The sequence below is a fragment of the Rhamphochromis sp. 'chilingali' genome, assembly GCF_963969265.1.
Source record: "Rhamphochromis sp. 'chilingali' genome assembly, chromosome: 17".
Lineage (NCBI taxonomy): Eukaryota > Metazoa > Chordata > Actinopteri > Cichliformes > Cichlidae > Rhamphochromis > Rhamphochromis sp. 'chilingali'.
The window spans coordinates 29446469-29575494 of record NC_137944.1 but is presented as its reverse complement, the minus strand read 5'-3'; the positions used below and the strand labels follow the sequence as shown (position 1 = coordinate 29575494).

General features: G+C 40.0%; 9 protein-coding genes across 18 annotated transcripts in view; 5 read left to right on the top strand and 4 right to left on the bottom strand.

Annotated features, from left to right (window-relative positions):
* Positions 1–1473: 1473 nt before the first annotated feature.
* Positions 1474–6903, bottom strand: ndufs5 (NADH:ubiquinone oxidoreductase subunit S5). The gene is made up of 3 exons (XM_080863459.1): positions 6774–6903; positions 5035–5254; positions 1474–1682 (listed from the first exon to the last, which is right to left on the bottom strand). Exons 2-3 carry the CDS (start codon positions 5248–5250, stop codon positions 1578–1580), a joined length of 321 nt encoding a protein of 106 aa, XP_080719585.1. The 5' UTR covers positions 5251–5254; positions 6774–6903; the 3' UTR covers positions 1474–1577.
* Positions 6904–9558: 2655 nt separating this feature from the next.
* On the bottom strand, positions 9559–51029 carry rnf19b (ring finger protein 19B). Its single transcript, XM_080862265.1, has 10 exons — positions 50775–51029; positions 29602–30874; positions 19127–19326; positions 16070–16214; positions 15809–15971; positions 13276–13390; positions 12656–12796; positions 12373–12562; positions 12093–12227; positions 9559–11236 (listed from the first exon to the last, which is right to left on the bottom strand). The coding sequence occupies exons 2-10, from the start codon at positions 30264–30266 to the stop codon at positions 10789–10791; spliced, it is 2202 nt and encodes a 733-aa protein (XP_080718391.1). The 5' UTR covers positions 30267–30874; positions 50775–51029; the 3' UTR covers positions 9559–10788.
* Positions 51030–59083: 8054 nt separating this feature from the next.
* Positions 59084–75926, bottom strand: ak2 (adenylate kinase 2). 2 transcript variants are annotated; one of them, XM_080863450.1, is made up of 7 exons: positions 75730–75925; positions 73423–73548; positions 71066–71176; positions 70098–70192; positions 66817–66889; positions 62359–62578; positions 59084–59345 (listed from the first exon to the last, which is right to left on the bottom strand). In XM_080863450.1, the coding sequence occupies exons 1-7, from the start codon at positions 75826–75828 to the stop codon at positions 59338–59340; spliced, it is 732 nt and encodes a 243-aa protein (XP_080719576.1). In that variant the 5' UTR covers positions 75829–75925; the 3' UTR covers positions 59084–59337. The 2 variants fall into 2 exon arrangements, with proteins under 2 accessions (XP_080719576.1, XP_080719575.1); XM_080863449.1 differs by lacking the exon at positions 59084–59345 and having other exon boundaries at positions 60146–62578; positions 75730–75926.
* A 2015-nt stretch (positions 75927–77941) lies between these two features.
* On the top strand, positions 77942–83261 carry LOC308384576 (C-type lectin domain family 4 member E-like; the record flags this gene model as incomplete). The annotated part of the gene is made up of 8 exons (XM_080863107.1): positions 77942–78005; positions 78193–78273; positions 81694–81807; positions 82012–82089; positions 82175–82240; positions 82350–82501; positions 82617–82741; positions 82834–83261. 8 exons carry the CDS (start codon positions 77942–77944, stop codon positions 83036–83038), a joined length of 885 nt encoding a protein of 294 aa, XP_080719233.1. The 3' UTR covers positions 83039–83261.
* Positions 83262–88634: 5373 nt separating this feature from the next.
* Positions 88635–95345, top strand: LOC308384580 (C-type lectin domain family 4 member E-like). 2 transcript variants are annotated; one of them, XM_080863117.1, is made up of 10 exons: positions 88637–88717; positions 88920–88976; positions 92433–92518; positions 92654–92728; positions 93244–93366; positions 93696–93773; positions 93944–94009; positions 94119–94270; positions 94386–94510; positions 94603–95345. In XM_080863117.1, exons 4-10 carry the CDS (start codon positions 92698–92700, stop codon positions 94808–94810), a joined length of 783 nt encoding a protein of 260 aa, XP_080719243.1. In that variant the 5' UTR covers positions 88637–88717; positions 88920–88976; positions 92433–92518; positions 92654–92697; the 3' UTR covers positions 94811–95345. The 2 variants fall into 2 exon arrangements, with proteins under 2 accessions (XP_080719242.1, XP_080719243.1); XM_080863116.1 differs by lacking the exon at positions 92433–92518 and having other exon boundaries at positions 88635–88717.
* Positions 95346–105522: 10177 nt separating this feature from the next.
* LOC308384574 (uncharacterized protein) lies at positions 105523–114132 on the bottom strand. Of its 3 annotated transcripts, XM_080863104.1 has the most exons (5): positions 113898–114132; positions 110234–110265; positions 109297–109400; positions 108217–108430; positions 105523–108015 (listed from the first exon to the last, which is right to left on the bottom strand). In XM_080863104.1, exons 3-5 carry the CDS (start codon positions 109337–109339, stop codon positions 106431–106433), a joined length of 1842 nt encoding a protein of 613 aa, XP_080719230.1. In that variant the 5' UTR covers positions 109340–109400; positions 110234–110265; positions 113898–114132; the 3' UTR covers positions 105523–106430. The 3 variants fall into 3 exon arrangements, with proteins under 3 accessions (XP_080719230.1, XP_080719229.1, XP_080719231.1); XM_080863103.1 differs by lacking the exon at positions 113898–114132 and having other exon boundaries at positions 110234–110311; XM_080863105.1 differs by lacking the exons at positions 109297–109400; positions 113898–114132 and having other exon boundaries at positions 110234–110253.
* A 6-nt stretch (positions 114133–114138) lies between these two features.
* Positions 114139–121625, top strand: LOC308384575 (uncharacterized protein). Its single transcript, XM_080863106.1, has 2 exons — positions 114139–117629; positions 118682–121625. Exons 1-2 carry the CDS (start codon positions 116372–116374, stop codon positions 118861–118863), a joined length of 1440 nt encoding a protein of 479 aa, XP_080719232.1. The 5' UTR covers positions 114139–116371; the 3' UTR covers positions 118864–121625.
* A 1839-nt stretch (positions 121626–123464) lies between these two features.
* LOC308384579 (C-type lectin domain family 4 member E-like) lies at positions 123465–126557 on the top strand. Its single transcript, XM_080863115.1, has 8 exons — positions 123465–123496; positions 123848–123938; positions 124975–125055; positions 125264–125377; positions 125568–125636; positions 125832–125983; positions 126096–126220; positions 126312–126557. Exons 2-8 carry the CDS (start codon positions 123875–123877, stop codon positions 126496–126498), a joined length of 792 nt encoding a protein of 263 aa, XP_080719241.1. The 5' UTR covers positions 123465–123496; positions 123848–123874; the 3' UTR covers positions 126499–126557.
* Positions 126558–126819: 262 nt separating this feature from the next.
* LOC308384577 (hepatic lectin-like) overlaps positions 126820–129026 on the top strand; it is a 3683-nt gene continuing 1476 nt past the window's right edge. For 2 of the 6 annotated variants that reach the window (XM_080863108.1, XM_080863110.1), the window contains exons 1-3: positions 126820–127067; positions 128351–128427; positions 128597–128662. In XM_080863108.1, the coding sequence (XP_080719234.1) occupies positions 127021–127067; positions 128351–128427; positions 128597–128662 (190 nt within the window). In that variant the 5' untranslated portion in view covers positions 126820–127020. The remainder of the gene's footprint in view (positions 127068–128350; positions 128428–128596; positions 128663–129026) is intronic. The other 4 variants (XM_080863109.1, XM_080863112.1, XM_080863111.1 and 1 more) reach the window with 4 other exon arrangements.

Below are 129026 nucleotides of genomic sequence, written 5' to 3'. Positions count from 1 at the left end.
CTTAAAAACAAGACCTGATGTCAGGAATATAGGCAGATCACTGGTAAACTAAACTCACTCAGCTTTGGTATACAAATCTGAGAATCAGTGTGTGAAAAAACATACAAATATAGGATAAACTCATCTCCATGTCATGAACCATGAACCCCCCACCATTAATTTTGCAGAGGATCTGACCTCTGTGTCCTCACTGGTGGCTACAGGGATGCATATAATTAAATCTCACGGTGGAGTCTGCATGTATAAAAGAACCAGAGGACGAATAAACAAAGAATTACCATAAATGCAGCCATGAAACTCGAGTGGGTTGAAGAAGAAGTGCCTGGGTGTAAAATCTGAGGAACCTGAGTGTTTTATCTGTGCTCCTGCTCCATCTTGTGGTGGCTCATGAAGCCTCCTAACCCCATCAGCCTGATTTAAAGGCTGCTTATTGACTCAAGGATGTCAGGGAGCATCCATTCAGATCTATCTCTCATCAGGGTGGTTGAGCTGTCCCTCGGGAGCACTCACTCACTGATCCACAGTACACTTTACTAAAATTAGGTCAGTGGGTTAAGAAAATAGACTTCACTTTAACTTGCACTTATATTAAGACACCGCAGCGCAGACTGCTGACTACAACAACTGGAAGGGCAGTAAATCATAAGTCAATAAAGCAGCTGTGGTGAGGATATTAAATTCAACAACTGTTGGTTTACTCACTGCATCACTCACAGGCCTGACTTTTAATGCAAACATTAAATTCTGATTTAACCAATATTCAGCTCAACATTAGGGTTTAAGGGCTAAACACACAGAGCACTTTGGAAAATTACAATAACAAAAGATGAAGGGTAGACCAGCTGTTATACGTGCACATTTCAAACCATTAAGTCTGACAGCTTCCTGGAGGTTTTTGAGGAAGCTCAACTGGGAGCAGACCCAGAAGTCATTGAAGAGATCATATACCTCCTCTACGTAGCCAAACCGCAAACACAGAACTGCATGTGCTATGTAACTTTTACAATAATAAAAACTGTGCTGCATTCAAATGTTTTAGGAGCATTTAGTGTTGTTTCATTAATCTTAACCAGCTCGCAATGTGTTTTTAATAGACACTTTGCTTGTGTGAGTTTTGCAAAGGAGATATTCCATATAGTAATAATAGATGCTCTGTCTATTAGTGTAAAATAGAAATACTTAGTACCTCAAATTCTAGTCTTTTTTGTTTGCTGTTGTTTTGTTTGTATTTGAATATCTTGCTAAAATCAAGAAAATGCACAACAATGTCAGTTTACTGGACTGTTTTTTTCTTATTACAAAGTACTGAGTTTGTACATTTTTTGTGAGCCTGTAAATAGAACCAATAAATTTAAAACTGCAAATGAATTAAGATGAGAAATAAGATGAATCCATCTCCTCAAACACCCTTATATATAGTGTAAATTTCAGAATACTATAAGGAAGATAACAGGAAATGAGAAGGTGACGACAGTGGGTGATAACATTTATTTGCAAACTTGTACAGGTGAACAGGAAATAAGAGATATCTGATTGGCTATACACAAGAACAGAACTGCGGACAGCTGGATGTTCCTTCATGGAGTCTGTTCAGCCTTGCCTGTGTGGTGGCTCGGCGGCGTGTATTTCCCCTCCTTAATCAGCTTGTCGCGCTGCTGACGGATGGCATGCAGCCTTTCGTGCTGCAGGGAAGATGGGGAGAAGAGAGAGATATATAACAGGAATTCAAAATAAAGGGTGTTCTGCATCACCTTTCAGTTCAAAGTAAAAAAAATTTGTTCTTCTGCCACCATCTTTTACTCCTTGCAACATGCGTCACTGTTAAACACCACAAGCTTTAGCTCCATTGGCTCTACAGTCCCAACCACGGTTCTGTAAAAGCAGCATCTTCCTGTCCACATGCACTCAGCAGAGATGCAGGGATTCCTCTGAGTGATGTTCTAACATCTCAAACGGCCTGTTTTAATGAATGCTGATGTTAAAATTTGGCATGAAGATGCCGCACAGTTAATCTTTAAAACATGTCCTCAGTGGAAGCAAATCTGACGTGAAACCTTGAGGCCGAAGCGGACATGCATCTTGAATCAGCACTTCATCCCGCTCCATCGTGTTTTCAAATGATGACACACGGCTAACAAGCAAAGAGCGAGAGTCTGAACTTTGTGCTGCTGCTGCACTTCCACCCAGAGCTGTCAGTCTGTCCTCTGCTGACTCCTCCACTCTGTCAGATAGGCTGACTTCAGTTCAACTACATTACTTTGCAGATTTGAAATGGACGCTAGTTTTTCTTTCACTTTTTAAATAGTTTTCTTATTATTCAAACTCTGCATGACAATCAAGTCATTTAATGCCACAAAGGTTAACAGAGATGCCAACATGTCAAATACTCAGGCAAAATAGGCTGGTTTGTTGAATTAAGTAAGTAAGTAGAACTTTATTTACATAGCACCTTTCTAGATAAAAGATCACAAAGTGCTTCACACAAGGATAACAAAGTATAAAACAAAACAGACAACAGTTAACAAAATGCAATTCTAAAAAGATGTGTTTTTAGTTGTTTTTTTGAAAGAAGCTACTGAGTCCACAGATCTTATGCTCAGTGGGAGAGAGCTCCACAGCCTGGGAGCCACAGTGGCAAAAGCTCTGTCTCCCTTCACTCTCCACTTTGTATGGTGAATGATAAGTAGACCCTGGTCACATGACCTAAGAGACCTACTAGGAACATAAGTCTGTAGAAGTTCAATGATGTAGGAAGGTGCTTGACCATGAAGAGCTCTATAAGTCAGTACTAGAATCTTGAAGTGGACCCTGAATTCGATGGGGAGCCAATGAAGCTGTATTAAAAACGGTGTCACATGTGAGTACTTCGATGTTTCGGTCAGAAGTCTTGCTGAAGCATTTTGAACAATCTGCAGACGCTGCAGGGAGTTTTTATTTAAACATGTAAACAGTGAATTACAGCAGTCCAGTCTTGATGAAATGAAAGCATGAATGACAATCTCCTGTCTTTGCTCCTACGCAGAGATTTATATTAATATTCCAAAAGGAGTCAAAATGAGGACAAATAATGAGAAAGCAGATGGCCACGTCACTGCAAGCATAATTGACTAACAGCACATTGATTTTTTCCCCCCCAATATAAAGATACAGTGGGGCAAAAAAGTATTTAGTCAGCCACCGATTGTGCAAGTTCCCCCACTTAAAATGATGACAGAGGTCAGTAATTTGCACCAGAGGTACACTTCAACTGTGAGAGACAGAATGTGAAAAAAAAATCCATGAATTCACATGGTAGGATTTGTAAAGAATTTATCCGTAAATTAGGGTGGAAAATAAGTATTTGGTCACCTCAAACATGGAAAATCTCTGGCTCTCACAGACCTGTAACGTCTTCTGTAAGAAGCTTTTTTGTCCCCCACTCGTTACCTGTATGAATGGCACCTGTTTGAACTCATCATCTGTATAAAAGACACCTGTCCACAGCCTCAAACAGTCAGACTCCAAACTCCGCCATGGCCAAGACCAAAGAGCTTTCGAAGGACACCAGGAAAAGTATTGTAGACCTGCACCAGACTGGGAAGAGTGAATCTACAATAGGCAAGCAGCTTGGTGTGAAAAAATCAACTGTGGGAGCAATCATCAGAAAATGGAAGACATACAAGACCACTGATAATCTCCCACGATCTGGGGCTCCACGCAAGATCTCATCCCGTGGGGTCAAAATGATCATGAGAACGGTGAGCAAAGATCCCAGAACCACACGGGGGGACCTGGTGAATGACCTGCAGAGAGCTGGGACCAAAGTAACAAAGGTCACCATCAGTAACACACTACAACGGCAGGGAATCAAATCCCGCAGTGCCAGACGTGTTCCGCTGCTGAAGCCAGTGCGTGTCCAGGCCCGTCTGAAGTTTGCCAGAGAGCACATGGATGATACAGCAGAGGATTGGGAGAATGTCATGTGGTCAGATGAAACCAAAGTAGAACTTTTTGGTATAAACTCAACTCGTCGTGTTTGGAGGACGAAGAATACTGAGTTGCATCCCAAGAACACCATACCTACTGTGAAGCATGGGGGTGGAAACATCATGCTATGGGGCTGTTTTTCTGCCAAGGGGACAGGACGACTGATCCGTGTTAAGGACAGAATGAATGGGGCCATGTATCGTGAGATTTTGAGCCAAAACCTCCTTCCATCAGTGAGAACTTTGAAGATGAAACGAGGCTGGGTCTTCCAACATGACAATGATCCAAAACACACCGCCCGGGCAACAAAGGAGTGGCTCCGTAAGATGCATTTGAAAGTCCTGGAGTGGCCTAGCCAGTCTCCAGACCTCAACCCCATAGAAAATCTGTGGCGGGAGTTGAAAGTCCGTGTTGCTCGGCGACAGCCCCAAAACATCACTGCTCTCGAGAAGATCTGCATGGAGGAATGGGCCAAAATACCAGCTACTGTGTGTGCAAGCCTGGTAAAGACCTATAGTAAACGTTTGACCTCTGTTATTGCCAACAAAGGTTATGTTACAAAGTATTGAGTTGTATTTTTGTTATTGACCAAATACTTATTTTCCACCCTGATTTACGAATAAATTCTTTACAAATCCTACCATGTGGATTCATGGATTTTTTTTTTTTCACATTCTGTCTCTCACAGTTGAAGTGTACCTCTGGTGCAAATTACTGACCTCTGTCATCATTTTAAGTGGGGGAACTTGCACAATCGGTGGCTGACTAAATACTTTTTTGCCCCACTGTAAACTGTAGTGAAAGTGCTCTGTCCAACAACACATGGGCTGTCATGCCAAGTGTGGTGTGGAGGAGGTGAGATTCGGGTGATGTGTTAATTTTTAACAGTTTGAGAGAAGATTCATCCTCTTAATGGAACTAGATATAACTTACGGTTCTAGCTTATTACAACTATCCTCTATAATTAGATTACTTTAGTATCTAATCGTTATTTCTGATAATGCAGCAGCCGTTAATTAAACCAGTGCAATTTGCACAGAAGCAGTCGAGTATGAGGAGTCAGATTACCGTCTTCTGCCTGTGCATGCACTCATAGAAGTCCTCAAACTCCAGCTGGCACTCCTTCTTGGCACGGGTCTGCCCGATGCCATGAGAACATTCGATCCACTCCTTCTCGAAGGCGTGGCAGCGTGCCGCCCGCTTGTTGGGCTGCTCTCCGCTCTGCAGCAGCAGCCAGCGGTCCAAGTTGATACCGAGCCGCGACTGCAGATCCACGAACGGCATGATGCTGAACGAGGAGAGGCACAGGACCGAGAGAGATTAAAGTGAGGCAGGACAGGGCAAATTTTATGCTTTTAATTTAAAATGAAACTTAACAAATTAAAACTGGAATTTGTAAGCTGGTCTAACTGAACTCTAGACATATCAGTAACTGTAATCACTGAATAACTTATATCAGTATAAGTATACAGGTATTTGGATCTACGGTATTTTATATCTATAAAGGCAGAAGTAGGGATTTTAATAAAAACTAAGCACTCATGAGTTTTTAAATATAGCAAGCAAAAAAAAAAGCAAAAACTCAAAGTGATACAATAAAAAACGAGTTCAACTAAATCAACCTAAATTCTGCCCAAATCAGGGGGTTGTGATTTAGTGGTATTAGTGATGAAACTTACAATTACATTTCAAATGTAAGAATAAACTATAGTAAATAACAAGCTCCTGTAAAGTCTTTTTTATATACTTTTGGACATCATCCCCCTTCTCTTCAACTTCTCTCAGCCAAACTGTTAAAAAAAATATATATACAGAAAAATGAATAAATTAAAGGAGAAATTAAAAAACAAAAAATTTAAATCCCAAAATTTTGTATGTTTGATTCTTTTGGCCACAGTTATCTTTAAAAATCTGCTACTATGACAGCACTACCCAGTTTAAAGGAGGACAGTAATTTAAGTATTTTATTTCTATATCAACAACAAAATAAAAAGCTGGCTATTTAACTTTTAGTGTTTCATTATCTTTCAGCTGTTGGATCATCTGTCTCTCTCTCTCATACAAGCCCTCTACATGTCCTCCTTTTACTACATTCGAGCTCCGTCTTCAGACAGCATATCCCCTCTCTCTTCTCTGCACATGCCCAAACCATCTCAGCCTTGCTTCTCTAACTTTGTCTCCAAACTGCTCGAACTGATCTGTCCCTCTGATATACTCATTTCTAATCTTCAACTCGACCACCTGTCTTTTTGATTAACCAACCATCGTCCAGTCACAGCAGGTCTCACTACATCTTGCAAACTTTCCTCTTCACTCTTTCTATCACAAATCAACCCCCGACACTCGTCTTCACCCACTCCACCCTGCCCACCTTAAAAATATAAATGCTCAGACTCACTGCCTACACTACAAGCAGACTAATCATCCTCACATCTCCACAGAGCCATGGAAAAAATCTGGACTCTTAGTAAACGCCAAACTGTCTGCTAACAGCTAACCGTAGACAGCCCGTCGTAAACATTACAGGAAAAACACATAAAGACGAAAATATTCGTATCTGTAATTAAAGTTAACAAATGTATGAAGTAGTTATGGCTGTTGAAATGAATCCGTTACATTACGATAATATAACCCGCTGCTGAAATCACCCTTCAATGACAGCCACCCATGCTAATCACGGACCGCATTTATTTCACAGTATTTGCTCACTGACGCAATTTTCAAACTTCATTTAAAATCTGCGGTGTAGCAAACACGTCCACAGCCTGTTTACGTGTCGCTATTTCCCGTTAAATGTTTGTATTTACCGTGTTTTCTTCAAGGCGTTTTAACCTTCCTCCGATTCTGCACGCCCCGCTTTACGGCTGCTGAACAAAAACACTGCCGTAAAGTGACCGACTGGGGTGGAAACACATCTGCCCTTCTTTTGCACCACCGCCATCTGCTGGTGTGGCCTCAAAAGTACAGTTACATTTTATTTAGCAATTTAACAAAGCTGTGTTGAAGCAGCACCAAAGTTTAGCGATTTTCAGAAAAAATTCGATGATTTTGATAATGTGTAATATTAAAGTATAATAAGATATAATAATCCTAATGCAATGTTGCTTTTAAGAGAACTATAGAGAAGATTATGAGGAGTTGCACTGTTTTTCTGTGGCTGTAGATAAAGCATATGATAGGGTTACAAGAGAGAATGAAGCTGCATGAGGAAGTAAGGTGTGGCAGAGAAGTATGCGAGGCTGGTGCAGGATGTGAATGAGGACAGTGAGACAGTGGTCAGATAAGCGGTAAGAGTAACAGATGAGTTCAAGGTGGGGGTGAGATTTTGGTTTGCAGTGGTGAGGGACAGGCTGACAGATGAGATCAGGCAGGAGGCTCCGTGGACTGAGAGTAGGGAGCAGGTAGAAGAAAGCCTGGAGAGGTGGAGGCATGCTCTGGAGAGAAGAAGAAGAGTGAAAGCCATTAGAAGCAAGACAGCATACGTGTCTGTGAATGAGAGGAAGACAGATATAACAGGAGATGCAGGGAGAATGAGTAGATGCTGGATAACAGTATTTTTTAGTTTTTCTACATAATAAAGAAATGTGGTAAATGAAAGAAATGTGTCAGCACAGCTCTTAAGGCTTAAATTGTAAGAAATAAATGCATAAAATGACAGAAATAGTTATGGGGGCTCATTGCCCAGATTGCACTTTAATTATAATTATAGTTTCTGGTAATTCACAGAAGATTTCCTTGTTTTTGAAACTTTGGACTCATTGTGGAAAAACAGAACTTTTTATAGCCGATAATGATCTGTTACTTAATTACTTTAGTGTAGTAGGAATGGCCGTGGGTTACGTCTCCTTATAAACAGGAAAAGCTGTAAAACTTCAAATAAAGGCTGAAATCTATGCCCTCCTTTACATTTTTCAAAGCCGTCCAGTGGGTCAGATTGGAGTCTTTGCCGGGCCGAGTCTGGCCCCCGGGCCTTATATTTGACATCCTCGATGTACGATTTGGACAATATAAAGGCAGGATGGGGAGCTCGAGCCAGAGCTGAAGATGGTGAAATTATAGTTGGCTTGATCAGAATGGACAGGATTAGATACAAGTATATCAGAGACAAAATTAGAGAGTCAAGTGCATTTGAATAGCAGCACCTGGGTGCTTATCTTAGTCCCATGGTAGTAGCAAACATGAGCTTATTAATGTATAAAGTAAATAATGACAGGGTATATTATGTCATGTGGTGCTTGTTTGAAGTTGTATTTATTGATTTTAAGACCTGCTGAGGATCAGATTATATTTTACTATGTCTGATATGTAAATCTTGCCACAAAACGTCTTTAGTGATTTCACGTCTGACACATTTTTAAAATAAGTTAATTTGCTCTAATTGATTCTAATTCATAACAGATCAACAACAAGTCGCTGCATTGGTGCAACATCAGTTTGTGTTTATTTATTTTGTCCCCAAAGGTCCACAAGTTGTCTTTCACAGTCCTGCGTGTCGATCCCCACACAATTTCGGGGCTTTTAACAGTGACAGGAAATACACAAACAGTATAATAACACTTAAATATTGCTATCTATAAATGCTAACCTTTTCAAATAAGATCAGGACCACCTATATCCATCCTTTAACACTCATTCAGACTCTTTCAGGAAGTTGGGGTTTCCATCCGTGGTACATTCATGTGGTTTCTTACAGGCAGGCAGGCAGAAACTAGTGATAAGTGTAGACCAAACAAAGCACTGCCAAATCACATAAGCAGCTAAATCCATAAAGCTACTCTGAGATGAAAAGGCTCCCGGGTTGATTCCTCACAGGTTCAAGGAAAAACCTGGTGGGGAAACCTTTTTTTTTCTTTTTTTTCTTTTTTAAGAAAACAGAAGCACAGAGGTGATACAAAGCTAAGAAACAAGTCAAGCTATGATTAAGAAAAGCTTATCGGCATCAGTATTTAAAGTGTTTGGCTCCAAAAGTCACAATGACTTGTATGAATGATTAGAACAACATAAATTACAGAATATTAAAAAAAAGAAACTAAAAAACTACAGTATTTTCATCACAAAATTGATTAAAAACACCTTAAATGTCATTGAAGTTAAAAATACTGAATGACAAATAAGACAATGAATAGATTTTTTTATGTTTTGGAGCCAAACTCTTCTTTAGTTACATCCAACATAAAAGGCCCTCTGGTAGGTGATTTATTTTGGTTGTACCACAGACTGAAGTAAACTCACTTTATCGCAACAGATCATGAATAGCAAAAAAGAAGATAAATACAATAATTCAGATAAAGTGCACAAGTGCTCGTTCAAAGAAATAAAATTTAAAATAAAAGTGGGACACACATATACATTCATCGGGAGTTCATTCACACAGACGCACAACACACAACGTTCAAGTGGGCCAGACAGCCAGTTAACACGTCAGAAACCAAAACCTCCCAAACGGGTGTGTGCTGTTGTGTTGGTCAGCGAGTGTCGATAAGGCAGGCAGACAGCCAATTGTAAAACACTAACTTGGTCATGTGACATACCTCAGACCCGACAGAGTTCTGACAACGACAGGAGAACGCCTTTTCAAGTGTCTGAAGTGAAGGTGAAGTCTTACCGATTAATAAAGTTATTTAATCATTTTTAGGTAAAAAAAAAGTTCATATTATTTTGTGCTAGCTTTGACACTGTAGCGTTCTGCTGTTAGCTAGCTGCTAGCAGACTGTTAGCTGGATTTGCGTCGCTGCATTAGCATGTGTAACCTTAGAGACAACTTATCTTTGAATAGGCAGCCTGGAGGCAACTGTATCGCTTTCTGCATTAATGTAGCTTATAAATAAATGTAACTGAAAAAAAATGAAACCAGCAGGACTTTTTGGTTTTTCCATTTTTCCGATACATTCCTGCCTATAAAAAAAAAAAAGCTTCACAGAGCTTTATTCATGAAATGCTCAATGCTTTAGTGCTGATGTGTGGAAAGCAGACAAACCTTCACTCTGGGTTGTCTTTTTTTCTGCCCGTGCTTTTCACAGTCCTTCCAGGATCTGTCATGTCATTGTCAGAACTCTGTCGTTTACTTCTGTAACAGTGACCCTTTTTTAAAAATCTCTATGTCCATTCCCCTCCTCCTCCTCCTCTGTGCAGTGAAAGCGAGATTCAAGCGCAGCTTCATCCTCCAAAGTAAACTTTAACTTTCACAAGTGTTACAGAAACTTGCTGCCCTTTTACGACCGTCCACACAAGGAATGGCTCATGCAGACTCATGCACACTGCAAATAATACAATTTCAAGGTCGTCCGAATATAAATAGAGGAAAAATGTCAAAATAAAGCCACAATAACTGAGTACAAAGTCCACATTCATTCACACGTTTTTAAAAACACCCTCCTCATCCTCGGCAAGCATCCTCGGCAAGCATCCTCTGCTTTCCCAGCAATCACCATCTCTCTGCTGTGCTTGGTGACGTTTCACCGTATTTCATAATTTCAGTTCTCGTGGAAAATTTGTACCTCTTGTGTTTTTTTTTCTTGCTCTCTCTCTTTTTTTTTTCTTTTTTTTGCTTAAGTAGCCAAGGCATTTTGCACCAAGGAGTAAACATAAATCATCATCTTATAAATCTCAGAGGTAGAACCCTGACAATTTGCTCAGAGAGTAGATTGGCAGGTAGAAAGAGAAGACAGACCAACGTAAACAGATGCTGTCTGTGTTTAAGACGGTGTCTGTGAGTCGCAAAAGCAGCAAACGAGAGATGACACGAGGAAAAAAAAAGCTGTTACAAGTTTAAATGTAAATGTTCGGGGTTGTTTCTGTGCAATCCTGAGAGCTGCTTTTCTCTCAGACGTAGAGGATGACGTTGCTGTCTGCAGGACAGTGAAGGCCTTCGGCGGAGGGGTTCACAGCTCGGCACGAGGGGGGCTGGGGCTGCTGGCCGGCCGCCGGGTGACAGCTTTTCGGGTGAGGAGAGTCACAGTCGTCCGACGTCAGCTCTGCGATGTCGTCTGACTGAGTGTCTGACATCTCCAGGTCGCTGCGGATGCTCTCCGGCTGAGCCAGGGTGACGTCTCTGAGCCCCTCCCTGATTGACGTTCCCGGTGACAGCCCCAGTGCCGAGCCAGACAACGCCCCGCCCCTTCTGGAGCTGCAGTCCTGAGGCTCCTCCCCTCCTGAGGCGGTCGCCATGGCAGCACAGCCCGGATGCGGGGTTAAGTCCTCTTCGCTGGTCAGGCAGAGATGGCTGGGTTTGGTCTCAATGTCCACCTGGATCTCCAGGTTGGTGCACTCCCTGCAGAGTCACATGATTTAAAACACGTCAGTTGGTGTGAAAGAAGAAATATCAGATAAGACAACATCTACTGCACAGATTCAGCTCAAATAGGAAGCTAGTGGTAGGGTTCACCTGTAGATTGTAAATAAGATGGAAGTAGCCTCTGAAAAATGAAGCCCCTTTATGGATGTATGGTGAACCTGAAGTTCTTTAAACAGCCAGCAGGGGGCATCTAATCAGTTTCTTAAAAATGTGAGAAATTAGCTGCGCCTATCAGTTGATTTATGAGCTTGGTAAAAAAAAATTTATGAATACATCTCACCTGGTAAATTAAATCAAAATATGATTGAAACAGATGATAAAGTAGGGTATGCACTAGGAAAGAAAAGTGTTGCTCAATAACAATGAGGTTAAAAAAAGTTTTATTCTTTTCTGCCTTAAGATGAAAGACAATTTTGCAAATAACTTGCTGTAATTTTCCATGTTTTAGAGGCAAAATCCATCAGGTTACATCACCAGCTACACAAAAACGCCCGCACATAAATGCAAAGCTCAATTTCACAGAACCTGCATGCATGGGTTGTTAAAGAGAAAGATTAGAAACAAAAGGAACACCGTTGACTCTCTTTAAGAGCAGCTGCAGACCTTTCTGAAGCGATAAGATGTCATGATTCATTTCATGTTAGTGCCTGTTAAAGTAAAGCTCTATATAATCTAGAGAAAGATCGACACAGCTTTAGAAGACGGCAGCATGATATCATGGTGTAAAACTGCCAAGTCCACAGATTAGTTTTAATGCTGTTATCTCAACCACATCAAATCCCACATCTGCTGGAGCAGCAGAAGGAGAGAGAAGAGAAGTTTCCTCTCCTACCTGTCAGGTAGAGTGTAGGAGGAGATGATGGATCCGGCCATTCCTCGGGTGCTGGCACAGTCGCTCCCGGCTCCCAGGCTGCCCGTCTCTCTCTGGGCTGATTCTTTGGCAAGTTCCCCTGCTTGAACCTCCAGCCTGAAGCATTAAAATGCCCACATTAGCATTAAACATCAACCAGCATTTGCACAGCATAAATATAAAAAATTACATCCATTGGTACCAAAACAAGCTTTGTACTCTTGAACTCTTGAGCTTTAGTTACTTCATCCCTTATCCTCACCTGCTGTACTTGCTTGTGCGAGTCCCCAGAGCGCCACTGGCCAGGGTGTTAAAGTGTGGCGTGTCGCCCAGAGTCCCTGGGGCTACGGAGAGCCCCTCGCTGGGAGAGGTGGTGCTAAGACCACTGACCGCCCCTTCCAGACTGCTCTCACCGAGGCTCGGAGACTTGAGGGCTCGCCAGGCGTCCGCCACTGCGTGATTGTACAGGAAACATTAGCTTTAGTTTAAAGACGCCAGCAGCTACATCCACTTTGCTGAAAATGTTACCAGCTCAGCGTACCCACCTGTGATTGGCCCATCGTCCTCATCAAAGTCGATCCGCACACCACGCCCTTTTCCTCTGCTCACACCACAACCACCTCCTCTGCACAGAGAGATGGGCACGACTCCGTACACGTAGGCCAACATGATGGGCACACCGATGCCTGTGAGAGGGGCAAAGCCAAGCAAACACACGTCTAACACCCGTTTGTCTAATTTTAATATCACTCGACGTATAAAATTTCACAGAAATAAAAAACAAAAAAAATGTGATTTATTGTGTCTTTTTCTTGGCTGTTATTTTGCTTTCACATACGATGAGGCACAAAGAATCAACTGTATAAACTGCAGCAAGACACCGATTATGTTGGTTTCTTCAAAACAGCTCTTGCTTGTTGTGGTTTTGTTGCTTGAATTATGACTTATGCAAGAATAAAGAAAGAAAAAGAGAAGGTGAAATAACACCTTTCATTATCCAGAAACATGCAGTACTTTTCATTTCGCATCAAAGCTCTTTCCTTGTTTGAGGCTATCACCAGTGATGTGTCTAGACAAACTGTCCTCTTTCCTTTTTTTTTTTCTTGGCCATCATCTTCAAACGATCGTGACACATAATATCTGACGGCCCCGTCGGGTTTCTTACCCACGCTGACGGCTGCGATGACAGGAGCGGTGATGATTGACAGGGCCACGCCCCCCGTGATGGCCAGATTCCTTCGGTGACGAGACGTCTTCTTCAGCTCGTAGTGGGCGTGGATCTGTGGGAGAGGAGAGGGACGCACGCTGTTTAACACAAACGCTTCATGACAAAGGAGGAGGTGGTGGTTAATGGATATCTGGCGTTTTGGTGAATCGAAATGACAAGAACGTAAACACAGAAATTATCGAATTCACTGTGATTATTTAATTAAATTTCAATTCAATTCAATTTTTTTCTTATATAGCACCAAATCACAACATAAGTCGCCTCAAGGCACTTCATATTTACAGGTTTTATGATCAACTATAATAACAGTGAATATGTTTTGGGATGTGTGCTGCTCATTTATCACTGTTTCTGTTGTTTCCTACTTATTTTCTTTATGTTTCAATAGATTTGTAATTGATTTTTAGCTCATAGAAGAGCTTTATTGTCTATGTTGCCATTGCTTGACTGGGATACAAAACAAGCAGCTCTTATTTCAAAATTATGTTGAAAAAAGCCGATCTTTGCCTTTCACTTGATATCTTTAGTTCCTCCTAACTCACACAGGAACTCGGCTACGAGTCAAATTTCCCGAGAATCCCCCAGATTTATGTTTCTACATCTACGTGCTTTTTCAGTGTCGGTGGTGTAACCGAGGACATGGCTCTTTTGTATTTTAGGCAAATTCAAAGTATATGAAATATCAGACGTGTGGGACAAACACTTCAATCTGCAGCTGCTTGCTAACACAAACACAGAAAAACAACTATGAGCCCATTTCGCTAGGCCTCATTGAGTGACATTAAAGCAAGTTTTCCCTGCAGGGATTTGCCCCAAATTACCACAGAGGTAATATATTACTCTGAAACTTCAAAGTTTCCTTCTCAAGAACTGAATCTGTGTCGCGACTTGTCGTAGAGGAACAAAGACTTCCTGGAAGGTTATTAACTACCTGAGATGGCACGCCTGGAGAAATTTCAACACGAGGGAAAGAAACAGAGTGGGTGAGCCGCTGCGTAGCTCTCAAACAGGCTTTCATAAGTTTGCAGTTTCATTGTTATCCACAAGAGAGCGCTGTAGTATGTTAATGCACCACAAATCTCCTGACAAACGCCCACTGTCAGTTTACTTCACTCTAAATGAGGGGCTGTTGTCTCTTACTAAATACAATTTTTTCCTCTGACAATAGAAAAGTATAGCCATCTGTGAAAAAACATGACACAGCTGTGATTTACAGGAACAAAAGGAGACTTTAGAGGCTTTAAAAAAGCTGTTTTCTTTTTTTTTTTTATATAGAATGAATGAGGTTTTTACTTAGAATAGAAAGAAAAAACAAAAGAAACAGAGTTTTTCTACATAAGAGGGAAAGCTTTGAACTAAATAGGAAGCAGAAGGAAATGAAATTCACAGTGTTTCTGTTTTACATCGTATGACGCTTTCACACAGCAGCCTAAGTTTAACTACATCTATCAGACGGGGACAGGACCGAGGTCTGTGTGGAGGTCAGTGTGAATGGAAAGTATCTGGTGATTCTGATGGGATCTGAAAGTGCTTTTCGTCATTTCTAGAAAACTTCTGACGCCGCGCTGAAACTTAGAAAAGATTTTGGTTCTGCAACGCTGTACATTCCAGATCGTCACTGAAGCAGGATTGTGAAAGAGTGACTGCAGAAGTGCTGCTAACTGTTTAAGTGTGTCGCCACATCTGTGTGGTTTGTGCTTCTGGTTTCTTTAGCTGTGCGGATGGTTGATAAACGTCAAGTGGCGAGACCTTACAGATTAAAAAAAAAAAAAAAGGTGCCGCTTGGCGTGAAAGACACTTAAAAATCCACTTTGTAGACAAAGTGCAGCTTTAGATTATAAACAGTTTCACAACATGTTGAAGTTTCCATTTAGAGAGCTTCTATTTCCTTTTATTGACTCGTCTATGAAATACTTCAAAACTGAGTGAGACATAAACAGGAAATTAATTTTATTTTGTAACTTTTAAAAAAGTATCTAAAATTAGAATACACGTTAAATACTCTGTAATTATTTTCTCAGATAACTAATTAACCATGTGTCTGAACAGTGAAAAATGCCAGCCACACGTGCCTGAACCCTCCTGGGCTGTGTAAGGTTAGCACTTAGTCCTGGCTGATCCTAGCCTCTCCCTGTCTGAGGAGTTCAAGTTGCGTCTGTCTGGCTGCCAACGTGCAAAACAAACAGACTTAGAAACTCATCTGTCCCAGCTGTCATCAGCCCTTGAAATGACTCACTATGTTCTTCATGTTGCCTTTTTATTCTGGATTCTGGGACATTTATTGTTTATTTAATATCATTGATACTTGAAAATCAGGTTCTGTAAGACTGCCACTGCTGATATAAATATATATATTAATTCAGGTTAAATACACTGTGTAAAAACCTTCTTCACAGTGAAGCTGAACGAGCACAAAAAAGTAAAAATCTAAAGAAAAGTGACCTCATTCATATTTCTGCAGGTTTCTCACCTTACGGCCGACGTAAACTGGGATGCCGATGACCATGGCGGGAACAGCGATGCCTGCGATGAGAGTGATGCCAACCGGAGCGCCGATCAGAGTTCCCAACTGCCACAAAATCTTCTTCTTCCTGCTCCACGGCTTCTTGCCCCAGAAGGTGCAGCCAGATGGACTGATGGAGGGAAAGAGGGAAGAGAATGCACAGAGTTAGGTATCTACATTTGAAGGATCAGACGCAGGTGTGTAAAGTCGAACAGGACGTGTGAGTACCTGAGGTAGTGCAGATCGGAGATCTCCTTCATGCAGAGCCAGCAGAACTCGCAGCCGCAGACGGCACAGGTCATGTGATTGCAGCTCCCGTCGTTCATCTTGATGATGTAGGCGCCACAGCGGGGGCATGGCTTGATGTCATCAGCTGGAGACAAAGAGATGAAATATGAGCTTAAGAGGTGCAGGGACGTTTTGTTTAGTGTGAGAATGTGTTTTTATTCAGTCTATTGCGAGAGGAAATTTTTTTATTAGAAGATGAGCTTCTAAGCATTTCAGCCTTTTCTAACGCTTCAACCATCAGTTAACCTTTAAGGGAAGAAACTGTGGCACCACAGGTGTGGATGCAAGTGTTAGCAGTTCTCTGTCTCTTTGTGTAAGCCCCGTCCATATCCCACTAAACTGCTAAGAAATAAGTTGGATGGACACCCATCCTGCGTATCAAAGTGTCCTCCAGTCGCCAGTCTTTTGAAGCTATTACAGGCATAGAAGGATTAAAACAATAAAACACAATATATGTTTCGCCAATAATGATGTGAAACTCTTGATCTTTGTTTTTACTTATTATTGTCTCTGAAGGAAATGACACTACACCCACGGTGTGGGTAGTGTCTGTATTAAAACAAAAATTCCAGTAAATCGTTTTAACACAATGTCAGGTGCAGTTTTTAACAGGAAGTGGAGCTGGTGTGTTGTTGTGGAAAACACCCTGGGAGGAAAACAGCAAACGGGACAAACTGAACGTAACACGCAAATGTGAGGTGGAAAACACAGACCTGTTTCATCTCCAAGCAAATAAGTCTCACTGGGATTACTGACCATCATCAAAGAAAGCCAGAGCAGTAGGACAGAAGCACCCACACAATAGCAGGAAATCACAAACGGTACTCGAGCTTGGCTTTAATATTCTGGCTTCATTTCATCATAAGGCCAAACTAGGAAGCCTGTGTGGGTGTCTGCTTCATTTCTGCCTGTCCAAACTAATACATAACCCTGGAGTTTCCAAACCAGTCTAAACAAGTCTCACTTTTCCACATTAGTTTCTCACATCTTTCAACTTTCTTTTTCTTGATGAAAAAGAAAAATCGAATTAGAACTTAAATAACAGAAAAACTCCAAAAGTGCTCTCTTTGGGTCTTTTCCTGAGGGTAATAAGCTCAAACCTCATTAGAGTAATGGATCATTAGGCTCGCTGCAGCACTTTGTCCTCTAATGCATTTTGAGTCAATTCGCTGTGAGTTTGAATTCTGGTTGCAGGGAACGCTCTCTGCTCTTTAAAGGGCATTTTGGCATTTTAACTTGAAGTGACTCTGGCAGATGTGGTTGATGTGTGCGTGTAGGAGTAGTTGTTATTGCTGCGCTCTGTATTCTGCTGACATCACTCTGCTGCTCACTCCCTCTGGTATCTCGCTTTCGTCCTCTCTTTCTTCCCCTCCTCTCTCTTCATCTTATCTCTATATATTTCCCTCCTTATCATATCTTCTTTTTCTCCTCCTCTCTGTGTTTGTCTGAATCCCGTTGACTAAGCAGCAGGTATCAGCAGACAGACAGACAGGCTGACACAGAGGGAGAAGCCTGGAGTTTTTTTTATGAGTCAGTTTCGGGTGCTTGGATTGTTGTCCGTCCTTCTGAAGCGTTGGCACAGAGAGGCGAAACTGGAAGTGGCGAATTAAAGAGAGAGAGATGAGGGCAGCTGGAGAGATTTCCCTAATAAATGTTTAATCAAAACAGGATTAAAGGCGCGCATGCAAGTAAGAATGTTTGCACACGAAGGCTGTTGTTTGTCTGTAGAGATTTTCATGATTGTATCTATTATCACTACAACAAGTATGTTAGGGGACAAAATATACAGTTTTCTTGCTAAGAGCTGGATGAGAGGAGGGAAAACCAGTTAAATATGAACCAGCAGCAGCAACGGGAGTTAGCTTAGCACCGAAACTTCAAATTGACCAATTAGCATGTTCGTTGGAATATTTCTTTATTCCATGTAAAACAGAACAGCAGAAGTGAGTCTAAAAATAGAATGGGAAATGAGCTAGCATTCAGCATTTCTAGTTCCCTTTTAGGACCAAATACGCAAGTAACATCCATTCTTTCAATGCTTTAACAAGCTAAATGTGGCTGAAAAAGCTGCTCTGAACATTCGGTTCAGCAGAGGAGTTACGCTGCACCTGTGGCATAGGTACACATTTCAAACATACGTCCTAAGGGCTTCGAAAAGCTCGCCAAAGGCTACAGATCGTCCCACTGGACGGTTTTAGGAAATGTGACAACTGGAAAAGAAATGGAGAACACTATTGCTACAATATTTAGTTATTTAAATATAAAAAAGAGACATGTTCTGTTTTTATTCACAGTAATTATGAATTAAATGAACTGCCGGTATATTTTAACTTGGGATTTCTTTGCTACAGCTATTTTGTTTTATCATGTAGAAAAACTGAGACTTTTCCTTGAATTAATGAATAATTGCGTAGTTAAACCTCTAGGGAAACAGGTGTGTCTTTTTATATAATGTTAGTATTAGGCAACACTGTAGTTTCATTGGGCTACAATATAAAAAAACCTAAAGATAAAAAACTTACTTCAACTTACAGCTGAACCGTTTCTGAGTCTTAAAAGAGAAATTATTCCAAAACTTTGATCTAATAAAGTTTAGACTGAGAAATGTTTTGGTGTTGTTTCAAATGCAGGCTGACAGGATGCACAGCACCGCAGTCTTGAAACTATCAAGTGAAGAAACTGTGATATAAATAGTGCCTCATGCTTGATTGAACGCTGAACACTTCCTCCAGCGGTGGGAACACTGAGAGCCTGGTACGACTGACGTGAGACGAGTTTGACTCAGCGCTTTGACAGACTGAGAAGAGATGTGACAGAGACAGACAGAGACAGAAAGTTCTCAGAGGTGAGAAAGTATTTTCAGGATGGAAACGCTGGTGAGAAGATTTTATCTGCCTGCACAAAGCGCGCAGACATCTGCACGGCGAGGGTTAGTCCCTCTTTGACTCTGTGTTGTGTCTGTGATTGACACTGGTTTGTGAGGCTTCAGGTACTCACCGGGTCCTTGCTCCTGCGTGTAGCTGGGCGAGTGGTTGCTGTGGGTGTGCAGAGATTGCGCCCTCTGCTGGCGGGCCGAGTCGCAGGTCTGGTTGGGGTGCCAGGCCTGTTTGCAGTGGTAGCAAAACTCCGCGCCGCAGCCTTCTCTGCGACAAACCAGCCGGGGACAGCTGGCACAGCCCGAGGCGATGACGGCGAACCTGAGAGGAACAGACGGAGGAGGGACGTTCAAACAAATGAGTCAAATGACAAAGTCAGAAAAGTTTTGAGGCCCTAATTGGAAAATAATAACGCTCAAGGCGGTGTTAAGAAGCTCAAACTGATTAAATGGGTTGCTGGTGCTGTTGATCCCACTGAGAATTAATGTCCCAAAATGCTGGGCCATATGTTTGAGTCTGAGCAATTCCCACACATACCATCCACACCTATAACTGAACAGCCATGCATAACCTGCAGAGCACAAAATCTGCAAAAACACAACATTAATACTGCAAGCCACACTTATCCCTTCGCACACCCATCCACACTTTAAGCTCTTTATCTGTCGCTCACAACAACACATTGAGGTTTATTTGGGGTACAGGATGTTACTCAATGACGCTTCAACTTTTGCAGACTGCTCACAACATCTCTTCGTGCAATCTGTGAACATAGAAAACTTGGTGCTAAACTTTGCTAAAAAAAGAATTACAGTGTGTTTTACAGTCAGCAGTAACAAGTGCTAAATGTGGCCATTGTAACACGTCACATGCGGTTTGTGCTCTTTCTGTCTCTTTCTGATGTGACAAACAAAAACGGGGACTCTGACTGAGAGACACTGCACACATAAGAGTCTGTTTGACACTAATTTAAACCATTAGGCTTTAATAAAGAATACTCCTGATTAGCAACTGAGGTCATAAACGGGTAGAAAGGGGATAAAAAAAACCTTAAAGAATCACACTTTTTGCAACACAAGTAGTCGCCCCCTGCTGGCCATTGAAAGCAGTGCAGATTTAACTGTCACAGAATCGCCATCAGGCTTTTCAATACAGTCCGAGGTCTTGATGCGCGAGCCATTGGTGCATTTTATTTTTGCAAAGATGATTTTATGTCTTATTGATCTAATTTAAATCTAATCTCTTAACAAAAAGAGCTTAACTTTTGCCTTTATTCTGAAATATTTAAATTGAAGTTGGCAGAAAAATCAAGCTGCAATTTCGCAGCGGCGACTAATGGACACATTACGTAGCCTAAAAGCCCTCTGTAGACTGAGAGGAGAGAGAAGATTTGATCAATAGAACAATCACTTACTAACATCACTGAGAGAGAAGGGAAAAAAGATGGGATGAGGTCAATCGATACGGATTTCACAAAGTACGATAGTGAGAATAGAGACGGAGAGCAGCAGAGTGCTAACTGGGAATATACAGCTGTATTGGAGTAATGACACAAATGTGTTTCGCAGTAAGGCGGTCAGATTGGGAAACCAGCCGTTGCTTTGCGCTAATCAAGATCGGAACGTGAGGTAGAAATAAACCTCCTAACTTCTACAGCACAGTGCAGAAAACTTAAACCACTCTTCATTTCTTTATATCTTGCTAAGAAAAATGGGAAAGATGGTACAGAGATGAATCAAAATGTGAATACATGAATGGAAATACAGTATATGAGGCAAATTTTTCAGCCCAGCTCTTGTGCAGTTTGGCACACCTCAGCCTTTTCTCTCTGTTCCTTCCCTTTCCTTAAGAATGGCTTCCTAACAGCTAACCTCCCCGAACATCATATTAACTGAATAGTGAGATATATCACTCAGATGCTGTGTCGTTTTTTAGACCTGCTACTTCTTCTTTTTTACACCACTTGTCTAGTTTCCTCAAATTTCTTAAGGACACACTGCACACCCTGCTGAGATATGCCTACTTTTCAGCCAACAGCACCTCATTGGTCCAAAAATACTATTTTATGCCTGTCAGACTGTTTTTTTTGGCATTTTATATAGATTCAACTAAGGAAATTAGAACATATTTTTCTTTTTGTTGAGTTTTGGGCCTTTTTTGTATTTGAATGATTCATCGATTAGTTTTAAGGAAGCTTAAGAATCATAAAACATTCCTCTAAAAACAGTCAAGTACAAGGATTGGACTGAAAATGAGTGAAAAAGTAGCCAATGTACAAAGAAATACTTTGATAAACTTTCAGAAAACCTGGAGAATTGTTATTCAAGACCACTTCAACACTTTATTCTAACTTAACCTTTCCCTTTTTATGTAATGACGGTTAAGCAGCACACGTTTAAGGAAATAATGTTAAATATAGCCAAAGCACGGCACGTTGGAGATGATGAGGACGGAAATGAAAGAAGAGTGAGATACTGAGATAGGAGCGAGCGTCAGTCACAGGAGAAATCACAAAGGATGGCTGTCATAAAAGACTGTCAAACAGAGAAGAGAAACATGTTGGGGGAGTGCAAACAAAAGCAAGCAGGGATTTTAAAATAATTCCCTCCCTGAGAAAAACAAAGGTTCTGCCACTTTTCCGCATGGTAGCTGTGCTTTTACGTCCCTCTATCAAGAAGAGGAAGAACGTGGAAGAAGCGATAATGCGACAAACTTGTAATTGTTTTGGCATGCCTCCAACACGCCAACTTCAGCGTGTCCCTCGTTACCACCTCTGCAAGCGGTGTGACAGGCCTGCTCTCAGGACTGAATAAATTAGCAGATATCTGAGCCGACAACAGCTCGCTTCCCCGGACAAGATCAGACAAGAAGTGGCATTTCTGCAGAACCGCAGAGACACTTCAGCCTGCATCTGTTGAGACGTCGGCAACGCTTCCATCTCCAAAACATTTATCCACAAAGATTATTCAGAGTTCATCTATAACAATAGTGCAATATCTTAAAAACTACCCACATTGATTTCATGCTGGTCCCTTAACTGGCTTAATGTTTAAACAAGTGCATAAACTTTGGATCTAAATGATGCAAATAAAAACACAGACATGCTGATTTTGCATTTCTTTCAGTAGCATCAGGACTCTGGTTCGAGGTCTCCTAAACAGCAGCAGAACAGCAGAGAATCACATGAGTAATAAACAAGCTTGATTTGTTTACATTTTTTATAACTCAGTCTAGTTGCTGCATGAAAACCCCCCATTTGTCCTCCACTGGGAACCTTCCTACCACTTCTATAATTTTCCTGTGTATTTTCAGTGGTCATACACAGAGACGTGTTTCCAGGAAGACAAACAGTCCAGAAACAAAGACCTGCTTTCACCTAAGTGCTACTGCTAGCAAGTATTTACAAGGACAAAATATTCCAGTTTGGAAATTTTTTTTTTTCAGGCAACGTGATGAAACTGGGAAACGATTCCTGTAGAACCAACAGGTGGATGGTGGGGCGGTGGTGGAGTTTAAACAGCAGGCAGCAATGCAGGCAGGGGGAAGGATCGCCAAATTGGAGGGGTGTGATGTAATGTTATGTACTTGAATTGCATTGCAGCGATTTTCTAGTCTCATTCAAAAGGCTTTAACCGTACACTCGCACAGCTCTTGAAATACGTCATCTAGCTCACACCCACAGACTGTTTGAAATCAACATGCAAGTGTTCGGACTGTGGGAGGAAGTACCAGGAGGAAACCCACGTAGGCTCAGCAAGAATGTGCAAACTCCACAAGGAAAGGCCTGGAGGTTTGAGCTAGGAATTGTCTTCCTGTAATGCAACAGTGCTAACCGCTGTGCCGGCCCAGAGGTGTGTTTTGATATTTGATGTGAGGAGAGTGAGTGTGTTCAAAGCTATGCCGCTTGAGTTGACTGCTTGAACTAGCTTTAGACTTGCTCACATTAGTGAAGGAAGTAAGGTTGCTCGCTTATTTGCAGGGGTCACCACAGCAGATGGACGCATGTTTACATTTGGCACTTCCAGACAGCACGCTCCTATTTATCCAGGCTTGCATCCGGCACCAGGAGTATACTCTCCTCCCAGGGAACTTTCACGTGTAAGGGAAGTGTATTAACCTGCACACCACAGACCCATTGCAACAGGCTAAAATTGCAGTGGCAAGTTACTTTGTTGCCTATCAGTACATGAAAGGCACATGTACAGAGGTTACATGAACTCTGGATGATAAACTACATTTTGGCACTAGATTACAAAAGAAAGGCGTTGTGCGGATTTTTTTTAGTAGCTTGAGGCTTGTGATTTTTCATAAAATGAGAAATATTAACCTTATGATGGCGCTACAGTAGAAGGCAGAGCATCACCAAAGCTTTTGAACACAGCGAGCGTGTGTGCACGGCCTATAAAGCGTTTCTTTTTACAAGTAATTTGTCCTCGGGTAAACATCTCGTGCTTTAACTGCTAAATACAGCACAAGTCTGAACCTGTCCTTGACTCAAACAAGCCTGCAAAACTGCTCTTTTTCTGGCTAACTCTGGACAGGCTGTGGCACAAAGTGCAATTTCATTTATGGGACAGATGCCACGCCAGCTTTTTATTGGTGTATTCTGATGCAGCGCAGTCAGCGAATAAGGACTCATGTTTCCAGGGTGGAAAATGGTTGGGTGGGGTTGGGGGGAAACCACAGACAGAATGGGACAAAAATAAGTAAAACAAAAAGGAGACGTGAGATAGGTTAAAGGGGGCATGTAAGATCACGAGCTGAGATGTAAATCTGTAATAACACATGACGGAAACAGAGGAAGAGAGGGAGGAGAAGCGGGGGAGTCATAGGAGTGCTAACATGCTGAAAGGAAACGTGCTCAGACACTCCTGTCAGTGTTCGGCTTCAATGGGAACCACCTGGGAGTGAAACCCTTAACCACACACGCAGACACATGCACAGCAGGAACCGGGATAAACCGACACCAGCATGAAGTCATGGCTCATCAGTCTGACTCACACAGATACACGAAAAACACGAGTGTTCGTTACATCTCAGTCCGAGACGAAGGCACAGAAATTCAGTCCGGCGACTATGTATTGATCGGTTTAATTAAGTCCCAACTCCTGTTACCCTTGGCAACGCTCCTTTTATGCCGCATCGATAGTCACCATGGCAACTGACAGCCAGGGACAGTCTTTGTTCTCACTGGATGCTGAGGTCTGACAATCAGACGGGTCGGGACCTCATTGGCCAGATAAGAAGAGCGGGTCAGAGGTATCCCACTGTGATATGACGGTTATTTAAAAATAAAAAAGATTCACTCAAAACCACAGACTGTGTGTAACAGACGGGTGTAGCCACCATGACATCACCCACTGATTTTAAAGCTTCAACATCAGCATTATAGTCACCCCCATCTTGGAGTTTATTAACCGGACCTGACACTGGAGGATGGATCCGCCTAAGAAAGGAAAGCGTACCCGGCTTTGTAAATGGGACCATCATTTTTTAAATTAACATCGCACCATGCTTATAAGGGCTTCAGACCATAAACCTATCAGGAAAGTGTTTACACAGGTCACAGATCGAGTGAGAAGTAGGGATATTTTTCAAGAGACTTCAGCACAGCATGCTTTCTTGTTCTTATTGTGCAGGTTTAAGTCACTTCCTCGTTGCAACCACTTTTCACACGGTCTGTGGATGGCACCCACACAAAACTCCTACATTTCCCAAATAAGCCTTTAAGTCACTAATGATGACTAAAAGCATACCTAGAATTCAAGCTAAAATGTTAAAACTGTGACAAAACAATTTCCCTGTGAGGATTATTAAAGTTCCCCTGATACCTGATGCTTATCTGTGTTATGATATTTTGAGGTTTTTAGCTTTTCCATCACCTCAGGACAACAGCGTCTTTCAAGATTCATATGAGATTGTGTGATAGGCTTAAAAACACAGTAATTATCTGGTGTTTTTCTCTGTAACTCCCGGCTTCATCGCGAAGCTCATCACACAAACAGACTGAAAGCAGTAAAGACTGGTCTGCCCACATTAGGGCAGCAGAGCAAGCTGCACACGCGACACTCGCGCATTATCCTCCTATAAACAGTTGCCTATTTATATGCCATTCCTCCTGAGGTAAACATCTGGCTCCTTCGCTGCTAAATATACCACTGTTTCCCCGCGCTAACGAGAAAAGTTTGTCTCAAACATCTGCCTCCCGCAGCCAAAAGCGTCACTGATGAGAGCTGCGAGACAGAAGATATTAAAAGATGTTAAATCAGTGCTCCATTAAAGCTGCCGAAACACTTCAGAGGAGAGGAGAAATTCAGGGTAGGCTTATAATTTCTCTACTGATACTCCTTCCTGTTACACGCTGTCATCTGATGCACTTTCATTTGCAAGTATTGATCAGTGCAGTTAGTTTTACTACCTTAATAGTTCAGAAAGACAAAACGGAAAAATCCCCTCTAGCCCAAGAGAAGAGCGAAAGTGAAAGCTCTTTTTTTTTTTCCTTTGTTGGTCTTCTAACCACAATGGTGACATTTACCAGCATTTTACTCACCTGCAGGGGGGTGAGGGAGGTTGTGAAAGTGTTAGCTGCAAACAACTGTCCCTTTTGACAAGGGTAACGGTGCATAATTTACACAATCCACACTGATTATTTGTTCACTTGTCACTTAGACCGTTAACTCCGATCAAATGTCCAATAGAGAAAAAGATAAGATAGAAAAACCAGGTCACATTTACATAACTTTCCCTGAAGACATAAACTCTCTCTCACACACACGTTGCCCATTCTCAGTTATAAACACTCGATTAACAGCTACGTTCAAGAACTTCACACTTTTTTTTTTGACCGTTTTCGGTTGACGCCTCGTCTCCAGTGAGCAACAGTCTGAAACTGCCTTTATCTCTCAGGTGTGTGTTTGCATGTGTGTGTGTGTGGGTGTGCGCTGCTTTCTCCCCTCTCTCCAGCCCTGCTTGTTTGTGGTGAATAACAATTTGATCTCGTCTGATGTAAAGAAGAGGCTGAGTCACTGCTGCCGTCAGACAGCGGACTGTCCCTGTAAATATGTAGGTCAGCAGCAGTCGACCTCTCCTTTAGTGATACTGGTAATACACACACACACACACTTTGGTTTTGGTTTATTTTTACCAGCAAACTGGACTAAATTACGTCTGTCCCAACCTCCGTTAGCTCCTGCTGTTCTTTTTTCCACCAGGGCAGGCCAAAGTGTTCTGTCACAGCTGTCTGCATCCAGAGATACTAACAGGTCTATGCAGGTCTTCTACAGGAGACATCAGCCTCTCCTTTACTTTCAGAGACACAGTTTGAACAGGTTAAGCTAACAGGAGAGGCATGTTTCAAACAGACCCAGAGGGAGCCAGGAGACTCATTAAAGAGCTCTGCTTAAAAAGACATTTGCAATATCGATCAAAAAATGCCCGTTGAGGTTCATTTACATCCCCATAGAGAGTAAAACCATCCCACTCATGGATTCAGGCTCAGAGTTGAGCAAACAAGGTGCTTTGAAAACCTGAAGTGGTGAAGATGTGACAGCAGAGCTGTGACACGATATAATTATAAAGCAATTAATTCCCCACAAAGCAGCGGTGTTTCATTTGGCTGATAAAACTTTCCTTGAATATTTATTATAACCAGAGGGTGATTCATACACGTTTTCTGCTTTCTTAGCTTTTATAAAGTTCCCCAAGTTTGAGTTAAAATGTGTTATTCTGCATTTATGGTCCTCACAGGTTTTTATCTCATATTCTAATAACTTCCTGTCTGGGCAAAAGTAAAATCATGCTGAGCTGAAAGGCACAATGTGTGGCTGCCAGCAGTCATGGATCTGCTTCCTGCACCAGCACAGATGAGCTATAGATTTACTAAAGTAAATAACATCAGTGTGTAATGGTCATGAGGTCATTCCTGACTGTAAAAGTAAAGCAAACAGAGCGTAATGAGAAGAGAAAGGGTGAAAATGAGTTCATTATCCTTTTAAACGCCACAAAGATTGATTTTAAAGATAAATGTTATCCCAGCTTTGTAATACATACAATTACATTACATATAAATGTAAGAAACAGCCAGTGAACTGACTGATTTCATGATGAACGCACAATATATATATATTTATAATAGTCTACAAGTGCTTGATAATATAATCCACCACATACTGCTCTAAAAGCTGCAAAGTCTGGATGAAAGTGCATGCAACTGCTTAAAATCTACTTTTAAAAAATTGGAAAAAGAAGTTTACATATGCCATTAATCCTTGATTATTTTACCTCTTTGAAACAATGCTATACTTGAACTTTATGCACGTAAACACACAGATTATGTGCATTTGCAAACTAAAAAAGGACATTAAAAAAGCATTAATCGTAGCACGAGATGCCTCATCGTTACAAATGTAATATTTCTGCCTTCAAAAGAATAAACTCGTTTTATATAAATGACTCATGACTCCCATGCACGGCTGTACTTTCACAGCCCACAGACTTTCTAAAGCTACTGAAATGAATACAAGAGTGAAAATACTGCATTTTGTTTTTAGATTGTGCCAAATCTTCATTTATTGGGACAAAAATCAGTAACTAATAAACAAAAACCAAAGAGAAACAAATGCACATAAAGGCCCATATAATCAGAGATTTATATAGCTTTGGCTTCCCTCTGTAACAATACCTGTGTTACTATACAAAACCAAAGCAGAAGAATATCACTGAAAATCTGCGTTCTGTCTTCCCACATACACAGACACGCACTCACGCACACAAACACAAACACAATGAATCACTCCTGCTTTCTATGATGAAACAAACGCCTCTCATTTGTTCCAGAAACCTAACCAGAGCAACGACGCTACCTCTAAACCCATCTGACGCTCCCCTCCTCTGACCACAGGGCCACCTCTCAGGCCTCTGACCCACTTACAGCTTCTCCTCTACTTTGAAATTTGAGCCCTCGCTCTGCGTCTTTCCTTCTCCCTCAAACTGGTCGGCTCAAAGCAGTTCCTGTTTAGTTTAACCCAGACAGAAAACTGACGTGAAATCTGAAGTAACACCCTTTATCTGAAATTGCAGAAGAAAGAGTGAGCAAATAACGTTTAACAGTAACCGACTGGGCAATCTCGCACGTCAGCTGTTGGCCGGTAATTATAGCGGAAATCCTTTCGGTGGAGATGCTAACGTACTAATATTTATGTATGCTTATCTGATGACTTCTTCATTCAAAACCAGACGTTAACTTGAAACTCCCTAAGTTTCGTTATGCTTCCAGCTTTGGAGAAACTGATCTTCAATTTATTCTCTTTCAGATATAAAATGACTTCTGGCATTACTCAAGCACCTTCACCAGTAAACTGAAGTGCCTCTGGCTTCACTACATTTTCACTTTGAGTCTCACTCACAGCCTCGTAGTCTAGTTTCTCTTTCTCACTCTGACTTTGTTTGTTTTTTATAAATTACGCAATGTGAATTCCCCCAAAGGCCGCACAGACTTTACCACAAACGGACCAGGGCTCTAAAGCTTGATTTGTATAATCGCCTTAATCCCCCAATCAGATAACTTGATAATATTACATAAACAGGAAGACGGAAACAAAGCTGAAACTGAAGCCGGAATTTCACCTTACTGTAACTGCTCAGTCTAACCATTAGAAGAGTCATTCATTCATTCATTCAGTGCTATAAATGTTGGTTTTCCAACCCATTTTTCTTTCCACTGGTATCAGAGATATACGCATGGTATCCTTTGCCATCTGTGCTGCCACACTCCGGGTTATCACAGTAGTGCTTTACATCTCATACTCCCATTTCCTAACATTAAAAACACTATTATGTCATTAAGAAATCCATTTGAATGCAAAACTCAGCTTCTTCTCATCCTAACCAAGTAGATTTTAGTGCCTAAACATAACAGTACAGCGAGTACAAACGATACTTGTGTGCAAAGTGGAAAAAAGTCCCAAACTAGATGCAAATTGTGGTCTCCGGGTTGACAAAGTTGGGTGTTATGTTATTGCCACTCCTCCGGTTTTACAATGTGGACTTTATTCTGTCAAAAGGGACCGTTATATGTGGGCTGCAGACAGTGACAGCAAAAAACAAGTCATGCATATCTGTAGGACAGTAGTATTTGACTGCCTGGCAGGAGAACGTGGTGCATTTTACTATAAAGGATGGCACAGTGACCCACAATGACATATAGCTGAAAAAATACCATGACTGAGCGATTAGTTGAGGGACAGAGCATTAATGGTAACCACTTACTAATAAGTGAAAACTGTGGTTGTTAATTTGTTGGTTTTTGATTCCCAGTTTAAAGATCCCTGCTTCTTTATGACTGTACAAATATTTTGGGTTTTTGCTTATTCAAGAGAGAAAATAGGCCACTTAACTATGTCACCAATTTTCTGATATTTTTTCCGTCTACGACAAGAACATAGAGCTCATGAAGTGAAAGAGGCAGGAAACTGGTGATAATATCACATGAACAGTCAAACAAAAGCACCCAGAAGTGGAACCAAGCAGCAGCATCAGAGCAAAAATGCAGATTTTATCAGTGAGACGGGGCTGAAAACACAATTTGCAGGCTCTTACCCGCAGTCGGGCGCCGGGCACCATCGGCAATCCGGATCAGAAGCGAGGCACCTCCTCAGTAGGAATTCCTCATACTTCTCCATCAGGGCCGCATCATCCAAGATGTCGGCCACCTGCCGCGGGGCCAGCCTCTCGGCACACTCGGGGCAGCTGAGCTGGACTCGGCTCTCTGTGATTTCAATGCGGAGGTACTGGCGCAGGCAGCAGAGGCAGGATCGGTGGCTGCAGCCCAGCAGCTCGGGGAGCTGGTCAGCAGGCTGACGCACCAGGCACAGGGGACACTCCAGGAGATTGGTCTCCCCGGAGGAAGCGCCTCCACCCAGAGACGGCTGGCTGGAGGAGAGTGGCTTTGAGGGGGTGCCGGAGGCTGCATCCTGGGGGGTCGTGGCGGTTGTGGCCGTGGTGGTTGTGGTGGGGTTAGCAGCAGCTGCAGCAGCTGCAGAACTCAAGGCGGAAGGATGCAGCTGTTGTTGCGTGTGGTGATGATGAGATAAAGGGGTGGCCGCTCCTCCTTTGGGGGCCCTGGTTCCCCGAGAGCTCCGTTTACCGTGGAAGAGGCTGTGGAAGGAGATGCGGCCCGGGCGCTTGCCTGGCGCACGGCACTTAGGGTTGGGAACGCCACTAACTGAGGAGTGAGGTGACTCTGAGTCCTTTTCTGATCCCATTTTTCCTCGAAGAGACAGACAGGGTCGGTTATTGTCCCCTTGTACCAAGGGACTCTGAACTACTCAAACACACACTCTATCAGACACACAAGGGTGGATTTGTCCACTTGTGAAGCCAAACTGGAATGCAAATGCTACTCCGGTTTGAGGCTGAGAAACTTGAGAAACAGTCTCCCTCCTCTTTTTTGTTTGATTGGAAACAAAACCTTATCAGCAAAACAGAGACTGAGATAACAGATAACCACAACAGAATATGAAAAGTGAAAAAAAAAATCCACTTAGATTCCCACAGTACTTTTCAAACTTGGCAGTCAAAGCACTCGCGAAGAGAAAAAAGCCTCCAGCCTTTCATCTTTTAGGCAGATGTTAAGGTCCGACTTTAGTGTGACTCTCAAAAGATTAATGTCAGTTTCAATCAATTGCTCTCCAACAAAAACAGACAGGGCAAAAAAAAAGATAAGAGAAGAATCCAGGGAGCCTGACTCAGTCCAAATGTTGAAATAATTCCTCCGTTTTCATCCGATTCTCTTGAGCTGTATTCAGAGCGTCTCCTCCGTTCACCCTCCTCTGCTTCTTGTTGAGCACCGGCTTCTCTGAACGCTCTTTTTCTGTCAGGAAGAAGAGAGCAGGAAGTTAGTACAAAGAGCATGCTCAGTATGACACACACCTCTCTTCCCCCCGCCCCCCCCCCCCCCCCCGCCCCCCCCCCGTCTCTGTGACTCTGCTTTGCTCTTCCTGGGTTTCGATCTGATCATTAACTCCTTAGATAATCTGAACCGAGTATCTATCTGTGCTAATTACATTTAAACCCACAAACACACACACGCACATTAATGATATCAAATGTTTTTCTGTATGTGTTAAGTAACCATAATTGAGAGGTTAAACAGGACACATCTGGATGAGTTAAGCCACCAATTAAATCCATGACATCATCATCCAGCCCGGCCAATGGTGTGTCCTTGTGAAACCAGTCTCTCTATCGCTCTCCATCACGCTGAGCATCGCAAGCTCTTCCTCCACTTCACACTGCGCTGCTAGTGCCGTTGCCATGGCAATGCTCACTATGAGCGAGGCAAACAGCGACCCACTCTGTGGCTCTGGCACTTATGTACGCACACACAGAAACACACACGCAGCTGAGCATGAACTGCTAAATGGATTCACATCGAGACACATGTGATTGCGCGCGGGCACACACACTCAAAAGATGTTTTTTAGCTGTAATGCAGGTACAAATACACGTTGAAACACGTATGCATTCAGACTACACACAGGCACACATAAACAAGTAAATTTTTCCTATTGTCTAAAGACATATACAAACACACACACACTCATACTTAAACATCAGATATGAAAAAGCATGGACTCACATGTTCAGTCTTGTAAAACAACAACACACACACACACACACACTATAAATGAAAAATGATAATAACGCATGCACACAAACACGCAGAGTAGTAATGTAACTGCAGTATATACCAACACACAGGTAAACAGTTTTACACCCAATAAAATCCAACACAAAGATTGGCAAACTGGAGGGTTGAGAAATGAAAGCAGAATGGAAGTGATTACACGTGAAGTTCCTCTAGTGGCCACTTGAGGCATCTAAAAACGAATTAATTCCCCGTGACTCCCGTGATCGATGCGGAAACAAACATGTTTACGGCCTTTTTGGGCTCTAAGACTAGATTCTTCCTTCATAATAACGGTGAATTTCTTTTAAACACAGCCAATTAAAATGTGTTCAGGCTTAAAATTAGTGGCACGGCTGCCTTGACCGACAGACAGAGAATCCCTCCTCTTCTGGATTGATTCAGGTCGCAGGAGTTTGTAATGGTAGCTATACCTCTCGTTTACACTGAGCTTGGAAAAATTGGATTTAAATACTTTTCTGTCTATAAACAGAACGAGTGACAAAAACTCTCTGATTTCTCTGGAACTTTTTTAAAATAGATCTTTTTATTAGCATTTTGTTCATGTAGAAAAAAGAAAACATATTGCAAGTAACAGGTCTAGTGTCCTTGGATCAACAGACAATACGTTTTTTTGCAATACTAAAGTCCGTTGACATCGATAACAATCTAGTAACTAGCAAAACAGCTTCTGACGATGTCTGCTGAGCCTGAATTATGCTATAGCCCCTCCCCCTCCATTCCCAACAGGAAAAAGAAAACCGGTACATTTTAAAGGGCTGTATTTATCTATCTGCAACGACCATCGCATTTCTCATCATGTATGATGTGCTGTTTTGTTATGTAGTTCTCTGACTTAGATTTTTTATTTCTTTTTTTGCACATAGGTGAAAAAAACCCTCTGATTTGCACTCATATAGTTTATAAAATCAGCTTGCTAAACAACCTCGCTAGCATTAGGTGGTAACTTAGCACTTCACTGTCTTAAATATTATCACTTCCAGCTCTTCTGGCACTGAGAAAAATGTTAATACTGAGGTTTCCAAAAAAAACGTGAGCTGTCATGATGGGTATTTCCATCTTTTGCGTACAGTCTATGGAAAACACAGATATGCAAACTCATAAAACTCCCCACAAGCCTATTAAAGAAACACAACATGTATACAATGTCACACTCAAACCCGTAAATGAACATACACTAGCTCACAATCTAATCACCTATATGTCTGAATAACTGCCGCAACCTTAAACGTGATAATTATGTTCAAGGCGCACACACACACAAGTGAGCATACACCACCATCTGAATACACCCATTGTAATTATGTTCTCACTACAATTGCAGGCTGTGTGAGCTTGGATGTGTTATCACGTTGCAGATTTATTTGTGTGTTTCTACGCGTTTCTCTGTAACTACTAAAAGCTCCTGGAAGCTCTCCATGAGCTCCATGGAGCTGGGCATGGTTGGAAATGTCATGTGGCATTAGAGATAATGGAACAGACAATAAAGTGAATTAAAAAGACTCAGGAAGCACGGTCACACTTCCTCCTCAGCAGTGCAGACATTTATTGGTTTTCTCTCTGTTATCAGCAAATGGCTGACCGGCATCTCTGATTGCCTTAGCGTTAACAAATGTGATTATGAACACCAGTTTATAAGCTTTTAACACACACATAGACCCATGCACACACGCTTACATGCACTATATGTTGACCCAGTAAACATCACACCGTTCAGGATATTGAAACCTGTGGTTCTCTGTGGGAAGAGTGTGACGCAGGAGTCACGTGAGCAGCAGATAAGCTGATCAATCACAGCTCAGCAGACTGGCTGAGGGACGTGTCTGTGGAGCTGCTCCTCCGGGCTAAGCTGAAAGGTCTGATCCCAGAGTTTCCAGGTCATAAGCAAAACACAACTGATTATACGGGCCTGTATTGTATCTGCATTTTAAATGCAAAAAGCTTTTTTTTAAAAAAAACAAAATCATTTAAATATGTTTTGTTAAAGATATAAACAATTCTAAAGTTTAGTGGTTACATTTTATAGTCAAAACAGATCAAATGTTAATGATTATTATTAGACGTGGCGTGGACTTTCTGATACTGGCACGCATGACCGACACAGACTGAAGGTGAACCTCAGCAGTTTTGCAAACCTCTTACATATTTTTTCTTGTAAAGAAACTTATATAGTCAAACAGTCTGACCAACAGCTCGGAGCATCAACCAATCAGCTTCCTAGCTCTCTTATTCTGGCTCAGGACACTTTAGGAAAAGAGATCCTGAATCTCTGTTTCCAAGTTAAGTAAAGGTAAAAAAATCTGACTCCAAGAGTAAACTGTTAACAGAGAGTTGGAGGTCACATGTATGCCAGGCTTTTACAAAAATGTCCACATACATGTAATGAAAGTGATGAAATAACTGATAATTATGGTGTAAATGCTTAAGTGTTACAAGAGTTGAAAACCTTTTAAATATTCAATGTTTCTACAAATTTGCAGTGCACATTCATTCAGTCACAGAGTGGATACAGTGGTGCTAAAACACTGTTTTATTTATTTAGATGACTTCCTCATAATCTGTTACTGCAGCTGTTATACTGGTTTTATATTTAGGGAAATAAAACGGTACTATAAGATAGGTTAAGGTCAATGAGTGTCCTTGTTCAAATCCAGTACTAAAATATGTAAAAAATACAGGTGTGCATTAACCAGTGGACTGTGGAGGCTTTAACGGTAAATAACTGAGAAAGTCAAATGTAAACTGTCATGGTGGGAGTTTTTTGAATAACAAACAAGGAATAAAACAATAAAATGAGAAACTAGCTATGAAGTTATCAAACCGGTAAATGTCTGCAGAGCTTTATAGTTCAAAGCATGAACTATAAAGAAAAAAAAACTTACATGGTAATGGAAAAGGAAAGAAAAGGTCGGTTTCAAAGTGCATATGAGGGATTCATTTGATTTCCTTCAGTATGTTTGGACATTGGAGCTATTTTAAGCCTTCTCTGCAGCAAGTGCATTCATTATCAACGAAACCATAACCTTCACAGTAACTTTCAGTTCCACAGCCAATCTGATGATTCACTGTGATTCTCTCAAACACTGAAGAAAAACACTCCTCAGACATTTTTCCAAGAAATGAAAAATAAAGTCTGGCCAGCTTTATTGTAGACAAAGTAAACCTCCATGTCCAGATGACGAAACAGGTGCGGAAACCAATTTTTGGTTTAATCTGATATGATCTGAACTGGCCTCGCCTGTCAGCACCAATCACTCTGAGAGCAGTCACTATAAAAGCCTAAATGTCACGCACTGTTGTTTTATCAAAGGAAGAAACAATGCAACAAGAAGCACACACGTTCGGCCAGAAGAATTACCTCAAAAACCAAATTCTAACAAACTGCAAGCTGCAGGAAGAGGAGGAAAATACTTCTGAGCTGTAGTCAGAAACCAAAACCAAAGGAGGATATCTACTATCAAAGTACATCATTAAACTTTTATGTGCATTTTTAACACATACCTACACGCAGTGTGCTAACAAAAATAAATATCTGCTGAAAGCGAGCATGGCGGTTCATCACTCGCCATCTTCTCTGGGTCAAACTGGGTCTTTGTGGAGATGTGTATAAAAAGCCAGCAGTTTCTAAATATACACCCCCAGCAGCTCTGCGTGTAAGAGCCCTCTCCTCTGCGGCAGCCTGAGCTTCACACGCTGTTTTTTTTCCTCTAAATGTGTGTTTTCATCCTCCAATGCAGGGTTCCCATTTGGCCCAGTGATCAGGGCTGCTGGAACTGGAATCAAACTGGTTAAAGTTTTATCATGCGCCTGCTCAGTGATGCTGTCATCATTATCAGATGTTTTTGATGAGAACGCACAGACACCCACTATCTGGTTTTCCTTTCTTTTCTTTTCTTTTTTTAGGAGATTCTCCAGAACTGATAAAGATTGTTTCACCTCTCAAAGGAGGAAACAACAAAGATTTCTTCATCTTGTGTCAAATCTCTTTATCTATTTGCTTCTTTGCGGAATTATCAATAACTGAAGACTGGTCTCCAAGATTTTTAAAATGGGCAATCAGAAAATTCCTACCTAAACAAACCACTTCAAAATTTGCTTGTAAGTTATAAAGATTTCAAACACACCTCCTGCCTCTATAAACAGACTTTAGGGGAGCGCCCTGCCTTCAAACAACACGATAACCGCAATAAAATGCAACATTCAAACAGCGAGAAAACGACAACGATTCTGTTGAGAGGTACGAAGAAAGAACAATGTGTCACAAACTTGTTTGTTTGTAAAGTAACGCCTAGATTATCCTCTAATGCAGACGTGGACACGGATGGCTGGAGACACCGCAACGCAGCGCTCGTTCCTGTTATACTCTTAAAGATTGCTGCCTGGGGTGCGTGTGCACTTGTTGCATTTTTTATGCAAAGTCTCTGCTTACGAGCCTGCATGGTTTTCGTGCCCTCCCCCCCAGCAGGCAGGCACAACTTATACTATAAAATCTATAATTATAACATTTTCTGTTTATAATATTCTATTAGGCGACACAGTTACATATTAGGGATTGAGGAATGTGCATTTATTCTCATTTAAATTTCACACAATTTTGGCTTCCACAGATTATTAAAACAGGATAATTGAGATAAAGCGATCACTTGTTGTTCTCCTAAATCACTTCCCAATAATGCGTTATTACTTCATTTTTTTGGCACAGACGGTAGAGTCGGGTGTTTTCCAGTCGGCGGGTTGGCGTTATGATTGGTCTTGTCGATAAGTCTTTGGGAAAGTTAGTAAACCCCAATCTGCCCCCAATGCATCCATCAGAGTGACTGAGTGTGTGTGAAAGTTCAATAGCGTTTAAAGGAACAGAAAGTGTATTTGTGTGTGTTTGCAGTGCTTTGAGGCACCATGTATTTGGTTATTTACAGTTACACTTAACAAAACAGTGCTCCTTTTCTTCTAATTGTGTTAAACAATTACAGAATTAGAAAATAATGATTATAATCGTGCCTGTTATTTTGCTATAATTGAGCAAAAAGGCTACTTACTAATACACATTAATTTAACCATTACGTGAAAATCAATACGCAGCTCCTTTGAATGACGACACAAACAGATGATGAGTCAGTGTGGAAAAAACATCTCCGCAAACAAAAAAATGAATGAGGAACTGATCTGAAAAACGGCCATGGCATTAACAGAAATGAGTCCGCGCACAGAGTATCTGCAGCCTCACCCAGAGCTAACAGCGAACATCATTCCCAGCATTCCCCACCTGGCCTCAGAGTCAGGTGGTGCACTTCTTTCAATAGGTGGAGTCCTACTCAAAAAACAGCCAGTTTCTGTTTGAAATGTTGATTTCTTTCTATCTACTTCTTTAAAGCACTCATTTGTGTTCTTCATCATTGTCACTGGTTTAATTGGTTTGTTTTGCACTGCTACCATCCAATTTCGTTGACATTATGAGCCAATAAAGTTTTAATTGGAGATGTTGTGAGAACGCACTGTTTTAATGGATGCACGCGTTTCACTAATTATTTATCAAACTCGGTATCTGGAGTCACGACAACTCTGCATTTCTAATTTGTCATGCATTTTTTAACCTCTTTAGCAAATGAAGTATTTGAATAAAACAAAATAAAAACAATAAAATGCAGTTTTTACTAGTGGGAATTTTATCAGTGTTACATTTTTAGATGATGTGAGCATCTACAGATCTGGTTGGTTTGGTCCTTGGAAGCTTTGTTAGAATGATGATGGGGTAAAGGGGACGTGCTGCGATGTTATGGTTAACTCAAAGGTAAGGGGTGTTGGAATAATTGAATGTCCTCACAGAGATAGCCAAGCAAACGTTTGTGTGTGTGTGTGTGTGTGTGTGTGTGTGCAGCGTTCGTGTCGTGCTTTGGCAGATGGGCCTGAACAGCCTGAGAACTTCACAATCTGGACTTGATTTGTTATCAACAGGCTCACACGCACTCTGTTCTACACTTGTCCTCCTACTCCACTGCTGCTCAATTCAACACACACACACACACACACACACACACACACACACACACACACACACACACACACACACACACACACACACACACACACACACACACACTGCAGGCTGCTTTAACATGCAGCCTTCCAGGATCTACATGCCTGTAATAATATTTCTCTGCCCTGCTTTAATCATCAAAGCTTCAAAAACACGAGGTTAAGTAACTGTTTCATCTGAAAAAAAAAAAGAACTAAACTTTTTCTTTTCACTTTGGACTTTTGTGGAAATTATTATTATAACCATCATGCATCCTAACTGCAGCCAAGCCACCTGACAGCGAGGGTCATTCCCACAGTGCACTCTTGTTTTATAGCAACAGTTCTCAAACTCGATTCTCATGACAAGCAGAGGTTGCTTTTCATCTTTGCCAGGACAGTCAGGTGAATGCAATTACCTGCCCGGTGGGCTGCATTTTTGCGACTGCCAAAGCCCGCTGCTTTGTAGAATGATATTTATTTCTCCTGCTCGCCTGTTCGTCTCTCCATCTGTTCCACATTTTTGTCCAAATTAAGGTTTTGACAGCTACTGGCCAAATTCCCATGAAGCTGTTCGTGGTCCCCGGAGGACTTTTTCTGTACTGCAACAACTAGATTCAAATGTCCTTCTGCATGAACAATTCCAGAGTTTTCTATGTGCTCTGGCTCAGTTTTGAGTTTCAGAGTGCAAAAACTCCAATGCTCATAACAAAACTGGTATGCTGACATACTGCACATTAGATTTACTAACACAAAGATAGCTGAATCAATGCATCACATACGTGTTTGTGAGCCTTTATTCTTATTTTATTATCACGACCCAAACATTTGAACATACATCCTGATGATACACATACATGCAGATTATACTAAAGCAATTTGTTTGTGGAGGCAGACTCCAGGCTTCGATAACTACTGCACAGTTACAGCAGTGTAACATCTTTGTTTAATGTTGATTAACTTTCTGCTGCAGATATGGTTTTGATGACAATCTGTGGTGACAACCGCGTTCATAAAGAGGACACATTATACTAATTTAGAACACCATATTTTGAATCTTGGACTCTAACAAAAAAGCTTTCTCTAACTCACAAATTAAAATAACCTTTATTCATCTTATACTGGGCCTTTGGGCCCCTCAGTTCATCTTCCCAGTTGTAGTTTACTTTAATCTAATTGGCTGTCACAAGATCAAGGTTGTAACAAGAGGTGGGCGGGGCTTCTGTGCTCACAGCCAGGATGCCCATATTAGCGATATCTTTCAGTCTATGACAACATACTGAGCCAAGGAACAAAATAACAATAATAATAATTATGATGATGGGGATTGTTTCTAACTTTGGACATGTTTTCTTTGAGTATTCAGCACTATGAAAGGTCTAAAGAAAAAACAGAGAGGTATACAGGAAAGTCTTAAAATGTAAGAAGGATTCAAATCCTTTGAATATTCTGATAAACTCACTTTAGTGCTTAATGTGACACAAATGTTTCATAATGTGAGATTTCAAAAATTCAGAGCATACTAATGATTCCTCTTGGTGTCAAACATATTAATGTGAATCTTTTCAAAATGTGTCATTCCACATTTTTATATCGATAATTTAATGTGGACGTGTAAGCTATGCTCTTAATTTAGATCCAGCGTGTCCCAGCAGGCAGCTTTAACCTCATTGACTCCACGGTGTCTCCTGTAGCTTCCGGATCTCGTGGATTAACTAAAAGGAAAAATCATCCACGTGTTCTTCATTTAATTCAACATGATGTAATAATAACTGCAGCCTGAAAAGGCCACTAGTAGAACTCTTAATCATGTAGTTTACAAGACAATAAAACTATAATAGTCCAAGTTCCTAAACCGCCACAATGAGTCCTCACAGCCTAATTCTGGACTCGGTTTCCTGAATCAGAGCGAGAGACAAACAGACAGACAGAGTGAGGCCGGTGCGATCTGCAGGTAATCCGTCCTCAGCAGCTCGCAGACACAATGTTCTGTCTTAGACGGTGAATCTACACCTCAGCACTTTGGGATCCTCCAGTTTCTCCCTGCAGGGCATGAACTGCCTAAACTGCTGCAGCTCAGAGCACATACTCGCCACACCCATCCTACAGGAACATACGTTCACACAAAAACACTTTGTATCCAAGTTCAACTGGGTTTAAGTATAGTTAGAAGTAAAATCCAGTTTTGAGTTCTACTTGCGTGTATAACAACGATTTGATGTTTAATACTCAGGTGTCCTTGTGATCTTCCTTCTTTTTTATGACATCTAACTCAATATACTTTGGCAATAATCCTAGGACAAATTTCCCCTAAGGTACAACAGAGTTTATTTTACCTGCTCTGACTTGACTTGTTGCCTTTTACTGAATATATTTCTATTCATCTTTTTGACTCTTGATGAAACGGTGCAGAGGGAACTTTGGGATGGACATTTTCCAGCTAACTCACCATTAGTGCAAGCCCGGTATGCAACATGGATTGTAAGACTGAAATGATTCAGCTAGTGTGGGCCCTGCTAGCAGGTTACTCCACATTAGAGGCCATGATGAAGGATGATTGGACACACACACACACACACACACACACACACACACACACACACACACACACACACACACACACACACACACACACACACACACACACACACACACAATGACACGCACACGAACATTCACACCAACATGCAGTTCGGAGTAATCAGCTGTGCGCTACAGGTGTGCAGCTGTCAGAACTAATTGCTGTTATATAACACGACTCGCCGCCTGCCTCGTCATTGTCCGCACAGGGTTCACGCTACAACACACACGTACACACACAAACGCACACGAAGGTGAGGTGAACATACATGAACAGCTCACAGATTCGCGTTTAATGAAGTCCCTGTGGAAAAATCTGATACGATATGTGATAATAACACACCACTAGCTCTTTATCTATTAAAAATGATAACACATAATAGATGAAGCGGCTGAAACTGAAACTAATTATACTTTTTTGCTCGGTCCTGCTCTTTTCTCTTTGTACATGTTGCCGTTGGGATTAATTTTTAGAAAACATAACATCTCCTTTCACTGTTATGCCGATGATATCCAGATTTATTTACCTTTGAAATCCGATGTGACTGCTCCTTTGCAACCTCTGTTCAACTGTTTGCATGAAGTAAAAATTTGGTTATCACATAATTTTCTTACATTGAACGAGAATAAGACCGAAATCATAGTCTTTGGTAGTCACACTCCGCTAGACCAGTTAGCTGACGCCCTAGGCCCTCTCGCTAGCCATCTTTCGTCCACTGTAAGAAACCTCGGAGTGTTCCTGGATGGCTCTTTTAAACTCGAGAAACAGGTGTCCACTGTGGTAAAAAACAGCTTTTACCAGTTGCGTCAGATTTCCAAAGCAAAGCCGTTCCTTCCTTTAAAAGATCTTGAAAAGCTTATCCACGCATTTATTACATCCAGATTGGACTACTGTAACTCCCTCTACTCGGGCCTCCAACACTCCTCTCTTTGCCGGCTCCAGTTAATTCAAAATGCAGCTGCGCGTCTTTTAACAGGTACAAGAATTCATGAACACATAACTCCAATTTTAGCCAAATTACATTGGCTCCCTGTTAAATATCGTATAGATTTTAAAATTCTTTTGTTCACTTTTAATATTTTGAATAATTTAGCGCCCAGTTATCTTTCTGATTTACTCCATTCATACAATCCCAACAGGGCACTTAGATCATCCAACCATAGGCTCCTAGCACAACCTAGGACTCGAATGAAGTCGAGAGGCGACCGGGCCTTTGCATCTGTGGCACCCAGACTCTGGAATAACCTCCCCGTTCATATTCGCACTGCCGAGTCTATCTTGTCTTTTAAATTACGTCTTGAAACTTATTTTTTTACTTTGGCTTTTGATTCTGTCTAGTTGGCTGTTTTAGCTTGTTGCGTTGTTACCTATTGTTTGTTGTCCTCTTCTATTGTTTGTTTTAACTGTCTCATGTTTTTATTGACTGTGAAGCACTATGGTCAACACTGTTGTTTTTAATATGTGCTATATAAATAAATTTTGATTTGATTTGATTTGATTTTTGTGGTTTCAGTAGTTTAATCTACAACCGGGGGCAAACACATATACAATTAGGGAGCTTTGTACATGAAGGACTTGTATTACATGATTGGGGAAGTGTTCCCATTTAGAACATGTTGTGCACACATTTTCAGACGATAATTTACTTTAAAAAAAATCCAAATAAACTATTAGCCTGCTGTTGTATCACTAAAAAAACTTTAACTATAATAACTTTCAGCTGCTTTCTTAGCTCCCAAGGCTTCGCCACAGTGGATGGATCTGCTTGTTTGATTTGGCACAGATTTTATGCCGGATGCCCTCCCTGATGCAACTCTCCCATTTATCTGGGATTGGGTCCGGTGCTGGGAGAGCATTAGCTTGCAATCTCCTGAAGCTCATTATAATATCAAACACACGAGCTTTATCAACAATACAAAATTAGCTTAGAAAAAAACACTTAGTTTAAATGAGTCCTAGTGGTGTACGACGGCATGCATGCATGGGGAAAAAGCCGACTATTCAGCCCATGTTTATTTGTTAAGTGGGAACAAAATGAGTTTCTATACAGCACTGAGGTAAGTAATGATCTGAGCATGGCCAGTAAATTAATATCTACACAAACAACAATGGTGATGAAGCAAAATATTAATTTGACTCTATGTAAAGTAGTATTAAAAACCCTCCATTATTATATAAATTACCTTACTGCAAACCTAACCGCAGAGCTTTCTAAGTAATGACGTGACAGGCTGCAGCCTTTTGTGTTTACAAGACACATCTCTCCTCCACTCTGGGTTTCAGCCAAAGTGCCTAAACCCTCCCATTCCTAAGAACTTGACTGAAGTTTATTGTCTTTGCTGATTCCAGAGAAAAATGTCAGGCTGCTTTGACTCTGATCTTTCTTTTTCTCATTGGCTCATTCCTCTTGTGCAGCTGCAGATCTGCCTGAGGAACAGAGTTTCATCCTCTATGGATTAAAAATTGTTATATAGGGGCGATCTTATGGCAGCCCCTCCTTTGACCTTTGATGGATGTTTTCCTCCTGCTCTCCCAGATTCTAAAATATATAAACACACACATGCGGCAGATTCAATATGCCACCAAGCACAACCTCAATAAAGCAAACGCCACTTAACATTTCTTTCCAGTCTTTCACGAAACACATCAAATCAGCCTAAACTGATTATCCTGTTGTTGCGCTCAGCTCATTCGAAGGCATCTTATCGGTTCGGATAAAAGCGTCAGCTAAAAGGCTGCAGTCTAAACCGACTGATGACAACACGAGAAAGTCCGCAGAGAGCAAACAGCTCGGCTCAGGCTGTTATCCTGTTTGTAGTGATACCGAGTAAAGCCCTGCTAATCTGAGAGCGGGGTCCAGGAGTGGAACAGGTGGTCCCCCTTCTCAACCAGCAGCTAATAATGCACGATGTGTGTGTGTGCCTGTGTGTCTTCAGAGAAGACAGCTAATTAGAATCAATCAGCTAATAGGCTAGCTGGCCCTGTTGTAAAAATGCCTCTGTGTGTTTTTGCAGAGCAACTGCAGCACAACGCTGAATTTCTGTGAACTTGTGCCAGAACTTCTAGGAGGAACTTACGTCTTCATCAGTGTCTTCGAAGAATGCAGCTAATAAAAGCATGTGACCCATTATTTATTGTTTCATAAATGCTTTGTTGAACTTGGCAGTAAAGTGGTCATTCTTCTGTTGTTATGCACAGTTTGACCCTTATTGTTATTAATGGTTTGCACGGGCCATCTCGGGTCCCGCTTCACATGCCAAAATTTCCCAGGGTACTGGTAAGACAGCACTTTGCATGTCAGCTGCACAGCTGTATGGGCGAATGAGCGAGTGAGAGATCAACTGTAAAGCCCTGATGTCGAAAAAATAAAACACTTTAAACGTTTAGACCTCCATAGTAGCAGCACATGCATACCACTGTGGAGGGCCATGAGTGCCAAAACAAATTAAAGAAATACATCATTAAAAAATTAATTCAATGTGTTATTAATTAATAAAACTGGTAAATAATGAATTTAATTTAATACATTTTCTATTCAATATTAAATCATTAAAAATGTATTATTTAATTAATTTTGGCGCTCGTGGCCCTCCATACATGACTAACGTCTAAATGTTCCTTCACAAGAAGAAGTCAAGCAAAAAACACCGTCACGGTCGATCGGCCAAGGCTGCTTCTTCGGAGCACGATTAGCACGATTAGATATCATGGCTGCTCATCAGGGTTATAATAATAACGACCTCATACTTTACTGCTGAATCACGGCCATCTGGTCATACTCAACTTCTTTCCGCTGTTTGCCTCATTGCACAAATCATTTCTTTATAGTTATTCACAACGGCCACTACCTGTTGTTCCCAATGAGCGTCAAACATTCAAGTATTCACACCTGCAACCTGCAGGAGGACGGTCATGGGAAATACAAGAACTAGTTTTGGTAACGACTAAGTGATTCCTGGTTGATGTTTTAAATGCCAACCATTTCTCTTTCATTATGAGCTTCCTGTCATTCACAACTATAAAAGTGTCTCATAAAATTCCAGTTAAAACACCTGTAAAAGAAGAAAATTATGTCTTTATCAGCGAATAGAAGTTAGCCTCACTGAGGTGAAGATCTGGATGTATTAAGGAGATGGAAATTGTTGGGTACGTGAACAAAAATATCACGGGGCAGAGCAACCATGACCACAAGGTGGCCGAGATAAACCCGTAAAACCTTTTTGCACAAATCGATTAACTTAATTGTGATAGCTTAGAAATATAACTACATATAAAAGATATAAAGGTTACGTAATATAAACTGACTTATATGGGTCATTACCATTTTACTTCATGAAAGTCATGCCAGGAAATTTATCTTGTTCCATGCTTGGTATGTATATCAGGGCTGGCAGCCTCCAGGGCTAAAAAACCAAGCCAACACGGAAGTGCCAAAAACTGTAGTGCCCCTGTGGGCCCTGGAGGCTGTCCCCAGAAAGAAGTCAATCCCCAAGATTCCCATGCTAACATGGCCAACTTTACAGCATTAAAGCGTGTTTACACTCCGGTACATAAACTGGTTTCGGGCCGTATGGATGGTCTCTTTTTTGTCTTTAAGCAGTTAAAGCACTACAGTTTGGTTCAGCCTCTCCAAGAAGTCGGGTTCAGGTTTTCCTGCGTGAAACTCTAGTACGTTGTTTGTGTGTTGAACAATAAGAGACTATAAATGTAGCTTGTTAACCAAGCATACCAGCAGTCACTTCTGACTGAAAAAAGCCAACACAGCGGTGTTGAAGATGGAGACTATCCCAGCTGTCTTGGGGCAAGGGGAGGGTCCACCCTGGACAGGTTGCTAGTCTGTCGCAGGGCTAACACATAGACACAGACAACCATTTGCACTCACATTCACACCTATGGGCAATTTAATGTTTCCAATTAATCTAACCCCACTACCTGCATGTCTTTGGAGTGTGAGAGGAAGCCGGAGTACCCGGAGAGAACATTGCCGCCACACAGAAAGACCCCGAATTTAAACTCAGGACCTTCTTGCTGTGAGGCAACAGTGCTAACCACCATCCTGCCCTCTTTAACTGTTAACGAGAAAATCATGCTTAAACCTAAAGGATCTGGAACTAGACAGTCTTGCTTTTAAAATCCTAGCATGTTTTGGAGATTGTGCGCTGATAAGATTAGCTGGCAATTTTTTTCAGCGTGGGCTAAAAAAAAATGAAACTGTTTCGCTTTCATTTAAGTTGCGTTCAAAAGAAAATGAGCGCTTACTTTAAACACCTAGTTTTACTGTAAGGGTTTTAAGTGCAAAAAGGTCTGCAGAGAGACTAAGTCACATTTCTCTAAAAAGCATTTTCTGATGAAGATCACATGATCTTTATATCAGTTTTATTTTGTAAGCCAAGCAGAATGAGCTGGGCGATGATGCTGATAATGGATAATATTCTGTGGAAATGCAGCTCGTACAGCCTCTTCCTTGGAAACGAGCACACACACAAGACCTGCATACTATTAGAGTGTGCGCGTGTGTGTGTGTGTGTGTGTACACGTGTGTGTGTGTGTGTGTGTGTGTTTATATAAGCCTCTCCCCTGAGAACATTTACAAACAGCTTGTCAAATTTGGCTCACCCTAAGCTTGTTGCTTAGTCAGAACTCTCAAAGACAAAGAAAGGAAACATCTTAAAACAGACGACAAACTCTGCATCCCGTGAATTACAGAAAGTCTGATTAATGAAGAGAGCTTCAGGTAAATTTTAAAAAGGTCATCTATTCACATGGCACCACAACAAGAAGCAGATTAAAAAGTTGAGCTTCCTTCCCTGTGAAATGAATTTGAATAGAATAAAATATTTGAATCACCCGCATGAAGCTGTGCCATCTATTTATTCTGTTCCCACTCCCTTTTTCTCTGGAACTGGACAACGCTGTTGGCCACTTTCCATATCAGCACTTTACTGCTGCTGCATTCACTCTGTGCCTCTAATCTTTCTATCAATCCGTCTCTAAGGCCTGTTACTGATTACTGAAGATGCAGAATAATTTGTTTCAGGAACTATTAGTGTCATACATTTGATAATTAACGTTAGGCATCAGTTTGGGACTTTGGTGCAGACATAACCTGATAATGAGAGCAACCAGGCATGAGATTCATTTTAATAGCTACTTGGTTTATTATTCTTTGTGGTTAAATGTTTAGATATGGTTTTAAGGTTAAGACTGTACAGTAAACCTGAATATTTAAAGCTGGTGTTTTAGCTTCTTTTTAGCTGCTGTTTTGGATCTGAAGCCTTCAGAGTCACTGTTTTGGTTTGACTTTAGTTGCAATTGGCTAGCAAACTAGCTAGCAGCCACACTGCTACCCATTCTCTCAGGAGGTGGTGGAGACCAAAACAGAGCCAGAAGGAGAAACGTTGCGAAATACGAACCAAGGGTGTTGGAAATCAGAGTTACTTAGTTTATCATTAGTTTTATGTCTTATATTTAGATTTGAGTTACTTTCCAGTGTGGGTAGTTTCAGTTTAGTTTTGCTCAGTTTTTAGTCTTTGTTTTAGCTTTATTTGCAAAGTGGGTGGTAAGATTTCTGAAGCTCAGATTAGACAATACAATAGAAATAAAACACTTCATGTAGATATTCCTGCAACAAAAAGATTTGTGCTTGGAATGGTTGACTATTCACCCTATATGACAAAAAATAAAACTACATTTTATTTTTGTTAGTTTTGTGAGTACATAGTAGTGTTTTAGTTAGCTCTCACTCTTTTTTTAAATTGTAGTTTGTGGTTTTATCTGTTTTGGATCTTTGCAACCAGACTAATGCCAAGGTGTGTGAGCACAGTCTCCCATTAGCACTCATAGGTGTGGCTAGTTTTACAGGTGAGTTTCAGAAGCTGCGCTGCTTTGTTGGCATTAAATATCGGCACAATTTGCAGTTGTAAATGTTAGTAAATCTTTTTGTGTGCTTGATTTAAATGTTCTCCTCTCTTTATTTCACACCTTCAGAAAGGAACGAAAACAAATCAGTGGCAAAAAATCTCACAGTTTCCACCTCCTATACGCACTTTTTTTAAAACACCAAAACCCAGCTTGTGCTTCCACAACGTGCTAGAAAATGTGACCTATAGTGCCTTAAGGGCTATAGTAACAACGCTTTTCTCTTTATCTGCAGTATACTGTACAAATTAAGTGATTGATTGTTTGGCCATTAAATTTTTGCATTTTGATTTGATCATTTTTAAAATATTTGCCAGTTAGATTCTCTTCATGGACAAATTTACTAGCTAGCTGACTGACTTTGGCTCTACTTCACACTAACACCGGATATTTTCTATAAATCAGTCGACAGGCAAAGAACAGAAATCAGCAGTGATGAGTAATAACTGCAATTTATAAGAAATGACTAACGAAGAATTTGCCCTGCTCGATAAAGTTACCACAAATACTGTCTTAGTGACTAATATCTATCTATCTGGAAACACATAAAATGATATTCTTAAGGGATTCAAGCAGGGGAGGCAGATGGGTACACAAATGGAGAGTTTGAGTTTTCTCTCTCTCCCACTGACGCTCATTAACACCTCTCCCACACACACGCACACACATAAAGTACACTGAGAGTCCAGAGCGATGCAGTGGAAGGTGGAGGTAGAGAGAATCAGGCTGGGAGCTTCTATAATTAGAGGAGCATTCAGGAGCCATACTGCTGAGTTGTTGAATGTTTAATGTGAGGCCGAGAGCCGCTGCAGTGACTGAGAGGAAACCTCTGAGCTCCTATGCATCTCCTCATAACACACAAACTGAGGCACGCACAGCGAGGGACGGGGCGAGCGGCAGTAGTAGTAAACTGAATGAGTGGATTCAGGTTTCAGAGAGGAAACAACAGCTCACACACACACACAGTCCATCTGAGGGTGTAATTCCCGGCTATTGTCTGTAACCTGAAACTCGTAATGGCACAGAAACTTGAAACTCCTGTCGATGAGGTAATCCTCTACCACGTACTCCAAATATAGTCACTTGTAACACTTTTTAACTTCACTTCTTCGTACAATATGCTGTGCTTAATGCAGTTTGGTTCAGATGACATCATATTCCTTACCTATTGCTTTGAAAGGCTTTTTCAGTGAAAATTTTAAGACTGTTAAATGTTTTAATAATGTTCTATAACTGATTTTTTTTTTTACAGCTGCACCTGTCCTGTAAAACGTCTCTGGAGATGCTTCCAGGCAGCTCAGTATGCAAATAGATTTGTTAAACAAAACATTTAAAGCTAACAAGCTGAAGACCGAGACATTAGAGATTAAAATTTAAGCACAGTTCCTTAAACAGATGTGTTCAAAGTACTATTTTACATCTCTGTGTTTTTAGTGCTGCACTAATCAGGTGCTTTGGATTTGACTCCATTCTACTGATCCTATTAAACATAGATTACATTTGGCACATTGGTCCAGTCCATTAAATAAAATGATAACAGCCCAGTTCCACTTATCCACAACCACAGTTAAAAACAGCACTCAGCTACACTACCCATGTACTTTTTTTTGATGGACTCTACATGTGAGATCCTGGAGAAAGCCCACGCAAACATAGAGAGAACAGAATGTGCGTCTCGAGGTCAATACAGATCTTTGAAATTTTAAAAACAATTAGACTGACTTTAAAACGTTTTACAGAAGTAAAAATACATTTGTCAGCGCACTCTAGTGGCCTCAAACTATGTCAAACATGCATTTTTTGGTATTTTCTCCTGCTATTAATTTTACAGGTTCACCGTAATAAACCTGTTATTAAATGATATTAACTGATATTTGGCCCTTTTTTTGGTTAACTGACAAAATTAATCTGATATAACATAAGGATTAAAAAAATCCTGGCTATATTGCCTTTTTCTAGGATGGGGAAAGGTATTCAAAATGTGACCTTAAAACAAAATAGCACTGGCCATTCAAAGGTATCATCACGCTCTGGGAGAGGTAATAATTGACTATTAATTGACTTTACGCATCCTCTTTGTTTTTATGCTTTTCCTTATTGTGTGTTATAAATATTTCGTTGCATAACAGACATGAAAAGAGTACAACTGATCCCTGTGAGCCAAAAGCTCAGGCTTCAAACTGCTCTAAATGCTCAGTTTATCATCCCAGCAGCTTCACCCACCTGCTGGTAAAACCTTCTGTTTACGAGGGCTAGCCAATCACAAGAAAGTTGTCTTAAAGGCAGATGATGGATTGAGGTGAAGCACAAAGGCTGCGTATTACGTGAAAATCATTTTGACATGTGAATCATACACGCTGAGAATAAAAACAATGTGCAGGAAATAGTTCCTGTTTAGTAAAAGGCCCGGTCAACACTGATAACAGGCCTACTTTACGAAAACCAGCCAGCCAGATTTACAGACTGTGTCACGTCTATGCCACATTCAAAGAATCAAAACAAATTCATCATGCTGACTCACCTGCACTCCAGTCATAAAAAGATAAATATTAGTATTGGTTATTTAAGGGGTGACTTGAAAAAAAAAAAGAAACATCATCACAATCTGTAAATCTAAGCAAATCTACTATCTGATGTGTCATTCACCAAGACCAGTACGGCAGTTAAAGAGTTTTTCTTTAAGCCTTTAAACACTATTTACAAGGATGTCAAATAACTATATGGAAACGTGACACAAACGGGAACGCCTCATTAAGCCTGAGCTCTCATCCCAACATCAGAACTGAACCATGTCATTATTTACAACTCATTTCAACTCCTTATCTGATTCATAACATCTGCAAGGGCACCGGTTCGTGCTGGCTCGCTTGTATTTGGTTGTGCTGCTTTTAGTTTGAGCGTTTCAGAAAACCCTACACTGGGGTGCTGGTGATGGTCACCACACCCCGGCGGTTCAGAAAATCTGGCCTGAAACAGAAGTAAAAGCCCCCAAAACATAAATATTCATATTCCTGTGAGGAGTGTTTGAGGAGCTCTAAGCTTCTGTAACACCTCCTCTAACACTGCGTTTTATTATCATGTAAGGCTTCTGCTGCCAGCTTCGTTTTCACGGTCATGTTTAATGTATTTTTTCCCATCTTTTATGGAAAATACACAGTGTCCTTAGAGCAGAGTGACCGGGGAGTGGCAGAACAGACAGGAATGTGTTTTAAAGGCAAAGACAGGGCAGCGTTTTAACTCTCAGGATGACTTGGACATTCTGCTTCTATAGTTTAGGGTTACACTGCAGCAGCTGGGCTCGTCCTCGCTGTATTTAAACAGCCTACATGACTGAGATTTTTCCAAAAACGTGGATGGTTTGCTTTGAGCTCACCTGTGACTATCAGGCTTTTTGAATGACCATTCAGAAAACAGTTATTTTAGTGGCAAACAGATCTACGGCCAGTTTTGTTTTATTTATCTCATACATTCAAATATAAAGAGACACATTTAAATCCGTGACATGTCTGTTAAGCAGCTCATGCAGCAGAGGGTTCATCACCGGACACTCACCCTGCTCAGGACCGGATTTCTTCCACAGGAGAGGCTGGGGAGCGATGCGGCGGCCGCTTCGGTGCTCCTGTGCTTGGCTCGCTGATCTACAGTCTGGGTGTAAACCGTCCTCCGTTACCGTGCCAGCCTCTGTCTCTCTTCTCGGGCTCGGCGGGGGGTCTCCTGGCAGGTGACGGCGGACTCTGATTTTCCTGCGCCCCAGGAGCGCAGCGCAAAAACTCTAATCTCCGCAGCTCGCTCCGCGTCGCCTCGCGCTCTCTGGTTACCGCCCCACCGCCCCCTGACGTCATGGAGGAAAGCCCTGGCCGGTGACGTCACGTCACCGTCAATGTGGAAACCCCTCCCCGTGGCGCAAGGGCTAGTTTACTGTAAATGTGCAAAAATAAATAAATAAAAAGGACAGATTTGCTTTAGCTGCTTCTTAGATTACCACCTCTAACACAGCAGCACCATGTTTATCTATTAAGATATCTGTCGGTAATACATTGGGTCCAAATCCCAAACGATGGTGAACTCATTTTTATTAAACACATCAGTGATCAGAAGCAGAAATCCCTCCGAGAACAAAAGTTTATTGTGCCAAAATGTTTCAGATAAGACATATTTACAGCGCCTTTGAAGATAAATACCACAAAGTGCTTCACAACACAAAACAAACATTTACCCAAAACTAAGTGTAAAAAGATTTTAGGCGCTTTTTAAAAACAGATCATGGAGTCCACACATTTCAGAGTTTCTGCTGCTATCAAAGCTCAGCCTCCTAGTTCTCAGTCTTGTGCTGTACAGCCAGCAGGCCCTGGTCACATGACCTCTGCTGGGGATGAAAATGTGTTGTACAGTAGTGCTGTTTCATGCAGGGCTCTAAAAGCCAAATCCGAAATGTTAAAGTGGATTCTGTAGTTAATGTGGAGCGTCAGTGACCTTTAGGTGCTTAGAAGACTCAGTGAGAAGTCTCACAGAAAATATGTCTCAATGAAGCTTTGCTAAGACAAATGAAAAATGAATCAATAACCCAGATGTGATGAAATATAGGCGCGACACGATGATATCTCTATTAGTCATAAAAACAACACCAAGCCAGATATTTAACACAAGCATTCAAAGTGAAGACTGAGTCTAAACCTACACATAGAACTTTTAGTAAAGTAATTTAGTGGTAAGGAAACCTGAAGTTTCCATGAGCTTCGCTAAGTTGGAGAAAAGTGGCAGCCAGCCAACCTTTAAGTCTAGGAACACATTGTGGCTTAAGGGAGATATATATAGCGTAGATGTCATCTGCATAGTAGTGATAAGAAAGGTCTTTATATGTTCTCAAATGTCTATGTTTCTTATCACTCAAAATCCAGCAGATATAACAGAAACAGTACAATCAAGATGTTGCTGGAGACTCCAAGTGATAAAGTGGCGCTGCAACGCCTGCCTGAAAAGGATCAATTATTAACGGTTTTTAGGAATACTTTTGAGATGGATCTATAACTGCCAAGAAGAGACGGGTCGAACTTGGAGTTTTTAAAAAGTGGCTTAAAATTACCAGGGACCTGATCAGAGACCAGGGAAGGATTCATTACAGTGAGAACACAGGGAGCATTTAAAATGTGAAAAGAATAGGAGGATGCTTTCATCGAGTCACCTCAGATAAAGAAACACGTTAGTCTTTCTAACATAACAGACGGAGCGAGAGGTAGAAAGAGACACGATGAAAGAAATGATGTTGAAGGAAAATATTTCCCCAGACCCTGAAATGATTCCACTTTCATTTTAGAACAAAATACTAATAGTGAGTAATCGTTTCACCTATTAATAAACACAGCCTTGAATTCCAGCCACACTTCTTCACGTAGGAAACATGACTGGAATGTCATGTCTTAAATAACATCTTATACAAACATATATCATACACAAGCAGTCTGATACCAGGAGATAACTATGACATGCTTTGTTTGAAGGACACAATAGATATATACGCACAACTATTCAGAAATGTTGCAATCCCACATTACATACGTTACCTTACAAGAGAAACTACAGAGTAAACATAAATAATATAAACACATATGGATCTGTGAGGAAAAAATAATGTTACAATTAATTTAAAGCTTACAGTTCAGAAGATTTAAATTCCTTTTGATCAAAAAATAATTTGACCTTTAAAATACAATTTAGACGTTACCCCATACAAGTTAATAGTTTGTGTTTTATTAAAAAAAAATCCTAGATCCAACAAAGAGCAACCAAAGCAATGGCAAGAACATATAATACCAGGATAAAAATGCAAGAAAGTGTATGTTGAGGGGTTAACCGTCACTGCTTTGAGCCCACGTGCTGCTTTGCAATAATCCAGGGTGACTACTCTGTGCTCGGCTTTTCTAAAATAACCTCTTTGTTCTTATTGGTTACTCTCCTTTTCCTACAATTAAAGGAGGAAAGGTTTTCAGTATGAGTCATGCCAGATGCGTGTCATCTTTTCCTGTTTCCAAAAAAAGTCTTTATTTGAGTAAAGACCAAAAAGAAAACCTTTTTCTTCTTTTTTTGTAATTCACAAGTTAAAGATATTTGATGCTTAGCCTAAATGCGAAGGATCAGTAACTGAATATTTTCAGTTTACAACAATACAAAAGGAAAAAACGCACTTTCACATTTGAGTTACAAGCAAATCTCAGAAACAGTGACCTCTAGAGAGGGTTAGGTGACTTCTGCAGGATGCAGCTGCTGCTTCAGACTAAGCTGCAGGTAAGCTGCAGGCATGACATTTGGGTTAAAGTGATCATGTGATTTTTATGCTCAGACAAGTTCACATGCCCTTATCTGCTGCTTATCACTGATAAAGCCGACTTCCAGGCTCTTTTTATTTTATCTGGCTGATAAAATAAAAGACAGCTTTGTGCTTCTTATCACTAGTTTTACTGAAAACCAGTAACATATACACAAAAGCTCCAAGACACTGATACCATCATTGTGCTGTCTTTAAACCTCCAACTTATCCAGACATGTTCACACTGCACCAGTGAAATAATCTCAGACAAAATAACAGGTTACATTAAATATTTAAGACTAGAATCAATTCAATTCAATTCTTTATTTATTTGTCACATGTAGTTATAACTAGTACAACACACAGTGAAATGTTTTTTCCGGCTAAAAAGTACTCCCCCCCCCGACTGTGCATCTTACTAAACTTATAATAAAAAAATATCTATATAAAAGTATAAAAATGTATAATATCGTGCAAAATATTACGCTGTAATAGTTAAGAGCTATAGTGTACGTATTTACATAAATACAGATGTAAATGATAAAATACAAATAAAAATAAGGATAAAACTCAAAAGAAAATTATATACTGTGTATGGAATTGTCCATCATGTTGTCCGATTTGTGTTTTGATTGAGGAGTCTCACTGTTTGTGGGTAAAAACTCCTCCTGAACCTTTCAGTTCTTGTTTTCAGGCTACAGAGGCGTTTCCCTGACCTCAGTGGCCTGAACAGTTTGTAAGCGGGATGGCTGGAGTCGTTAGTGATCCTGATGGCCCGGGATCTGCACCTTTCAGCGTAGATGTCCTGCAGTGTTGGTAAAGATGTTCCCATAGTGCGTTCAGCTGTGCGCACGACCCTCTGCAGGGCTTTCTGTTGCTGTACTGTGCAGTTCCCGTACCACACCGTGATGTTATTACACAGGATGCTCTCAATGACCCCGGTGTAGAATCTCCTCTGGATGTTCTTGGAGATCTTAAACCTCTTTAAACGCCTCAGATGATAGAGGCGCTGTCTGCCTTTGCTGATGAGGAAGTCCGTATGTGTGTTCCAATTAAGGTCCTCGTTGATATAAACACCGAGGTATTTAAAATTAGAGACTTTCTCCACAGGGTTTCCATTGATCTGAATTGGGGTGTGAGTTTTCTCGCCTCTCTGTCTCCTAAAATCAATCACCATCTCCTTTGTTTTGCTGATATTCATGGAGAGGTGGTTTGCCACACACCACTTTGCTAATCCGTCCACCTCGCTTCGGTAGGCCCTCTCGTCATTCCCGGAGATGAGTCCTACCACCACTGTGTCGTCAGCGAACTTCACAATGGAGTTAGTGGGGTATCTGGCCGTGCAGTCCGCGGTGTAGAGGGAATAAAGAAGAGGGCTAAGCACACATCCCTGGGGGGCCCCTATGTTCAGTGAAAGGGTATGAGAGTACACATCCCCTATTCTCACCGACTGTGGTCTCGCAGTCAAAAAGCTGTGAATCCATCTGCACAAGGATGTGCTGAATCCCAGATCCCGGAGCTTATCCGTAAGGATGTGGGGCACTATGGTGTTGAACGCTGAGCTGTAGTCTATAAACAGCATTCTCACATAGTTCCCACGTCCCTCATCTAGATGGCTCAGTGTGGTGTGCAGGACCTGTGCTACAGCATCTCCAGTGGATCTATTTGTCCGGTATGCAAACTGCAATGAGTCCAAGTCGGGAGGGAGGAAGGAACTAATAAAGGGTTTCATGAGCCTCTCAAAACATTTCATCACTACAGATGTTAGGGCCACTGGGCGATAATCATTTAGGCTGGCTGGGCGGGTGTTCTTAGGGATCGGAACAATCACTGATGTTTTAAAGCAGGTGGGGACTACCTGCTTTAAAACAACAACTCACCTGACTTCATTTGCAGGAGAAAAAGGATAAAGTCAAAAAAGGCAGGTTTCATAAACCGTAACAGTCCTATTGGTTGATTTCCTTAATTGGATTAGTTGATAAAAATGAGAAACTGAGGTTGTCATTGTCTGATGATACTTTATATTCTTATTTAGTCTATTTTTTCCCAACAGGGATATTCATTACAGGTCACACACATTATTTCATAGTAGAAAGGAGAAAAACCAAGTGGCTTCCATTGATGATAAGGTTTGAAACTAAAATTAGATATGAAATTTAGATGAATTTAATGTATTGAGTCAATTTAAAGATTTCAAAACATAGAGACAACATGTACTCAGTTTAACACCTGGCTAAAACAGAAATTCTGGACAACGAGATCTTTGTCTGTTGGTTTGTTAGCTCTAACAGCTTCATTATCACCAAAGTCTTTTGCATTCAAATAAATGTCTCAGGTCACGTCACAGAACTCTATGCAGTCCTGTGATAAACTAAGTACACCTCACCATTCAATAGAAGCACCGTTAGCATATACAAGTGATTGTTTACTGTATGACTGTATCAGTCTCGCGTCACTGTGGATGAATTTTGGGCCACTCTTCTTCACAATAGTGCTTCAGTTCAATGAAGCTTACAGACATTTTTTCATGTAGAGTCAACTCACAGCATCTCAGTCAGTTTGAGGTCTGGACTATTTCCCTTTTGAGCCGTTCTTTTGTAGATTTGCTGCTGTGCTTGGGACCGTTGTCCTGTTGCATGACCCAGTTTCAGAGAAGCTTTAGTTGTCAGTTTTGACTCTAGAATACTTTGGTATATGGAGAAGTTCATGGTCAAATCAATGACTGCAAGGTAACCAGGTCCTGTAGCTGCAAAGTCAGCTAAATCACCTTTCCACCACTGCATTTGCACTGCATTGACATGAGGTGTTTATTCCATGTTTGGGTTTCGTCAAATGTCCTACTGTGCAATGCGGTCAGATATTAAGATCATATTTGTTTAGGCTTTTTCTATTTGTGCTATCGTGAGCTTTAAGATTTAACATGCTGATTGAGGTCTGTGGAGTCTGAGATGCAGCTCTTATGTTTGTCATAGTTTTTCTGAGCATTGCATTTTGGGATGAACTTGCTGCCACGTCTAAGATTGCGATGGTTTGTTAACACACAGATGATTGTTTTCCTGCATTTGATTAGATGCACCTGGCTGCTACTCATCTTCCTAATTCTTATAGAAGAAAAATAGTTTTTCACAGGACTGCATAGCTGATAACACCTAAAAACTTGTGCATTTGTGTTGATAACTGCTGCTGACAAACTGAAGTTTTGTCACATTGATGAAGTCTCCAGTTCAATCTTTGTTCAAAGGTCATGTAAAAAACTTTTTTTATGTGTGAGGTGTACAGGCTTCACGGTTGAGGGTTAAAAGGTAAACAGAAACAATTTGCTTCAACTTTTAAGTTTAAAATTAATTACATTTTAGCTTTGATCATGTTTATTGCTACTAACTTATGTGTTTAGTATTTTTTTGACATCTCAGTCAGACAACTCACATTTGGGATGATTCATGACGGCTGCGGATTACTATTAAGAGTTTGGTGTCAAGGCTCTGAGCTCATCACTCCCTACAAATATGATGACTAAACATCACACATGTGCAACTTAAATAGACCAACAAGTCTGGTATGTTTTGGGTGTAAGACGCAGTGCAGCTCAGTTAACATTTGCCTTAGAAATAGGGCTGTGTTAACCATCTCTGGGAAAAGTTTCACCATGCTAGCTCAAAGCGGAAACAGTGTAGTGACAGCAGCTTCATTATATTTTACACGAAGACTCGGAAACCTGTCATTTCCTTCCTGTGTTAGAAAAAACATGTTTTATCGCAACAAAAACAAATGGAAAACTTAACTTCAACAGTTTCCTGCTTAGATTGTGCAGCAGTGATAGGATCCAGGCATCAATCTCCATCTTAAGCAATCTTTTCCAGAATGAAAAAGCCCCCATCTACAGGGCACGAAAGGCCACTGAATGTTTTCATTCTTAAGAAAACCACAGTGAAATAATATGCAATGACTCAGCGGATCAACATGTTAAGGCAGTGCTCGCTCAGCACCTCGAGTAGAGTTCAGGGATTCAGACAAACCCTTCTGGCTGCAAGCAAACACCTTACAGTGATTACAATCCCTAAACAAATCTTTTAACCTGTTAAGGCCCCAGTGGTTTCATGATCTCCTCCCTTTTGCACCCATCTTTGGGTGCATGGGTGCTTAAGAGGTTAATAATCATTATCTTTCCATTTTAGATAATGCTAGTTCCTGTTTTATAATCTTTCTCTTGGATAATTGACAGTTTTATGATGAAAGCATTCTTGCTCGTGGAGATCGACTCGTTCACAAGTTCACTTTCTTGCTAACGTGTTGCTCTAAAAGATCTGTTAGTCTTTTTTTAGTGAGAGATGTGAGGCCGATGTTTCAAACCAGATTTCAAAGGTAAGAGGCAAACCTGAAAGGTTATTCAACACGGTTAGTGATATTATTATTCCTAACCCGCATGCTTACGTTTGTAATTTTTTCAATAACAAACAGAAACAGTAATGTGAAAAATATAAATTCTGCTTCACCATCTTTGGTGTCTGTTTGCTTTGTCTGTTGTTTTAGAAAGTTGGTAAAAATCACTCATTCAATAAAAACATCCTCGTGCTCTTTTGACCTTGTACTTGCACCTTTGTCCTGTTTTGGGACCTTTATAGTTTCCTCTTCAGCACATTTTGAGCATTTATCAAAATTTCCAACACTGCTATGCAGATGACATTCAGATATATATCACTCTTAAGCTCCAAGATGTTTTCAAGCAGCAGATGTTGCACACATACTTTAGCTCTATTAAAGGTTGGATGGTAAGTTTCATCCAACCTAATGAGGAGACGTCTTTGATGTGTCCCTGACAGATTTGCGCCTATGGTCATGGAAACTCTGGCTCCTCCCACCAAGCTGAGTTCCACTGTGCTGTGCTCTGAACTGTGGGGGGTGATTATTTATGCCTTGATTTCATCATATTTGGATTATTATAAGTGTTTCTGTCAATCACTTTTACGCACAAACTCACCGATTCTTACCAGATTTGTATTTCTTTTAATAAAAATAAGCCATTTTATGCAGTATTTAAATTTATTTTACTTTGACTTGTGGTCATTGCGCCGCTTTAAAAACAAACAAGCTTTTCCTCTGTTTAACTGAGGTCCTTTTACTGTATTGAGCAATTTTGTCATCCTGTATTTATTTTACTGAACTACCTTTAGGCTATTTTCTATATGTTGTTTTCAATTTCTGAACTTCTGAGATAAATTGAAAACATCTTATGAGCAAGTCCAATTTAGTGTATTTCTCATCATTCATATAGATCCTCGATCCTTCAGACATCAGTGTGTGATATGTGGAACTGTTAAATAGGAAGTCACTTCATTCCTCACTGCACACCATTACTGATAGCCTGACTTTAACCCTAACCTTTTTATGTGTCACTTCAGGTTATGATATGTCAAACGACAAGCAACAAATGTGCGGACACTCGATAGAAAATGTGCATGAAATGTCACGGTACTCATACACGATATTTTATGATTTTATTTCTCGGATTAAAGGCCAAGTGAATTTGAGACTGGAGTGAAAAACAAAATGCACAACATTTGATGATTGTAGAAAAGCAGGAAATTTATTAGAAGGGAAAACATGAGGATTGTGACAACAAGATGGCTTCGTTTATTCCTGTCATGATCTACTTGAAATAGAAATGTGCAACAAAAACCCCAAAACAACCTTAACTTATTCAGTCTAAGGAGTCCCCTCTTATTGCCTGCCCCTCCCCTCCGTTTTTCTGCCCACCTGAGCTGTTTGCCAGCTCCAGTCCTTCGCCTCGGTGGGCATGACGCAGCTCTGAACTCAACCAGCTGGAAGACAAGGGGGAGAAGGAAAGAAAAGTTTTGAGTGAATTTCTAGAGAAAACGTAACCAGGCATGACTTCAAAAACAAAGCTTCCTCGGTCAAACAAAATGTACCTGCCTATCTCACAAGCCCATAAAAAAATGCATTTAAGGTGGACAAAAACATCCAGACTTCGAATCAGATTAAACTATAGCACGTGTACATTTACAGCTTTCAAAGAGTGACAAAACGCATTGGAGGCGTCACAAAGCACGGCATGGAATATTAAGGTAAATTTAGCATGAAATAGTCTCATTGTGTTGAGTAACAGTCTGAAATCTGCCTCCCGGGAGCGCCGAACATCTGTTGTCGTTTTTCATCACAACAGCCGGGAGAGACTAAAAATGCATCAGCATTCAAGGGAAAGAGGAAGGTAACACAGTCTGCATGCAAGAAGCTCCTACTGAACACCAGGTGACTACAGAGGAAGGAGGCGGCTCCAAAGGTCAAGGAGGAACAGAGGAGTGAAGGATGAACGCATCCACTTAACACACTGTTTGCTGCTACAACTACACATGTTTCTTTTCCAACTATTTATTTATGAGTGACTTATGTATGTATGTATGTATGTATGTATGTATTGTACTATTCTTAGTTAGTGTATTGTCTGTCTTGTCTTAATGTTGGTTTAAAATGGAGCACTGTAACAAAAAATAATTTCCCCCAGGGATCAATAAAGTATTCTGATTCTGATTCTGATCGCACAAAGAGGATACAACAGGAAAACCTAAAGGCTTTGTTGTTTGTAGAAGAACATTTTTAGAAAAAAAAAAAAAAATGTTTTACAGCTAAAACTGCTTCAGCGAACATAAAAATAAGTGGAAACTACAGAAACAAGATGAGATGAAACGAGATTAAACAGTATTCTTTGGAAGTCTCTATTTAGTGTGAAGGCGTTCGTTTCTTTTACTGGTTTTCCTTTTAGATCACAACTGTTTGATCTGAAACAGCCACCATCAAAACAAAAACAAAAGGTTAAATATAAAATACACCTTTTGGGAGCTGCAGAAACAAAAAAGACTGAACTTAAAACATTTCCTTGTAGTATCTACTGTTAAGGTTTTTGCAATCGTCCTTCAGCTCATGTCTGATCCTTGTGACGTCACACAAAGTGATGTCAGTGCAATTTCTCTAGACCAGGGGTGTCGGACTCCAGGCCTCAATGGCCGGTGTCCTGCAGGTTTTAGATCTCACCCTGGATCAACACACCTGAATAAAATGATTAGCTCATTACCAGGCCTCTGCAGAACTTCAAGACATGTTGAGGAGGTCATTTAGCCATTTAAATCAGCTGTGTTGGATCAACGACACATCTAAAACCTGCAGGACACCGGCCCTCGAGGCCTGGAGTTCGACACATGTGCTCTAGACCCTGCCTGATAGAGGCCTGGAGGAATGCAACTATCTTTAAGAGGGATAGGCATAACTACAAATCTTAGGACTACTGCTCATCAATCCAGTATTTTTATCATTACTTCCAACCACCAAATGATCCAAAACTGATAATGGTAATTTCTGAGCTGCAGATCAGATGATGGTTTCAGCATCTCAAGAGTTTAATAATGTACACACCTTTAAGACCTTTAAGGCTTTTAATCAGTAATCACATTTATATATTAGATAACTGATCATTTAGTTAGTGGTATGTGTGCCTCAGGCTGCTGGTATAACACACCTGGAGCAATTCCAAATGAAATACAAAACGAAAACTGTGCATTTCTCCGTGTGTGATGGACTTCTACTAAACATTTTGATAGGCTGCTCATGTTTTTGCCTTTAAAGGCAAAAGACTTGTGGTGACAAGTACTTTCCAATATCACCTCTAGTGACGTGCAATCATACTTTTGAGCTTTTCTCTCTGCCTGCGTGCTGCACCACACCCACCGCGGGCAGTAATGTGCGGATGGGAGGCCAAAACTGAGAGAAAACGATGGTGTGGACGTAGCCTTAGGTAAAGCACAATGTCTTCTGCATAGAAAACAGAAGTGCATTAAGGATCTTTATCAGTAACTGAGGCGGTCAAAGTGTGAAGATACAAGCCATTTTTTTCCTTTAAGCACTGAAAGCAATACCACTAATATGAGAGCAAACTGATGTTCCAGTCTTGATCTGCTGACTCTGTTTAAAAACATTTTAAGTCCGTGTGTGTCAGACTGAGCAGATTTGTGACTGGTTCAGCTAACATGCTGGTGTTTTCACAGTTAGTAATTGTCTACTTGAGTGCGTCATTGGCCACGGGGCCAATCTGTGGCCAAGAACTCACCCTCCTGTTTTCAGAACACACCTGAGGCTGTTGCCACAAACATTACTGTGCCTCAACTTTCCCCCTGCACCCTGCTGCAGAGGTTCAGTCTGCAGACCACTGACATCATTGCTTTTTCTTGCACTTCAGATGCATTCAGGGACAAGAAGGAGCAGCAAGTACAGCTGGTTTGGAAAAACAGAAGATCTAATCTAACATTAGGAGAAAAGGTGAAGAAAAAAAGGCAAAGCCATTGAGTAAACAAGAGCAAACCTGTCCAGCAAAGGCAAACAATATGCAACAAATGTCAATATTTTCAAAATGCGCTCTGGTGAGGAGCATCTATACAAACATGCACGGCGTTCTGCACTGCTTAAATGTCAAAACCTTCTCACATCTCTACGGTGAAAAGCAGCAGTGTGGTGCTAATCGATGAGCTCTATTTTGGCTTCTTCTGTGATGAAGAGTAACGAAAACGATTCTACATCCACTCTGTTCCTGTAACATTGATGATGCATTGCTGCTGAATTTCTTGAGCCGTGACGGCACACAGAGTCTCCATCTTCCCCGTTTACACTTCAAAGTTACATTTTGTTGCCACTCTGACACTCGATCCACTCTTGTATAATCTCCACCACGCGGGGGGAAAGAAAACAAAACCAAAACATGAAAACAGTCAGGTGAAGGGCAATGCGGCAAAGAAGGAAAACTTTAAATGAAGAACACTTGGTCTTTACAGGCTGTGGCACGAGCGGGCATTTCCGTGGCGGCGGAGAACGCGGCTACGATGGAGGCGAAGACTACGTTTGGGTTCTGGGCAGCGTCGACGGCCGTGTGCAGACCCCTGGCACTGTAGTACTGCACCAGAGGGGACGTCTGCCGGTGGTAGGCTTCCAGGCGCGAGCGCAGGGTGTTCTCGTTGTCATCGCTGCGGCGGATCAGGGGCTCACCCGTCACCTGAGTGCAGAGTAAAAAAAAAAAGAAAACACATAAGACGAATCAGAAACTGTGTTCTTCTGAGTTCGCAAAAATTTTTGCTTTATTTAAAAATAAAAAATTGCATACAAAATGTAAAGCACGTTAAAAGTAGAAATGCCCGACAACACGATCGGTTGTGCAAGAACTGATTAAAAAAAAAAAATGTAAATATCACATGACTAATCCAAAGTGCATACAATTTTACTTTATGAGTTATATTATTGTTTCAGTCTATTTTATTGTACAGTCTTTACCTTCCAACATAAAGTGAGTTGATGCACATGTTGTTGTGATTTGGTGCTATACAAATAAAATGTAATTGGAATGTAATTAAAAAAAGTAATATCTGATTTAATATAAAATGTCCTGTATTTAACTGTAAATTGTACAAATGAACTGTTGCATCGGAAACTGAGCAGATAGCATTCGACAGTTTTCAAAGCGAAAGTTTTCTCAATTTGTGCTTGGTACAATATTTCATCAGGGGAGAAACCCCCCCCCCCCCACCACCTTGTGAACACTTGATTTGTTGTTTCCGTTTCAATACTAAATATAGTGTTTCACCAAACATCTTTCAATTAACCATAAAAGGCACAGCACCAATGAGTTTTCAATCCAAATTGTTTTTTTGTGTCAATATAGTTAAAGGCAATGCATGTGCATGCACAAATAGGACTGGCATTAAGCCCTGGTCACTCATTGACCATTAAACATTGCTTTTGTGCACTGGGATGTCAACATAGCTACATGATCATTCGCAGTCAGGTTTCTACCACGTTGCCATAACTACAAAAGCTGTTGTTCCTCAAACTAATTTTTTTAAAAAGAAAAAAGAAAAACAGCAGAAACAGGAATCAAAGCACCGACTTAGGATCTGATGTTTTTCTGCAGAATCTCTCCTTTAAGCTATCGCATTAATCTCCCCCTGTGCTGGCTGTGAGTCCCTGTGCTCTGGCACTGATGTACGACAACAAACACTTGCAGAGACAGACCTGCTTGCAGACTCAGACTCGTGCCTGCTGTCAGCACCTGATTACAAAAGCTGGGAGTTGAACGACAAGCCGAAACAACTCCAAGGTGCAGCAGCAGTCATGTCCCACTTTTGAAACACTCGTGTTACACAGTACTTGTGGGTCCAGTCACACCTGACATTCATTACATGTAATGTTTCATGATTACCACATCACAACAGTGCAAGGTGCAAAATGTGTGCTCAAACGACACACACACATGAACCAGCTTGGTGCTAGTCTCTGCTACATTAGGTTCAACAGCACCTTAAACATCTGCACACACAGACTGAATTGTTGCAATTTTCACTAACGCATAAAACTGTACAGTCGTTGGAACGTCAAGTATAAAACTAAAAGGAGAAACTGAATAATTAAAATTAAGTCTCTCTGCTGCACATTCCTTAATCCACAGAAATCTACTCATGGAAAAAACAGGAGACAATCTCAGGAAAACTTCAAAGCTCTCTACAGTTGTTTCTCCGCATCTTCAACAGCAGAAAGAAACATGAGATTATAACTTCCAGTTGTATTGCTTCCCCTTTTTAATGCATGTGTGCAGACGGAGCACGGTTAGACTGCCAAAACAAAAAACAAAAAACAAACTTCAACTTGAGTTTATTTGAAGAGCAGACACTTCTAATGTGACTCATGTCACTTTATTAGTAACAGGATGTGTGAAAATGAACATCGAATACTACATTTCAAAGAGGAAACATGCCTCATGTATGCAAACACAGTTTTCTACACATTAGTGGTTCTTATCTAACATTCACACACACTTATACTCCAATGAATGTATTGGAGAACAACTTGCCCAAGGACACTTTTGGCATGCAGACTGAAGCAGCCAGGTATCGAACCACAAACCTTAAACCCTCCATGCACATAAACACAGGTAGTGTTTGTAATTTGGTAGTCCTTGTTCTGCCCTACAGCCACCTGAACTTGTTTTCCACCTGCAGCACATTCTGATTAAAGAAGCCCTCCAGTCTGCTGAAGAGCAGACAAACAATTACAGTCACAGCTAAAGTGCAGGTGGAATCTGAGAACGGTGGACTGTTGAATCAGAAACTCTTTGTAAAGCAGCCAACTGATATCATGGACTACCACAATGGAGACGTAAAGAGTGGAAAAGTGTTTAAGGAAAACGTGAGAAAGGACACACTGGCTGGCAGGCAGCGACTCAGCTTTTGGGTATCGGTGAAGACCTGCTAACTGTTCATCAAGTTTGATTAAATTCTGACAAACACTGCAGGAGTACTGGTTCTTGTGACGCGTGGGTGGATGACAGATAGCTCATTTTATAAGCTCATCAGTCCTTAACATAGATGAGCTAAATATAAGTCAGCAAAGAGACTTGGGGAGGTGTTAAGCTACCCGAGCGGTCTCTGTATGATAAACCCAGACATGGTCAACGCCATGTCTTCGTCTACTCACACACTGGTTGAACTCTACTTTGAAGCACACCACCATCTCACACTATTAATATAATTAAAGAAATGAAACTCTTTGTTTAAACCATTATTATTAGTTATAATCACAATTTCTACCGTCATGTTTCTAGAAAGCTTCACACTGACCTTTTTCCAAACTCATATTAAAACAGCAAATGAACTTCAGGTCTTTTTTGGTAGGCGCATTTGTGCGTGAAATGTGTTTTTAATCATCATAAAATGAACTTTTGCCATCTGCCAGGCTGAAACAACTTGTTAGCATTTTTAAAAATCAAGTTAGTAGATGGCCTAATACATGACCTTTGGTCTTTTATTTAGTACATGTGTCATAATCTCCTGTTGCAATAGCGCAGACAAGAAACTTCTCGCCGTCGCCACACAAATTTTATTCAGTTGCTGCCAGCAGACAAGTTCCCACATGCAGAAAATAAAATGAAGGAGTGAAGTATTCAACCCAATACTGAGTAACAGCCAGTGAAAAGTATTTGCCCCCTAAACCTAATGACTGGTTGTGCCATCAGCAGCAGCAAGAACTGGATTTAAGTGTTTGTATAACTCGCAATCAGTCTTTCACATCGCTGTGGAGGATATTGACGCACTCTTATTGTTGCCACATTGGAGAGTACAAGAATGAACGGCCTGTTTATGGTCCTGCCAAAACATCTCAATCAGGTTTATGTCCGGACTTTGATCAGGCCACTGCAAAACATTTTTTTAAATTTTTGAGCCAATAAGAGGAGGACTTGTTGGTGTGTTTCAGATCATAGTCCTCCTGCTTAACTCAAGTAACCCAGGGCACAAAATGATGGCTTGACATTCCAGGATTTTCTGGTCAGGAGCAGAATTCATGTTTCTATCAGTTACAAGTCATCCAGAGCCTGAAGCATGAAAGCAGACCATCACACTACATCATGTTTGTCTGCTGGAATGGTTAAAAAAATAATAATAAAATGCCATGTCCATTTTACTTCACATGTAACAGGATTCAAACCTTTACAAAGTTTGACTTTTGTCTCATCAGGCCACAGGATATTTTCTCTAAAGTCTTGGGGATCATCAAGATACATTTGCTAAATATCAGACGAGCCTTTTTTGTTCATCTCCCGTGGATGCCACTTTTGCCCATTCTCTTTCTTATTGTTAAATCGCTATGTTGGTGCACCACTGTTCCAAATTTGCTCCACTTTCGGATAATGGCTCTCACTGTGGTTTGCTGGATTCCCAAAGCCTTAGAAATAGTTTTGTAACACCTTCCAGACACAGACTTTGTTTCTCGGTTGTTTCTTTAGACACATCTTTAGGCAAGACGTGTTGCTTGTGATCATGATGCAATCTTTTAGCCTACTTTGCTTTATCAGAGAGGTTGAAGAAAAATCTGGTTTATCACAGTTAATTCATGATTTTGGGGGGCGTCATTTACTTTTCCACACAGGGTCAGGTAGGTTTGGATAGCTTTTTTCAGGTAATAAATGAAATCATCATTTAAAAACAGCATTTTGTGTTTATTCTTGCCATCCTTGCATAACATCAACATTTGTTCCAGTTGATTTGTTTGCTCCACTCGTTTGTGATACATTTTGTTCTTTAAGAGCAGATTAGTGGCTCTATTTAATTGAGAAAATGTACTGAATAATCTAAAATGCATGGAAACACTGATCTAAATCTTTCTGCTGGTTTCCAGGCTGGCAGTCATTTTCGGTGGGTGGCAGTTTAGCCAGAAATGGTTTCTAAGTGGGTGGAAAGTACTTACGTCATCCTTCATGGACTCTTTGGGGGGGTTGAACTCCTCGTGGTAGGAGCGGCCGCTCGGCTGATGAATTAGTCTGGGGAAACAGAGGGAAGATGGTAAGCGGAAGCAGAGCACAGGACAAGGACGTTAAAGAAATCAGAGCAAGAGCGAAGGAGGTTTGACAACCACGGTGACTCATTAACTACTTAACTGTCCTTTTTTTCCATCCCACATGATGCCCTTGTCCTACTTGGGCTTGAAAAGGCAGCAGTCTCTTCAAAAAGGACCCCCACAGACAGAAAGATGACTCTCTGTAAACTAGATATGCTTTCTACTCAGCGTGACGTGTGAATAATGTGGAGTGGGTATAGTGAAGAAAGGGGACACCGATGAATGTCTGAAGAGACGTCTGCGTGTGGGTCAGCTTCAATTCAGGGCTCAGAGTCTCATACTGAGTGTTCTGAGACTTGTTTTGTAGATCATTAGACGTATTAATGTACTGCATAAGAACAAAAGTAAAAGGAGAGAAACACACCAAAGAAAACAAGAAGTAACAATTATAACTTATTTTCCAGTTCTCTCTCATTTCAACATGTACAGCTTATGCAAACATTAGGTCAGACCAGAAAGTAACACATTTCTGTTTCAGTTCACCAGTGCTGACTTTCTCAACAAAAGCTGAATGCAAATCTTGTAACAGTATGTATAGCAATGTAATAGGGATAGAACGAGGAATGAATAATGATGAATCAGAATTCAGAATAACTGATGCATTGTTTTGAAATGTACCAGAATAAACTCCATTACTCGCATGCATTTCCAGTTTACTTAGATGTGAAGGTCACCGAGGTTCAAAGTTATACAGCAACACCACAGGAGTTACGTGTAACCGCACAACCCTGTGGTGTTGGCGACATACATAGGTGACACGCCACCAAAGTTCATCAATCAGACATTGCAGCTTTCAGCAGACTAGCATTCTGAATATAGCTAACTGACAAACCCATGAGTGCATGGCTGATTACCAAATTACTACATAATCCACATTAAAGATGTTACTTTAGTAAACTTTCATTTATAGTTACAGAAATACAAAAGGTAAAATTCACAGCACATTAATATGAACATCACAAAGTGCTTCACAAAAAAATGATAAAACTTTAAAATGAAATGTTACCACTTTGAATATAATTTGTTCTACTGATATTCAGTTCCTAAACCATGTGCGGACACTTATTGGAGCTGATATACTGACTATGGATGCCCTATTACACATTCAGCAGATGCAGACTGACATTTTGAATGACGTGGCCACTCTGTGAATGCAAGCATTAAAATCCATTCTTTTGTTAGCTTCTTCCTATGATTACAATATCTGCCTCTTCAGCTGCAAAATGCTGTGTGTTCATCACCTAGTTGCCAACTAGGGCTGTGCGATATGACCAAAATCTCATATCCCGATATAAGACATCTATCGTCCGATAACGATATAAATCACAAAAATGTAACATTTTCTGTAAATTCTGTGAATCTCGGGCAGCTCGACTTGTGTGAAGTGTTTCCAGCTGCGTGTCGTGTACCTGGAGTCGAGTGTTTTAACTGATGTATGAAACTATACATTTTTAGACATAAGTTGTAACGGCCGACGTTTTCTTTGTATTTATTACACAGCGTGCTGCGGGGAAAAGCCTGTTCTAACGTTTGAGTCTAAGGTTTATTTTTTAGCACCTGGCGGCTCTTTTTTGCTTCTCATCCGTAAATAATCTGCTCTTTCACGTGATTCTGTTTATTTTGAAAAGTCTCAACAGGATCTTGAGCTTTATTGTGAAAGGTTTATGTGGAAAATACACAAGCGGACACGCGGTGGTTTTACCGTTGTTGTTGCTAACGACAAGGCATAAAAACAAGCGCTTGTCCGTCTGTAGTGTGGTTATATAAGCGCTATATAAGAGAAGGAGAGAACTTTAAGAAATTAATATAGCCACTACAGTGACCATCAAAACGATGAGAAAATATTGCCGTAAACAGTTTATTTTGCGACACCACAAAACAAACGATAGCGTAAAATGAAACGATAGACGTTTTTAAATCGTCATCCGATATATATGTTATATCGAACAGCCCTATTGCCAATCCTATTTTCTGTTTAGACACAGGCTTATTAGCGGTTAGGGAATCAACAAAATCAAGAGACTACTCTGTGGGCTCATCACCTGGTAAATAGTAGCTGTGTTTACATTGAAAATCTTAATTGTGGCTGCTTGAGAGCCATGAATTAGATCAAAGTTATTCAGATATTAGAGTATCATGTTTTTTTCTCTGCACACGTGTCTCTTTAGAGTTAAAATCTGGAACCAGATCATAGAACCTAAAGAAGGAAAGAAGGTGACTGGACTTCTCGGACGTTTTACGTCTCAGTCGAGAACGTTCTTTCGTTCTAAAACCAAAATGGTGGAGAGTACAAAGCATTTAAAATCTAGTTGTTGACCCACTATTGATCATGTGGCTCATCACATGGGTCAAAGTGTAAAAAAAAAGAAAAAAAAAAAGGCATAAGTCATTATCAGCAGCTGATACGGACACAGGCTTTCTTTCTAAGCTCTTTAGAGTATCAGCCAGGCACTGAGCAGCTGTGGTATTCAACATGTCCCATCAGGGACGGACACGTCGACTTCTCCAAGAATTGAATCTGCAAACCTTCTTGCTGCAGATGCTCAATCGCCTACAGGCTACTTTTTGCTAATCATGTGCGTTCATGCTCCATTTCTCCTTAACATCATCTCACTGTCCCAGAACCTCCCGTCCGCATGAATCAATCTACTCTACCTGAGTAGGTTTAACACGCTGACAGAATGAGGAGCTGCTCACTCGAAGGAAAATCACCAACTTGCCCTTATTGTCCACTTGCTACCCACCTGAGAAATAAACCACACTCTTTTTCTGGTCTTGAATAAATAATTTTCTGTCATATTTCTGTCAGTGCGCCCCGGGCACTGACGAGCCAATGGTGAGACTTTTCTAGTCATCTTACTACATGTAGAAGATTCCTAAAAGAATCTCTGAAAAGCTGTTTATATTACATCTTAGGTGTGAGTGTAATGTGAATACAGTGATTTATTTTACAGCCTCTGTCAGTGCGCCCCAGGGTGGCTGTGGCTACAATGTAGCTTGCCATCACCAGTGTGTGAATGTGTGTGTGAATGGGTGGATGACTGGATATGTAAAGCGCTTTGGGGTCCTTAGGGACTAGTAAAGCGCTATATAAATACAGGCCATTTACCATTTACCATACTGACTCCCACCTGCCACAGATCCTGCGAACCAGCAGAGAATCATCGACGGAGAACTCGATCACAGAGTCCAGCTTCTCGTCTCTCTTGTCCAACAAGTCGTCCAGCTTGAAGAGACAAACACAGGAAGTCAAACATAACAAATCTGCTGTAAAGTACAAACTGACTTTTTTGACAACCGACTGTATAACACTACTGTTTTCAGGTTTATGTAATTAAACTTTAATAAAAGCTTTGTTTTTCTCTGTGAAGTTTGAAGAAACTTAAAGTAGATAAGGACAATGTTCACAAAACCCTTTTAAACAGATTAATTATGCCACCTAAAACTATTTGCATCCATTAATTTTAGCCTGGTTATTCTGAGTTCTAGGTTTAATATATTTGAGAAAATAGTTTTAGAGTTTGTGTGTGTTATCAGTTTGTTAGGAAAGTTGAAACTGAAAAAAGAAAATGAAATGTAGACACTAGAAAAAGTTGCATTTCCTGTGAAAATGCAGTATGAATGCTGTATAGTGGAATCTGCTAAAAACAGCAGAAGAAGCAGAAGTGTCTGCTGAAAAGAGGCGAATAAGCTGAAATTTGTGCTAAAAGAAGTGAAGAAGCTGAAATTTTTGATGAAAAGAGTTGAAGAAGTTGAACGGTCTACTGAAAATAAAATGTTGCCATGAGTAGGATTCGAACTAGGGCCTCCCGCTCTCAGAACGGCTGTTCATCTCACTGAGCTAAAACACAGCTCGCCGAGGTGAGCTAAACTGGTGATCACACTTGTAATAAAAAAAAAAGTATAAAAGTTGTGAGCACCAAAAGCTGAAAAAGAAACCTACCAGCATGCTCAGTTCTCATGAATCAACATTAAAACTAGTTTGTTTAATCTCTTCATTAGCCAATCTGTATTTAAAGTAAAGCAAACTGCACGATGCTCAAGAATTATTAAATCAACATTAAAAACGCACCAAAACACTAATAAATTAAGTCCTCACCATCTCTGCTTGTTTGACCGTTCGGGGGAATCCATCCAACAGGAATCCGTTCCTGCAGGCCGGCGACTCAAGGTTCTTCTCTATGAGCTCCACGACCATCTCATCACTGACCTGCAGGGACACAAAAACTCCTCTTTATCAAGCAACAATATTTTGGCCTTATACATTTATTTCATGTCAATACAAAATCTTTTTAAACAGCAACAGGAAATTGATATTAAAGTGCACAAATATGAGCAAACAGCACCAAACTGTGAGAGTCAAACAGATGGCAGAAAATCACACCAGGAACCTCGGTTACATGCTGGGAGATGAAATGGAAACAAAGAGCTCTGCAGCAGCTGCACAAACATGTGTACAGCGCTGGACACAAATATAGAGGAAAACACACAGACGCCTAGAAATGTTACAGAAGTGAGTTTTGACATTAAAGAGACTTAAGAGGCCACAGAATCACAAACAATTTATTATGATACAGAATAAAATGGCTTTAAAAATCAACAAGATTCTCATCCCAACACCATTTCCCCCTTCAAAACAAAAAAAATAAAAATCTTGGGGTTCATTGTTCTGTATTAATTTGTGCCTCTCATATGTAAACAGTTATATACACAAGTCAGGTCAGCAGAGCATGTCCACCATAAAAGTATAACATGATTTTATAGGTGAATCTGATCCAGTCTCAAATTTTAAAGTAGTCATTATAAAGTTCATCGAACTTGATTTAATACAACTCGATTTGAATGCTACATACAGATCATGGATTGGAGTGTAGTCTTGATAGTGATCATGCAAGAGCATAAAAAACTGAACTGGAACAGACATCCGCCCGTCCACATCGTGCAGACTTCCGGGGATTTAAAAAATGCTTTTTCACTTCATGCCTCTCTTACGGTGCGTGTTCACACCGAATGTGATACACGCGACCAAAAAGCGCCAGACACCCCTAGCTGGTTGCGTGCACATTCGCACCTCGACGCGTGACCAATGCGAATTGGTCACACTTCAAAATATGCAATTTTTTACACACGTGAAGCGGAAATGTGGGAGGAAGTAGTGCCAGACGGTATGTTTGGAAGATGGCAGCTGTCAATCTAGCGTTTGAAGAGAGTCTCCCTTCTCTATTTACTGTGGAGAGCAGAGCAGCAGCTTAAAGGACGTCCTCGCCGTACCTGGGACCATCAGGTCCTCCAGAAGAGTGAGCAGTTTGGTGAGTTTCACCATTTGCTCCCGGAGCTGCGCCTGGATGACGGCCGCTTTCGGCGGTACCACCGTCTTTCCCTCGCCCAATTTGAGGATCTGCTGTCCCGCATTGGTCCAAGCGTCGCCCGTCTAGACACCAACTACAGGCGCTCAATCCCACCTTCAGAGCGCTTCAGAGTGTTTTATACGGTAGTCCTTTATTGATACCCGCTACCTGATATATTCTCATTTGAAGTCCCAGCGACTTCCCCACAACGACTCTTTTAAGAGCCACCCATAAACCTCTAAAGAGCGATCCTGCCTTTTAAAAATGTTCTTAATAAATGGAGCTTGCCTCCAAAATAAACTAACCCCTTTTTATTCTCTTAAATAATTGGTCTTCACTATGTTCCTATATAGTAGTATATTTTTTCTTTAGTATAATATGAAATAAATTCCACATGTGTCAAGTTGTCTGTCAAGTTTGCTGTGTAGTAGAACCGAGACATTAGTCATTACAAAAATTTCAAAATAATATTACAATTCTCGGTAGAGAAAGCAGCTGGTGTCATACAGCTCCGGGTGGTTGGCTACGGCGTTGATGAGCCTTTCCTCCATATTGAATGAAGGGCTTTGGCTAGACCTGCCCCTTTGAACTAGGTCAGAGAATCACATCACCAGGTTCCTGATTGGTTGTCGCAGCGCGACTTGACACTGGAGTTCAGATCTTCCCAACTCGAGCGCGATACGCGCGAATGCACAAAATGCACCACACAAACTGCCATGCATATTTTTATTCGCGCTTCAAACGCGTCAGTTGCTTTTTCGCGACGCAAATCTGCTTCTGAATTTCGGCAGGACCCACAGTCACAATCATGCTCCTCCATTGACTTTACATGTATACCTGACGTTCTGGTCGTGTCTATCACGTTAGGTGTGAACGCACCATTAGTTTTGTTTTAGCATTATTGTTGATACAGTTATGTGGTTTTAATCAACTCTATTGGAACCATCACTGCAGAAAAGGAAGGAAGCAAGTAATTGTAATATAAGGAAAACATGAGATGTCATCAAAGACTCGGGATGACGAGCTGCAAAGTCAATAAAAACCTCAGAGGAGACAAAGGGACAGGAAGAAAAGTTTATAGAGAGATCATGAATAGAAGAGCAGTTACCAGTTTGCCAGAATCCATCGTCTCCTTAAGCCTCTTGCCGAGCTCGGAGCCTGAAGCCACCATGGCCCTCAGCATGTCTCCAGTAGCCAGGTGGCAAACGCAGTATTTCTCTGCTAGCCGAGGGGCCTGCAGGGGAGAGAGTGTTTTTTAATATGGAACTACTATTCATCACTACCAAACACCAACTGAAGGAAATATTTGGCTGTTGACCTAAACACTGATGAACAAATACTTCCTGCACCACTGACAAATAAAACCATGATGTAGGTTTCTGAGCATAAGGCTCTGAAAAGAAAGTTTTCAGCACCACAGACTGATCTGTGGAGCTCTCGACCTTCTAGACGGCGTAGCTTTCACTTTTTCAACTCATCTGAGGATTAAAGATTAGAAGACATTCTCTTTATATGTTGCAACTAATGAAGTCAAAGGTTATAATTTATATAAGCTCATTAAAATCATAACAGAGTGAAGATCCTTAACCAACAAAGGTGAGCTTAATTCATTTAGACAAGGCCTCAACTGCAGTAGAGCATATGCTGCATAGATGCCAGCAATGTCCAATACTTCAACATCTCCAGCTAACAATTATTTTCACCACTGACCGATTCATACTATTGATTATTCATTTAGTAAAAATTGATAATTGAGGGAATCTTGACATATCCTGAAGAAAAAAAAAAATTACATTTTTAAATGAGCCAGAACCAACAACTATCATTCCTGCTTGTGCACAACATAATTAATCATTTTCCTTTTTATTTTCACATAACGCTGTGTTTTAACTCTGTGTTGTTGTTTTTTTTAATTCTCTTAATGCATTGCGAACCTTTAATCTCTTTTGGTAAGCACACTGAGTGTACATGTAACGAAACGTGTTATAGAAATAAAATTGACGCTGAAGCTTTATTTAAAACATTTGATCGCTCCAATATCGGTGATACTAAAACGGGGTTTGCAACAGAGTGCTTTTGGGTAAACAAAGCACTCAAAACAAATGACAACACTAAACAAATCAGAGAGCAAACACATGGATCTATTCTGACAGCACGTGTCTGTGCTATCAGACACGTCCATGTGCCTGAGCAGAGAGGACTGCACAGTGAACCGCAGGACACAACGACGAAGGTCACACTGAGACAGACATCTGGGTTTCAGCGCTCTACACAGCTGCAACAGAAATCCTACAGAGTTATGTAACTGCGACACTGGAGCCTTACATGCCAATGAAATGCTGAAGAAATTCCAGTTTTGCACAATATAATTCTAAGAAAAACCCACTGATATGCAACTGGTCTTCTCAGACTTCCATCTGAGTTTTCTCCACACTAGTATTTCTGTATGACTGCTGCAGCTCTGGTTGCAGGCTCCCGGGAGGTTTCTCAAGTACTAAATGTTGGCTATTGTTTCTAATTTACAATTGATGTATTTATATGTAAAGATGAATTAGTAAAATCTGAAAAAATTAGAAATGAAGTACTATTCTGAATGATAAAGTTAAAAATAAAAAAGGCAACTGTCTTACCTGGTAAATATTTTTATTGATCATTTAATTAAGGAATATGAAACTAAATGATTTATTTTCACCACAATTTTACAACAATAAATACAGTCAAAAGAAAATATTTACATGTAAATATCAAGAACTGTTTTCAACATTATTGTGAACAATTCACCAGTCAACAACAACACGTTATTTAAAATAAACCACAGATGCTCCGGGTTTTTAAGGAGAAACAATAGGCAAACTAATTTTAATAACAAGGTATTAAACTGAATCAGCAGGTTTTTATAAATATGGGTTTGTACTTTTCCTGCTGCTTCATATATCATATAAAAAGTTTTTCAGTTGTGAACTTAAAACAATTTTATGCTTCTGTAGCCTGTAAACAGCACAATATACTCAATTTATAATAACAAATGTATAAACTGCTTTTGGAAGGAGTCCAGTATTAAACTTATTTCGAAATAGCACCAACAGAAAAAAAAAAGACAAACACATTAAAATAGCTGTAACAAATTTGGCTGGTAGAGGTTTCGGTATGCACTTCACTGTGAAGCTAAAAGCAGATAATGCATTGAAATTTCTCAGAAACTCAGACATTAACGGGGTCGTTGTGAGAGTAAATTTTATTATTACATAGAGGATTAGAACATATACCTAGAGATAAAGAGACTGACAGCTGGCTCTAAAGCCTGGCAGGCTAGCATTAGCGCCGACCATGCGCCTAGAATACACTACTTATATTTCAGGCTAGCCGCTAACAGCTAATGCTAGCTCATTACTCGTCTGGATATTTCTGCTCTCACCTGAGTCCCCTTCCCAGCTCCAGGAGGTCCAAGAAGGATGGCACGAATGCCGTCCTGCACATCGGCTATCGCCTCCTTCAGCTGCGTGCTGGGGGCCATGTCAGGACCTGGGGGGGCACCGCGGCAGAAACTTTAATAAAGTCCGTCGGTGTAGTCCTGGGTAGACTTCAGCCAAGTTGGCTAGAAAAGGAAGGACCGCCGCATTCTCTTCCGCTACAATGCATAAACCCCGCCCCTTAGACTAGTGCGCTTGATTGGCTGTCAGACTGCTCTATCACCAGAACAGCTGAATGACTTGCTCAGGGCTCTGTCTATCGCTACCTGTGCCAGCTGATTGGATAGAATTCGTAAAACACCTTGTGTAACTTACGAACAGGGCTTCAATAGAAAATGCCAATTTGTAAAACAAATAAACAAAGCAGAAAAAACAACAACAGAAAAGTATGATAGTTACTTGAAACTGACGTTGAATTAAAAAAAAACTTACCAGAATGAACACTAGAGTGCCACATAAAATAAAGGTTACACATTTATTTGTTTTTTCCTTCATAATTAAACATTTCCTTTTGTTTTGCGGATTGTTTTTTTTTAAATATATAATTAGTATAGTATTGTTTAATGGTATTTTAAAATTGAATGACTGATTTTTGTGACTAAATTGACATAAAATGTACACAAATGTTCACTGTTAAAACTTTTAACAACAATAATTAATATATCAATATATTATTCCATAATTTATCCGACCATCCTCTTCTTAGCCAATCCAGTGTTGCTGGGGCATATCCCAGTTGCCACATAGTGTGAAGCAGGGTACACCCTGGAAAGGTTGCAATCTGTCAAAGGGCTAACACATAGAGATGAGGAGTGTCTCTGATCACCCCAACCAGTCGTGGCAGATGGCAGCCCCTTCATGGGCTTGGTTCTGCTAAAGGATTCTTCCTGTTAAGAGGGAGTTTTTCCTTCCCACTGACACCAAGTGCTTGCTCATATAGGGTCATCTGATTTTTGGGATTTTCTTTGTGTTTCTGCAGGGTCTTTACCTCACAGTATAAAGTGTATTTAGGCAACAGTTGGTGCAACTTTTGGTGCTGTATAAATAAAACTGCCAAAAAAACGTTCAACACGTGAATTATACTTCTGCATCTGATCTAGGCTGTAACTTATGCCATATATCAAACTTTTGCTTAAAATTCTTGAAAAAAAAAGTAAAAAAACAACAACAAAACATTTGTATAAGTGTTCTCAGCCTTTGTTCAATAATTTGTTAAAGCATCTTTGGAAGCAAATACATCCTCAGTTCTTTTTGAGAATTATTTCACAATCTTGGCACAACTATTTTTGGGCGATTTCGGCCAGGCTGTCATGTGCCTTTTAATGAAAATTGTCTTTCTTCTACCACACAGGCCTGAATGGTGAAGTTTAGAAATGGTTGTCCTTTTGGAAGTTTCTCCTCTATCCACAGATTAATGCTGGAGCTCTGTCAGAGCGAACAAGGTAGTGGTGGAGCGGGGGGTGGCTTACTGGGCTTAAGCCCAGGTTGTTTTTTCAGAAGCCCGGGGTCTTTTGGAGTGTAATTCTTTCATAGTTAGATGCCTGGCTGACAACTGTATAAAATTGTGTAGAATTTTGAGGTGAAAAGGAATTTAATGCATTTTGAAAAAAGGCTGTAACACAAAATGTGTATTTAAGACACGAGCATTGGAAACAAAACATGCGACAGAATCAGCAAAATGAAAACAAAATGTAGAACAAATAATTTTATATGTTCCAAAACAATTTCTGTCTGTAATAAAATTTAAAAAAGAAGGACAAAATGTGTGCAACAAATAGCCACTCTAGCTTCACAGGTCACACACACACACACACACACACACACACACACACACACACACACACACACACACACACACACACACACACACACGTATATATATATATATATATATATATATATATATATATATATATATATATATATGTGTGTGTGACCTTCCTGTGAAACTGGATGTTTTATGGCACATTCATCACTGAGCTGAAATGGAAGATTACTTCATTTTATCCCGCCAAAACAGGAAGTAAATTACCACAAGTTAAAAAAAAGAAGAGATTTGGGTGGGTTCTTGTGAGGAAGTTTTTTTTTGGTCTGTATGCTGTGAAACTTCTCTTTTAGAACTGCTAATACACAGCAGCCACACACACACACAGCAAAATGCCTGAAGCTGAGGTAGTATACTCCGATGTGAAGCTTGCAAGAGGAAAAAAGAGAGCCAATGGTGAGACTTATCTAGTCATCTTACTACATGTAGAAGATTCCTAAAAGAATCTCTGAAAAGCTGTTTATATTACATCTTAGGTGTGAGTGTAATGTGAATACAGTGATTTATTTTACAGCCGCTCATTTTATTGGCAGCCATTTTCAGTGGTAGCTGTGCAACAATCCGGTTTCATCTTTCATTACAGAGGCCGTTACCACATCGACTGACTCGACTTACTCTGAAATCAAGATCTCAAAGACTCAGCCATCCACAGCAGAGCTGTCTGGTAGGAAAACAGCAGTAATTAATAAACAGGAGGATTAACTGTGAGCTCCAGTTAGTGTCTGTTATTAAGTAAACAGACAACAGAGGAAGCACTTTTTCCTAAAATAAAGCAGAAATGTGTTTTTTGGTCAAACAGAGCTCTGTCGTTGAAAACAAAACATCCATCTGAATCAGTAAAAAGAAAAAACGCAGAACATTTGTTCCAAAATTGTAGCTTTATGTAAATTTTAAAAAGAAGGTCAAAATGTGTGCAACACATAAACACACCAAACTTTTACAGTAGTACTGGTACACGATTTGTATTTTTTACACCTTAACTTAAGACAAAAAGATGACAATGATGAATATGAGATAAATGATAGACATTACTGCAGCATCAGAGGCTGTCAGTATAAAAAGTAGCTGAAATAAAATGATTAAAGAACAAAAACAAAATTGTAGTTGAGTTGTCACCACACTTTATTCTAAATTTAATGTAAATTTAATTTGACAACATCAGACCCACTTGTTTTTTTAAGTGTCTCATTTACAAGTTTCCCCATTTTTAAAAAAAATAAATTTGGGATTTCTTTTTTTGTTTATACTGAGGAAATTATAAAGAGATATAAAAGTTAATTAAAAAATGAGGAAGTGGTTCTGAAGGAGTGGTTCCTTTAAATAAATTAGTTTCTGTGTGTGTGCATGTGTGTTAATGTCGATGCAGTTTCTTTACATTTCTCTGAAACCACTGGTCCGTCTTATTGCAGAAGAGGAACTACGGTGCTGAGCTTGAGGTTGTCTCGAGGAGCAGTTCTCTGCTAAAAGATCATTTGCATAAAATTGGTCAATTTTAGTCCCCAAAAGACCGACTCTGACCAGACACTCTGCTCATTTATCTAAACGAAACTTGTAGCTCCATGCAACCCGTTTTTCTTTGTCCCTCGGTTCCTCCTCACTCTCTACTTCATTTTTAAAAAAATTAAAATTGTTAAACATTGTTAACATTATTTTTTATTTTTCCTTATTTGTAGTCCACATAAGACAGTTAGTGGATGCACAGTTTCATCCAGGAGATTAGTTTTCATATCATTTTTGTTTTAATTAGTTTACCAGTATATTTTTGACTTGTAACTGTTGTCCTCATCCACCGTTTGGTTAGATGTATATTGACAATAAAACTTTACGGGGTTAGTTGAGTAAAAGGACATACTCTGGGTTAAAATGCACCCTCTTACACCTTTAACCATGTAAGAAGCATCTCCTTCATTTTTCAGGCTTGTTACAAACATGTTTGTGAAGTTTACAAGTATGAGAATACAGTTGCCTGGGAAATAGCTCATCAGGCATCTGCAGTACAAAAGATCTTCTTTACTAAAAGTCCTACTTCCTCTTACTGACATGTTATTTATTGTACACTAAATTTCATAAGGTTAAATAATTTCCTTTAAAATTATTTCATGCAAACTGCTGATATGTGTTTATTCTCGGCTAAAGATTTTGTCCTAATTCTCTCCACATAAGCACTCAGGATAACAAATATATATTTCTTTGATGCTGTAATTAATGCAAAGCCAGCGTTCTCCTTAATCTTCATCTTTTTTCGACTGCTTCCTTTAGGGGGTGATGACAGGGGGCGTATTGCTAGCATCCTCCTTTTACAACATCCATGTATCTTCTCTGTGGTCATTCTTATTGGCAGCTCCATCTTCAACATCCTTTGTCCACTTTAACCACTGTTGCTTCTCTGCACATGTCCAAACCATCTCAGCCTCACCTCTCTAACTTTGTCTCTAAACCACTCGACCTGAGTTGTCATACTCATCTGCCTGCACTCTTTTCTTCATCTCTCTTACGCGCTGTCTTTGGAAGGTTGACCTGCACTTTACAACGTCATCCTGTCCAGTATTTTTTTTTTTTTTGCCTGTCCCATTTGGTTCTTTAGCCATCAGAATTGTTGTCTGAAGACCAACAAGGATACCCAATGGATTTACTTTGCCAAATGGATCATCGTGGCATTGCCGTATTGGTCCATTTGATCGACCTTTGTTTTTATTATTTATATATATATTTATATTTTATTTTCAGATGTTACAGACGGGACAGACATGAGTGAGGGATAGGAAAGGGAGAGAGAAAGAGGAAGGAAAAGAAAAACAGAAGGGGAGAGGGACAGTGAGAAAGGGGGGGAGAAAAAAAAATCTCCTGGATCACCTGTTGAGAGAAGAAGAAGAGAAAACAAGCAAAAAACAAAAAAACAAAGCAACATACTAAACACAACACCATCGCATTAATCTAGCTAAGTGTAAACAGCAATAAATACTAAATATTCAATGTTGTTGTGCAGCACGCAGGACAGACAGCGCACATTGTGCTTTGAAGTAGCAGCCAAGAAAGGTGTAATTTAAGTCTATGAACAGTGAACACCCGTGTGCATACCTGTGTGGATCAGCTCGCTTGTATTCAAATGGTTTCCACATGTAATGGTCTGCAAGAGGATGTAGCGAGCCATAGCCCCAGGGCATGAAGCAGGCATAGAGGAGATCCAGGCCCCAGACATCCAGAGGCCCCAGAGTGCGAGAGCCCAAGGAGGACCACTGGAGGGGCATCCGTGCCACCCTCATGGGAAGGGCTGAGGATCCCCAGACGAGGTGTCACCCAGTAGCCACCGAGCAGAAGCTAGAGGTGGCTGCACCGGCGTGCCCGCCGGCTCTGCTGGCAGCCAGCTGTGCCAGAGTGAACCGAGCCGCAGGCCCAGAGGCTGGAGGTCCGAGGGCCCCCCGCACCCCGGAGGAGGCCTGACCGAGCAACAGGCACCAGGCCCCGCCAGGTAGTCACCGGGAGTGAGCCGGTACATACCTGAGTGCCCAGCCCCGGACACCAAGAACCACCAATGCACCGACCCCTAAGGGCATCAGTCACCGGCAGGGAGTGTGGTGAGGGGAGATAGGCCTTGGAGGGCCTGGGAGTTCCCAGAGAGGTGGAGTCTAAGACCCAACCTGACATATAGACACAGACAAACAGGCACACACAGACACAAACATGCATTCCCACCCTCATGCACACATATACAAACACTCAGCACTCACCCAACGTAAGGATTGACATAAATGGACATGTACACACAATCACACTCCCCCAAACATACTCTATACCCCGGGTCCAGGTACCCTCGCCCCCCTGTCCAGTATTTTTAAAGACAGGAATGTGCAATGAATATACGGTTCAGTCAAATACGTTATTGTTTGTCTTGCTTATAAGTCATATGTTTACCTTTGAGGTTGGTGTGTTTTAAATCTGTGATTCTGTGCTCGAAGAACAAGCCAGTGAATCGTGTTCTTTGTACAAATACAGTGAGAACATTAACATCTAAAATCTAGCTCAATAAAATTCTCAACCACATTTACACCACATCTCTAACGTGTTTCCTTTTCTCACTATTCAGAGGATCCTCAACAAGCTGTGGTGAGGAAAGGGTCAAAGGTCACCTCAGAGAGAGTGGTCCTGGTGGTTCTCGGTGTTCTCCTGGCAGCTGCTCTCATTGCTCTGTGTTTTACCAGTGAGTTAACATTAGAATTTAATAAGACTTAAAGTAAAATCAATTATTTTAAGTAATGTTAAGAAGAATAATGCTTCTGTTTAATGTTTCCCCAAAATACTGTCTTTTACATTTTCAGAGCTATAAGAATGTTTTCAGTGTAAAGAAAAATGTTTACTGACTAATTTATTTGTTTGTGTATTTGTTTGATCTTTTTTAAATCAGCATTTGAAATAATTAAAACTAACAAGAAGGTCAAATATCTGGAAGATGACAAAATGAAGTGTGATAATAATCTCACAAGTAAGAATATTTAAGATACACTTTGATATTTGGTCAGACATTCCTGATGAATGACTGATGACTGTTTTATTCTTTATTCTAACAGAGACTCTCTCTAAGATAAAACCATGCAGCACGGTGCAGCCGACCTGTCCAGCACCTAAAGTAATAGGTAAGTTATGGATTTTGTCTCTGAGACACAAACTTCAAGCTAAGCTCACACAAACATGAACAGTGATTTCTTCCACCTGACTGAAGTCGTTGCTGTAATCTCTTCAAAGATGATCCTTGTTATAAATGTGAAGAAGGCTGGGAGCAACATGGAGGAAAGTGCTATTACTTCTCCACCAGTAAATCATCCTGGGAACAGAGCAGAGATGAGTGTAGAGCTAAAAGAGGAGACCTGGTTAAGATAGACAGCAGAGAGGAGCAGGTATGAAACACTGCTGCAGGTTCATGTTCTTACATGTTATATCACATCTTTATGTTTCACCTTCTCAGCACAGAAAAGTCTAACAAAGTCATTTTCATCTTCTTTTTGTGATCAGAGGTTCCTGGAGAGAAAACTGAGAGATGTAATGACTGAGGATGAGGACAAGTTCTGGATCGGACTGACAGACTCAGCATTAGAGGGCAGATGGGTGTGGGTGGACAGATCACCACTGCATCAAAGGTTTGATTGTTGTGAAAATATATTTTTTTCATTTCCAGAATTAAAGTTATCAGTTTTTACTAAACCAGTTATTTTTGTTCTTCAACTCTTAGTTTGACGTTTTGGAGCAAAGGTGAGCCAGACAATTGGAACGGGACACATGAAGAACATCCTGATGGAGAGGACTGTGTGAGGATGGGAGAAAAAGGCAGAGCTGATGATCTGAAGTGTTGGTTTGATGCATTTTGCTCAAAGCCTCACAGAAGTATTTGTGAGAAAGCAGAAGTAAAAGGACAGTTTAAAAAAGTATGTGACTGAAATTCACATATGAAACACTAGGATGAAGTGATGCAATTATTAAAATAATGCCACAAACAGAAACAAAATGAACATAGTAAAATCAACATGAGTAATATTTTGCATCTGATACTTTTTAGTTTTGAAGCGATTAACACGAACAAGAAATGTGGGAGCACCTGTGAAATTCATTAATTTTTATAATAAAATAATAAATTATCCTGTTTTGTAAACTTAAAGCCATCTAGAAAGTTAAAACGTATTTGGGATACTGAATCAATGAGTACATCATATAACAGAAGAACCTATGAATTATTTATTATCACTTTTACAGGAAAAAGAAAGGAACGAAGAAAGAAAGACATGTGAAGTGTTACAATGGAATAAGTAATTCACGTCAGTGTTATTAAAAATAGGAATGCAACATTTAACATCGATTCATCCAGTACAAGAAAAGGATGCTGTGGTTCTCAGAGTTTTCAGTGTGAGAAGCTGTTTGTAAATGTGGTAAATGATACACATTTCTTAACTCTCACATCTGTGACTCCTGAAAAACCTCTGACAGTGTGGTACTGCTGTTGTTTTTTTCTTTTTTCAAATGTGTGTTTGAATGACAAGAAATTAAATGAGCAACAGAACATTTGCTGTTGTTGTAAAATCCTGTCGGCTTCTTGTGTTAACCCGCTTTTTTGGGGGGGGGGGGGGGGGGGGGGGGCATCCAGGATCTGAAGCAAAATCAGCAATAAATTATAAATCATTAGATATCATTACATATTATTAATAGATATTAATCAATTGATCAATTGTTAAAGAAGGATCTTGATTTTAAGATTTCAAGTGTATTTTTAATTTTAAGTGGAGCGCGATCCTAAGTTACACCACAAGAGGGCGCTTCCAGGTCTGGCACAAAGTTCTGCCCATAGTATCCTAGACATTCAGACCTGTAGATACTGTACCTTTATACAGATGACTGGATAATGAATAAAGATAAATGAATGAATTTCCAAATCACTTTAGTTTATTATACATTTATTATACTTCTTTAGTTTGAAATTACTTTGATTGTCTTTTATTGATTTATACATTAATAAATTAATTATTACTAATAAATTATTTGATAATTCAAATAGTGGCAAAAAACCCACTGTCTAATCTGCTGAACACATCTGTAATTCTAAACCTCGACCATAGAGAAGAGAGGACAGAAAAAATGTCTCATTATTTATTTATTTTAAGTTCCAGCTGATCATCGTATCACTTTTTTCCGATGCTGTTCTAAGATCTTTTTGTTTTATTATGTTGTAATTAACAAAATCTTTGTTTATTAAATTTATTAATCAGCATTTAAACACATGAGAGACAAAGAAACATTAAAACAATTGGAAGGTCTCAAAAATAAAGCTGTAAATAAAAAACTGTAAACTTGTACAGTATTCACATTTCTTTAGTGTTTTTGATCAACATTTTAATATAAGTTGGAGAATTTCTGTTACAGCACCAAATTTATAAGAAAAGACAACTTATTAAGTCATTGATAAATTAAATAGAGCATTTTTAAATAATTTGAAAGAGTTTTGTTATTTTTATTTTGTTAAGTTTCAGTAACAAGAATCTTACTGAACTCCTAATAAAGCAGAGATTAATATAGAGCTAAATGTTGAGCCGAACATGAACCAGCATGAGGGTTCATGTTCTTATGCATTGAATCACATTGTTATGTTTCATCATCTCAGCACAGAAAAATCCAACAAGGAGCTCGGGAAGAAAGAGACTGGAGTTTAAAAAATGTCCTAAATTTAACCTAAACTTCCTAAACTAAGCTTGCTTCTACCACGACCTGCGTGACTCAGAACCTACATAGATATTTCCAGTGAGGTCATTTCCTCAACTGTTTCTGTTCAGACATTTCTGGAGAGAAGAATGAGAAACATCATGAATGAAGATGACAAGTTGTGGATCAGACTGACAGATTCAGCAGTAGAGGGCAGATATTTGTGGGTGGATGGTTCAGGACTGTGTAAAAGGCTTGATTGTTGAGAAAACTTTAGGTTGTGCCAAATTTGTGAAACAACTATTTTAACAAGGCCCTAAAATATCACCTCATCTCATGGGCAGTTCCTCATTTTGTTCTGCTTTAATACGTTTTATTTTTATCTTCCTTTTAACCGCCTGCAAATGTGATACAACTCATAAAACTGTTGTTGCATTTGTATGCAAGAGATCAGCACAATGTACCACAGGGTCAGACATTTCAACAATAAATAAAGAAACCTTCCTTCAGTTATAATAAAAGCAGTTATTCTGACAGGAGGAGTCTCAGTCTCAGTCTTCAACAGCAACACAACATACTTTGTCTTGTCTTCCTTCTCCCACCCCAACCGGTCGCAGCAGATGGCCTCGCCCCGAGTCTGGTTCTGCTGGAGGTTTCTTCCTGTTAAAAGGGAATTTTTCCTTCCCACTGTCTCTAAAGTGCTTGCTCATAAGGGGTCATATGATTGTTGTGTTTTTCTCTGTATATATTCTTGAAGTGTGTAACTTATAATATAAAGCACCTTGAGGCGACTCTTTGTTGTGATTTGGTGCTGTATAAATAAATTGAATTGAATTTCAGTGTTGATTGTTTACATTTTTTCTCATGTTTCCACACAAACGGACACTGGAGAGCAGGAATATTCAGCTCATGCTTTGAGATGTTTGAGAATGTTAGAAATAAACAAGTGTTGTTAAGAAAGAAACATTTCCATGAAACTAATGTTTTTTGATGAAAGAGTTTTCATAGTTGACAGTTTAGTTTTTACAATGGGTTTTAGTGTTTTTGCAATTCAGAAAACTGTAAAATAGTTTTGGATCAAGTGTTTGGTTTTGAAAGACAAGTCGAAGGTTTTGTGTGTGTTTATCACACTTGTGGCCAATGATGTGAGGGTACATATAAGCCAGAGCACTGGTTTGTGAGGCACTACAATGGATAGAAATCCAAGAAGAGGAGTTCGTGTGAGAGGAGGCTGAGCAGGTCAAGGTGGTTGAGGTGGTCAGAGAGGAGAAAGAACAGTAAAATCAGATGAAATCAGAGCTACTGTGATTGACCATGTTCTTGTCCATGGTATGACAATGAAGGAGGCTGGACTAAGGGTACAACCAAACATCAGTAGATTCACCGTGTCCACCATAATCCGAAGATTTGGAGAAGAGAACAGGTAGTTACCTTTTTTGACATCATATTATGTAAATGTTGACAACAATTACACATTTACAATGACTGTACTATATACTGTACCACAGTAAACATGTTTTAGTACATCACTATGCCAGTGTACTGAGGTACTGTAATAGAGGGTTAGTCTGACTGTAGGCCTATTCCATGTATGTATTTTTGTAAGTGCATTTTCTCTTTTGTAGAATTGAAAGACTGCCACATGGGGGTGGTAGGACATCTATGTTCTCCCCACACAATTACAGTTTTTTCTGATTGCTTAAGCACATTTTTTGTAACTATTGGCTATTTTTGCAAAACTCTACACACAAATAAGAAAACCTGTCACCCAATTATCAAAACATTGTAGTTCTCTTGCAAAAGCGAACACAGCTATATTAACTCTTCACACCTTCGTAAAAATGGTGTTTTCGTATCAAACAGTACACACAAGCCATCATCTACTAAGCACACAATGCGCCAACTGCAAACTGATGGTATGAATACAAAACACATCTGGCTTTTGCTTTCTCTGTGTACAGATGTCAATTTGAGGTCACACTTTTGTCACAGTGTCATGTAAACATACAAGGATCCAAACTTCAAGTATTGGTGTTTATTCACACTCATCAAAACCAAGACGAAGTCAGAACACAAAATAGGAATTTCACAAAAAAAAGGGGAAAAAAAGACAATCAGCCTACATCATGTCGTCTTTCTGGGTCTGGCCACAAAATTTCGTCCACATCGCATGCGATATCCTCCAGTCCAAGGCACCGGCGAAAATATCTCCTTGAATGCCGTATCCAGGCCTAACATGATGCCTGGTCAATATCTCCACATGCCTCCTCCATTGCCTCCAGGGCTACCTGTTGATGAGGGTGACGGTCGTACACTTTCCAGCGCCAGGCAGAGAAGAACTCCTCAATGGGATTTAAGAATGGAGAGTATGGAGGGAGGTTGAGTGCCATGAAGGATGGGTGGTCTGTAAACCAGTTGCGGACCAAAGCAGCCCTATGGAAACTAACATTGTCCCATATGATGACATATTGGGTCTGCTCTGGTCTCTGAACAGTGAGCATGTCATGCAAGGTGTCCAGGAATGCAATAATGTGTGCAGTGTTGTATGGGCCTATGGTTGCATGATGGTGAACAACACCATTTTGGCTTATAGCTGCACACATGGTTATGTTACCACCACGTTGTCCTGGGACATTGATGATGGCACAGTGTCCAATAATGTTCCTGCCACATCTCCTGGTTTTACTGAGGTTAAAACCGGCCTCATCTACAAAAAGTAGCTCATGTCCCATTGCATCTGCTTCTAGTTCCATCACTCTCTGGACAAGACAAAACAAATGCAACACATCAGGCCCATGCACAGCACTACAGTATGCACTTCCAAATTCAGAACCAATGACACTAGCTTACCTGCACACAGTCATATCGCAGTTGCTTTACACGTTCTGTGTTTCTCTCGAAAAGAACTCTGTAAATCTGTTTCATTCTTATTCTGTGGCGCGTAAGTACACAACTTGGTGCAGAAATGCTTGCACTGTGTATATTTTGAAAGATGGTGTCATTATCAATTATGCGCTGCTGTATTTCGCGCATTCTTATTGCATTATTGGCAATCACCATGTTCACTATATGGGTCTCTTGCTCTGGAGTGAACATTCTGCCTCTGCCCCCAACATCTGGACGTCTAGCAATTCTGTAAAGTAACAATTTCAGTATTTTTGCATGTATGGTACTGTTGTGTTTCTCTGGCAGTGCTACAAAGTACTTACCGATTCTCATTTCGAAATGTCCTAATGATGCTTGCCACAGTGTAGTGGCTCAGTTTAGGCTGAACCCGTTGGCCAGCTTCCCTCAGGGTCATCCCATGGTTGATGACATGGTCCACTATTGTAGCTCTGATGTCATCAGTTATTCTGTTTCTTACTCTTCTTACCCTCTTTCCCCTCCTCGTCCTCTTCTTGCTCCTCCTTGTCCTCTTCCTCTTAACTTCCTCTAACCCTCTTGCTTCTTCACCTCCACGTCCTCTTCCTCCAACTTCTTCACCTCCATGTCCTCTCCCTCGGCCTCCTCTGATTCTCACTCTTCTAAAAATCTGATATTTTTGTTTACAAGGTTACAAGAACAAAATATTTATCACCACAAATTGAGGCCATATAAATGCTTTCATACAACATATTTTGCAACACAGAAATAACTGAAGAAAAAAACAGTCCCTCTGGTTGATTAGTGGTGTGGTTTTTTTTTTTTTTTGCTCTTTACTTCTTACTAGTTCAGTCTGAATGCATGTTGTGTTTTTTTTCTCAGCGCAGAAAGGGAAGTGAATTACCCATAGTTTAAAAAAAAGTCAGATTCTGAGGAAGTGAGGCAGTTTATAAGCCCTCCTCATTTTTCAGTGTTGTCTATTGTCAGTGATGCTGACAAAGCTGTAAAATGTCTGAATGTCTGCAGAACTTTGCTCTGGTGTGAACTTTACCAAAGGAGACAGAAAGGTAAATGGAGACTGTAATCTTTTCTGTTTGTGTGTCTATGAGAGAAAAGTTTTGTAAGAAAAATCTTATAAAATCCTTTTATTCTGTTTGCTGCATTTTAGTTTAATGTGAATATAGTGAAGTTATAAACACACATTTTACCAGCAGCCATGAGTATTCAAACCACACCAGTCTGCAATCTAGTTTTGTGTTTTTGTTGCAGACGCTGTTACTCTGAAGTTAAGACCTTAAGTGTGATTTGCCACAGTAGAGCTGCCTGGTAGGTAAAGAGCAGAAATAAACATGAGTATGACCTATGAGTCCAGTCAGCGTCCATTATGAGAATGCTTATTATGTCTCTCACTGTTGTTGTTGTGTTTGTTAATTGCTGAGAGAAACAAACTGAAGACAAGATTTGCCTTTTTACTGAAGAGTCAAAGTGAGGAAGTGAAGTCCGTCATCTCCTTATTTGTATGTGTGTGTTTGTGCATTGTCTTTGTGTATCTACTTCATACTCTGCAGGCGTATTGCTGACGAGGAAGTGCAGTGTCTGTTTTTAGCTTCCTTGTGAAGTTCTCAGTTAAATTTTACTAACTTTTAGCTGAGTTAGTGGTCTTTGAGCCATTAGGAAAAATCCAAGCAAAGCTTAAACAAAAGCAAAGCATAAAGAAAAACTTATTCATGGCTTCATCCTTTCTAGACCGGATTACTGCAATTCTGCACATCTTTTAACAGGTGCTAGAATATATGAACAAATCACTCCAGCTGTAGCAGATTTTTGAGATTTGATGAGATTTTAAGATTCTTGGTATGGCACTCAGTTATTTAAGCAAACTCCTCAACATGTATAACTCTAAATGAGCACTGAGATCGTCTCGCCAGATGCTCTTAGTACAACTGAGATTGAATCATAGAGGAGGTTGGGCCTTCGCAGTTGCAGCGCCTAGACTCTGGAATAACTTGCCAGATGATATTCGTACTTCAGAGTCTTTCAGTCTTTCAAATCGTGTCTTAAAACTCACTTTTTTACGTTGGCTTTTAATTCAAGTTCACTTTGAGTACCATCAGACTTTTTTTGTTACGTTTGTTTTGTTTTTATGTTACACGTTGTCATTGCCTCATCTCAATTATCTGTATTTGTTTTTCTATTGCTTTCTCATGTTCTTAACTAATTGTGAAGAACTTTGGTCAATGCTGTTGCATTTAAATGTGCTATAGAAATAAAATTGATTTGATTTGATATTTTAGTATCAATGAACACTGAATGAGATAAAAAGTAGCAGAAAAAACATCCCCAACTGTTTAGCTGAGCTAGAAAGCCTGTGCCAGGCTATAAACATTTAAACAACACTCAAATACCTTAATGCTTAATGTTTCAGTAGGTAGCTGCTCATAGATATATACACATCTATGTATATTAACATTAAAATTGTTTGTGTGTGTAGCACTTGGCACCTTTTGTGATGGTAAAAAATTATGAGTTGGTTCATTACATTTTGAGTTAAATATACTTTCTATCCAACAAATTTAAAAAGCAAAGGAACTTTACACACGTTTTTTTAGGGTTAGTAATAATACTTTATCATATTAAATAATAATAATAATAATAATAATAATAATAATAATAATAATAATAATAATAATAATAATAATAATAATAATAATTCTTAAGTAATGTTCTTGGCAAAGTATTTGATAAAGTTAAAAAAAATTACCACAGCTTTGTTCAAACAGATTTACAACCATGTAAGAAGTTTCTCCATTTTTTGGATTACCAGGTAACTAAAAGTAAATATGCACAGTGCCCTAAACCAACAAAGTTATTTACTAACACATTGTAGTAAATAATTGCACAACAAAGAATCCCTGTGTGCCCTGATTCCCCTTCTGTATCTCTGCTCCCGTGATACTCGTGCTCACTGCCTTCTCGTTACCGCACTCCTGCTGGAAAATCCACAGAGGCAGCTGTTAGCACACACCTAATTATCAACAGACTAACACTCACTGATTATGCTGAAAACACTGACGGGTGGTCACACAACAACCCAGCGTCGAGGAGAACTCAGCCACACTTCTATGTACCTCTGTCGACAATCCTGGTCAGCTGCAGGTGTGTGTGATCATCCTCCTCAGGTGTGGCCAACCTCCCAACGGGACACACCCACCAGGCCTGATGGTGCCTGAAAACCAGACCTCTGGAACGCGCACACACGCACACACAAATACCTATACACACAAACCTGAAAACCAGGGACACAAGCCACAAACCAGCAAATATATAAACAAGTCCAAACTGCTCATCGACCCTGGGTCACTCAGACCGAGGTCCTTGACAATTTGTATTCCAGACATTCAGACCTGTAGATACTGTACCCTGATATGGATGACTAGGAAGTATTTCAAGATTTATTAATAAATAAAATTAATTGAATAAAATACGTTTTAGAAAATTCATTTCCAAGTTTTCTTTTTTAGTTTATTATACATTTATTATACTTAATGACTTTAGACTGTGATAATTATAGATAATTATAATCTGCTAAACACATCTGCAATTCTAGACCTCGACCACAGAGCAGAGGTGTCAGAAAAAAAAGTCTTATTATCTAGTTATTTTAAGTTCCAGATGATCAGCATACCATTTCTGTTTATCCAGTTTATTAATCAGCATTTGAACAAATGAGGGTCAAAGAAACATTTAAAAAACAGTCTCAAGGGTCTCAAAAATAAAGCTGTAAATAAAAATCTGTAAAACTTGTCATGACTGACCCCCTAAATCAGGGGTGTCAAACTCAAATACACAGTGGGCCAAAATTCAAAACTGAAACAAAGTCGCGGGCTAACGTTAATATTTATTGAAATATATTTATTCCTCCAAATATAAGAATGAATCTTTTTTTATGGACTCAAACACGTTTTGCTGAAAAACTGAATATGGAACAAGCAAAGCTTAATACTAAACAATATATATATTAGCTGTATAATACCAGTAGGCCAGCTCTAATAGTAATTTGGTATGGCTTCACGGGCCAAATGTAATTAGGCTGCAGGCCAAATTTGGCCCGCGGGCCAGAGTTTGACACCTATGCCCTAAATGGTTGTTTTGACAGTATTCACATTTCTTTAGTGTTTTTGATCAACATTTTAATATAAGTTGGGGGATTTCTGGTACAGCATCAAATTTATTAGAAAATACAACTAATTAAGCCATTAATAAATTAAATAGAGTATTTTTAAAAATTAAAAATTTCCTAAACTTAAAAAACTCCAGTCGCTTCTACCACGACCTGTGTGACTCAGAACCTACACAGATATTTCCAGTGAGGTCATTTCCTCAACTGTTTCTGTTCAGACATTTCTGGAGAGAAGAATGAGAAACATCATGAATGAAGATGACAAGTTGTGGATCAGATCAGATATTTGTGGGTGGATGGTTCAGGACTGTGTAAAAGGCTTGATTGTTGAGAAACCTTTAGGTTGTGCCAAATTTGTGAAACAACTATTTTAACAACGCCCTAAAATATCACCTCATCTCATGGGCAGTTCCTCATTTTGTTCTGTTTTAATACATTTTATTTTTATCTTCCTTTTAACCGCCTGCAAATGTGATACAACTCATAAAACTGTTGTTGCATTTGTATGCAAGAGATCAGCACAATGTACCACAGGGACAGATATTTCAACAATAAATAAAGAAACCTTCCTTCAGTTATAAAAACAGCAGTTATTCTGACAGGTGGAGCCAGACTGTAGATGAAGCCTCCTCCCTCCTCTTTAGGAACAGGCCAACAGGGATTTTTAAGCTGTAAAACAGAAGCCACAGTGAGTAAGGAAGCAATTAAATTAAGCATCAAAGCTCAGCTACATTTAGTTTCTGTTAAATGTATAAAGAATTGAATCTATGATAAATAATAAAGGAAACATAATTTCAACATTTTGTTGTGTTTTGTGATTCAGAGACTGTTGGATTACGTCTGAAGTCAGGATCTTGAAGTTTCAGCATGATGAGTCGTCCGCAGAGCTTCATAGAAGGTAAGAACATTAATGTGGTGGTAAAACAACAGGAAGGTGACGGAGCTTCAGTCACATCTGAGTGATCATCATCAGACTTTTGATTAAAGTTATGATGTTTGTGCTGGAACAGAACAACATTATATGTATATGACTTAAAAATATGTAGAGCCCACATTCATTATTTAATCATATCAATTATTTTTCTTTATTTATTGCATAAATCAGAAATGTAACAGTCAAAAGTAATTGATGAAGAAAGAATGTTTAAAAGCAAAATGAAGATGTGAAGAGCAAAAACAAAAACAGGAACTGACCAAAAGGATGTGTGACATGTTAACATGTTTTAACTCAAGTGTTTCCTGTTCAAAGCATCTTAATCATCTTTAATGTTCTTGTATTGACACTCAGCTACAGTTCAGTGTACTTTAATAGTACTAAAGTATTGTAGCATAACAAACTGTTTAAACTGTTGTAACTGATAAATACACACTTTTCTGAACTCTAACGTTGTGTCTCCTCTAAATGTTCATCAGGTGAAGCTCCTGACTCTCGGCATGAAAAATCAAACAGAGGGTCAAAGGTCACCACAGAGAGAGTGGCACTGGTGGTTCTCTGTATCCTGCTGGCAGCTGCTCTCATCGTTATTTATCGTCTCTGTCAGTTTGTGTGGTTTCCTTCGTCTTACTTAACTTAAAAAAAATCAATAATCTGATTTTCTGTAAATCAAATGAGAAAAATAATTACAGTGAAGGTGTAAAACACTGCAGATTGGACACACTAGCTCCGTTTTAATCATGTTGCAGCAAATTAAAGATGTGTCCAACTTTTTCTTGTTTTCTGAAAAATCTGTTTGTTTCTCTCATTTTTAAATCAGCAGTTGAAAACATGAGAACTAAAGAAACACTGAAAACACAAAGCTACAAAAATCTTTTCAGTGTAAACAAACCTCACTGACTGACTGGTTTATTTGTTCTTTTTTAATCAGCATTTGACAAAATTAGAACGAACAACGAGCTCGAAAACCTGAAACATCACAAAATGAAGTGTGAAAATAATCTGACAGGTAAGCATATACAGCTGATTGTTTCTAACCTTCAGTCTAAATCAAACTCATGACACACAGCTGACTGGGCCTTTTTTACTTCATGTAAATGATTATTTGTTTTTAATTCAAACTTTAGATAAAAATAGATGATGAATGACTGATGACTGTTTTATTCTTTATTCTAACAGAGACTCTCTCTAAGATAAAACCATGCAGCACGGTGCAGCCGACCTGTCCAGCACCTAAAGTAATAGGTAAGTTATGGATTTTGTCTCTGAGACACAAACTTCAAGCTAAGCTCACACAAACATGAACAGTGATTTCTTCCACCTGACTGAAGTCGTTGCTGTAATCTCTTCAAAGATGATCCTTGTTATAAATGTGAAGAAGGCTGGGAGCAACATGGAGGAAAGTGCTATTACTTCTCCACCAGTAAATCATCCTGGGAACAGAGCAGAGATGAGTGTAGAGCTAAAAGAGGAGACCTGGTTAAGATAGACAGCAGAGAGGAGCAGGTATGAAACACTGCTGCAGGTTCATGTTCTCACATGTTATATCACATCTTTATGTTTCACCTTCTCAGCACAGAAAAGTCTAACAAAGTCATTTTCATCTTCTTTTCCTGATCAGAGGTTCCTGGAGAGAAGACTGAGAGATGTAATGACTGATGATCAGGACAAGTTCTGGATCGGACTGACAGACTCAGCAGTAGAGGGCAGATGGGTGTGGGTGGACAGATCACCACTGGATCAAAGGTTTGATTGTTGTGAAAATATATTTTTTTCATTTCCAGAATTAAAGTTATCAGTTTTTACTAAACCAGTTATTTTTGTTCTTCAACTCTTAGTTTGACGTTTTGGAGCATCAGAGAGCCAGACAATTGGAACGGGACACATGAAGAACATCATCCTGATGGAGAGGACTGTGCGAGAATGGGAGAAAAAGGTGGAGCTGATAATCTGAAGTGTTGGTTTGATGCATTTTGCTCAAAGCCTCACAGAAGTATTTGTGAGAAAGCAGGAGTAAGAGGAAAGTTTAAAAAAGTATGTGACTGAAATTCACATATGAAACACCAGGATGAAGTGATGCAATTATTAAAATAATGCCACAAACAGAAACAAAATGAACATAGTAAAATCAACATGAGTAATATTTTGCATCTGATACTTTTTAGTTTTGAAGCGATTAACACGAACAAGAAATGTGGGAGCACCTGTGAAATTCATTAATTTTTATAATAAAATAATAAATTATCCTGTTTTGTAAACTTAAAGCCATCTAGAAAGTTAAAACGTATTTGGGATACTGAATCAATGAGTACATCATATAACAGAAGAACCTATGAATTATTTATTATCACTTTTACAGGAAAAAGAAAGGAACGAAGAAAGAAAGACGTGAAGTGTTACAATGGAATAAGTAATTCACGTCAGTGTTATTAAAAATAGGAATGCAACATTTAACATCGATTCATCCAGTACAAGAAAAGGAGGCTGTGGTTCTCAGAGTTTTCAGTGTGAGAAGCTGTTTGTAAATGTGGTAAATGATACACATTTCTTAACTCTCACATCTGTGACTCCTGAAAAACCTCTGACAGTGTGGTGCTGCTGTTGTTTTTTTCTTTTTTCAAATGTGTGTTTGAATGACAAGAAATTAAATGAGCAACAGAACATTTGCTGTTGTTGTAAAATCCTGTCGGCTTCTTGTGTTAACCCGCTTTTTTTTGCGGGGGGAGGGGGGGCATCCAGGATCTGAAGCAAAACCAGCAATAAATTATAAATCATTAGATATCATTACATATTATTAATAGATATTAATCAATTGAGCAATTGTTAAAGAAGGATCTTAATTTTAAGATTTCAAGTGTATTTTTAATTTTAAGTGGAGTGCGATCCTAAGTTACACCACAAGAGGGCGCTTCCAGGTCTGGCACAAAGTTCTGCCCATAGACATTCAGACCTGTAGATACTGTACCTTTATACAGATGACTGGGAGATCATGCACATTAAAATAAAGCATTTTAAGATTTAATAATGAATAAAGATAAATGAATAAAATATGCTTCGGTAAATTCATTTGCAAATCACTTTAGTTTATTATACATTTATTATACTTCTTTAGTTTGAAATTACTTTGATTGTCTTTTATTCATTTATACATTAATAAATTAAATATTACTAATGAATTATTTGATAATTCAAATAGTGGCAAAAAACCCACTGTCTAATCTGCTAAACACATCTGTAATTCTAAACCTCGACCATAGAGAAGAGAGGACAGAAAAAATGTCTCATTATTTATTTATTTTAAGTTCCAGCTGATCATCGTATCACTTTTTTCCAATGCTGTTCTAAGATCTTTTTGTTTTATTATGTTGTAATTAACAAAATCTTTGTTTATTAAATTTATTAATCAGCATTTGAACACATGAGACACAAAGAAACATTAAAACAATTGGAAGGTCTCAAAAATAAAGCTGTAAATAAAAAACTGTAAACTTGTACAGTATTCACATTTCTTTAGTGTTTTTGATCAACATTATAATATAAGTTGGAGAATTTCTGTTACAGCACCAAATTTATTAGAAAATACAACTTATTAAGTCATTGATAAATTAAATAGAGCATTTTTACATAATTTGAAAGAGTTTTGTTATTTTAATTTTGTTAAGTTTCTGTAACAAGAATCTTACTGAACTTCTAATAAAGCAGAGATTAATGTGGAGCTAAATGTTGAGCCGAACATGAACCAGCATGAGGGTTCATGTTCTTATGCATTAAATCACATTGTTATGTTTCATCATCTCAGCACAGAAAAATCCAACAAGGAGCTCGGGAAGAAAGAGACTGGAGTTTAAAAAATGTCCTAAATTTAACCTAAACTAAGCTTGCTTCTACCACGACCTGCGTGACTCAGAACCTACACAGATATTTCCAGTGAGGTCATTTCCTCAACTGTTTCTGTTCAGACATTTCTGGAGAGAAGAATGAGAAACATCATGAATGAAGATGACAAGTTGTGGATCAGACTGACAGACTCAGCAGTAGAGGGCAAAAAAAATTCTTTGTACACATAGAAATCTTTTTTACACACACACACACACACACACACACACACAAATCTTTTTCACACATACAAATCCTGATTTACAAGTACAAAATATTTATGACCACATTTTAAGCCCATAGTTAGTGAGTCCTGAGTGATTCGCTACGATTGAGCACAGCAAGGGAGGGGGTGAGTAACTCAAATGTGCTGTTAGCATGTTAGCTGAGCGATGCTACTGTGAACTGAGGAGCTATTGTCTTGATGTGAGCTTCTACTCAGGGTTTTTTCTTCCAGTTCAGAGCAGAAATGTTTTTGTTAAGAATCTGTCTGTTGTCCCCCCCCCCCCCCCCACAATTTTAATTATAAGCTAGATATAGTTCTACTAATGGAATTAGTTTGCTAACAGCAACAGGGATGAGTCAGTGAGTCAGTCAGTAAAGTGATTCTCAAGTATTGAACGATTCGTTCACGAATCGAACATCACTAGTCAGGGCCTACCGGGGGCATTCTGTGAGATGTTACAGTGAGGGTAACATGCAGACTGGCTCAGCCGCTTGTTTTGTTTACATATATAGATGTTTGTTTTGTTTTGAATTAAGTCAGTTGTTTATTTTCTATGTAAATAATCTTTTGTGCACCTGCATTTGTTCGGGAGAAGTTTAGGAGAGGACCCCGCCACACCCAATCACTTCCCCATAATTTGAACGGTGAACCACAAGATGTTATACAATTATTGTTTCTAAAAGCTTAAGCGAAGGGGCAAGGAAACATTCTTCTGTTTGTCAAAGAATGAGTAAACTATTAATTTTTACAGAATACATGTTTCTTCGGCTGCCTTCAGCTGAAGAACCTCTCGCCATAACAACAATTTCGTCCCGCTGCTGTTGGACTCATGAACAATAACCATAAGTACTGTTCCCACAACAAACACATGACTCTGTGTGTGCATACATTTATATATCAATCTGCTTAGCACTTTTAATTTAAATTTTTATGTTTATGTAAGTGTTTGTCTTACAATATGTTTCGCAAGTACCGCAGCAACCTGCTCAACATTTGGCAATAAAACCCCTTTCTGATTCTGATTATAATGCAGAGGCACTTTGTCACGGTCTGCGGTGGGCGGACCATTTGTGGGAGTGTGAGGTTCCAGGTGCAGGCATAGACGAGGAGACAGTACTGAACTTGAAACGAAAAGCGAGCCTTTATTTGGGCTGATTAACGTGGCAAACAACAGAAAGTACAGAGGCAAAACTAAACTAGAAGCTGAACTGGGAAAACTAAGAACTGACACTTAACTCAGACAGCAGGGAAAGTGAAGACAGGGTGACAACGATGCACATGGGAGACTACTATGAACAGGGCCCTATTTCAGGAAGCCGGTTTAGAAAACCCCGAGTGAAAAACGATACTCAGGGTTGAGTAACCCCGAACTGTCCAACTCGGAATATTCGGTTTCAGAAAGGCTGATAACAATTAGTTCAATCAACGCGGAGTTGCTACAACCCCAAGTCAAGCGCGCGCACGAGGATACATAAAGCCCCGATTAGTGGAGCACAGATTAAGCGAGTCACCATGGAGACGGAGGGAAAGAAGGCGCGGTCGACGTATTTCACAGCGCTTGAGGCCGAAATTCTGATGGCAGCATATGCCGACAGCATGCACATCATGCAGAAAAAAAGTAACACAGCCGCAGCTGCAAAGGAAAGGGAGCATGCATGGCAAAACATAACCGACAGAGTCAATGCGTGAGTGTTAATCTAAACATTGATCTAGGGATCACCACCCATTTAACACGTCATCTCAGTATATGTCATTTCATTGCCTATGTCATACATTTTATGTTGTGATGTGATGTGAGCGCAGGTGCAACCCAACAGGCCCCAAACGTACCTGGCAGCAAGTAAAAATGAAATATAAAAACATAGTCCAAACAGGTAAGGTGTAATTGTATTATGAGCCATAGTGCTTGGTCTGTGTGTCCTATGTAAATCAATTGCAGTTAGAGGCTACAGTAATATACCTCCTGTAAGCACATATTGAAATTATCTGAGCACATCACAAGTACACATTTGCCTACTCTGTATGCTCAAATGTGTGCCGTCACAGCCAACAGAAAAAAAGCGGAGGCCCGACAAACAGGTGGGGGTCCTCCACCACCACCACTCACAGAGGCTGAGCAGTTGGCCCTCAGCCAAAACAGTGGGCGCCCTGTGGCTGAAGGCATCTCTGCGGGGACATCCTCTGTGGCAATAACCCCACAAGACACAAGTGCCTACATAAGGGGTAAATCCAAAACAATACATGGCGTGCATACATCCATTCTGCACAGTCACCTTGACCAAAATGAACTATGTCGTAGTGAAGTTATTGTCCTACTGTCAGAGAATGACAGTTATCAAACAGTCAGGTGAATAAACAACACTGAGACACTTGGAAACTGTTAACGTGCTGCACGGGTGAGGGCCCAGGGAGAGACTCACACACACCGAGCTGCAGTGGTACGTCTTTATGAAGAGCATAGCAGTGTCCTTTAATTTTGCATACATATGTGTGTGTGTGTGTTAACCTCTCACAGGGTGAGCTCCCTGTTCCCAGAGACAGAGCAAGTAGTACATTTCGTACTTTTCCCAATAAGAGTAACATATGAACATATACCTTAATGCAACATAAAGCTCATAAAAGCGTTTCCACCCTGACACCTACTGATTTTGCCTTCCCTCAGTGTCGGTTGTCTCTGAGAGCATACTGACAATGAGGTGTATGGTGATTGGTATGTCTGGTAAATGCCATTGGCGCCCACATAAGTCATGAGTGACCTGTATGAACCCCATATACTTCCAGTTGATGGTGATGGTGTACTGCATCTGGTGCAGCCCCCTGTTGAGCCAGACCGACATGCAGTCGTGAGTACTCGTAATACTCCACAGACTACATGTGTCAACAGTAGAACAGCAATGTTGTTAAATGTCTCCACCACAGGCATATGATGACGAAACAGTGACAGCTGCTACAGAGGAGGCCGCAACAGAGCCACACTATGAGGTATACAGCGTACAGTGGAAAATATAACAACTGACTACAATGTGGTACTATGATGACACCATGGACTTACTATGTCCCTGGCAGAGTGATGCTGGAAATGAAGAGGAAGAGGGTCCAGCCACTCCTACAACAAACCTTTCCACAGTAGGATGTTCAGCACTGATTTACAACCAACCTAAGTAGGCATGTACTATGGATGCCAATGCTATGTCCTTTGTTGCAATAGCTCCCTGTAAAGCAGCTGTATAAGACATATCTGGCCAGGAAGATACAGAAGTGCGACATGGAAATGGTGCACCTCCAGCTGCAGATCCAAAAGTCGAAGCTGGAGATTGTACTGCTGGAACAACAGTTAAGGGTGGGTGGAGTGATCATAGATGGACGAATCATGTCAGTGTTTGTACAACATACTAATATACGCATTTATACTTTGTGTACAGGACATACAGGGTGACCAATAAAGCCAGTTGACCACAGTATCTGTGTATTTGTCATGTAACATGTTGGGGTGATGGGTCACAGGAAATGGTTGTGGCATATGGTGTCTCTGACTGCTCTTCCATCCTGTACGTTCGTGGGTGGGTCAGGATGTTCATCGTGTGGATCACTGCTGATGTCTGGTTCAGCTGGACAGTGTTCACCTCTAATCGTGGCAATGTTGTGAAGAATCACACATGCCACAATGATGTCACATGCCCTTTCTGGGGTGACCCTGAGTCTACGAAGGCACTGGAACCGGGCCTTGAGCATTCCGATGGTCATTTCAACTCTGGCCCGTGTCCTGCAATGGGCCAGATTATAACGCTGCTGTGGGCCCGGTTCAGGGTCAGGGTAAGGGGTGAGAAAATAGGGTAGACATGGGTACCCCCTATCACCAAGCAGGTGGCCAGTGAACTCTCCTAGGACAGAAGAATACATGTCAGTGCAAACGTCCCTGTGGCAATTGGTCTCTGTATATTTCACAGTTACTTCGACCCACCATGTCCAAATTTGGTGCTCAGTGTACATTCCCGGAAGATTCGTGAGTCATGTACAGAGCCTGGCCACTTGGCTTCCACATTTGTGATGATGTTGGCAGCATCACATATGATCTACACAGTGCAGAGAACACATATTGGCATCCATTACCATGATGCCATCACTTGTTGGTGTGAAATGCTACAGGGAATTATGTACCTGTACATTGATGCTGTGGAAGGACTTCCTGTTCACATAGTCTCCTTCATTTGCTGAGGGTGCAATGATTGGAATATGGGTGCCATCTATACAGCCAATCACGCCTGGGAACCCTGGAAATTTATGTACCATTTGAGTGGTAGTTCACGTATCACCACATCATGCATTGAGTTTTGTTCATCCTGATACCTGAAATTTTGTGGAATCCCTCTTTGATGAATCTTGTGGGTCTGTGACCGGGGAACACCACAAACGAGTACAGGAGACGTTTCAGTGCTACTGTAACATTCCTGACTGCCCAACAGACGGTAGCCTTGGAAACGTGCTCAGCGTCACCAATATTGTACAGAAAGCTCCCGTTTGCAAAGAAACGGAGTGCGGTACAAAGAATATGTAATGGACTGAGCGCATGTCCGCGATGTGTCACATGCGCAATATATGGCCTGAGGATGTTATCCAAATAACTTATTGATTGTGCTGAGAAACGGTAACGTTCACACAGGAAATCATCAGGTAATGATAAAATGTCCATACGCGCTCTGATCACTCTCTCCTGGCGGAGAGCTCTGCGGAGAATTTGGGCTTCACGATCTACTGGCTCTTCAAGGAAGGGACACGCCATGTCTGACACTTCCTACTGTCAGGTTTCCGACAAAGAGGCGGGGACAGTCAGGGTTAGTTGTAGTAAACCTGCTAGGGGGCAGGTTAGCTTCACGGAGTGGGAGTGTGTCGTCATAGTGACTCACTCAGGCTTCAGCTGAACTCGCTTTGTGAAACCGAAAACCCAGAGTTTTCGTTAACTCAGGGTATACTTAGTCAGACTTTGCTCTAAACCGGCTTCCTGAAATAGGGCCCAGGACTCTGTGCTGGAACAACAAAGAACTATGAAACGTATACACGGAAGCAACATGGACATGACCAGCACAGAGTCCTGTAACCTGCCGTAACATGGGGGGAGTTGAACAGACGACGCGGCGACGAACAAAGGAAGACTGAGGACTTAAATACACACATGAGGTGATCAGGGGAAGTGGAGACACATGAGAACACAGCTGACTAGAAGGAAACATAATGACAATACAGGGGAGAGTAACACTAACTACAATGAACAAAGAACAGCAGACTCTTTCAAAATAAAACAGGAAACACAGAGACATGGAGATAGAACATGAACTTAACCTAACCAGAGACATGAAACATGACAGGTAGACACACGGACCAAGGAGAGATGACAAAAGGGACTAAGAAACCAAGGACTAAACTGCAAACTAGAAAACAACTAGATGCGTTAAACTACACATGTGGATACAAAAATGTGCATTAGAACTTAAACCCTGGGCCTCATGGTCCAGTACCGTGACATTCTTGGACTAATTCTGAAGTCTGTGTATGACGAGTTGTCCACAGAAAGTAAGAACATTAATGTGATGGTAAATCAACAGGACGCTTCAGTCAGAGCTGAGTGGTCATCAAACAACCACCAGTTACTTATAGAAAAAAACATTAATTATTAATTAATAAATAATTAATTGCTAATTTTAGAACATAATGTGTTTATGTTGAAATAAAACAAATTCCCATGGATATAACCAAAGCGTCATGGTGGTGTAGTGGTGAACACTGTCACCTCACTTTCCTGGTGTCTCTATGTGGCTTTCGTGTTTTTTCTTTGTGGCTACATGGGATTTGTTCTGCAATTTTGATTAACTGGTATTTCTAAATTGGTCCTAGTTGTAGATGCTAATTAGATACTGAATGGAGGCCTAGATGAATATGTGAAAAAAAGTTGGATTTGGCTTGTAGTGTAAAGGACTTTGAGTGGTTACTGAGACAAGCTTTGTAAATTTCAGTCCATTCTAAACAACTTAAAGAAAGTGGAAAATTTAATAATCAAGACAGAGACAAAAAATAATGTTTTTAGAAAAAGGCATCCAAAGTCCAGTATGGATAATAAGCATAAGGTAGGGCTGTGAGAGCTTTATTAATGTCTCCCTTGTCCGTGGCATGAAGATCATTTGTTACTTTTAATGACTACCTTTAATTAACTACTAATCTTTAAGAGTCTGACTCGATTCTCACATTAAAATGATTCTCACATTAAAATATCGATATTTTAGTAATTTAGAGTAAATTTGTAGTTTATCATTAACAGGAACACAGTGGAAAGAAACTATAACATTCCGATTGTCTACATTCAAAGGAACTACTTCCTCTTCCGCCTTTCATAGTCATGTGCGAAATACGGCTGTATAAATGTCTCGCAGCCCCTTGGCGTGCGCAGTCACAACAATGGCTGAGTGTAATTTTAGTCATGTGCAGACTTATTTTACCTCCACAAACAGCTGAGACGTGGTTTGGATACATGTGGCAAAAAAGTGCTCCAAGAGTGAGGTGTTGTGGCCATACTAGGGAGACATTCAAAAGGGCTGTTGGGGGGGTTAAAATGCATTGTACAGGGTTTATTTATCGGATAAAATACGTTAACAGCGGCCTCTTATCGTTTTAATGCTTTGCTTATCATTCTAATGCCAAAAAAGATTAGTTTCAGCATGTGTGCATGTGTATCCATAAGCATAATACATAAACCGTTCATGGAAATTGCATTTTTCATGTTGCGAAGCTTCACCACATGAACATTTAGAGGAAATACACAAATACATAAAATACATGGTTACAAAATACCAAAGTGTAGGTTTGTGTGGCTACAAGAAAAATTAGGTTCCCTTATTTGTTGACTATAACAGGTATAACAGCTCATCACACAGCCAACAGTAAGAGGTACAGAGACATTCGACATACAGGAAACATGACACAGAGCGTAAAACAAAATATCACACATGCTAATCGTAGTTTCTAATTTTGTATTGCGGTAATGTCATTCTTTAATCTCACTTAAAGATGGAGGTTAGAAGGGGTCGGTTCTCACCTCCAGGATGAGGTGAGATGTGTTGACAACCCAAACAGGGATCTGGGGTTCTCCCATGGGACGGCCCGCGCACCTTCCTTCTACCCTTGTAGGAGGAATCAATTCCCCTACCCTAACCCTGACTCCCAAATTTGATTTCCCCTAACCCCTCCCCCATCCTAATTCTAATCTTAACCTGGGGCCATAATACAAAACCCACATCCTAATGTTTACAGTTAATTACAATTGGACATGGATATTATTTACATCATAAAAATTGATTAAAACATTTTTATTTGATAAAAAAATGATGTTTAGATTAAAAAAACGTGGAATCACGTAAAACATTAAAAACAGTGTTATTTCATGACATCATTTCACAAGAAACAAATACAGTTAAAAAGATTAAATATTAAAAGCAGTGTATTGTAAAATGTTTAGAGTTCATATTTAAGGGTAATGGTAAAAAGGATTCACATGCAGAAGGTTAATACACGTTTTACAAAAGGAGAATTGGAAATGGATTGACAAAACATAAAAAACACACACAGTCAGTATAAAGGGAGGTGGAGTCAGCCAGGAGCTCATTTGGATTTGGAGCGTTGAAGAGTGAACATCTCTTACCAGCCACAGAACTGTGCATTACAGCCACATTTTTGTCAGCAGTTTCTTTGTGTGCCAAGCGCCTGAAGAAGAACCTTGAAGGTCGAATCGTTGCGTGTACGGCACACCATTTTCTTGACCTTAATAATTAATTAAATAAAACTTTTGTTTAAATTTTCTTTTTTTTTCCTTTTATTTTCTATATTTATTTCTCGCCTCATACAAGCTCATATAAGAGTTATAATTACTTAGATAAAGGCGAACCCAAATCACAAAAACTACAACAATATACAAAACATAAAACACAACACAAACGCAAAAATTAACCAAAGACTGAGGACCCAATGGTGTCAGCAGGCTTTCCCGTAATCGTGACAACCAGCAGGGTGGGTTTCCTTCGGGAGGGATGGCCCGTGCATTTCCTGCCTCACGGAGGTGGCAGGCTCAGTCCCCTTCCCCTAACCCTACACCCCTCCACTGCGTTCTTTTTCACAAACCTAACCAAATTAAAAAGTATAAAATGAACTCAGACACTTTTGAGGTAACAATGAGGACACACAATTGAATACATAGAACACTCAAAACGCCACATCCAAAAAAGTAAATGTAGGATTTCACTCAATGGGGATTGATGGAGTTTGCTGTCTCGGCGTCTCCCGGCGGCTACACAGTCATCCTCCAGGGACAGAAGGGAGACAGGGTAATGTGGAGTTACGCATGTGCGTCTCCAATGAACCTCTATCAACCACCAGGTCATCAGACAAGGTGGGGAGGGTTTTTGCATTCTATCTCACAACCCTAATCCCTTTTCTCTATATGTATTATTATTTTAGGATCTATCTGTTACAAAATCAGTTTCACCCCTGTTCTTTTTTATTCCTCGAGGCATCCAGAGACTGCACCGGACTCAGTAGTCATTTTCACAAAACCTTTATTCATCTTAATTTAAGCATGCATCTTCTAGAAGGGGAGACGTGTATGCACGTGAGTGACTGTGCATGTAGGTGTGTGAGTGTAACAGTCAAAGCACTGTGTGTGTGTCTCTGTGTACGTGACTTCCTGCCGGTCATAAAAGTAATCTCCTCACCCAAGCCACACCAAATTCCTTTAGACAACATACAAAACACAGTTAACATATTACAAACACTGAGACCCCCACTCTGCATCCACTGGGCCATTGGCCTCTTGTTGTCTTACATTTACAGATAAGCATGTGGAGAGTCTCCTACAAACCTACAGTTTATAACAATTATGAGTTTTTATTAAAGGTACAAGCATCAGCAACCCCCAACTGTAGCTTCCTGTCTCCTTTTATGACAGCAGACCCCCAGTGTCAATAAATTCCTTTCCCTCTAAACAATTACACACTGACAGGCCTACAGCTAAGCCAAACTGAAACACAGACAAATCCTTCCTTATTCCTGTGATCTAAACAAATTTAACACATCATATTATAATAACTATTTTCTTGTACTCACATATCTTACAATATGAAGCGCCTTGGGGCAACTGATTGGTGGTCTATAAATAAAACTGAATTGATTTGATTTATTTTGTTGTTTTATTATTAAATTATTTTTTCACAGCAAAATCATAACAAAGAAACTTATAAAATACATACCTTATTTAATTTCCATTATTATTACATAGAATAACAAACCCAACAGGGAACAAAAAAAACTACACAAAAAAAATTACAAACCCCCCCCAAAAACCAAAAACACGGCTCATCGGCAGAAAATGAGCAGAATAGAACACAGTAGGAAGAACCTTTCACAAAACTTTTTCCGGGGTCAAACAGGGCAACCCGTTTGGGGGATGGACTCCGCCTCTCCTGTCTCTGTCTGGGCAAAGGCTCAGTCATCCATTCCTACCCCTAACCCCACTTTTTCACTTCTCTAGTTTTTCCCTTGCATATACCTTGACCCTGGTCTGGTTCCTTCATCCACTCTCTTTCTCATTTCCTCCAGTTTCTGGACCTTCTCTGTGTTTTGTTCCTCCTTCATCTTCTCAATCAGGAAGTCCAAGTGGACAAAAGTGGATGCTGAATCAGCTTTCAGAGCGATCTCCTCCAGTGTGACAAGTCGTTGGTAGCACTCACCAAGTAACTGTGACTTCTCTGCTGCCAGTTGGCTTATTTCCTCTTGAAGGTGTTCCAGAAGGCTCATCTGCTTTTGACTTTCAGACTTATTTTTTTCATACTTCTTTTTCATGTCTTCTGATGTCTGCCAGACTTTCCTTATTTTCTGCACATATGTCCAATTTCCTTTCACATGATCTGATACAGGACACTTGCAAGAAGTGCAGTAGCCTCCGCTCATGACATCACATTGTGCAGGAGACCAGGCCATTTCACAATACAAGTGACAGTTCTTCTGACAGTTTGTACAGGAGACAGTACCATTATAAAACACCCCACCCCACCACCCAGCTTTTTTATATTCTTTCTCTTTGTAAATCTCCGGAACTTCGACAGAGAAATTTTCATTGTTTTGCATCTCTTCTTTATGTTTCTCTAACTGTTCTTGTTTCTGTCTGGCTTCGGTTTGCTTGAGTTCAACTTCATTTATTTTCTCTTTCAAGGTTTGTATGCTGACTTTCAGTCTTTTGCGTTCACGTAACACTTCAGTTGTTACCAACAACTTTTCAGGTGCAGTTTTTTCTAGAAAAGCTGTGAGCTCATCCATTCCTCTCTCTGTTATTCTCCATGCTGTCTCCAAACAAGATTCATTTTTTTCTGTTCTCTCTTCGCTCTGTTTGTTATTAAACAGGAAGTGAACAGGCTCATTATTTCCATTTCTTGGACATTCAATTTTTGCAATTTCGAGAGCTTTGAGAGCATTTTTAGGTGTTAGTCCATCTGAGTGTGTGATGAGAGCAACAATGCTTTTCTCCAGATCTTTTCCAAACAAAGACACCACTGAATCAAAGATGTACTTCTGTCGGTCACTCAGTCGATTCTCACTTGCCTTCATCACCAGACCCACTGCATGAATTTTGTTAACTCCATCCTCTGATTGAAACAAGTCTAATAGTCTTTCACTGATGCTATCATCCATTTCAGTACCTCTGGTGTCTCCATATCCAGGAGTATCAATGATGGTCAGAGAGTAGGTCAGAGAGTAGGGCAGAGTTTTATCTTCAAAACCAAAGATCTCGTACACGATCACATCTGATGTCTGACTTTCTGTCTGACTTCTCTTCTCCTCATCTATAATCTGAAACCAGACTCCATCCTCAAACTGTACCCCCATGGTGAAGTTGACTAGAGCGTTGATCAAAGTAGATTTTCCTGCTCCCGTTTCACCCACGAGTAAGATGGTTTTATTTGGCTTTTTTGGGTTTTTTTCCCCAACAGTGATTCTTGTCAGACTCCCAAACTTCTCTTTCTTTGGTCTCAGTTGGTAGACAGCAGGAGGTCCTTTAGATTTCAGATCACTGTTGGAGATGATATCTGAGTACTTGGAAGGAGTAATAAAAAACCTAAAAAGAAAAAGTTAATATTTGCACTGTAATTATTTGGAATTATGTTCCCACAATTGCTTGTTTTTGAGCAATCGATTTTGTTTTAGAAGTTACAAGAATTGTGTTTAATTCTGTGGTGACAGTTTAAAAAAAAAAAAAAAGAATACAGCAATAGTTTTCTTACTTTTTAAAAAAAATGTGAAAACTTGTGTTACCCACCATGATATGAACCAGCCTAAAGAAGACTCTCCATTGGCGACAGGGACCCACGAAATGAAGCGACCCCTGAGCCACATCAAACCCAACAAAGTCACTGGACCGGATAGAGTTTGTGGACGAGTTCTTAGACGCTGCATAGGGCTTCGGTAGGCAGTGTTCAGCAGCCTGGTAATCATTCTTCTGGAATGGCCAGTTGATCCCAGCTGTCTCCAGTCTGCAAAAAATAAGAAAGTTATTGTCACGGCTCGTGGGGCAAGCAGTGTGGAATTTAACGAAGGACCCAAAATGCAGGCTGCTTTCAGATGCAAGGGAGTTTTATTGGGGAGGTGAAATAAACAGACACTCAGTGGGCATGAAACAGAACCTGAGGATCCCTAAACTGGAGACAACTAAATACAACAGACTTGAAAGGGAGCTGCAGGGAGACTCGGGGAACCCACACAGGAGGACGCAGGAAATGCACAGACAAACCAGCAATGAGCAGATGATACACACTATAAATACGCAGGCAGTCAAAAGAGGGAATGAGGAACAGGTGGCAACACAGCTGGGACTGATTGGGGAAGACGAGACAAGGAAGTGAAACAGAATACACTCACATGAGACACGGACCTTCACAATAAAACCGGAAATGTATGGAGACATGGTACAGACAGTAAACAGAGGGAACACAAAAACCAAACTAAAAAAAACAACTCTGTTACTGACACTGGACCGTGACAGTTATCACCTTCACTGCCCTATTTATTAGCAGTTAAAGTACCTTAACTTTACCTCCAAATAATAATATTAATAATAATCCAAATAATTCTGTTTAAGTAAAACAAGAGAAGGCAAAACTCGGTTTGTGTATGCTTTTGAAGGGAGCACACTTCTTCATAATATAACTTTTTTCTGTAATTGTTGAATAAATCAAAGGTACAAATTAATTAAACATTTATTTGGAATTACTTATAATTGCACCCTAAATTGAACAGAAACACATGGCAGATGATGTAAAGCTATGATGTGTTGCCAACTGTATTATAAAATGTTATCACATCTTATAGTTGACCAGTACTATGTTTAACTTTGTTTTACCCTTAATTAGGTATCGCCAAGCTTGCACCAAATAAATTCTCATTGTGTAGTGGAAACAGATGTCTTGTATCTTCTTAAGTGTCAGCAAACTTTGGTCTGTGGAACTGAAATGTAAGAAAAGCATTTAACCATAAGTAACAGATATGATAAGTGACAAATATGACAAACTTGCATTTTAAAAATAGTAACATAAACACACACTTGCAGTTTGTGATTGTAAGGGTATTCACTGATGTACAGTTATTCAAAATTGCAACACTGTGCAAAAATCTAGAGCCACCTCTCAATCATTTCTATCTTTTTAATTCCGTATATTCCAGACTTTGTCATCATTTTTCAAAGGTGGCCTCAAGTAATGAGGTGGCCTCACATTTTCTGCAGTTATTTTCAAGCAGAACATGGCTGGTTTTTCACTTGCTTTTAACTTTAACCATTTTGACTTTGTTAGCTTCTTTTAAATGTCTGCATTCAGACTGCAGTGGTGTGACAAAGAACCAAAGTAAGGACTTACTTTAAACATTTAATAAATGATAATAACTTTTTTATATAAAGGGTAAAATCTAATTTCAGTTTTTAAAGTAAATAAAACGTAATTAGTGAAATATTTAATTTGGTGATTTATTTAGACTTGTTCTTAAATAACCCTTTGCTACTAGAGTAGTCCGAGCGCTTTACACAATACACCTCATTCAACCATTGATACAAGCACTTTTTCCTATGCTTCAGTGAATTCTGTCTAACATTTACACCCTGGTGAAATGTAGGGTGGAGAATAACTTGGGCCAGCCAGGGAATGAACCACTAACCACCCAATTAGTAAATAACCTGCTATCCCCTGAGTTATAGCCATCCCCAGTAAGTAGCAATCAGGTTCATCAAGTCATTCATTTATAGCTAAGTCTAGCTTGCGTGTTCCCGTCATTTGATGTTATCTTACCTCCCGTGATTATTTCAGGAACTTCTCTGATTCTGAAAAGGTGGAAAAAACAAGGAGCATTGAAAGTTAGGATCTCTTATACTACATCAGAGGAGGGACTAATGCTCTACATTCAAATGATTTCATTGAAACTCTAACCACAAGAACTCCTCCCTCCTGTCAGTATGTAAATTTTTCCAGTTTTTCTTGTTCTACTCCTCCAACTGAACAAATGAACTCCACACAAATAAAGACTCCCACAAAGTTACACTCTATTAGTGTAACTCTGCTCGTTGTCGTTATGTTTTAATGATTTTTTTTTTTTTAATTTGCCTTTTCTGTCCAGCTGTGCAGTAATCAGTGAAAATGCTAAAACCACTGAAAACGCTGTTTACGTGTGGACGAAAAAGCTGCGTTTTCAAAAATACCCGTGTAGGTGTGGACGTAGCGGAAAAGAGTTAGTAGTTTATTTTCTTACTACCTGTCATTTATTGCAGATTACTTGTATTTGCTTAATTGTTTACTAAATGTGTGAGGTGTGAAATAAACCGCAATGGAGCAAAATAATGGGTGTGTGTGGTTGGAGGATGTGGGGGGGGCGCGAACATTTTTCCTGTAAAACAAAGGGGGGCCTAGCAAAAAAAGTTTGGGAACCACTGCTCTAAACCATCAACGTGCCTTGTAGACACCATTCCTACAAACCTGCTCATAGAAGTCATGCCATTAATAAATGCTTCAATCTTAAATATGATCAACTTATCTCTAATAATCAGCTATGTAACACAGGCCTTGAAGCTGGCTCTAGTTAAACCTTTACATAAAAAGCCATCCCCAGACCCAGCTGTCTTAGCTAATTATAGGCCGATCTCCAACCTTCCTTTCATATCAAACATCCTTTAACCCTTTAAGACCTAGCATAGAACCAAGTCCGCCAGAGCTTATATTATATTTTTACATCTTGTAGTGCCATTTTTGGGAGCATTTCAAGTTGATATACATCAATACAACCATTATAGCCAAAGTTTTAATAATATGTATGCATTAAGTGCATAGTAATTACATAAATTGCAATAAATGCAATAAACTACAAAAAAAATTGAAAATTGTTTTATAAATTTTTATATACTGCAGAAAAAACGAGAATAAATATTATAATGCAAATTTGCAAAAAAAACAGCATATGCATCGAAATAAACTATTTCCAGCAGTGCAATATGAGTCCTAAGCATCCCAGAAACGACACAGAAAGTCATAAAGTCAAACATAACTTTTAAAAACACAAGTATAGGCTCATAAGGTCCTGATGGTAAAAAACTACATTTCCGCATTGACCGTGCCTTCTTTCCCTCCATGTATTTTACAGCGGTTGAGGCTGAAATTCTGATGGCAGCATATGCCGATAACATGCAAATTCCGCGGAAAAAAAGTAACACAGCCTCAGCTGCAAAACAAAGGGAGATTGTGCTGAAAAACTGTAATGTTCACACAGAAAATCATCAGGAAATGATAAAATGTCCAAAGGCGGAGAGCTCTGTAGAGAATTTGTGCTTCAACATCTACTGGCTCTTCAAGGAAGGAGCACGCCATGTCTGACACTTCCTACAGTCAGGTTTCCGACAAAGAGGCGGAGAAGGTCAGGGTTAGTTGAAGTAAACCTGCTAGGGGGCAGGTTAGCTTCACGGAGTCTGTCGTCATAGTAACTCACTCAGAATTAATCTAATCTCGCTTTGTGAAACCGAAAACCCAGAGTTTTCGTTAACTCAGTGTATACTTACTCAGATTTTGCACTAAACCGGCTTCCTGAAATAGGGCCCAGAGGATTCTTTAACGAATATATCTTTTAAAACTCTGAGTCAATTACATTTAAATGGGTAATATTACATTCACAATACTTTCATTTTAATTTTCACTTAATGTCATTCACAATATATTTTAAAGATGTCTAAAATATTTGCAATGTAAAATATATAAAATTATTCCATGGAAAGTACAATACCTTATAGTGTATACAAGTATGATTAGGTCATTGAATCAGTGTCTGTTGTGAGTCTCAAGTTGCCTGCAATGATATTTAAGGTCCAGCAGGTGTCAGTATGGAGTAAAACAGCAACACTGTGTCGACACTGTATCGATACAGTTTGGGGAATGTGCTGAAACGCTTCACGAGGCCTCATCTACCCATCACTAGTAATGATCCTTGTTATGATATTTTGATACCACGGTAAGCATTTACGGGATATTGTTTTATACAGGAAAACTGTTACTCAATAAGGCTCATCTACTAGTTGTTTTTCTCTTTCTCTGTGACCCAAGAATTAATGTGTAGGACTCACAAGCTGGTACCCCAAGGTCGAAAACACCACAGAGATGAGACCACTTCCTTACTCCCATCCTCCCTTCCTTATCTCTTAGAAAAAGGCTCGTTAAAGGCTAGGTGGTTTGTCTCAGAATTCACTAATGAAAGAACTCTGTATTTTATGTCTAGGAGTGTATTTTGCTGGGATGATCATAAATTATAGCTGAACTGATAAACTACACAAGGGATACTTTGCTCAGAAGGCAGGAAGACGTTTCCTTATTTAGTCTGTACCGGTTTGAACTGGGAAAGCTGACACACGAACCTTTTTTTTCTCTATATAAACTGCTGTGTATCAAATAAACCTTTGAGTTGATTCTGGGAAAGCAATCTGAACAGTTTCTGTATCACTTTGTTCTCCTAGCTGCTCCCGATATCGTAACTAACCCCGCTGAACGGCATACCTGAGTGTTACTTTGAATAATTAGGAGTCTTATAAGGAAAGGACAAACTCTGCTTATCGCTCACGCCACGGAGGAAACCCGGGAAGGCAATTTCCTTCAATTTTGGTGTCAGAAGTGGGATTCCTGACAGAAGGTAAATATGCGTCTTTCATATTTATATAAAGACCTATTATACCTCTCTCAGTGATCGATCCATAAAAAACGGGATATGCTGACGAAGTTTCACTTAGTGATCCAGAGAGATACACTGACTGACTTCCTCAGTCCCCGAGTAAAGTAAATTAACCCTTGTGTGGTGTTGGTGGACACAGGAAGTTGCCTGTTGTCTTGAATATTTTAATTTTGTTTAAAAAATAATAATAATTAATTGTTTAATTAAACGTACGTTAAAAAGTGAGAAGTTGCTCACTCAGAAAAAGTGACACAGGAAGTCGCCTGTTGTCTTAAATACTTCTCGTTAAGTCAGAAGTTGCTCAGAAAGAGTGACACAGGAAGATTGCCTGTTATCTTGAAACGTACGTTAAAAAGTGAGAAGTTGCTCACTCACAGAAAGCTAGTAAATAATTAAATTTAATTTTGTTAAAAAAAAAAACAAACAAAAAAAAAACAAAAGAAAACTGAAAACGGGTCTCACAGATCCGATTACCATACAAGGGTTAAAAGCAGTAAATTAAAAGCAGAAAGACACAGGAAGTTGCCTGTTGTTTTACGAGAAGTTGCTCGTTAAGCGAGAAGTTGCTCGCTAAGTGAGAGTTGCTCACACAAACAAAAAATTGCTAGCAATAAATTTAAAGTAACCTCAGCTGTGCCGCAGCGAAAATACTAACATAAATCCTTCAAGCGTGTAAACCCCTCTGGAAATCACTGAACATGGGTCAGAATAATTCAAAAACCACAGACAAGTCCGATAAAAAATCAAAATTACCTGTAAAACCAACAAAAATTAAATTTAAAGTCTCAAACAACAGCTCAGTACGACTCCCATTTCCAGTTACGTGTAACCCACGTCCACGAATCGGCGAAGACTTCCATGATTACGTATCCAGAACATGCGGAAGTGCTTATGTGACTGACTTTGTTTACAACTTACGGACTATAAGTTCAATGCATTCTAATTTATTTCCGGAGCCTTATCCCGAACGATTATCGCCAGAAAACAGGTCAGTAGAAATGTTGAATATCATTTGTGATGAGAAAAGTAGTCTGCTTAAAAAGTCCTGTAGAAAATATATGATAGAATGCCGCGACGTGATGCATCAAATGTTACCGCTATGGAAAAAGGGACCGGAACCAGGTGTAGATACTTTTACATCAAATAAAACTAGTGCAGGCTCCAGCATAGAAAATAAATCTACCGCGGGAAAAGCTAGTCTTGCATGCTCAGCCATTCAGCCCACAGCCCCGCCGCCTTACGAAGATGAGACCGAATTAATAGTTGCTGCAGCAGCCGCATGCAAACAACGTCAGCGCTTTGATCCAACCAGCTTAAAAGACAGTGACACAGAACCTGAATCACATGCAACGGATCTTAGACACCTAATTGAACAAGATCAGGAAAAACAATATATACGCCGCGAGGAAGAATTAGCAGAACATAGAAAGAGAGAAAAACTTTTGAAAGAAGAATGTGAGGAACTTATGAAAAACAATTTAGACGTCTATGAAGAAAAACTTTTGCATCAGGCAGTGTCCACAATAGACACCCACATGAAACGCCACGATATCGTAGCTAGAGGTTTAGAGGTAGCTAAAGAAATACCTGTTACCCGAACTTTAATAAAGACTTATCTAAAAGGAAAAAAGGAAAAACAAAGCCGGAATGACAAAGGTCCTCACGCCAACACTCGCGGTAGTAAACAAACAAACCCAAAATCTAGTGACGTCAATGACGCTTACCCCTTTATGATAATAGGAGATCAGTGTTGTATTCAGCCCCCTAAAATCTCAGAATTAGTGACAACTATTAAAGAGCTTCCCAATCCTCTTAAAAATCCTACAGCCTTTGTCTCTGCACTACAGAGAAGTACCAGATATCACCATTTGGGTGGTCCGGATTACAGGTACATATTGTGTCAATGCATTCCTGGAGTAACCGAGTCACAACTCATAAGAGAGATAGGTGAATTAGACCCAAAGCATGATAAAGCATCCACAACTGCAGAGTTTTTGTGGGTAAATAATGACAAAATCACCGATTTCTTTAAGAATCTAAAGAAATTCCTGCTAACAATGTCCAGAGACAAAATTGACTTAAATGCAGTAACTATGTGTAAACAGAAGCCTGATGAATCTATCCTAGTATTCATAAAACGCTTTATGCACTGTTGGACAAGCTAGAGGTGCAAATTTAGCTCAGTTTTCCAGCAGCCGCAGACACCCAAAGCAAAAATGAATTTGTGTATTTAATTTAACACAAAGTGTGAAATGTTTGCTGACACTGATAACAGCTTATGTTTTCTCTGCCCTATGTACCGACATGATGGAGAAGGAACATCCTCTGTGTCAGCTGGACCCTCAGCAGAGAATGAACTCAACATCCTTTTTGTCCGGTACTCTATGTCACACACTGTGCCAGAAAAACGTGTACAGACGCCACTAACAGGTAATCCCATGACTGGGAGCCACACTTTTGTTTCTCTCACACTGTTCAACAACATGATAACTGCTCACACAAGTGAAGGTCAAACAGTGATTTTGTTACATAACTCAGACATAGGTTACGAAATATGTCGTCACATACATCTAACCTACCCTATCCACTGTACTATTTCTGCAGTTACATTGCCAGCTGAATACCAGAATATGACATTATGGTCAAAAAGTGAGAATGATATAGGATTTATTGACTGTATACCTTATCACGCACAGCTAAAAAAAAAAACAATAAGCCAGTATATGTCAAGCAACATCCCATTTCTGCCGAAAAAGCCGCAGCCCTAGATGTCATGATAGGAGATTTAGAGACTACAGGAGTAATAAAGCCTACAGTATCTCCATATAATACTCCTGTCAATCCTGTGCCAAAGCCTAACAAACCTGGCGTATGGCGTTTCACACAAGACTTAAGACAAATTAATGCAGTCATTATCCCTTTGCCACCTCTGGTCCCAGATGTCCCCAGCATATTGACATGTATTCCATCCACAGCCACACATTTTACCGTGGTGGATTTATGCTCTGCCTTTTTCTCAGTGCCTGTGCATGAAGATACACAGCCGTTATTTGCATTCACACATAGAAATAAGCAGTACACTTGGACTCGTTTGCCCCAAGGCATGATAGACAGCTCTGCTGCTTTCTCAATGGTGCTTCACTCCTCCAGGGCTGCACCCTGATCCACATGTGGATGACCTCCTCCTCTGTGCTCGGAGTGAAAAACTATGTCAAACTGCTACACACATGCTTCTCCAGCACCTCCAAAAGACTGGCCACAAAGCATCTGCAAAGAAAATGCAGTACTGTCAGACTTCTGTTCAATATTTGGGATTCACACTGTCTCACGGAAAACGTTCCATGACTGCAGACAGGGTCAAAGCTGTGACCTCTGTCCCTCGTCCCACTACACAGAAGGAAATGTTGTCCTTGCTGGGCATGGTGAACTATTGCAGACAGTGGATACCAGACTGTTCTTTTCATGACCACATTCTGCGTGACTGTTGTAAAAAAGACAAGCCTCCTCGAATACTGTGGTCCACAGAAATGACTGCCTCTTTCAATGCATTACAGGGAGTGCTGACCTCCGCCCCTTGTTTGGGTCTGCCTGACTACCACTTACCTTTCCATCTGTACGTTACAGAGAACGGCACGACCTGCACAGGTGTACTGGCCCAAGAGCATGGCAGTGGCTACCGTCCAGTAGCCTTCTATTCAAAGGTATTGCCAGCAGTAGTTCAGGGGATGCCGGCCTGCCTGAGAGCAGTAGCAGCTTGCTCTATCATGATAAGGGACTGCGAGAAGCTTACACTCTCACATGACACTATTCTACACACCAATCACCAGGTCACGACCATTCTAGCAAACATAACTACACAACACATGACTGCACAACGTCGCTCAGGTTATGAAGCTACACTGACCTCCACAGCAAACCTCACCATAAAAGCAAGCAGCACACCCAATTCGCCAGCACATTTATTGATCCATATGCTGTGTTCTTCTGACCGACAGGATGGCTCAGACAGGCTTGACGTTCATGACTGCATGACACGTATACAGGAATCCACAGCACCACGTCCAGATTTAGAGCAAACACCTATCCCAGACTCAGCCACGGTTTATGTGGACGGGTCCTGTTCAAGGCCGAATGACAACTCATTTCTTTGTGGCTATTCAGTGGTGACATTGCCTGACATCATACTAGAGGCTCACTCATTACCATTTCACTCAGCACAAAAAGCAGAGCTCATGGCTTTAATACGCGCCTGTGAGCTCCATTTGGATAAGCGTGTGACAATTTACACAGACAGCCGCTATGCGTTTGGCGTCGTACATGACTTTGGCACATTGTGGAGACAAAGAGGATTTAGATCTGCTGATGGAAAACCGATTGCTAATTCTGATCTTGTGCAGAGACTTTTGCAGGCTATACAGCTGCCATCGGCCGTTGCAGTTGTAAAAACGAAAGGACACAGTACAGCTGACACAGACGAAGCAACAGGTAATGCCTTAGCAGACGTGACAGCCAAGGCTGCAGCTGCATCGCAGCTCCCACCTCCACAGGAAGTATTATCTGTGCCCCTACAGCTGCCACTTGTTACACTCCCAGACTATTTCGAAACAAATGTTGATTTAAAATTCATACAAGCGCAAGCATCTGCCTGTGATTACACCTATTGGGAGAATAATGGCTGTACCTTAGATGACAGAGATGGCCTATATAAAAACCTTGAGGGTTTGATTGCCCTCCCATCTTCCCTGCTGCCAGTCCTTGTCCGACATTTTCACGGTGTGAGTCATGTCGGACAGGGAGGGGTAATAGGGGCAATAAAATCAAGATTTGTAATTGAGAAAACATTGCATGCAGTAAAAAGCATATTAGCAACCTGTCTAACATGTGCACGAACTAATGTAGGAAGACCAAAAGCAGAACATCAGCATTTACCACAACCAGATTTTCCATTTCATACATTACAAATTGATTTCACACACATGCCAGCACAAGGAAGCATCAAGTACTTACTGGTAATAGTGGATCAATTTAGTAAATGGGTAGAAGCTTATCCAACCTCAAAAGAAACTGCAGAAGTAGTCTGTCAAAAGTTGTGCAATGAAATAATACCCAGATTCGGAATACCTCACCAAATTAACAGTGATAGAGGACCTTCATTTACATCAGAAGTAATTCAAAAGTGTACTAAAACTCTAGGAATAGACTGGAAATATCATGTGCCATACCATCCTCAGAGTTCAGGAGTTGTAGAAAGAATGAATAGGACCATAAAAAATCGCCTGACTAAAGCAATGATAGAAACAGGAATGACCTGGATCAAACTACTTCCTCAAATCCTCTGTGAGATTAGAATGACTCCATCCGCAGCAACCAAATTATCTCCATTTGAAATAATCATGGGAAGACCATTTCCAACACCATGGTCAGCTTCCAGAGGGGCACCGCTATTGGAAGGGGACATAGACACTGCATTGTCCGACTATGTCCACAATCTGGTAGAAACACTGAATAATAACTATCAGAAAGTTTGTCTCTCCCAGCCTCTCCCCTCCACAGATCCAACCCACAAGTGGAGACCAGGGGACGCGGTGCTAGTGAAGTCACTAAAACCAAGAACACTCGGGGAGGCCGCGTTTTCCAGCCCCCAGACTGTACTGGCAGTGACGAGAACCAGCATCCTAACAGATGGACAACCTCAGTGGATTCATGCCAGCAGGGTTAAGACCAGCCCAATCGGACCATCTCAGGCGTCGGATCAAGCAGACGACATCTCCGGCGAGCCAGCGCCCGGAACTAGAGCAAATAAACACACACGGGTAGATGACATCTCAGGCGAGCCAGCGCCCGGATCCAGTGCACACACGCAATCACTGATTAACACACAACGTCTGAAAGAGCCACAGCAAGGTACTCGAACATCCAGCAGGAATAGAAAGCCAAAAGTACCACATGATGTCTAACCTGATAAAGCTAGACTCACTCCATCCTGATAATGAAGAAAATGAAATGCCCATTGTCATCATACGGCGCTTATTCGATGTCTCTCGAACCTGGGACCAGGCCAGAAGACGATTGAAGAACTGTTTTTCTTATATATTTAGGTTATTCATCATACTTATCGCATTAACCTTAGGATTTTTCTTTGCTATTTTGTATTGTAAACTGCAACCATGTTCACATTTCTGCAGGTCATATTTTGCTGACGATACTTGATGCTCTATTTTGCGAGACACCTAATTAATGCACTCTTAACGTTCCCTAAAATGAGTAAATGACAACATAGACGCCACTAATAAACCATTTTATGCACCCTCTAGAGTAGGAGTCAACTCCTGGTATGAAAATGCTAGAACAGCTGCTCGTGATTTAGGAAACAGCAATTGTTATGTCTGTTCAAAGGGTAATCCAGAACAGGTTATAGTGGGATACCCAATCTCAGGTTTTCCCCTGACAAAGATGCTATTCAAAAATGATGAAAAGGGGCCCTTAACAGTAACCCTGATTGAAGCGGTGCGAGTAGAACTAAGTCCTTTAGATTGTTTACTCATATACACAGGACAAGTCTCTAGTAAGGATGTCAGCATGATTAACGACTCTACCCACCCCTGTAACCCAATGAAGCGCCCCGAAGACCGCACTGAACCTGTCTCGCCCCCAAAACAGGTGCGCCATCACGCAAATATCTTGATGACATGCATACACCGACCAAAACTTGAAAACATAAATTATGACGCGCAAAACTATACATTTTTTTCTGACTCTCCAGGAGCACGCTGTAACGAAACATGGCTAGCAGCGAGTGTTGACAGGACACAACATAGACATATGTTTTTTTATCTATATGCATATATAAGTACGCATTCAGATAACTCCACAATCCTGCATTCGCCCAACACACTAAACGACTCGTACTGGGGAGGCATATTAAAAGGCTTTACAGCTTCGCGCCTGACCAGACCAATCCCACATGCTTATTGGATGTGCAATAATACCCTTAGAGTGGCTTTACCTGTTAATTGGACCGGTACCTGCGGTCTAGTAACTTTAGCTCAAGAACTACTAATACAACAAACCTCAGATCTGCCTGTATCCAGCAAACGTACAAGACGCTCCACTTACTCACATAACGTTTACATAGATGCTATAGGGGTTCCACGCGGGATACCAAGGGAATTGAAGGCACAAGGGGAAATATCCGCAGGGTTTGTCTCACTAATACCGCATATACAGGTAAACAAAAATGTAGCCTGGATCAATTATGTTTATTACAATCAGCAAAGACTTACTAATTTGACCAATACGGCCCTTAAGGCCCTAGGAGAACAGATGTCGGCTACCTCTTTAATGACCATGCAAAATAGGATGGCCTTAGACATGCTGTTAGCTGAGAAAGGAGGTGTTTGCGCGATGTTCGGAGATGTTTGTTGTACTTTCATTCCCAATAATACCGCCCCTAACGGTTCATTCACACTAGCTATGAATAAACTTGAAGCATTGCAGATAGAACTAAGAGCCAATGCAGGTCACGGTCAGTGGCTAGACAAGTGGCTGCAGGACACGTTTGGAAAATGGAAGGAACTAATTGTAGCTTTTGTAACCATTGTAGCATGTATTATTTTGTTTTTGATGATTATTGCCTGTTGTGTGGTACCCTGTGTACGTTCAATAATAACCCGTATAGCTACTACTACAGCTACTTCAATGTATTTGCAATTGGCACAAATTGACCCAGATTATGTGTCAGATGTCATCAATGATGATCCTGATGTATGTATTGAGCATTAGATTGTGAATTACTCAATCGTCAAAGAAGAGACTGACGTTTTCTTCTTTTTCTTTTCTTCTTTTTAAGATTTTGATATTAAGCTCACTCGAAGGCACATTTATGATTTGTTTCACATTTATGATTTGTTTCACATTTATGATTTATCTTTATATTATGTTATTACATTCTGTCTTTATACTATGTTATCATTACATGATAAAAGGGGAGAACTGTTATGATATTTTGATACCACGGTAAGCATTTACGGGATATTGTTTTATACAGGAAAACTGTTACTCAATAAGGCTCATCTACTAGTTGTTTTTCTCTTTCTCTGTGACCCAAGAATTAATGTGTAGGACTCACAAGCTGGTACCCCAAGGTCGAAAACACCACAGAGATGAGACCACTTCCTTACTCCCATCCTCCCTTCCTTATCTCTTAGAAAAAGGCTCGTTAAAGGCTAGGTGGTTTGTCTCAGAATTCACTAATGAAAGAACTCTGTATTTTATGTCTAGGAGTGTATTTTGCTGGGATGATCATAAATTATAGCTGAACTGATAAACTACACAAGGGATACTTTGCTCAGAAGGCAGGAAGACGTTTCCTTATTTAGTCTGTACCGGTTTGAACTGGGAAAGCTGACACACGAACCTTTTTTTTCTCTATATAAACTGCTGTGTATCAAATAAACCTTTGAGTTGATTCTGGGAAAGCAATCTGAACAGTTTCTGTATCACTTTGTTCTCCTAGCTGCTCCCGATATCGTAACTAACCCCGCTGAACGGCATACCTGAGTGTTACTTTGAATAATTAGGAGTCTTATAAGGAAAGGACAAACTCTGCTTATCGCTCACGCCACGGAGGAAACCCGGGAAGGCAATTTCCTTCAATCCTGACTAAATGTTCTCTGACCACTGCATATCCTATTGGGTTGTCTGGGATGCGTGATGCCGAACTATCCACAAACACCACCGGAGTAGAGCTTGCCAGTGGTATGTCCTGTAGGTCAGGTCTGGAGGAGCAGATTTCAGAAAGCAGCTATAAAATCTTGTGGTTCACCATCTGCTTCTGTGTGGAGAAGTGAAGCTGGGTTTAGCATATCACATCTTTTACTGTGAAATGTAATCTTTCTAGTAATACAATGAGATAACATATGTTACGTCCCCATGAAGGAGGTCTAGGGGTGTGTGTGGGGACTGGTAACAAATGGGTCCAGAACAGAATGAAAGGAAACCAGACTGAAGTTTTTAGCAAATATTATAGTTTTTATTATAGATAATCTTAACTGAAGGAGCCAGCAATGCCGTTTTACCAATAACTCTAGAAAAAGAAAAAGGTCGCAACAACAAAGAACAAAACTCCACACCATGAGGCACTTCCGGGGGCCCACAGGCCCACCCTGTCACTAGCAGTAAGCTCCACTGCTACTGAGGCCCACAAGCCCGCGATACTCACATGAAGCAGCTACTCTCCCCACTGCTCCTACAACTCCACACCACAGGCAGGACAATCTCATAACAGGACCTCTTTCGACACCTAGAACACAATGTGGAGACACCAGAGAAAACCACCCTCCCACATCCAGTTCATCCCCAGCTTATACAACCTCAGAGAGGTGATTTCTGACTGGGCCCAGGTGGTAAACGAGGCCAATGAACAGCATCTGTGTCCTGGGGAGAGAGGAGAGTGAGAAAGAGACAGAAGGGTGGAGCAAGCAAAGAGGAGGAGGCGGAGAGAGAACACCACACCCACACAAAGGCAGTTTCAGGAGGCCCTGATATGGCTGTGACACATAACATAGGAGCAGCTAATAAATGCTTCCCTTTCAGCTGTTTCTGCTGCATGCAGGTAGAGGACGGCCTGCTGGTCCTTGTCACTCCCCGTGCTGCTGTATCGAAACAGAGCTTAAGTATCCACCTTTTTCATCCACTGTCTGGGTGAAACGTTTATTAGGATATGATAATCCTAAAGTTAGTGCAGTCTGTAGTGCAAATTTTAAGTCATGGAAAGCTTTCTCTGCATAATGAGTCTGCTGTAATCTATACAAATAGTTGTAATTCTGCCAAACCTCTTAAATTAACACAGAAACATCTGCACTTCAATCACATATAGATTGGTGGATTTATTATCTGTCATCATATCATCATTTTTCAAATACTCATGGACCTAAATGAACAGCTATGATTAAAAGCAGGTGATGTAGTAGTTAGCACAGTGACATTTCTTTTCTTGATATCTGTTTTCCTGTGTGCCAAAGCACCTACTGTAAGATATATTAAATCATTTTAAACTTCTTTTTTTATTAGTAGATTAGACCTGCAGATTGACCAAAATTTTGGACAAACATCATCTAATACCGGCCCCTGGTGACTTATAGTGTCACCAGGTATGGCATTTATACAAGATTAGTGGGAGAGAGACCCTGGCAACCCTTTACCTCTGTAACAAAGTGCACACACACACACACACACACACACACACACACACACACACACACACACACACACACACACACACACACACACACACACACACACACACGATAGAAAGCGACAGCAAAAGGAGGAAGAGAGAGAAAGAAAGAAGGGTGAGTCTTCGTATTTTATTTAGCTTATTATCATTCCTCAGTTTGATCAAAAATCAAGTTACGACTCCTTAATAAAACTCACAGTGCATCTAATCAAGAACTTCCTCTGAAAACATTAAAAAGAATACAAACATCATCTCTTCAACGTCATCTTTGTTATGGAAAATTTGTAATTTATTTTATTCACATAAAAAAGGAAGTAGAGCATTTTTTTTTAATAACCACGAGTTTAAAAAACAGTCTGATATTGTGGAACAGTTCTTCGTAAAGCCCTCCCCATTTGTCGATTTGACAGGAAGGTTTTTTTTTTAGTTTTCCATTTTGTCTGTGCCTGTGAAACGTCTCTTTCAGACTCACCGATGGTCACACAGCAGTAAAATGCCTGAAGCTGAAATAGTTTATTCTGATGTCAAATTTAAAAGAGGGACGATGGAAACCAAAGGTGAGTTGATTTATTTGTGTACTTATGAGTTATATTTAATATGCATACAGCTTAATATTATTGGCTTTTTGTTAGTTGGAATATTAATGGGTTACACTTTATAATGTGGCTTAATCACAATGTACATCAATGCAATTTCAATGTATTTTTTAAATTACAATTTTATATATATATCATATTTATGTCCAAATACTTAAATGTAGGTACACTAGAACAAGGGGGTAACAAGTTAGGTTATTACAGGAAACAAAGAAAGGATTACACTATAAGTAATCCTAAGTACAAAGTAAGTAACTTAAGTAGTGTATAATTGGTACCCATGGTATGTTTTTGTTGAAAAATACAATATTTCCCCATCTTACATTGAAAATATGTTGTACTGTACGGGGGTGGAGCCCACATTGCTCCTGCCTTTTTATATCTTTATATTTTTGTATCTTTATTTAATGTTCATTATGTCGATGTGGATGATGGATTCTCAGTTATTTAGTTGTGCTTTTATTATATCAATATAAATGTGAGAACGACTGTTCTTTGTAACGTACAAGAAAAAAATAAATGCCATCAAAATGTGTAGGCCTATGTGGTCTTTTAATGATGGAGCCAAGTCTAACTTTTTTCCTTTCACATTCACTGTTCAAAGATAACATTAACAATAAAATGTTTTAAATCACTGTTGTATGCCTGCCTGTACTATAAAGTGGGCTAAAATGAAAAGAACATGCACATCAGCTCGAGTATAAAAGGACATGTCCTCAAATGAGCACTGTATACATGATGTATGTGGAAATGTTATTTTGTCTGCAAAAATTGTTACACTGTATTGTAAATGCACTAACACCATACTTAATTTATTTATTTTTTTACAGAAAATTTATTTCTTTGTTTTTTCATTTTTGGGGAATTATGTCCTTAGGATCTAATTATAGTGGACCTTTGAATTTAGTGTGAATATCATTCTTTTTAAACTTATATGTTATCACAAGTTAACAGAAATTCACGTGATACTGAGTAGCAATCACATTTTACGTTGTAGGCCCAGAGCCTGTTTCCTCTTTGGCTGATTTGACTTACTCAGATGTCAGGATCTCACAGACAACTTCAGAAGAGCTGCCTGGTAGGTAAAGAGCATGAACAGTTTTTCTCTCCTGGTTACATTTTTCTCCCTGTGCTCAATTTTTTCTGCCTAAGTCAGCCCAGGATTTTATTTACAAGCTTCAGTTTAATTCGGGTTTATTTACATAGCACCAAAACAGTAGCCTCAAGGAACGTTAATCTATAAGGAAGGGATGTCGATCTCACATCTTGGTGATATATGTGTTTAGAGGCCTCTCAACAAACTGTGAAGAGCACAAGGTCAAAGGTCACCCCAGAGAGAGTAGCCCTGCTGGTTCTCAGTGCTCTTCTGGCTGCTGCTGTTGTTGCCCTCTGTGTTACCAGTGAGTGTGCACAATTTTCTGATTTTAAAAAAAGATTTTTCCCAGTAATGTTTGCAGCATAACTAAAACTAGTTTAAGAACAATTCATTAATGATTTGACTTCAGTTAGAGTTTTGTTATGTTCTGCAAAAAAGCCATAAAGACTAAATAACTAATAAAAATCGAATCTACATTTTCTTTATGGTACAAGAAAGAGACTCTGAAGCAAAACCATGCAGCACGGTGCAGCCTACATGTCCACAACCTCCTGAAGTTACAGGTACATAAGTTGTGGATTTATTCTTTTAAACATTTGTATCCTCTGATGATGATTAAAGAAACACTGATGGACTCACAGAAACAGTAACTTAGTTTGTACCTGCAGGACAGAAGGAGCTTCCTGCTGCCTTCAAATCACACAAATATGAACAGTTTCTTCCACCTGACTGAAAGTTTTTCTTTAATATCTTCAAAGGTGATCCATGTTCTAAATGTGAAGAAGGCTGGGAGCATCATGGAGGAAAGTGTTATTACTTCTCTACCAATAAATCATCCTGGACGAAGAGCAGAGATGACTGTAGAGCTAAAGGAGGAGACCTGGTTAAGATAGACAGCAGAGAGGAGCAGGTATAAAAAAAACTGCTGCAAGTTTTGGTTCTCACATATTTAACCACATCTTTACATTTCTTTAGCAAAGAGAAGTGTCACAAAATATTTTTGATCAACTTTTCCTGTTTAGGAATTCCTGAGGAAAAAAGTGAGACGCATAATGAAGGATCATGAAGACAAGTTCTGGATCGGACTGACAGACTCAGCAGAGCAGGGCAGATGGTTGTGGGTGGACGGATCACCACTGAACGAAAGGTTTGATTGATGTGGGGGAAAAAAATCCCATTTTCAAAATCAAAGTTAGCAGCGTTTACTGAGACAATTCTTTTTGATCTTCATCTCCTAGTTTATCTTATTGGAACTACAAGGAGCCGGACAACTGGGGAGAGGACGACTGTGTAATGATGGGTGATAAAGGTGATCGTTACCAGAAGAGTTGGTCTGATACATCCTGCAAAGTGTCTCGCAGAAGTATTTGTGAGAAACCAGCAGCGAAAGGACAGAATAAAACTGTATGTGTTATATTTTTATGAGATGTGTTTATTGAGGTAATGTTTTGCTGCAGCAGTGTTTACATCTGTGAAATAATAAAAGATTGTTCCTTATTTTTCCTTGTTTTTTTTCTTTTAAGAATTAAAAAAAATTTAAAATTTAAATTTTTGAATTTATTCACCACAAAATGACAAAATGTATATGTTATGATCCAGACGGTCTTGGGGTTTAAGGGGTAAGATTTAATGAAAACAATGTAGAAAACCATCGGCGTAAAAGAATGAGTTGGAGGCCGAGGTTAACAGGTTATCTCTGAAAGGAAATTTAAAAAGTCCTGCAGGGGAGGAGGGAGAGACAGAGAGAGAGAGAGAGAGACAGAGAGAGACAGAGAGAGAGAGACACACACACAGCTGTAACAAAAATAAATGTATGATTAGTTTTACTTCTTCAAGCACGGATAAATCCACCCAATCATAAAGTCCTCGTGTTTATCTAAAGAGTAAAATACATCATTTATAGTTTATTTATTTGTTTATTCAGAAACAGCTGGACTAACTCTGGTCATGTTGAAGCCTCAGCATGGCAAACTATCCACAGAGGAACATAAAAGGTAAGTACATGCATGTAAATATACAAAGAAACAAGAAAATAACTTAAATGTAGAATTAAAAGGAAGTAGAAAAAGTTCAAGCTTCAAAAAGATCTGTGTGATCAGACAACCATCAGTTTGAACAAAAGAAAGAAAGACAACCATTTAAACAGATGACTGAGGTATCAAGACAGAAATAAATGAGGAAGTAACTATGACCATGTGTGAAATGTTACCACTGATACCAAAATGTCGGATGTTTCCTGTTGGTTTAAAGTGTTTGTGCCTCTTACATATGGCAGCATGAGAAACTTTTATCCTCTTCTATCTGATCTAAATACACTACAGTGTGTTAGAAAAGTCAAAAAGTTGAGTATCTGATTCAAATCAGATGTTCAGAATTATCCTAATGTAACCCAACACTGACTTAGTTGTAAGGTAAGAAAAAGAAAACACGAGCCAGTTGTAGTCATTAGAAAGCTAACACTTATTTATAACCTGGGATCTTCATAGTCCTTGAGTTTGACCTGTTTGCTGTGCAAAGTTCCTAGTTTGAGTTCATAGTTAGGTTTTCTGTTGTAAGTATTTTACGTTTTGGAGTGTTTCGAGTTTTCTGTGAATACTCAGTATTTCATTTTTCACCTTGCCTGTTCATCCTTCTCATGTTTGTTCTTTGTGGTATTCTTAGTTCAGATGGATATAAAAATGAGATACAGGAAACAGACAAACCATAAACTCTAACAAAGACTAAGCTCATCATGGTGACGATAGCTGCCCGTAGGTACAACAGGACAAAATTCTAGTATTTTTTAAATGTTCACATATGTAAAGTGTGTGAAATGTGTGAAATCATACATTCTTCTGTTTGACAGGAAGGTATTTTTATATTGCTTTACACTTTACTTTGTGATTCGCTGATAGTCACACAGAAGTAAAATATCTGAAAATGAAGTCTTGTACTCCTGTACAATGAAACTGAAAAGATTTAAAAAGACAAGTGAGGGAAACTAATGGTGAGTCTATCCATCATTATGAATTACATATCATTAAGAAACACTTTGCAGGTTTATTCTATAAGACAGGGTATTGAAATAGGAGGAGATTAAACAATTAGTTACAATAAATTCAGAAGAGATCAAAAGAATTCAAATCACAAGCCTTTTGTTCTTATCAGCCACAGTGCATATAACCAGTAACACTTGTTATTTGTGGAGCAGTGGTTTATGAAACCCTCCCCATTCGTCTGTTTAACAGGAAGTTTGTTTATGTCTACATCTCGTTGAACTCTCTTTGACTAACTGAAGGTCACAAAGCAGTAAAATGTCTGAAGATGAAGTACTGAACTCTATCGTAACCTTTAGATGGAAGAAGGAGGCCAACAGTGAGTCTTGTCTACTTACTGTGATACATATGAGATATATAAGAAAATTCTCCTTCTACACTTCTTTTTGTTGAAGCTAGTCTGCTTGTGAATTGAAGGCGTTATTAGCAGCAAACAGTAACTCACTTCAAAGTAAGCAGTCATTTCTGGCTTCATGTTTTTGCTGCAGAGGGTTACACCACTCATGCAGACTTAAGGATCTCAAAGTTTCAGCCGCCCGCAAAGGAGCTGCCTGGTAGGTAAAGAGCAGTAATGAGCAATTATTGTCTCTGTTTACTTTTTCTGTGCTTGGTTTCATTTACCTATCTCAGCCAAAGAAGTTATTTCAAAAGCTTTAATTTAGTTGAATTCAATTCTATTTATGTTTATTTACATAGTCACAAAAGACAAGAACTGTTACCTCAAACCACTTTATAACATTTCAGTATTTATTCTGTTCAATTGTACAATATTAAAAGACAAAATAACAAAGGAGATTCATAATATCAGGACTTTCACTGCCCTGTTAAGTAATTAGTTTGCATGATGTTTGGTGAAGATGTGATAGAAATATCACCACAGAATACAAACGCCAAAAACAAAAATAAGTTATCATATTA

Coding starts and splice junctions, on each gene's coding strand:
- ndufs5 (XM_080863459.1), bottom strand. CDS start 5,250: ATGCCGTTCGTGGATCTGCAGTCGCGGCTCGGTATCAACTTGGACCGC. Junction 1,683..5,034: donor GCATGCACAGGCAGAAGACG/GTAATCTGACTC, acceptor TCTTCCCTGCAG/CACGAAAGGCTGCATGCCAT.
- rnf19b (XM_080862265.1), bottom strand. CDS start 30,266: ATGGGATCAGAAAAGGACTCAGAGTCACCTCACTCCTCAGTTAGTGGC. Junction 15,972..16,069: donor TCCGATCTGCACTACCTCAG/GTACTCACACGT, acceptor TCCCTCCATCAG/TCCATCTGGCTGCACCTTCT. Junction 12,228..12,372: donor CGCACAAGCAAGTACAGCAG/GTGAGGATAAGG, acceptor TTAATGCTTCAG/GCTGGAGGTTCAAGCAGGGG.
- ak2 (XM_080863449.1), bottom strand. CDS start 75,828: ATGGCCCCCAGCACGCAGCTGAAGGAGGCGATAGCCGATGTGCAGGAC. Junction 70,193..71,065: donor CGGTCAAACAAGCAGAGATG/GTGAGGACTTAA, acceptor TGTCTCTTCAAG/CTGGACGACTTGTTGGACAA. Junction 66,890..70,097: donor GTTCGCAGGATCTGTGGCAG/GTGGGAGTCAGT, acceptor CTGTTTCCCCAG/ACTAATTCATCAGCCGAGCG.
- LOC308384580 (XM_080863116.1), top strand. CDS start 92,698: ATGATGAGTCGTCCGCAGAGCTTCATAGAAG. Junction 92,729..93,243: donor TCCGCAGAGCTTCATAGAAG/GTAAGAACATTA, acceptor AATGTTCATCAG/GTGAAGCTCCTGACTCTCGG. Junction 94,271..94,385: donor TAGACAGCAGAGAGGAGCAG/GTATGAAACACT, acceptor TTTCCTGATCAG/AGGTTCCTGGAGAGAAGACT.
- LOC308384574 (XM_080863104.1), bottom strand. CDS start 109,339: ATGAGAATTTATTTGGTGCAAGCTTGGCGATACCTAATTAAGG. Junction 108,431..109,296: donor TTGGCGATACCTAATTAAGG/GTAAAACAAAGT, acceptor TATTTTTTGCAG/ACTGGAGACAGCTGGGATCA. Junction 108,016..108,216: donor TTAGGCTGGTTCATATCATG/GTGGGTAACACA, acceptor TTTTCTTTTTAG/GTTTTTTATTACTCCTTCCA.
- LOC308384575 (XM_080863106.1), top strand. CDS start 116,372: ATGCTTCTCCAGCACCTCCAAAAGACTGGCCACAAAGCATCTGCAAAG. Junction 117,630..118,681: donor TGACACAGACGAAGCAACAG/GTAATGCCTTAG, acceptor TGTCTCTCCCAG/CCTCTCCCCTCCACAGATCC.
- LOC308384579 (XM_080863115.1), top strand. CDS start 123,875: ATGCCTGAAGCTGAAATAGTTTATTCTGATGTCAAATTTAAAAGAGGG. Junction 125,637..125,831: donor ACAACCTCCTGAAGTTACAG/GTACATAAGTTG, acceptor ATATCTTCAAAG/GTGATCCATGTTCTAAATGT. Junction 125,984..126,095: donor TAGACAGCAGAGAGGAGCAG/GTATAAAAAAAA, acceptor TTTCCTGTTTAG/GAATTCCTGAGGAAAAAAGT.